The sequence below is a fragment of the Xiphophorus hellerii genome, chromosome 7 (genome assembly GCF_003331165.1).
Source record: "Xiphophorus hellerii strain 12219 chromosome 7, Xiphophorus_hellerii-4.1, whole genome shotgun sequence".
Taxonomy (NCBI): domain Eukaryota; kingdom Metazoa; phylum Chordata; class Actinopteri; order Cyprinodontiformes; family Poeciliidae; genus Xiphophorus; species Xiphophorus hellerii.
The window spans coordinates 9,176,710-9,300,471 of NC_045678.1; the positions used below are offsets into that span (position 1 = coordinate 9,176,710).

Below are 123,762 nucleotides of genomic sequence, written 5' to 3' on the forward strand. Positions count from 1 at the left end.
TTTGACCTAACTGTAATTAACCACGATTTTTGTTTTTTTGTTCACGATCCACAACCAGGTCTTAAAACGGTTTTATGTGTAGAATCAAGAAGTCACCTAAACAGGCCCTGACAAGATGAAGTATAGGCTAAAAAATCTCAGAAAGCGACACATCATGCCCCAATCTAACAAAGTCATTGACCTCTTATCAGTCTGCAAAAGCTTCAAATCCATTTTTAAGGTTTTGGGACTCCAGGGAACCATAGAGGGAGCCATTATCCTCTAATGGAGAAAACAGGGGGCAGAGGTGAACATTCCTGGGCAGGCGGCCTAACAACATTACAAGAGTTATTTCAGCAGTCAAACATGGTAGCTTTACTATGATGGTGTGGGTCTGATTTGCGGATTCAGGACAAATTGCTGTAATTGATGGAAACCATTGATTTTACTCACTAGCAGTTCTTAAACTGCATGTTCTTCAAGGTGTCATCCATACTTACATGCAGAAATTAGGCAAAGAAGAGTGGGCCGAAGTTGTTGCTAAGCAGTGTGAAAGACACTTTGGCAGTTATTGCAAATACTTTAATGTTGCCAATTTATCTTTGACTGATAATGAAATCGATTATTTTTACAATTAATTGAGTAATTGGAAGATCTCTCTCTTGTATAAATACACCAGCAGCGCTCTTCTCACCATTCACCTTGAAACGTTCACTGCACAGTTCCAGGACAACAAAGACTGTCGTACTCCAAGCATCGTGCCACTCAATTAAGGAACATTTATTGCCCCCCCCACAAAAAACAACAAAAACCCAGAAAATTGTACATTGCGCTGCTAGCATTTAGCAACAACTGGTAGGGGGAAGTCAGCGCGCTGCCCAACACAAATACCAATCTGGCCGGAACACGGTGCGCTAAATAATAAAACAAAATTTAATGAAGCTTTCAAGCAGATACATTTTCCTCGAGGAATTTTAATAATCGAGGTACTCGAATCATTCGAGGAATCGTTACAGCCCTAAATGAAACAAAAATATATTCCTCCTGTGGAGGATATTGATGAAGTGTTATCAGATGTAGAACACCACACAGCTCTTGGGAGCAGAGTGGCACTTCTTACATTTCCTAACACCAAACGAAGATCTTCCCAAAAGAATCTGTGCAACTCCTTGGCAGATAACGTCTGTCCACCAGCCTGCGCTCCGTCTCCACAGTAACCCAACACTACATGGGTAGTGCAGTGACTAGCGAGTGGTGGCAGTCTCCGCTACTTCTGTTACTGCTTTGTGTTTTAAACCAGATACTATGAACTTTCTGTTACTAATATTACTGATTTTTGTTCGCATTGATGCCAAATATATTCACAGTATTCTGCTAGACGATGCAGTGAAACATGCAGTTTTAGTCTAAATCAATATTTGCAACATTCAAAGCGGTTTCTGTCCTTCAAATCCCTAAATGACTACAGCTGTTTCTTCATTTTCAGTACTTTTTTTGTGATCATTGTATTTTGTCATAGTTTCATTTATCCCTGTGTTTCCCTGCAATACTGCCTCATGTTAGCCCTTTATCTTCCTGCCCCCCCTCACAGCTGTCACATATCAGTGTAATTAGACTCACCTGTTCCTTGTTTGAGTAATCATCATCCTCTGGACTTACGCTCTTGGTTCACTAACAGAGAGACACTAATAACACTAGACTGATAAAACACAAACACACATGAAAACAGCTTTGGATCGTGACACGGCACCTATTGCTGCAGTCACCCTTTAAATCTGTGGAGAAATCAAATCCAATTAAACAGAGATTGTTTTACATCACTAACAATGGAAATGGACATCGCCAACAGGAAGTTGGGGATTTTCAAAAAAAAAAAAAAAAAAAAAAATCTTTGTAACCAGCTGACAGTTTCAGGGATTATTTTGGGGCCACCAATAAACAACGAAAAAATCTGCCATGTCCTTTAATTCACTCTGGTGTGACCTTATTCATATTTGGATTAAGACTTTCCTTAATTTGTTGTGCGGTTGGCTGGCCCCGTTCCCTAACATTGTGGTTTCTCATTTCTCACATCTGTACATAATGCCACGTCTGACTAGGTCACACTGCAACTCTCTGATTGGTCAGCCCCCCGAATAGCCTGACGATAAAGCTGGGAGCGAAGATCAAGTCAGTCGTGCGTGACTTCTGCAGGAAAAGATTAATAAATTAACTTGTGTTGCAAATTTTCATTCAGCGTGGCGAACTGCTGCCAATTATGTTTGTTTTTAACGTATGATTTTGCCACGTTTTGACAAAATGCGATTAATAGAAGTTGAATATGGAAATTGTTTTCGTACCAAAAACTAAAAAGTACTGCAGCAAATGATTGCTTAAACAATATAGGATTAATTGCAAATAAAGTCACAGTACAATATACACATATTGTGTTTTACGCCAACTTTATGTAACAGACCAATACAATAGGAGCACATAATATTGAAATGAAAGCAAAATCATACATTACAAGAGTTTACAAGATTGTCACAAAAGAGCTTGAGCTGTTTTGTAAATAGGAAAAAATATCAGTCTATAAAAGTGTAAAGCTGGTAAAAACATTGAAAATGTGGCCAAAAGACAGCTGTACTTCCAGAAAAAGGTGATCTTTAATCCATTAATTGTCACAAATGTGTGAAATATTACAAAAACTTTTTATGTCACAATAATCTTTAAAAAATATATTTATCCATTTATTTGTATTTCCAAATTGTGCGCCACTTCGTGTTGGTCTGTCACTTAAAACAGACTTAAAAGAATAATTTTAGAGGTTGAACAAGTTAAAAAATGACTAAATATGTCAAATGGAGTGTTATACCTTGGTAGGTATAACACAAGGTTTCTGAGCGAGTTCTGTCAGTTTTTATGATATGAAGCTAAACGACATTGTCAAGAGACATGAGGTGGGCCAACAAACTAAAAATATTTTATGTAGCCCTCTATCTTCAGATGATTGCCATGTTCCAGAGAAAAGCTGGTTGTATGTATCCCAATCAGTCAAGAGCTGCACTTTTTTAGTTTGCATCAACAGCATCTAACGTGCTAACCGACTTTTCTCAAATGCAAACAGAAACTAGTTTTGCTCGCGGTACATATATATATATATATATATATATCAATGCTGCATGGCTTGTTTTGAATACCGATGAATCTACAGCACTTCTCCCCGCTGAGTTTCACCTTGTCCGGCGCTCTTCTGAGAGCTTTTGGTCTCATTAATCTAATTTTCTCCCTTCTGCCTGCTTTCCTCTCCATTTTTTCCTCCCTCATCCCTCGTTTCTCCTCCCTCCTTTACAGACAGTGATCCAATTAGCTGCTAGCTGCCATGGCACCAGTTGCCTGCAGATGTCTGAGTGTGTACACAGAGGGTGTGGGTGTGTGTGTGTGTGTGTGTGTGCGGGCGTGCCCATGTGTTTGCGATATTACCGCACCGATACTGACTGCGTCTCAGTAACCTTGTGGTGTATTCTGACTCCCTACCTTACACTGACGGCGAGTTCTGCTGTTTAAAGGGTAAATGGAGCCGTGTAACTCCCTGATCACTTTGATACGTTGTAGAGGAAAGTGGGGCGGCAGGGGTGTTGGATTGACATTCGAGAATGCTTATGCCTTCCCCGCCGCTGTTTGGTTTGTTTTTTGTCATCACTAATTGGTTGGGTTCAGGCGTCACAATCGCCTTCGTACACCGTGGCGCCGAAGCTGCTTGGTTAAGTTTAAAACTCCGAGGGCGACGGAACAATGTCCTCCCGGTAACTGACTTGACAGATAAAGTCCAGGAGCGCAACTTTCTCCAAAGCATGGAAAGTGTGGAGCAAGGTAAACAAAGAAGAGTAAATATTTTACAGCAAATTACAGCACGAACCGACCCTGACATGATTTCTTTGTAATATTTTGGAAATATTTCACATGTATCAACTAAAATAACTTGTTCTAAAATGAACCCAATTTGGTAACACTTTATTCGAGGGTGTTCATAAGACTGACATGACACTGTCATAAACATCACATGACACCTGCTATGAACATGAAGGAGTCTTCATGAATGTTTATGACTGTTGTGATGAGGCATCATTTGGTAAATAATGACACTTTTAATGCAAAGTTGCTTTAAAAGTTGTATTAAAAGTGTCATTACTTACCAAATGACACCACATGACAACAGTCATAAACATTCATTAAGACTCCTTCATGTTCATAACAGGTGTCATGTGATGTTTATGACAGTGTCATGTCAGTCTTATGAACACCTTCGAATAAAGTGTTATCCATAATTATTTGGGGGCCATTATTTACCTCTCTCCATTTCCACTTTATCTTGCAGGGTTAAAGTAATTATTAAGGTAGAAATCTAAGCCAGAAGGTGGCCCCAGTGCAGTGGGGCTGTCTTAAGATATGTGTTTTTTATTTATTTAACCAGGTAGATTGGTTGAGAACTTAAATCATTGCTGGAGAGCACATAATTGTTGCTTTTTTTTCTGCTATGATTTTGGACTTTGAACACTCTGGACCAACACCATCATATTTAATGGCTCCTAAACGTCACGCTGGATCTCAAGTAACATCCATCCTGTGTTTCTCCTCTTTATCGCTTGAAATTTGATTCGAAAAAGACGTGCAAAATTTACTTCCAACTGAATAGAGGACATTGGACCACTGTTGAAGGGAAATCCAGTCCTTCCTTTTACAGACAGGATTGGCTTAACACATGGGTGCCCAAATCCATAACCATTTTTTAAACTATTTTTCAATCAAAATTATGTTAATTTGTTGGTGTTATTTAATGTTGATTGTAATTTTCCAGGAAATCCATCAATTTGGGGTTTAGTCACCTCTCAGTCATAATAAAGAAAAGAGTTTCTGAATTGAACCTCTGAGATTAAAATGTACTTTTGTAGGAAGAACCTGTAGATACATTTTGCTTCTTATGCAGACAGAAATCCTGATAGTTTATTTAGTTTATTATTATTCAACAGCAATTGCTTTTAAAAGAACGCAACTCCCCCCCGCTTTTTCTGTTGTGCTCTTGCCTTCCCACTCTCACAGCTTTGCCTTCGACAATGAATTCTTTTCTATGATTTCCAAAGAGGGATTCTAAAACGTGTTGCCCAGGCTACGTTGAAAGGCAAGGCCAGCATCCTCCAGGTAATCAACGTGACGAACACTTTTTTTTGAAAAGATGAGCGTGAAATCTTTCGGCTGAAGGTTCAAACAAGAGAGTTAAGAATGCTTTTAAAAGGATCCGTGTTGTTGCGCGCGCAAGGTCACGGTTTTATGTTTTATGCGTGGTTGAAGGTAAACTGCTGACGTATTATCGCCGTCTTTTCTCCTCTCTTTTTCTTGCTGTTTGTTCGGGAAGCTGGAAATTCAATTGGTGTGGGTGATGACGAATGAAAAGCCCCACGTTTTTATAAAAGATTTTGCAGTTCGTACGTAACGGTTTCCATTCCAGTACACCAAGCTGTACAACATTTCAGAAGAATTTTAGCTGAAAGACTTTTAAAAGTACTTCATCCCCACATTCAGATGCCAAGTTTGCATCATTCAGTCATTTCCACATTTATTTGTTCCTTTGTATATTTCATTATGCGTTTTCCTTTTTCACCCCACAGTTACAGGGCAGCATAAGTACGCCTTCCCCACTGCAGGGAACTTCACTCATTTTCCCACCTCAAAATAGATTGAAAAACCTTTAAGGCACATGTGTCAAACTCAAGGCCCGGGGGCCAAATCTGGCCCGCTGTAGCTTTTTATATGGCCCTCTAGACTCCAAATTACATCAATAAGTCCCTCCAGTTTTTCACAGAGCTGCAAAATTCACACAAAATCAACAGATTCTTACATTTGTTTTCAGTTTTTACTGCAAATTTTTCTCAAAATTAGCCAAAAACATTGAGTTAACTGACTGCTGCCTCAGCCTTACTTGATGTCAAGTTATAGTTTGTGATCGATACGGCGATTAATGAAAAGTCACATTTAACATCATACATTAGTGCAAGTATCGTAAAAAGTCCTAACAATATTTCTAAATTAGCAGCACAAAATCTGTGATTTTGATTGCAAAAAGAAAAAAACAAACAAAAAAAACACAAAATCTTGGATGGACTGATCAGTTTGAAAGTATGTTCAATATTATTTAAGAAACACGTATTGAATGCTGAAACAGCTATTTATTGCCATTTTAACAATTTAATGGATTTTATCAATATATTCTGGAACGACCGGCCCTTTGAGAACATTCAGATTTGTGATATGGCCCAAAATGAAAATGAGTTTGACAGCCCTGCTGTAAGTTGATCTTCTAAAACGGTGAGGCATTGTTGGATTTGACACAAAATCGTCATTTTTATTGTGTTTATGCCTACACATCCAGATTTATGCGTCATGTCAGCCAAATGGTGGACATATTAAAAAGTTGCAACGCTCCCTGGTAGCCTGCTGCTTGGTGTAATGTTGCTATGATTGTGAGGAAGAAAAGGGAACAAACGCAACAAAACAAAACTGTGTTTGTCAGAAATAAAGCTGATGATTCCTCCACAGCACCTTCTCTCTGATTTATGTGAAGTCTCTCAGAGTGCTGTGTGAAGCAGCAGCTGTTTTGTTGAGCCCCTGTCTATTTTGCTGTTCAGTGTTCAGATTCACTTTTTTGTGGATTTTCCTGTGGAAAGTAATTCCAGATTATTCTCAGAAAAATCTGTGATTTTTTTGTTGTTGTTGTAGAGAACATGTAAAATGTTTGAAAGAACATGTAGCTATGGAAGCTGAAATAGCTAGGCGCAATGCCACTGCTAGCGCTAGCAACGCAGCAAATTAAGCACATTCCCCACGAGTGGAAAAAAGGAAGACAATGCGTTATGATGGGTTGCACTGTACATGTTAATACATATTAAGATATAGTTGGTGTTTGAGCTATTAAAGAATACGGTTATGAGCATTTTTAGAGAAGCTCTCCGTTATTCAACGAGTTAAGCTGATACCACTCCTCTGCATTTCACCTTCTTCCTTTGCAACATTTGCTGCAGAGAAGAGATGAGTCTGAGATGCGAAGCTGAGAAAATTCAACCAATTCAAGACGTTTGACATCCTCTCTGCACAAAGCTCCACCTCAAAGGTTCAGGATAATATAAAATGTACTTCCTCCCTAATTTGTCACCCTGGGAGCTGCAGAAGATCCCTGAAGTGGAAATGTGCCTGGGGTCTCTATTATCAGGCCTGAGTTTGACTTCTCGTATTTATTATTTTTTTCTATCTCTTCATTGTCAATTTACCACTCAAATATCAATAAAAGAGCACAGGGAGATTGCAGAAGAGCTCAGTGAGAGAGTGTGTCTTGAATGTACCAGCAGAGAGATGTTAGCATTGGACTATGATGCTACATACGACATTTGGACTGGTAGAAAGTGTACAGCTATTGGTTTAGTATCACGTAACAGAAACTTCATTGGGACACAAAAATATTAGATCTAGGATGTTAACATGGAATAACTCGAATTAATACCGCAATTTAAATAAGCATTTTCTCGTAAGTCATGTTTATTTTTTCCTCCTCCTGTATGCAAATGACTGCATCTGCATGCACAGGTGCATTTTCTCATGTCCACTAGCACTATGTTTGTGGGGGTGTGTGTGTGTGGGCGTGTGTGTGGATGAGTGGTAGTGGGCGGATGGTTACCCGGTGTGGATCATGAAAGATAAGGAAAAAAAACAGATGGCTAAAATCTCCAGAGTCTTTCACATGCACATGCATAAACAGTCACACGCAAAAGAAACACTGCAGTGGAAAATACTAGAAATCAAGGAATACTTTAACTTCTCCAGTGATTGTTTGTTTGTTTGTTGTTAAAGATAATGTAACATATTTTATTCTGAATCCCTAGGAGATAGCAAAGGTCAAAAACCATTTATTACATCTGAACGCCCTAGAAAGTAATTTGTTACAGTTAGAGTAAGGGTTAAAACAGAAGGTAAGTCTATGGCTGAAGGTTTGCTCCAACGCACTTGAATGAACTGGTAACATGTTGAGGATGTAATTAAACATTGTGAATCTGGTGTGTTGGAACTAAAATGCATCTAAAGGTTACAGGACCGTAGCTTTAATGAACTAGAGTTAGAGCTAAGAGAGCGAAACAAATGTGGGTAAATTTCTAGTTTATTTTTCTAAAAATGTATGAAAAACTCCATTGCTTCTTTTACTGCCACTTGGCAAATCACTGCTATACTTTGCTGACTTGTAAAGGTACATCTATAGTTTACTTTTGACATGTTTTGTATTAAAAAAAATTCTTGAGATCATCTCAAAGATAAAGATTTTGAGACTACAATCACGTTAAAAATCCTTCAAATTATTTTTTTGTTTAATTTTTTGTCCCCTACTAGTTGTCAGTATTTGTAGACAGAAAGACCAAGAAATGAAAAAATACTAGGTATGAAAAGCGATGTTTAATGTTTTGTGATACTTAATTGGCTTCTTTACCAGCTTGTGTTAGGCGACAAGTTTTGTAGCAAGATTTTGCTATAGACCTTGTATTTCTTCTGAGGTAAACCTTCTTTAACTCACTCATGAAACACCAAGATTCTTCCTTCAAACAAAATGATGTAAAATATATTTATAAATTCAAACTTATACTGTTAAAATAGGGAGAATGGAGGAAGTATCTAAAAGAGACGTGATATGCCCTGTCCTGAAAGCTGTATATTTTCCCCTCTGAATGTGTTGGTATGTTCTCCAGTACTCCTTTATTGTACACATTAAGATAATTAGAAACTGTAAATTGTCCTTATGTGTGAGTGTTTGCACGTGTGGTTGTCTAGCTTATGTGTTGTCATGTTGCCCTGTGATAGACTGACAAGCGGTCCGGGGTGTATCCCGCCTAATTCCCAAAATACCACCGGAGAAAACGACGCAAAGCCCCATGCATGGATAAGATGTCCTTTCACTGCTTTGATCATTGAGATTCCTTCCAGTTCAATCTGACAATCAGCCCTTAGGAGGCCCTGCGCTATGTCTTTCCTTTTTCCTTAGTTTTTGGTACACTGTCGAAAAATCACTTCAACATGAGGAATCTAGATTGGGTCGATCTATCAGCCAGATGGACTTTCAAAGTAACAACAATGCAGCCGATAAATATTAACATGATATTCTGTTAATTTCATGTATACTATTGTTACAGAAAGATTGCAAATATGTAGCCAAATACAACAAACGGAGCAATGCCGCAGACAATCTTGTGCGTAGAGTGTCGCAGTATTGTTCTCTTACAAACAGCGAAGTGAACGAAGAAGACGACAACAACATGATTGAAGTTTTACACCCATGTATTGTGATGCATTTGGCTCTTGCGGTGTGTCTTATTATCTCATGTTCTATGAACGTACATCTTGGAAATTTCCTGCGTTCTCTTCATGTTTATATTTCTCTAAATTTGGAAGGTAACTCAGATCTGCCCTCTAGTGGCCACATTTTCCTGATAAGTTTGCCCTCTTAAAAATGAAAGTGTGAGGATAGTGACAATTAGCATGGGTGTCCTTATTCAAGTGCATAGAAAAGCATAAAATGAAGAACAGCAACATAGTTTTTATAACTTAACACCTGGATAACCAAAATAGCAGAGACCAAACAAAATAAACCCAAAAGGAAAATAATTGTTGATTTGTTTTGTTGTTCAAAGCCAGCAACCTTTGTTGGAAGAAGTGAATTGCTGCGTTTCCATTTCAAATGTGCTGAGAACTTTCGAAAAAACACAATTTTGTTTCCATTGAATAAGAAACGCAATTAAAATTAGACGTGAATAGGTTTTATTCACGCAATAAGTCATTAAAAAATATACTGCGTTATAGTCCTCCGACTACTTCATATTGTCTTCTTTATGTTTGCACAAGTGGCAACATCTAAAAATTGTTGCCACTGCAATTTTTTTAAATGAAAAAATTTCGATATGGCCGAACAACCACCTCTTCCTAGTCCCAAAACTTTTAATCGTGATTCCAGAGTTTTTCTTTTTTTAAAATTGGCATGTTTCCAAAAAGCTCATTTATTTTCCGAAAAGTCAAATTGCTCAATTATACGGTCAATGGAAACGCAGCTGCAGAACTCCAGAAATCCGATCAATTTATTAAGGACATTCAAAGGGCACCAACTCTACACAGTAAAAAAAAACAAACAAACAAAAAAAAAAAGTTATTTTTGTTTCATTTTTTTAATTGACATATTACTGCCAAATTTTTCTCTCGACAGTCAGATCCAGTTGTGCAGCTGTAGTCCACGCTGACATTTGGCTGCAGTGTTTTCCTGCAGATTTCTTCGTATTTCTCCAGACACGGCAGATGTGAGGCTCCGCAGCAGCGAGGCCGGTTGTCACCGCTCATTCTTAACGTTGCCTCGGCGTACGAGGGGCACAAAGTCTTTAATTAACATATCTGCGTGACAGTGCGTGTGTGTGTGTGTGTGTTAGGTGCACGTGCTGGCAGACGACTGTGAAATTGGCTAATTAACATGACCTCCCTTTGATCCGGGGAGAACACACATGCTACATCTGATTTCATGGGGGGCGGGGAGTAAGCCGGAGGAATGGGATGATTCCTGGAAAATTATAGTCTCCGAATGCGTGTAGGGGTGTGTCTGTGTATTTTGAAGCCTAAAAATGATCCGATGCCAAAGCAGAACGACGTGGAAATCAGGCCAGATGTTCCCAGATGTATCGGGACGTCAAGTCACCGAGATGATAAATCCAAACTCTCAAGCTAAGCGTAAAGAAACGTAGTGAAAATGATTGCATATTTCAGATCTGTGTAAATGTCAAGGAGCTGGGCTACATTAAGAAAAGTGGAATGGTGAATTAGCTGTTCTGTAAGCACAAAGCTACAACAGATGGAGTTAAACAGAAGACAGATGGACAATGAACTGCTTCATCGCGCTAATATGTAAGAACCATATTTACTGCTGCAATGTTTTCCTTCCTGCAAAGATGTTGGGAGTACTGAGTGTGACAGCACTAATTTCCAGTAAAACACTTCAAACTAATTATTAGTCATATTATTGCTGTTGGAGCTGGATGCCGTCCTCTTACAGAGGAGAGATCCAAAGGTAGTCTCATGGTGTTTGTATTTATATTTTTAGTTATATTATTTAAACTAATAACTGCTGCAAAAAAAAAAAACATTTAATGCTGGGCTGAAGTTTCACCTTTCCAATAGAACAACAATCATCCAATCCTCGAAGACTTGAGCTATGAAGATTGTGCATGAAGATGTGTAAAGCTAGTAGACTTGTACGATTTCTCGTGTCTAAACGTTGGACTTTGTTAGGTTTCAGTTTTTAAGTTTAGAGAAATTTGTTGCCACATGCGGTGTGCGTCTTCGCCTTGCCTTGACCACTCGTCTCTGTCTTGATCTCTGTCTCTGATTGAACGTCTGCAGCTTGTCTCCACGTCACAGCTACGTCATGAGAGCTTTGCAGTCTCTTAGCACCTCATTTTTAATGTTTCTTTTCTATTTTTCTGTTTTTAACCCTTCCCGCTCCTTCCTCGCTCTTCATCTGTCTTCATCATCTTTCTCTCGGATTTGTTCCCCCCCCCCCCTTCATCACCTCCTGGGTAATGACGGGGGGACAGGTGGAGACCAGACCACCGGTACCACCAGTCTCTGTGTGTTTGCCTGAGTCACAAACACACACACGCACACGCACCCCCGCACACACAGATGGTGGACAGGGGTCCCTGCCGGCCAGCCTGTCTGTCTGGTGAAGGGGTGTTGTTGTTTTTGAGTGCATTCAGCCACACATGATTAGCTAGACAAACACACACTCACACACGCATATGCGGACCCTTCTACGTGGCACATATGGGGCTCAGCACCAAAACAAGTCACCTGCTATTTCTGTTACACACACACGCACACACACAGATGCACAGATGCACATACCCAGGCCAGAACTGCGATCAGAGGGGTTGTGAGACTGTCACTACTGATTATATGTCATTTTTTTAAAGGCTTTGGCTTGTGGAACTCTTACCAGTGAAAGTAAATGTTGTTGCACATGGTTGTGGTTTTCTTCTATGGGAAACTTTGAAACAAAAATGAAAAGGTATATCGCTGCTGATTTGTATTTTAAAAACAAAACATTTCATTTAGTCTCTCTCGTCACATCCCAATACACTAGTGTCTGAAAACAACTAATAAAGCTCAGTTTCACAGTCTGTATTCGCATGCATTAAGTGAGCCAGGTCAAAGTCAGTCTTGTGCCGTTAATGTCAACGAAATAAAATAAAAATAAAAAAAAAAACACACAGAACTTCAGTATTGGATGATCGACTCCACTGCGTCTTCCTAGACCGGTATCACCGTCACAGACGAGCAGCTGCAAAACAGCTGTTAGACGCTCAACTGTACGTGTCACCTTGACATCAAACTGTTGTCATTATTCACATTATACACAGCTCCCAGTGGAGCCCTAAAGGTTGGAGAGCTGAAGGTGCCTTTAAGAAATAAAAAATAATTTAAAAAACCCCTCTTTTGTGACTTTTTTTTCCCCCCATCAAATTTTCATCCTTACTACAAACAAATGCTCCTCCCCCAAAAGAGGAAGTAGTCCCAGGGGCGTCTGAGAGTGTCTGCCTGTCCACATGAATCTGTTTACTCACTTTTACAGCTACATCGTTTTAAATGTAATCATTTTTTTTAAATCGTCATTTTTTATTTTTTTTATTATTGATTTTTTTTTGAGTACTTATTAGTCACTTGAGTCTTGTTTCTTTGTTTGCTTGCTTGGAAATGTTTGAGTGAACATTAAAGAACAGTTTGAACCAATAAGCATCCGTCACGTCTCCTGACGCAGGAACAGGCCTTCTCCTCTGCCGCCAGAGTCTGTTCACAAATCCATTTCGGCCACAAACAATCTGTCCTGTTATCCTCTGACCGAACATTAAGTAGGAATGGACAAAGGGGCAGCAGCAGGAAAAACCTGTGCTCTGAGTTGACTTTCCCTGGCAAACAACTCTGTTGTCCAGTCGCTTTGTTTCCGGTCACTTCATTTAGTCCTGGTATGATAAACGATTACAGACAGCAATCATTCGTGGCTCGTTTGTAGCCCAGCGGACAGAGTTCAGGAGCGTGCTGTAAACGTATCCAAGAGGCTCCATGCTGTTTGTTTACTTTTGCAGGCGTCATTAAAAATGATCAATTAATATAAGGATGAAGTATCAAAGCATAAAATTAATGTATCTGCTTATCATGTCTCATATTAAGAGCAAAGGTCACAACTAATGACGTTGTTACAACAATGTCACAATAGCAAACTTTGCTGGAAGATAAATTGTCCCAGACGAGTATTGCGATAAACGATAACATTGTTGTTTTGAGACCATTTTCAAGTAATAAAATAGTAATAATGGCATAGAAGTGCAAGAACACGAACATTTAAACACTAGAACTGGAAGACATTTTAACTAGCATTACCAGGGTTTTCGACCTCCCCCCTGAAGTCCCGAAAGAGGGTCAAAAGACCTGAATATACTGAATAGAACTAACTAGACAGTTAGTTGGGAGTTAAGCTTTCCCCCTTCCTTTGGTGCGCCAGTAATGGCCTTATTACAGAACAAAAGTGCCTGTTCACACCTGCTTATAGGATGCTAGCTAAAATCCTTCAGGTCAGTCGACCCGTCTCTGGGCTCCAAAGGTAGAAATGTTAAATGACCTTTCTCTGGTAATGCTATATCCAAAATAGATCAAGAGAACAACAAATAAAATAAATCATGAAGCCTCTGTTAAAAGAAATTGTCTTTCAAAAAAAGGGGGATAGTTGAGACCAAAACACCAGGTTGAAGACTTTTATCATTCAGTTTTTGGTAAAAATAGAAAAAAGAGAGAAAAACGATAAATCAAGCAAATGAAAATTATTGAGTTTCTTTTACTTTATTATTCGATTGATTGATTTATTGTTTATTGTGACAAGCCTAAATCACACAACATGTTAAAGAGCAGCCCAGGTGTCGGCTGCTCGGTCAGCTTAATGTTCCTAGTTTGTGGTTCATACATTTACCATTACATGCCCTTGTCTGTCTGTATTCTCACTGTACGTCTTTTCCTATTTTATCATTTAAAGGTCTTCCAGCTGTATTGTCTTCAACTCGCTATGCTGCCTCTGTCTGCAACCTCAGGTTAGTCTTTGGTTATTTCTAGATCCAAGACCTATTTTTGTTCTGTTTTTTCACAACCGGTGCCCCCGAATCAACACTTTCTTTTTTGGCTGAAACACAAGAAACATTGCAAGCAGGCGCATGGTGACGAGATAAGGCCTTCAACTATACAGTACAACTCTCTCTCTCTTGTAAATCACATTGCTGTTATAAATAAACTAGATTGGACTGAATTTGGAGAAGTTGAATCTTACGCTGGTTACTTCACACTCTGAAGGCTGTTGCTAACAGAGGGTGCTAACAGAGTCACGTCATCTGCTAAAAGATGATGCGATGAAACCAAACTCTCCTCTTTTCCTGAATACGCTTTGAGATGATGTCCATGAACATCATCTCAAAAGTCAGAGACAAGGAGCTGAAGTGGAGCTAGCAATGAAAAAAGACCAGAAAGGCTTTCAAAGTGCTAAATCGGGTTTGTTCAAGTGGAAAAACACCTAAAAACACACTGACAGCCTCTACTGTAAACTTCCTTCGTCAATCTGTGCGTGAATATATAAAACTGGACTCTAACCGGCTGTTTTGTTTGTTGTTGTTTTTTTGTTTTTTTTACTGTTTTGTGGTGCAGAACCACTTGAGCGAGTAGTGAGTCTGGTCTGTTTCCATTTCACCGGCTTTATGTGATCAGATGGTCCACCTCCACCATTACCTCCTTGTCCTGACCTCCATTTGCTCCGCAGCTCATTAGCTTACCACTTCTCCAGAAGAATCCAGTTCAAGTGGCACCGCTGAATGACATTTCAGCGCAGTAGCCAAAATCTTCTCTTGGAAAGTTAAAGGGGGGGGGAAAGCAAAAAACAATGCAAAAGGGAAACACAGTACATTGTTGTACTTGAATAAGTACAGTTATACTGAGTGGGAGCTGGCCCTCATCGTTGTCAATGATTTATGGTCTTATCTCCTGTCCTGTGGGTCTGGACTGTTGCATGTGGAATAGGACGCCATCAGTGCACCTGGCAGAGGGTAAGTGGGTAATTAATCTCCAACTTAATGAGGCAGTTCCTTAATTTCTATAAGTGGTGATAGACCAGGAAAATATGCATATATATATTGTTTTTTTCCTTCTCATGCACTCTGTCAAATTTATCTTAACAGTCTTTCGGTTTTCTCTGCATCTTGCCTAGTTACAGTTTCTGGAGGTGATTTTTTTGAAAAATTATTTTTATTTGTTTACATGAAACTGTAGAATTGTGTCGCTACGTCCCACGACATCTTCACTCTCCTCTCGCCTGCATTCGCGCCGCCGGACATAAATCGGTAGAGCAGGAGAGACGAAGGGGTTGAGACTGACGAGGAGACAGAGGGGAGATAAACAGAGGTAGCATGTAATCTATCTGCGGCTGTTCGGCTGCTGGACGGGCTGCTGCTGCTTCGACAACCCTAATCTGACAGGCCCGGCCTGATGCTGATCTGACAGCTGCTGCTAATGTACTGCTGAGGGAACAGATAGGAGCTGCGCAAACTCGCGTGCGCCTTTGTTTCTTCCATTTTTGGTTCAATCTCAGGTACTGGATCGCTGGATCTTACTTTAGTGCGCTTCACTGATGAACTAATTGTCGCTGTGCAAATACAGCAACGTGTGAATTATTTTTCAACAACTAATAATAATGATAATGGGTACAATTACAATGTCAGAATATCAGACATCATTACTCAGAACATCAAAGTTCATCCTAAAGCAAAGTAATCTTAAAAGCCAAAGATACATTTGGTGCCTCTGGTAAAGAAGCGTAAAAATCTCAACATAAATTGTTTATTGCAGTAGAAGTATACCTTTAAACTTTATTCAGCAGGAAACCAATGTTACATTAAGATGTCTTTTATTTTCTTAAAGTAAATAAATGTCACAAATTGCTGCTTGTCCCATTGACACAATTTAAGGGTGTGTTTATAATGACAACTTTGACATCCAGCTATGCTTAAGCTACACGTTTAATTCCACATTGTAGCTTGTTGAACATTTAACAACGGGCGAATGTGTCATCTGCATGGCGTCTGTGCTGACATGCCAGGTAACCAAGGCAACCTTCGCAGAATATGACGTTTGCCAGAGGGGAAACGCGCACCGAAAACAATCCAACAAAAATCTTAAAACAGTAATCTAGATGCATTCACACTGGTTTAAATCCTGGAAACGATCGCCGTGGCGTTCCTTCAACGTTACGTCGGCGTCCCGACATTGGCATCCATCATGACCTGTGGATTGTCTGAGTCATGCTGTGACTCAGACGTATGAGGCTGAGCTGCATGCAGCTGGGACGCTCCGTCTGCACAGCGTTCCTCGGGTTAAACATCTGTCTTTCTGGACGGAGACGGCTTTCGTTGCATGTTGGAATCTACTCAAAGTCGCTGCTCCGACGTGGCATTTACAAAAACAAACAACTCGAAACCCACATTTTTTTGTGCGTCAGCTTTCATTGACTTTTATTTCCATTGATCCGGATGCAGAAACACTCTCTGTTGTTTATTTAGCTTTTGTTCTCTTTCCACTTTTTTTTGTGAATATGTACATTTATAAATTAGAGGTAGACGATACGGACTTCCAAGTCTTTTCACATTTTGTGGTGATATTGTGATAACCATAAAAGTGGTGATAAAAATGATTCACTTCATGTTTTTGTAACTTTTTGGAAAAGAAGAAGTTTGATTTGTATCACTAAGTAACTGCATTTAGTCACATATTCAAAAATGTTTAACGCTTATTGGTAATGTCATTGAAGAAATAGTGGAGAAAATAGCAAAAACTAACAATCCCAACAATATGGAGAGTTTTTAAATATCATTAATGGGGAATTTATTGTGACAACGATAAATCCAAATTCTTATGACAAAACATTTATCACAATAAATGATAAACAATATGATAAATTCCCTGTAAAAGGATTTTCATTAAAGTAAAGTTCCTGTTTCTGATTAGTACAATGGGCTCCTTCATATAAAGTACAAACATGCATGTACAGGCAGAGAAGCGTGTCCCAGTAGCCGTCCATCCTCCTCCGCCAGGTCCATGAATAATGCAGAACTCCCATTTTCATGCCACTTCGCATCCCTTTCCTCCTCCTCCTCCTCCTCCTCCTGTGCTGTCGTAAAAATAGAACCGTAGACCTGCAAGCTTTCACTCTGGTGTTTACACCATCATGACCCTCCCCACTGCTTTTTCTCCTGACAGTGGGATTATTAGTCTCATTCATCTCAGCCTGCTCCCCTTCTCTATCCTCCACAGGAACCAGCGAGCAGAGACGAGGCAGACGGGTTTTGCCGGGCCAGGCCGGGAGAGGAGGGGAGGTCCTCAGGTAGCATATAGATGCTTCATCTCCATATCTTTATAGCCGCGTCTCACAAAAATAGCCCTGCGAAGGCCTCTTGTTCTCGCTTCCGCGAGCCTCCCACTCCTCCTCTGCATGCACTCAGGCTCAGCTCGGGGAGGAGGGGAGGAACGAGGAGCTCTCCTTTTAAGACGCTAACCGTACAAACGAGGACACAGGCAGTGAAATGAGATGCCTGCACCTTCCCTGCAGATGCGAAGCAGCAGCGACGTCCCAAATCGTAACGTGAACGCGAGAATGACGGCGGACGGGAGATGGGATTTCAGTTGCTCGAGTTGCATGAAGTTTTAGTTAGTGAACAGAAGTTATTTTTTTTAAACTGATTAATTTAGTATGTAAATATGCAGCCTGTATTTTTGAGCAAAAACATTCAAAACCTAGACTATAAAGGCAACAGTAAAAGACCTGGGCCAGACTTTAGAATGGTCTTAAAGGGGCAGTAGCCCAGGGCCCCAAATTTTGGGGGTGACTCAAAAAAATTGTTTTTGCATGTAGTGTTTATGTTCTACAAACATTGCGCCTCATATTAAGGTCATTGGCTCATTTTGCATGTCGAATTTTGTGTAAATATTGTTAGATTCTTATTAAAAATAGTGCAGACAGGGCCATAGCAACAAGCCTTGTGCACGTTCCCAGAAACAAACCTATGTTGTTGTTGTTTTTTTAAATAATCTTATAGTGATCATTAACAAGGCTCAGCAGTTTCAAAAGCAGAACAACCAGATTCCACAACAGCTGCATCCCTCATGGATGCTAAACTCCCATTAGTTTAATCTTTTCTTATTTATATTTACATTACTTTTATTATTACGTATTTATTTATTTATTATTATTGGAGCCTTGCAACGACATTTCTTTCAATTCGTACCTTTTTTAAATGTACAATTGAATGACAATAAACTCCGTCTATGTTTATCTCTCTGCAGCCCGTTGCTTAGTGACTCCTGTACCATTTCCGGCCCACGCTCCAGTGGTTGGGGACCCGAGATGTAAAGCCCAGGTTCCTCAGTGCTGATGTGTTCAGGTCACACATATTGTGTTGATCATCATTATGCATCGTTTATCTGCAAATCAGTGTGCAGACATCTTTCGTTTTCTTCTTTTTTTTTTCACCTACCGGTTTATTCAGGAAGGAGTCAGAACTGAAATGAAATGTGCATGCTTTAGTCTCTAGTCTCTTTTCTTTCTCAAAACAGACAGCACAAAGCAGGGAGAGCATGAGGAATGGACATATGGTGCTATTTGAAAGGATGACAGAACAAAATCAAACTGTGTGAGACGAAATTAGCTGAAACGTGCCGATACAAGTGTTGCAGGGGAATCAAAGCGCTGCTTTTTGAATATGAAGCATATCGCAGACGCTCTGCGCGACTGCTTTTTTTTTTATGACTTTTTTTTTTCTTTAACTAACCCTCCCTCCCTCTCTCCACCTCGCCCCTCCATCCCCCCTGAGTTCCCTGCTGTCTCTAAAGCTTTTCAAAAAGCTTTTAGTTTGGCATTTGATTCTCTGCTCTCCTTTTTTCTTTTTTCCCCCCCCGAATGTGTCGGGCTGTTTTTTTTTTTCCCCTTCTTTTCTTCTCTTTCATGCAGAGCACCTTGGCCACTGAAAGGGACTGTTGGAGGGGTCCGCGGTTATTGAATGTGAAGCCGGATGACATGGAGAAGAGAGGACATGCAATGAAAATGAAACAAGCAGACATGAGGAGACAGGGAAAGCAAAGGTAAGAGGCAGAAGATGGAAAGGGACAAAAAGAGAAGATGAAAGAAGCAGGGGAGAGAGGAAAACGGTGGAGATGAGAGGAGAAAGAAGAAGGTGAGAGAAAAAGGAAAGAGACAACAGGGAGAAAGAGAGAGGAAAAGAAGAAGAAACATGATGAAATAAAAACACACAGACAAAAAAAATAAAACAACAGGACTAGAGGACAAAAGGACATTAAATAGACAAGAAGTAAGAGAACCTGCAGCGTGGAAAAACGAACTGAGAGATCCGAGGAAACAAGGTGATGGGATAACAGGGAGACGAAGAAGATGAGTTCAGGGAGGAGAACATAAAAGGGAAGGAGGGAAAAAAAAACAGAAACATGCCTGTGAAAAGTGAGAAGAGTGTATACCAGACCAGAATGGGGTGGCGGGTGGAGGGGGAGGAGGAGAAGAAGTAGAAGAAGAAAAGAGAGAGGACAGGAGGAGGATGAGAAACCAGTCGTTCTTTACCCAGGGGGAGGCACAGCGGGGGATGGAGGGGGCGTACGGGGGGGAGATGGGCTCCTCATCCCTCTCTCCCCCAACTGAGCCTCCTTCTTCAAGGTCAGACACACACACACACATGCACAGAGGCAAGCAGTTCTGGCAGACATGGTACACACCAGTACACGCACACACACACACCCACCCACACACCCAGTGGAGCTCAAGTAGAAAAGACGCCTTCTGCCTGCCTTTTTCTCTCTGACTCTGTGTACCAAGCAGCCAAGTCTCAGTCAACCATCTGGAGATAAAAAAAAAACATTCCTCCCGTACACACACACACACACCCACCCACCCACACATATGAAGTGTGTGTTTATGATAATAGCCCAAATGCCTCTATTGATTCTTTCTCTTCCTGCGTCTCTCTGCATCTGCGTGTGTGTGTGCGCGCGTGTGTGCATGTGAAATCAGTTCTTATCACTTCTACATGAAGAACACTTTTCCTTTCTTACCTTAAAATATACATTTGCCACTAAGCTCCAAGTTAGAGCTATGAACAATTTGGCATCCCAAATATGCTGTGCAAATTTAGCGCGGCTATCAATATTATCACAATCTTAATGGTATTAATTGAAAATATGCCAAATGTTATCCATATCGTCACTGCAGTTGCTGCTAGCCTAAGGGGTAGTAGTTGCAAGAGTAGTAATGATATTTTTGTATCTATATGTTCTATGGATTAATACATTTGACATCTGTGCATATTTCAGTTTTGTTATGTTTCTCCAACTATTGTTATGTTCTAGAAACACATTGACAAATAAAAAAAGTCTTGTGTCTTTTATCTTAGTCATTTAAATTTATATTCTGAACAACAACATTCAGGTTAATCAGCACAAGGTGACATCACTTCCTGTGTCATTTCTCATTTCTATCTGAAATGGTATAAAGTCCAGAACACCGCTATGTTTAAGTATTGTTGTATTTGGTGGTAAAAGATCTTCATTTAGAGCTTTACTGAATTTAATATCTGTTCAATGGACATTTAGTTTCTATTACTGTGTCTTATACTAGTAAGATATGTCACTTTAAATCAGCAATGTCACATAAGCATTCCTCCATCTTTTCATCTAGCTTTTTTTTCTTTCTTTTTTTTTTGCAAAATTAGTTACTGACTGAAACACTTTTATTCTGAACAGAAAATGATTCAAACACATAGAAAATCTGGCTAGACAGGTAAAGCCGTTGCTTGTCCCTGTTTCCTGTGAACGTGTCACCACACCTCCTGTGTTGCTGAAACCGAGCAGCAGCTGGGGCTTTAAAAGGAGCGAATATTGAGACATGGCACAAAACAAACAAAAACAGAGACTGCTCCCAGAAAATGTCAAACGCGGACATGATGTAAGTACCAGGCTGGATGTTTTATCCCTCAAAAAAAAACCTCACTCATTTCTCACTCACTTCAGTTTTTATCTCAATCTGACCTGAATGCCTTCTTGCACATGTTCCCTACAAGGTTTGTGCCAAACTTCTAAAGGAAGTTTTTTTTTTTGTGGCTTTCTTTCATTTCGTGATCTTTCCCTTCCCTTTCCTCTTTTCCAGAAAGATCTGGGGGGTTTTTTGGACATCAAGATGAAGACCCCGTCAACACGGGAATGTTTTTTTTTTTCTGGAAAGGCTCGTCGTTTTTAAAAACACCTCCACGCTTGACTGTCTTCAGAAGCGTTTCCGGCCACATGGAAACACTGAGACACGAGGCCCAAAATGCTATTTTTTGCACCTCCAGGCCTGTTGGCGGCGCTAAACACGGCGCACGCGGCATGTGAGTAAAGCCTCCACGTGAGTTTAGCGGTGAACACAACACAAGAAAACAAGAAAAGTCAGAGTAGAGTCTTTTGTAGGACTTTTTGCAGAACTGTTAATGAGATTCTCCAACAGCTGCAGCACCACTAAGAAAATACAATCTACCATTATTGTTGTTTTATATGACGCATATGACCCATTTGGGGTTACAGGTCACGTTAGGGGTTGGGAAAATATGTCGCCGTTTTCACAAAAGAGATGTTTTTCACTGTCCACACGAATACATTCACTCTGGAATGTTTTGGCTCCCCAAAAACGGCGTCTCCATGTGGGTGTGGGGCAAAAACAGCTAAATGTTTTTGCTTTGTACTTATACAGAGCGTTATCTAATCCAGAGGACTCCAAAGCACTTTACACGACAACAGTCGTTCATCCGACAACTGAGACAGAGTGAGTTGGGGTTCCCGTATGGACGGGGGGCTAACAGTTGTCTTGGTATTTTCCCACATGAGCTGTGGCTCTCTGCAGCTCCTCCAAAGTTGCCAATGGCCTCTCAGCTACTTTTCAGAGTAAGGCTCTCCTTGTCCGGCCTGGCAAAAATGTGAAATACTGTGACTAACTTTCCTTTCACTTCCAATGACGTTTGCATGTTTTGACAAAACATGAAAAAAAATGAAAAGTGTGTCCAGTTTCGTCTTGCATGTCCTGCAGAAAGGCGTGGTTCTGTAGCTGAAGCCTCCCGGGTCGTAGTTCCTCTGGAGGCTAAAAGAGGGGAAGGCCAGTCAGACGCTAACACACTTAAAATAGAGTGGCGTTTTTGGTTGTTATTTTACCATCGGATCATGGTATCGTAATATATACTATAAAATGCTGCAAAACTTTTCTTCCCTTTACTGTCTCTCATGAAATCGCATTAAACTTTTTCTAAGTTAGTACTGCCAAAACAAATATCTAATAACTTTATGGCTTTACAGGTCTGAAAGGTTAATTCACAATTCTTGAGTTAAGTGGAGACAGACCTGTGGATGTATTTTGTAAGTCAACACTTCAAGCATACCGCTACTCTGAATTACATCATGGAGAAATCAGCCTAGATATCAGGAGGAGATGTATGGACCTTCGCATGTTTGGTTGATCCCTGGGAGCAATTTCCACATACCTGAAGGTGCCGCATTCACCTGTACAAACTGTAAAGTACACCAGCTGTGTAGGAGGAATAGGCCAAAATCCCAGCAAACTGTGTGGATTTTCATCCAAGACATACAGCTTAAAAGGCAATCCTACCAAATATTACAGAAGTCTGACTTTGCAGGGACATGAAGCAATTTATCTTTGAAAATCCTTTCTTATGAAATCTGGCATTTAGCAACTAGAAATACCTCTTGTTATCTTACATGGTCTTAAAACAGGAGAAGTTTAATCTGATCATGTGAGACAGTGAGAATTTCTTCTCTTTTTTTTTGCATGCCTTAATATCTGATTTCAACTTTATTTCAAGACATGAGACATCATGTTTTAGCATTAGGACATAGCTTTTACAAATACAGCTATTAAATTAAGATATTGTTGAGCAGGAGAAAAGATCCGAAGTGTTAAAAAGCTTTAATCAGAGAGCTTCCTCTAACACATCCAGCCTCTCCTTTTCAGACTAAAATTGTCTCCTGCACCCCCTCCACCCTCCTCTTACTCTCATGTTTTTTTTTTTTTTTCCTTACTCCCCCCTCCTTCTTCTTCTTTTATAACTGACTACAAATTTACTGCTGGTCATTACCAGAGGCAGGGTCAATTCCCCAAACAATGTGTTTGGTGCCACCATAAAAAGGGTGTTTTTTACGGCATGTAGCGGTAAAATGCTATTAAACAGATAAAACACCTGCAACGAGCATCAGGAGGATTATAAAAAGAATTGCCTTGATAAACTCCACGTATCTGCGAGATGGCACACCGGCAGTTCTTGCCTTCGCGGCCGGGGGATGGAGGAGTGGGGGGGGGGAGGATTGCATGTGCTGCTGAACACATGGAGGAGACGGGCCTGCGTGACTCTGCAGCGCCACCATGTGAACAGACGTGGAGGACCGGGCAGCCACTCTGAGAAGGAATATTTCTAAACAAGCAGCGAGATGTGTCAAAAAGGGGACATTATTAAAGCTAAATCCAGTGGTGTGTTCTTTAACACTAGATGTACACTAACAGTCAAAATATGGTGGAGTACCTAAAGTGCACAGTAAAAAATATTGGCTAATACTTTGTGTATGTTAAGGTTAGTGACGTCACAAGAGCCAAACACCCACGCTATGGAAATCACTATGTTCTCTGTGATAGACATGTCTATGTTAGATGTTACATACATGTCACATGTGAACACAGGAAAGGATGGACCTAATGTATGTTAGACATATATACCCCATACTGTAAGTTACATGAAATCTATAAATCATACAATAATGCAGGAAAACACAATAAAACTAAAAAGATTTGAATGTGTGATATTGTGTGCATCAATCTGATGTCACTTCTGCTTGCGCTGTGGATAAAAATTGCAAACATGAACACAGAACATATTCGCTCCGGTGGAAGCAACTCGCGTAAAGCCCGTTCGCTGGATGCTATCTGACTCAAAGCTGAGATCTTTCTTTTCTTTTCTTTTTTTTAATTTTGTCACTGAATAACCTAAGACTGTCCAAACTCAGAACCTTGCCGTTCCACTTTTGTGTGTCTTCGTGTTTACAAAAATGTCTCAAAATGCATGGATAATTCTAATATTCTGCTCAAATTTATGCAGCCGTACAACTCAACACCTTTGAGGAAGGACCTGGATTCAAACTTTTTAAATAAAGAGGAAAATATATGTAAGATATATACAAACTTAAGTACTCAACAGGACTGTGATCCGTTGCCAAATGAATGCCTTTTATGATGTCACCATAGGCATGAGTGAGAGGAAGCTTTCCGGGAGTTTTGCTCTTGCTTAAATAGCAACTTGAAACAAAACTGGAAAAAAAAACTGAACCTGGCATGTAGCCAAAATTATATAAGATGAGTTCTGTTGATTTCCTGAAGAGGTTGGTGTGTAGCTTTACTGGCCGATTCCCTGCTGTCCATTAAAGGCAAAATAAAACGAACCATAAACGTAGCTTCAGGCTAACCCGATCAGAGACGATGACCACTGTCAGCTCAGTATTTCACAGAAATATCAGCTTGCTGAAAAGAATCTCCATATCTTCTGCAGCACATTCATTCATTACTCAGTAGGCGCTCATTTTGCATGAATGATCGTTGGAGAGCTGCATGGAGGCCTGCGGCCCTGCTGAGTTGTTAAGGAAGCTTCGCTTGCCTTTAAGGGAGCCTTCAGCTTGTCTGCATCGGTGTCTCTATAGGGATTACATCATGGGAGACTCCTAACCAATCAAATACATTGATGTGAGAGTCATTGAATCAGGTGCTGGTACTTTTAGCTCTGCAGAGGTGCCAAGATATCCTTGAAAATGAAATCAACTCCAGAAACCTTGTGAGCTGAGGGGAGTGCTCTAAGATGTGCTATCTCAGCCTGCTTAGCGTCTGCGTGTCTTCACTCTTCTCTCCCAAACTGCTTCGCTTCACATACCTCTCAATTCTGTGGTGAACCCTTTTGCTGGTGTACCTTTTTTTTTTTTTTTTTTGCCAATTAACTTTCCTAGAATAAACTCTACTACAGCACTCGTTAGAAAACATTCTCCTTTCATGGCGTAGCATAGCATTTATGCATGTTTTTTTGTTCTTCAGTTTCTGAAAAAAGCTGAATTTCGGATTTTCATTAGCCAAATAGATTTCATTGAGAAATAAACAATTAAAAGACACTGCAACATGCGTATTTGGTCTATATTACATATGACTCACTTTTTGAATTCATCTACGGAGACATATTAACTTTTTGTTGACATTCTAATTTAAAAAAGGTGAAGCAGGAATTATATTATATATATATATATATATATATATATATATATATATATATATATATATACAGGTTATTGAATGAATTTTGGCTGAAATTTTCAAAGCTGATCCACAAATTAAGCTTATCTACTAAGAAAGTTTTTGTTTTCTATTTTAAATACAAACCTACATATTGTTGAAGTATGTTGGTCTTATGCTGCCACCTAGTGGAAGCAATTATGGTTGCATAAAGTATTCAATTTCACAGAAAATGAGGTTGATATCGTCACCTACCTAAAATAAAAGCCTATGTCATTTTGTGGCAAAAGTGACTTTTGCAAAAAATAAATAAAAAGAAATCACATTTTCAAAAGATGATTCAGGCAAATACAAAAAAAAAAAAAAATTAAATAAAAAACATGAGCAGAATGTTGTTTTGTCTCAGAGCCGCATATATTTGCTAGTGTTTTTATCCTGTTCTGCTGTTATAAATATAATCTCTTGTGCGAATAAGAAAACGTCTACTACTAACCAGCACATTTTTCTACTAATCAGGGAGAACGTAAAAGATCTTTGAATATTTTAAGTGAATAGCTTCAAAAAGTAGATTGCTTAGGATCACAACCATTAATTAGCATGTGTGTTTAAGAAACACAAATAAACCCAAAATTTCAAAACTTTTGATTGGTTGAAATAATGATTATTTTGAATGTAATATCCATGATATTACATTCATGGACTTGGTATTATCAAAATGTTACTTTATGGCGTTTTATTTAGATTACATTTATTTTTTGTTGACATACAACTCTTGAAATGTTGCTAGGATACCTAAAGATCACTGTCAGCAATAATCTTATATCTTAATAAATAATCTTATAATAATAATAATAAGTAATATTATTATAAAATTAAGTTATTACAATATAATAATAATAATAATAATAATAATAATAATAATAATAATAATAATAATAATAATAATAGCATAATTTAACTTAGATGTATATGTGTATGATTTTGTGTTTTTTTCCCCCCGTCATGTTAAACTAAAATCAAAAATATTCCTGAAGCGCCATCCAGGCGGCGAGTGTCGTCATGATTCGGATGTCCTCGGGATTTCCCGGGCATCTTCGCCGATGCTTCGTTGGTTTCCGGTCAGCGTCGCCATCTGCTTTCTCGTCCTTCTCCAATCTCCGTGTTGTTGTTCCCGGTGACGCGGCGGAGGTGTAGCCTGACGCGGGCTCTTACGTGTCGGCCAGAATAAAAGTGGAGCTCCGGAGACCCGGGAGTGACGAAAGGGTGTCTGTATCGGTAAGGAGGAAGGGACGTCCGGGGTTCAGAGGGACGGGAGGTGGCCGCTGAAAGTGTCGGTTTAGTCGGGTTCGGTCCGAAGGAAACAAAGAGATCATGGCGCCGCGGTGTGTTTGTAGCAGGATGGAGGGAGGGGAGGCTGCGGCTGTTTGGGAGAACCCGAGGACCCGCGCCGCTTTGACAGTGAAGCGAGGCGGCCGCTTTGTTTGTTAACACATTATAAACTGTTAAAGCGTCATTATCGCGCTCAACTGCCAAAGGCTGCTACAGTGCAAAAGCCGCTAAATGCGCCAATTTTTGCGCCGTTTTCTAAAAAGGTGCACTGAAAATCACTCGGTATGCTCAGTTTGTTTCCTCCAACTTTTAACCGTTTATTTTATTGCCCTCTAAAACGTGTCTTAAAACAGCTCTGTTATTATTATTATTATTCTTTTTTTCCATCCATGAAGTTTTCTCCGTTAGAGCCCTCCTGTTTGGCCGACTCTGAAAACATGAAGATTTTTTTTTTCTTTTTAACGCTTAATCGTTTTCTCGGCCGCATAGTGTTTTTATTGTTTGTTTTTTTTTTGCTGTTGTTGTTTTTGTAAAAAAACATCTCCTGGGAGTAAACCGTTCGCCTTGGGTGGGGGGGCGTTGCCCGGCCATGTGGCCGGGCTGTCACTCGCAGAGCGTCCAAGTGATTTTTGAAAAGCAGAGGGAGAAATGTGTAAAGCCAATCATGCGGCGGAGAGACGCTACGCACAGTGTGAGATCACCGACAACAGGGAACAACACGTTCCGGATCAGCAGCGGCCTCAGCACACCTACAGATCACCGGAGCCAGACTTACTGCGAAAGGCTGCTTCTGATTGGTATTATTTCGAAACAAAGACCTCGGATCTGGCTCAGCTTGTCAGAGGGTTCTTATGTTTTATATTTCTGTACCTAGTAAAAAATAAATAAAATAGAGTCCATATGCGGATAATTTAATTTCTTCTAACAGATTCTAATCCTAACACTGATATGTGACATTTTGACATTTCTATGTCCTTCTATGCTAATAAAAATACCTACTATGCAATCATGATCAATTTAAAAAATCTAAATTGCCTTTTTTTTTTTTACCATAATCCTGGATGACAGGGGTGTCACTAAGCCTATTTTAGGGGGGCTGAAACCCTCCAAAATAATGTGGTGTTTTTTTTTTTTCCTTCTAGTGCCCGCCCCCCGCATTATTTTACAAAGCTGTCAATAAACTGTGTGAGAACACAGTGCTCTGGTTATATGCAATGGTTGCTTAAAACACAGTAAAGTATCTCTGTTAAATATTTCCTCAAAAGCAACTTCTCAGCTTTTGTTAGCTGAGGGTTAAGCCCCCCTTGTCCTTAAAAGGGCAGTATTATGTGTTTTCCAGGCACACAGTGCCATTTCATAGCACAATCAAGTAACTATATTATCTTCAGTTGTTATAAAATGCTATAAATATATATATACAGTACAGACCAAAAGTTTGGACACACCTTTTAATTCAATGAGTTTCCTTTATTTTCATGACTATTGACATTGTAGATTCACACTGAAGGCATCAAAACTATGAATAACACATGTGGAAATATGCACTAAACAAAAAAGTGTAAAACAACTGAAAATACCCCTTATATTCTAGTTTCTTCAAAGTAGCAACCTTTTGCTGTGATTACTGCTTTGCACACACTCTGCATTTTCTTGATGAGCTTCAAGAGGTAGTCACCTGAAATGGTTTTCACTTCATAGGTGAGCCCTGTCAGGTTAATAAGTGGGATTTATTGCCTTATAAATAGTCATGAAAATAAAGAAAACCCATTGAATTAGAAGGTGTGTCCAAACTTTTGGTCTGTACTATATATATATAACAAAACACATATGATATAAAAGAGATTTTTACTTCCTGATTTAATTCCTTGAAATTGCACATCTGTCTTTAAAACCTCTTGCTCTTTCTGTAAAGCTCAACAAAGTTGATTTTACTTGATACTGCCTCTTTAAAGCCTAGTGACGCCCCTGATGAATGCGCTTTTCTATTAAAACCATCCATAGATGGTGAAGAAATGTAATACTCATTAAAATAAATTAGTCTTTTGGCTCATTATGTGTCTGAGAAACCCAGCGATGGGCCAATCTATGATTATCCATGTAGTTAAAAAGGTTGCATCACACACCCCACACCGTACTACACAAACTGGTGTAGTATTTAAAGGTCTCTTGACACTTTGACCGTATTAAAGTGGATTTGCTTCATAAAAACCTATTTGAAAGAATAGTGAAATTTTGGGGAAGGAAAAAAAAAAGAAGTATTATTTCTTATTTTGAACATTTTTCTCCCAAAGATGCCAATAAATGTAGGTAGTCCAAGAGATCCCCCTCAAAAGCTCAGTTTTCACCCACTTTGGCTCTGATTTCCCATCCTCAGCTTCGCCAATGAAGATGGAACCAGCAGCCGAGGCTCAGCAGGCGGCAGACACTGCTGTGACTGAGAGCCAGCAGATCACCCAGGCACAGCTCGCCACTTTAGCGCAGGTAACACGAGACAGTCGGACGCTTTCTTCTGTTTGGAGTGCAGAGTCTGTATTCCTTAAGGTTGGATTATGTATCGAGTGATGGGAGGTGTTGACGGACACTGATTTGGAGTTTTGCAAATTTCACACCGGCTCCCATCGAACAGAATGTTGTCTCACCTCTGCGTTTAAGGTATCCATGGCAGCAGGACACGCCTCAGCAACGGGTCCCACCGTAACGCTGGTGCAGCTTCCCAACGGACAGACGGTCCAGGTCCACGGAGTCATTCAGGCCGCACAGCCGTCTGTTATCCAGTCCCCGCAGGTCCAGGCCGTGCAGGTAAAACACGCTTGAGTTGAAGTGGGTAATAATATACTTTAAGTTTAATCCATGCACCACGCTTTGTTTATTTGTTGGATTTAGATCTCCACCATAGCTGAAAGTGAAGACTCTCAGGAGTCAGTCGACAGCGTGACGGACTCCCAGAAGCGCAGAGAGATTCTATCGCGGCGTCCATCATACAGGTAACCCGGTCTGGCCAGGATGACTAAGAATAATGCCAGAATTTATGCAAATGTTTTGCATAAATTCATGTTTTCCTGGATCGGCTCAGGTTTAGCTTTTTATGTCTTTTACTATTTAGCTTCTCGTAGTGGTCAATGAACTTGCTGCAATAACTCTAACTTACCTCTTATTGTTTTAATCTCCACCAAGAAACCTGCAGTTGTGAACTCTCACAACTGTTTCCTGTCTCAAAAGGAAAATCCTGAACGACCTTTCGTCCGACGCGCCAGCAGTCCCTCGGATCGAGGAGGAAAAGGCTGAAGAGGACTCGTCTGCTTCCGCAGCTACGCCCGCCATCACCACCGTTACCGTGCCGACACCCATCTACCAGACCAGCAGCGGACAGTACAGTAAGTGTCAGCTGGCTTCATGTGTGTACAGTTTGTCTCTAAATAGGAAACGAGAAAGCAAATCGTCTTTTTTGCCAAAATAGACTCGCACGTAGGCGTGCACGATATATTGGCACTAATGTCGGTATCGGCCGATATTGGTAATTTTTTTAACTTATTGGTTTTGGCCTGATATTGACAACCAATATTAATTTTTATCTTGTTTCCATTTTGTCTGTATGTGGAGTCTGCAAATATGGGTTATTGGCCATAACAGTGATATTATCAGATATTAAAATCAGTCCACATTTTTTATATCGCTGCATCCCAAATCACATGTCAAATGTTACTGCTGCATACTTTCTTTGTCTTTTAAAGCCGTCATCTTGAACTTGGGTACAATTTCCATTACCTGATGTACTTTAGGCTTCATTTCTGTTAGAACAAAAAGGATCATCTGCCTGCATAAACAATACGCCATTAAGCACACACAAGTGACTTAAGAGAAATAACTACTTCCAGTCAAGACCAAATAAGGTGATTGAGGTAAAAAAAAAAGGAAAAAATGTTGTGAATGAAATTAAAGATGCACAGCCTGAGTGTTATGACTGATGTCCACTTTTACGTGCCAATATTATTTATATAAAATAAAAATTAAAAATAAAGTAAAACTAGAGATAAAACAGAAATAATAATAAAAATCTAATGAGAATTAGAATTACCAGACCACTTATCTCAGAGATAGAAATACCTTTCTTATTTCTCATTTGCTCTTTATGTTTTTTTTCTGCCATTTGTCCCTCCAACCGTACAGTTGCGATCACGCAGGGCGGAGCCATTCAGCTGGCCAATAACGGCACAGATGGAGTTCAGGGCCTTCAGACTCTGACCATGACCAACGCTGCAGCAGCCGCCCAGCCGGGAACCACCATCCTGCAGTACGCACAGACCAGCGACGGCCAGCAGATACTGGTTCCCAGTAACCAGGTGGTGGTCCAAGGTGAGTGCTGGATCCTTTCTTATCTTTATTTTTTATTTTTTTTAATTGCTGAGGAACCTTTGATATTTTCTGTTGTTAGATTCAAGTAATCCCTAAGGTGATTTACTACAAAACAGGGTGTAAAACGCTTTTTCTTTTTTTTTAACTCAACACATATAGCCACCTCAGGCGATGTTCAGGCCTATCAAATCCGAGCAGCTCCAGCCAACACCATCACCTCTGGTGTTGTCATGGCGTCCTCTCCCGCCCTCCCGACACAAGGAGCCACAGAAGAAGTCACCAGAAAACGGGAAGTGCGACTCATGAAGAACAGGTATGAGCAGGGGACGGACGGCCATCTTTGCGTTGGAGTATTGCCTTAAAGCGGCAGTATTATGTAAAATCGACTCATTCGCTCATCAAATTCATACCCGGAGGGTGTCCTTGATTCTTTGATGCATATTTGAGAAATCCTTTAATCTCCCATGTCAATCGTTCAGCTGTAAAAAACGCCTGGTTGGACGTAGCACCGTTTATGAGACCCAGCTCCAAACTTCCACCTCACAGAGCCTTTCCTCCCCTCCACTCAGCTCCTTCAGACTAGCCAGCAGAAATTAGCAAACACCTGGTGGAGCTGCTGAGCTCAATATACGAGCCACGTCTCAGTGCAGCGCTGGTAAAAACATTGCTAAAGGGTTAATAGAGGACGATGTTATGGTGACTTCTTGAACGCGAAGTTTTAGAAAGCCCCAGAATTCTTAAAGTGACAGAGGCCCAATTTCAAGATGTTAAATTACAAAGTCAAATTTCTTCTAAGTGATATTTGATACATACAGCATTTTTTTAAACAACTAAAGTTAACATAGTTACTTGATAGTGCCTTTTGTGCCTGGATAACACAAAATACTGCCCCTTTAAGAAAAAACCCAGAGTTGTTTTAACGGGAAAATGAGCCACAATAGTAGACTGGAAGGTACTAAATTTATAACAGGCTCTTGATTAAGATTCACTGCAGATTTAAAAATAGGTCCCATCTTTATTGTTGCTGTCATCCCATCAAAACCTTTTCATACCAAACGCACGAAAGAAACAACACTGTGTCTCGTCCTTCCTACAGAGAGGCAGCCCGGGAATGTCGCAGGAAGAAGAAGGAGTATGTTAAATGTCTGGAGAACAGAGTCGCCGTCCTGGAAAACCAAAACAAGACGCTAATCGAAGAACTGAAAGCACTTAAGGATCTTTACTGTCATAAATCCGAGTAGCTCGTGTCCTGAGCACAGAGCCGGGCCAAGTAGTTTTCTGGTTTCCGTCAAATGCTTTGACTGTTTGATTCTGGCCTTCCAATCTGCTCATGGCTGGCCTGTTATTTTTATTTATTTTTCTTTGCTATTTTTTTTACCCAATAAGGTCCGCCCCTATGACTTTTTCTTCAACAGTACAATAAATTTTGATAACATAAAGTAGTGTGCTGTCATCGGGATCAGTAGGGAAAGCATGAGAAAAGTGCCATCTAAAACGAGGCACTCTAAACTGATAGCCAGAATCCTGTCGAACATTATTTAATTTGGTGCTTGATGCTGCTGAGATCAGCATGCCGTCATAGTTTCAAGCCACCGCCCCGCATTCGTTTGTGCGTCATTGTATTTGCGCGCTTCGTTGTGATTCTTCTCTGTCGTGCTGAAAAAGGTGCCTGAGTCAAACGATGCCATGGAAATGCAAGCTGTAGATTTGTTTTCGACACTGGCGTTTGATTCCTATGTTTTGCCGTTGTTCGGGGGGTTAGATTCAGATCATGTCTTCTAAATGTTTCTGAGCTGCTCATCATCACTTGGCTTCACCGGACTCGAGGAAAGTTTGTGTTTACTGTGCAAGCAATAATGTCCTTTGAAGTTAATCGCCGTTTATCCCTATGTTCAGTTTCCAACATTGTTAGAAACTCCTCCAAGACGCCGCCTTTTTATTCAGCTGGAAAATATATTTATGATTTATATAATTTTTTTTCTTTGTTTACCAACATTTTACGATCTATGAAACAGTTCCAATATAAAATGTTTTACTAGTTAGGGTGTATCTAAGCTGGGACTCTCGGTGAATCTAACCTTGATGAGAATTATGCCTTACAGATCACTCTCCAACTAACTGGGGAAAACTAATTGAGATTTGCTACCAACACCCAATACTGTAGGACAGGTGTGGTGTAACAAAACAAGTGTCTGTTCTGTTGTGTATTGTATATATTTATTAACCTCGCTACTTGTAATTACTAGGAATATACCAGTCAAGGTTTTTTGCCTGCAAAACTGATCTGAGTCATTTAAATACAGGCAAATTGCTAATATTTACACAGCGTTTGATACTTAATAAAAATCGGTGCCATGTGCGGTAAAATAAATCACTACATTTCATAAGAATTACATCATCCACATCATTGACTGAGGAGCATTTAACTCACAATTGATGTTCATTTTTCTTTCTTTTTTTTTTTTGCCAACTGGAGAAACTAACCAGCCTCAATATGGTCCTCCAACCAGTTAGCTAGGTTTGGAAAGCTAATACAATGTTTTAAAACTGCACCAACTTTATCATTTGTTTATAAACGTATGTCTTCATAAACAGCCTCATAAGCCCACACATTTCTTCTGCTGACAGTGTTTTCGTGCGGTGCAGTTTGCTAATGCTAGCATTTTCTATTTACATGTGACTTGCTGAATCTGGCGGTAAAGGATATCAGTCTAGTTCCAAATAATCGGGTGCGGACAAAATGTTGTGCTGCTCTTTGAGCGTCACAACATTTAATGAGCAATGTTTCAGCTGCTCTCTGCGCGTCTCTCCCAGGACGGCTTTACTCCCTTTTCAGCTTTCACGTCGTACGCTGTGGTGGCAGTGCTGGTTAGAAAATTTAAAAACGGTACAGAAAACACAGGCATCCTGAGTTTAGTCGTGAGATAGAAGGTGTTAGATTAACAATCATTTGGGAAATCATATAAAAAGAACAATATTTTTGTTCAATTTTCTATTTTTCGCATGAAAAATAGAACACTGAACAATAGTCCATTTGGACTGCTAATTGGTAATTGGCACCCAAACAAGTTTTCTGGGGAAAATTTAGTGATCTTATGGTTGAAGTGGCTGTTTCTTCATGTTAACCTCTTATGTTACTTGTTACGTCTCCAGGTGAAACGATGCCTTTTAATGCAGAACAGCACAACCTAGAACGGTTTCAAAAAAATAAGTTTGCAAATTTGAAATCTATAACCTGTTGTCATTTCAGATAACTGTACAAAATTATTTTATGAATTCCTTTTTATTTCTCCATTTCGTACTATTTTGACTTTTTTTAAATTTTAGTCTAATAGTCATGTAAATGTAGTAAATTGCTGTGTTATTTTATTTTGTAGCAAATTGAATCTAGAAATGCAATCTGTTACAATTTCTTGAAAATAACACAAGTTGTATATTGCATCCTGTTGGAATGAGAACCCTTGTGTGGGTGTGTGTGTGTGTGTGTGTGTGTGTGTGTGTGTGTGTGCGCGCGTTGAGAAGAAACTCTTATGTGATTGTCTATATTTTATATTACTGTACATAAACTCTACAGCATGTGTAGACCTCATATATTTCAGTTTATTTGACAAATGTTTTTATGACTTGTATGGAGAGACAAAAAAAGAAAACTTTGCATATTTGTAATATACATTAGTATATAATTCAAAGCAATGTATTATTGTATGTGTGCATTGACGTGTCCCTCCTGGCCAACCAGCGATATGGCAGCTAGTGAATAAGGAACGGCCTGTGTTGGAGGTGTTTGATTTTTGGAGTGTTTTAATCTGTTTCGGATCAGCGGTGTTTGTAGAAAAAAAAGAGTAAATGTGTTTGAAAGACGTCTGGCCACAACACAGAAGTCAATCGGATCTTTTCTTGTCAATCTGTGAATGTTTCTGTTTCAATATTTATATATAAATATACTATCTTTTAAATGTAAACTCCTCCAACACCAAATCTTTTTATATATAGATTACAAACTTATCAAATGAAAGCACAATGCTCCCCCCCCCAACCCCACCCCTTTAAGTCTTCATGTTTTCTTAATTTGATTTTATCTGCTTTTATTTCGGTTCAATGTTTCTGATTAATTTTGTCATTGATTTTGTTTGCACTTGAATGGAAAATGACTAGGAATCAGCTTTCAGGAATAGATGAATATCACTCCATCCAGAAACTAACTCTGAACTAAATGAAAATAACAACAAAAAAAAAAGAAGTGATTTTTAGTTTGGTCTAAAAACATCACAACATTATAATGTTAAGTCTCAACCTTCTGTGTTGACCTAAAAAAAAGGTTTGGCCATTTAAATTGATTCGTTTATAAAAAAAATAATCTCAGTTTTGATAAACAGACATTGTGGTTTGATTTGAAATTATCTGACAATGGTACATAAGTCCTGTGATAACGTAGATATAAAACAACAATTCAGCCAAGTGACTTTTTTTTTTATCTATAACTTATCAAAGTCAAATCATCTTTGTTTACTGTAAATTTTTCTCAAATTAGTTTCAAGGCATTTAAAAGGGTTTTGGACATGTGAAAGCACTAGCAGTAACTTTAATCATCAGATTAGCATGTAACATAGCTTTTACATTTTGTTCCCGTTTTGCTTTACAGTGTGGTGAAATGGATCAATGTAAAGACAAGACATATTCATTATGTTTACTGTCCTTTTTGGATCTATGGGAATGAGGTGAACTTTATATATACATGAGTTTTGATAATTCATACAGTGTCAAAATCAGTATCATATGTACGTTGTGTTCAGGACTTATTTTCACTGAACGATATTTGAGTTACTTTAAAAAGTGTACTCTTGAAGGGAAAATAAAAATAATTGCCACCCCCCCCTTTGTGATTCACACATCCAGTGCTGGTGCTAAATAAGACCTTGTGGCATGATTATGTGTTATTTTTACTTACAGACTGACATTGTGTGGAACTCAGTGCCAGAATTGTTTATACCTATTTGCCATATAAATATAAAATGCATCATTTCCATTGTGATCAATGTAATGATTGTTACTTTCGCAACGTCTGAACATAAATCTCATTTGTTGTACAGTGTCCGCTAAAGACAAGGTTACAAAATGCCACTTTTCATGTAGTTTGTTTTAACACAGACACATTATAACATCGTACCTGCCCAAAATTTCAAAGTGCTGTTACTCTGATATACATCACTCTTTTGTAAACAACTACATCTTAATAAACTGCTTAAAAAGTAGTCCATTGTATTTTTCTTTATGTATTTATTCCATGGCAGTGAACAACTACACATTACCACAGATATAATTATGTTTGATTAACTGGATTATGTTGCAATATTAGTCTACACTGAAAACAAAAAAAACATCTCCAACTCACTGTTAAAAGGACTTTACAACCTGATAAAGAATGCTGGTTATGTTCTAGGGACGACTGGGGGGATCTGCAGTCAACAGTTGACCACAGCCGCAAGGCACACTCAACAATGTGAACCTTGAAGTTCTGTGTTCTGATGAACCGAAATAGACCCAAATATTTAATTTTGTCTAACAGAAATGAAGTAATTTGACTCCACTGCGCCCCCTACGTTATTCCATCAGCTATATCTCCTCACTGCATCAGTCGATCTCCGTCAGATTTGGGGTGCGTCGTCAGATAGCGCTGCCGAACGAATCGGTGCGTATCGCCTGGTGGACGGGAGCGGGAACTGCGCGGAAGCGTCTGTAGTGGCCGCCATGAGCTGCCAGGGCTGTTCGAGGCTGCTTGCAGCTTTAATTTTAAATACTTTCATATAAGCAGCATGAGTAAGAGGGATTTACTTTTCAAAGGTGTTGATAATTAGTTTTAGTTATTATTATTTTGTCGGCTCAGAAAGACGTGAGTTAAAAATATAAAATGCATTAATTACAAGAAATGTATCTATGTGAAGACTTCGATTGATTTACAGAGGCGATTTCAGTTTCACTGTCGATAAAGGGTGCGGATCAGTGGCGCTACAAAAATAGTAGCATCGTATATGCAGTTCGGTGATTTAAACCACCTTTCAGTGACAGGTCGTTTGACCAATGGGTAGTTCCCAAAAGTCATTGTTTTGATTCCTCACAGCCAATAGGAGTGAAGAGAATTCCAAGGTAGGTGGGACTACTATATCCCGGTGCCAAGTAGTATCATTGTGAGCTTCAGCAACAGATGGCGACGGCAGGAGCGTTTAGCCGCGATTCAAATCTGTCAGGGTAGAGGTTCTGATGGCAGAGTCCCGACCTACTTCTTGACTTTTGGTTTCTAATGTTGGATTTGGAAAATAACCAAGACATCCGATTTTTACATGTTATTTCCTCTTTAGAGTTGTTTTTTAAAATTTGGTTTTAGTTCAGATTTCTGCTGGAGGCCTCAAAAGCCTCGGAGTAGATTTGGCGATCCAAGGAGTCCGGCATAAGGAGACGTCTGGAGTATTGCTCGTAAAGTTTCCTAAAAAATGTGTTTGACCATTTGTGTTGTTTTTAGGTGTTGCGGTTTCGCTTTATAAAGTTGGTTGTGTTCGCGTCACGGCAAAAGGTGGAATTAATGCGGAGTAAATTTTTAAGTTAAGGAGACAAGCTAACTGTTTAGCTACATAGCAACGAACTGGATGAATGAATGAAGCAGCTCGCAACTGCCTGGATTTAAAAGGAGAAACCGAGTTCATTATCACTACAAGTTTATGTCACGTTTTCCTACAAGGCGGCACTGATTTTCTTTACTCGGGAGAACATTTATGGGCAAGTGTTCCTCGACTGTTTCACCGGTTTTCCCACAAATGAACAGGAATGCTTGGCTTGGGAGTGGATGGGCAGCGGCAGTGTAGCACGCGAAGATAGCGCTGTGTCGGTGCTACGTCTCCTGATGTTTATTAGGAAGGGCGAGGTCAGCTTTAGCTAGCTACGAATATATATATATATATGCACTACTCGGACTTGTCAGCGATAAGTGTGAAAGCTTACGCCCAGAGTTGGGAATGGGGAACACGGTGTCATGCTGCGTCTCTCCGGAGTCGAGTCCCAAACTCCCTTCGAGGCAACCCGCGGAGCGGCTGGAGGAGTTCACCAGCACCGAAGTGAGCGACGACAACACCGGGCCCTATCTGCAGCACATCAGCGACAGGGAGGTCCCTGATGGTAGGTGCTTATCCGATTATTACTCACAAACTTGTGACATCTTGTGATCATTTGTAGTTCCCAGCGGGGGTTTTTTTTTTTTCTTTTCTTACCCAACTAAGAAGTGACTTAAATGGAAGAAAAATATTCACCCCCCATGTACGAACACCAAGATGTTTCACCATAATAGTGAAAGTATTCAGATAGAGATTACTGGCCAAGTTGCTCTAAGTGTTTTTTTTTCTTTTCTTTGCCAACCCACTGGCAGGATGAAAGCATTCTTGGCAGCGTTTAGATACCCACTGCATCATATTGATCCCACTGGCGTCAAATGATAGAGTTGCACATTAACATTAAAAACTAATTCTTAGATTTTCTTAAAGAAAATACAGTGCTTTGTAAAAAAGAAAAGTATTTATATTCCTTACAGTTTTCCACATCTTGTCACATTACAACTACAACCATCACCTTTTATATGAAGGAGTTTTATATGATACACCAACAAAAAGCAGTGCATGATTGTGAATTGAAAGAAATTTGATATAGCATCATAAAAAAACAACAACAACCAAGGAACAAATCGGACAGGTCAGCAATATGATTGTGGAGAAGTTATAAAACCAAGCATTGAACATCACACAGAGCAATGTACAGTTCATCACTTAAAAAATGAAAAAAGTGTGGCACAATTACAAAACTTCCAGGACAGTTTGACACAAACCAAGAGGCGTGGCGAGGAAGACGGTAATGAGAGAAGCGGTCGAACTTCCTGTGGTAGCTTTGGAGGAGCTGCAGAGATCTGAAGCTTAGGATAGCGCGATGGCACTGGACTTCATCAATCTGGCCTGAATGAAAGATTGTCGACAAGTCTGGACAGGAAGCCATGAGAAATCCTGTTTGCTACAGGCCATGTGGAAGAATGTGCTCTGGTCAAAGGAGATTCAAATTCCCACATTTGCCCACACCGAAAGACTGTTGTGTCGACATTAATCTTTTGGGGGTTTAACTATTTTCTGCAGTGAATGGAGAGTTTGTGAGAGTTGATAGGAGGATATGTAGGATAGGACCTACATACAGGAGAATCCTAGAAGGAAACAAAAGACTTGAGACTGTTGCAGATGTCCACCATCCAGCAGGACAGCTGTCCTAAGTATACAAGCAGAGCTGCGGTGGAATAGTTTAGATCAAAGCTGATTTGTGTTTTTAGGATGGCCTAGTCAAAGTTCAAGCCTAAATTCCACTGAGAATCCTTGGCAAAACTTGAAAGTTTGTCTCAGCAGATTCTCTCTATCCAATCAGACTGAGCTTTAGCTACTTTTGCAGAGATCTGGCAAAAACTGTAGTAGATAAATAAAACAAAAATTGTCACAAGGTGATCCTACAATGTATTCTACAATGTAACTCACACTTTTTTTATTATTTTTTTGTCTCTGCAGTGTAGCATTACTTTACTGGTCCAACGTGTAGAAAACACAATAAAATACATCGATGTGTGCAGTTTAATGTGACAAAATAGGCAGTTTAAGGTCTTGTAAAACAACAATATGTAACCTCCATCTTCGACACATTAGCAATTTATACTCCTATTTTCGTAAACTATTGCAAATAGGTCTTTCAACATCTATATAAAAGAAAACATCTTAAGTCTTGTATGTCTGTTGCTCTATATCCGCTGTTAGGAGTGTCGAAATTGCAAAACTCGATGTTCAAAAGTTCCAGCCAAGGTTTCACCCCCCCCCCCCCCCCCCCCCCCCCCCCCCCCATTGTCCTGCAGACCCCCGATCAGTTAAGGCATCTCAAATATTTGTCTCTAGTTGCCGCCCGAGCTCACTTTTGCAGCATCAGGACTCGTCTCCCTTCTTCGCCCTGATTTCCAGACATGCAAAGTATTCGTGGCATTCGTGTTAACTGTGCAGTCGGTCCGGAGACACCAGCTGTCGGTCAGACGAGGGTCAAAATCCGTCCAGCGGTCCTTCATGCATTCCTCCCAGTCCTCGCTTCACAAACACCCCCCATATCCTAATCCCCTCTCTTTTATGTAACGTGCCTTCTGCGAGGATTTGGAGAAAGAAGACTGTCATGGCATGCTCATAGAGGGATTATTTTATTTATTTTTTTTATGTTGTTATTTTGGGATTTAGCCACAATTCATAGAAGCAGATAGCTGAGTCAAGAGGATATAGTTTTGCAGAGTGTCTGTTTATTCATGGCCTTAGTTGTGCGCGCCGGGCTCATCTCTGCCCACAAACGAGAAGCAAACAGACACTCCCAGTCCCGCTTTTAAGCACTGATATGCTTGATGTTTTCGCAGAGCTGGCCTTGGAATTTAATCCATCGGACCACGCCCGAGCGAGCACCATCTTCCTCAGCAAGTCCCAGACAGACGGTCAGTGAACCTGGTATATCACACTGATGCATATATATATACACACACACAGAAAAGCTGCATTAAATCTCATTTTATGTGAACAGTCAGCATATACTGTATGTCTGAAACAGTCATCACTGGGATCTTATTTCTGATCCTTTTATTTATTTTTTTTTAAATGTGTACTTGGAAGTTTCCCCGCTCTTCCACATCAAATTTAAGTTCTTTGAAATGAAGCGTGCATACATGTTTAATTGTTTGGTTGTGGGTTCTGTTTCCTGTTTCACTTCTTCTTTTTTTTTTTTTAATCTTCGCAGTGCGCGACAAGAGAAAAAGCAACCACATAAACCATATCAATCGTGTAAGTTTTTTATTTTCTGCCCCGTTTCTTAGAAGAGGTGCTGAAATTTCCAAGTCTGCCTCATCTACACGTAGTTTGGATCAAGTAGGATTCTGACTCTTAAGTAACGATTTATAATTGAGTAATCATTTGATCAGACAACCTTTTCATAATTTATAATAAGCCTAATAAATGACACTGTAGACTGTGGGTGGAATTAAAAATATTTTAAAAGATGAAGTCTATGAGGTCTATTCAGTCTGCACTGTGGGCCATCTACTTGTTTTGTAAAGAGAAATGGTTCTGGATGTCAAATAAGATTGACTGTAAACCAGACGACATCATTTTAAGCTATAATGAATAAATGAATGTTATTTTATTCAGTTGAAGGCGTTTTATTTTGTGTTTGCGTGAACTTGGATTTCTGTCTCCAGGTTTCTCCCGGTCCGCTGTTGAAGAAGTACAGCTCCTGTTCTACCATCTTCATAGACGATAGCACCGTGAGCCAGCCAAACCTCAAAAGCACAATTAAATGGTGAGACTTCTCACACAGAAACACACACACACTCGTACTCATTGACGCGCCGATGAGAAAACCCTTATTTCTCATGAGAACATCGTGTTACATCACACTGTGGTAATCCTGACAGATGTTTGACTCAAACAGATGTCATCTTGCCTCATTTCACCTAACGGTGATGTTGTGACGTTGTTTTAGTGATGACAAGTTTAATCCTGTTGACTTAAACGTTTTGTCACTTTAAGCTCAATAAATAGCACAATTAACAAAAATTGTATCTTTATTGTCTTGTCCGCAGCGTCACTTTAGCAATATACTACCACATCAAAAACAGGTCAGTTTGAAGCTTGTATTATTATTTTACAGGTGAGTTGGTTGTGTCGTAGTGACGGATGTTCTGCTTGATTTTTAGGGACTCTGACAGGTCACTGGACATCTTTGATGAGAAGTTGCACCCTTTATCAGTAAGTGTCTGGATGTTCCTAAGCAACCATTAACGTTCAGGCCTTTGACTCTTCATTTGTCTATCGTAGCCGAAAGGATGCGGCCTGTAGACGGGATTCGAATGCCAGTTCTCTCGTTTGTTTTGCTTTTGTCGCCTTTAAACTTTTGGGGATTAGAAACGCCCGATGAAATGCTTTGGTTTTGCAATCCGAAACTCAGCTTTGTGTTGCAGCGGTCCCACCCAGTCGCCTGGCTTTTTAGTTCAAATGGATGTGAAACGCAGTGAAAGGAACGTCCTTCTCTTATGCAAATACCATATTACTCAAACACTGTAAAGCTATTCTGCATAGTACTGCTTCCTAACTAAATGATGGATGCATCTGGCTTGCAGAAGACCAATGTAGAGAGTTTGAAACTGGTTTTCATTGAAACTTGTAGGAAGCCCTGATTAGACAAAAATATTTTTCTTGGTATTTTTATCTTTTGGTGGTGGAACTAGCTAACTCTGCTCTTTTAAAGTTGAAAATCAGACTTGTTTCCATGGTGCACGACCAACAAACAAACAAATCAGTGTTTCCAGGTTGAAAGCACAGAGAGTTTCATGGACAAGCAGCATGGAGGAAGACGTGTACTTCCTCAGTGTTTCCCGACCTGAGAGAGGCGTCGCCTTAAATCAAGACGGGAGGGGAGAGTTTCTGTATAATAGATCCACTGCAAGCTAATATCACAAGAACCTGCTCCACTCTGTCCTTCTGGTTGGCACAAAAGGAGAGTGTGAATCTCAGAAAATCTACAAAGTGAACTTAAGTACTTGAAACGCTGAGAAGTTGTCTTTTTTCAGTCTACAAATCTTCAATAAAATAGATTGCTAGCAGCGGATACAACCCTAAATTTTGAGGTCTTTATGCATTTGTGGGGTTTTCTTTACACAAATTAACTTTATAACATGTAAGACCGTCTTACATTTTGTTTGACTGTTTTTAAGAAAGGGGACTTTATTGTTTTGGGAAAGTGTCGTTTTTACTTGATTTGCTTGAGGGGGAAAAAAACAATCGAAGATGTATTGAAAGTTGACCTTTTGTTTTCTGTCTGGTTGAGTTGGGCAGATGGAAAAACTCTCACCACTATTATAAAGTTCGGCCTAAAACAGTTTAATGGCTACTTATTTTGAAGGTTCTGCTTAAAGTTAATATAATGGCAAATAAGAAAGCACAACCTTAAATCTGTATTTGTTAAAAATTTAACAAATACAAATTTTTCATTTAACTGATACTCACCATGAAAGTCGTAACATGTACCTCACCGAAAAAGGAACTGGGATTTTCTTGGTTATTTCTAACCAGCGGCGTATTTGTGGTTTTAAACAGTGCTTCAAGCTTCAAACAGAAATACGTAGACTGCCAACCTCCAGCTGTTTTCACTACCAACCACTCTCCAGACCAGAACCATGTTCATATCCTACTTCCTCCCTTCAGTCATGTTTGAACCTTTCCGTCCCACACAGAAGGAGCCGGTCCCAGACGACTACGCGTACGTCGACCCAGAGCACAAACTCATCTATCGCTTCGTCAGGACGCTCTTCAGCGCTGCACAGCTCACCGCTGAATGTGCCATCGTCACACTCGTAAGTCGCTAGCATGCACAGTAGCAAATTTGTATTTCTTTATTTTTGGGCACATTAGTTTTCGGCTGTAGCTCCTTATTTAGTCACCAGAGGGCAGTAAAGTCCAGTGACAAGACATACGGCTCTTCACATTGTAAAGTGCAGGATGGACCCATGAGACATTGTGATTGGAATGGCAGGAACAATATTTTGGGGTTTTTTTTTTAAGTAATGATTTTTGCTAAATAAAGTATTGATTGTGTTCAGTGTATAATAAAAGACATTAGGGGATACTGAACTATTGTCAATTTTTCTAAATAATACTTATTGATGTTGTTTTTTCGTTCAGGTCTACTTAGAACGTTTGCTGACGTACGCAGAGCTGGACATTTGTCCGGCCAACTGGAAGCGGATTGTCCTGGGAGCCATCCTGTTGGCCTCCAAAGTCTGGGACGACCAGGCGGTGTGGAACGTCGACTACTGCCAGATCCTTAAAGACATCACTGTGGAGGACATGTAAGTCGCCTGCTGGAATGGATGCAATTTTATCCCACATTTAGCCTGAACGGATGGGGACTTTAAGGAAAGGAAGCAACTCTTCCTGTTGGAAGAGGAGTTCCTAAATAACCCAAAATCAAACTGAATCTAATGTGTGTTCTTGTTGCTAGAGTATTAGAGGAAAATGAAACATGTATATATTTGTTTTCTTGAGGTGGAACAGCAAACTGAGACAAGATAGTTTGCTTTTTTTCAAGTGCGATAAATTCTATAAAGTTTTATAGCAAATTGTCTTTGTAACTCTTAGCTCTACTAAAGACCGTTGGATCAGTTTCATATCAGGAGGCTTTTTGTTCTCATTGTGGCCGCCAAGGACTTGACTCCCAACATCAGGACCTTTTACTGCAGTTTAACCAGTTTCTTGCCAATTTGTGATCCATTTATTTATTTATTTTAAACAGCGAAATCATGACAAACGTACAGTCTTCAGCACGGTGTTACTGACTCAAATGTGGATAAATGATTCTGGTGGAAATGTTTCTCTGGAAATTTTCCTTTGGTTTTGTTGTTAGTCTGTCTCTCCATATAAAACTGGAAATATCATAGAACTCATTCTTTCCTTCTTCCTTTGTTTCTTTCTTTTTTTCACTTTCCTCACTGCCTTCACACTGCAAACATTTCGGCAATAGATTCATAGCAAACATTAGTATCTTTAACTGAAAGTGTAAGACATCAAGTTCATATCACTGAACTTTTTTGTGAGACACGTAGACAAAGTGAGTCTTCTTCAAGGAAAAAGTAGAAGAATGAGTCATCTCATAAACGTTCTTAAAAAATCCAAAAAAAACTCCGGCAACTGAAAATAGGACAACCATCTGACAAATACACAAACTGATTCAGTTTTTGACCCAAAACATTCAGTTAAATCGGGATCAGGTTTCCGTTCAGTTTATTCCTCAGCGCCGCAATTCCTCTTGTTTTGTTTATTTTTGCTTTCTCGGTGCCACATAAGTTGTACACAGAAAGCCACAAACATGCTTGCCCCTCTAATAAAAGCAATCTAATAAGATGCACTTAAAGCTGGCAGGAAAAAAAAAAAAAAAAAGAGTGCTGGAATAAATGGAAGCTGCAGCATCTCTGCCGTCAGGCTGCGAGCCGCTGAAGAGGCCAGGGGGGGCTGCACTCGGAGAGCCACGGCTTTATTTCCTGCAATTGCTTTTCCCGTGTCTGTGTGTGAAAGAGGTTGAGAGTGCTGGCTTGTTTTTTATGATTTGGTCAGAAGCGCTCTCTCCGCCCGCATGTGTGTGTTTGCTGCCCGTGTCCCCTCTCTTACCCCTCGCCATCCTCTCCTGCCTCCTCTCTCCGTTCCCTCCTGTGTCCGTCTGACCCGCACACTCTCTGCTCTGTTTTCATTGCTGCCACTGAAGTGTCTTTGTGAGCTGGTCGGAGTCTGGGCCGAGGGATGGGAAGAATAGGAGAGAGGGAAACAGAGAAAAATGGAAGGGAGGGTCTCAAGTGCTCTCACTGCTTCTACATAATGGCCCCGGCTCTCGTCCGCTCCATTAGTTGCCCTGGGAAACCAGACATCACACACACACACTCGCTCGTATGTACTCTCGCCACCTTTTGCTGACCAACAAAGCCTCCTGGATGTTGTCTCCGTGGCGACCACCTCCCTTAGGTTTACTCGTGACTGCGATGATGAGGAACCATGAAGGCGGTTGCCTGTCTGGAAGTGAATGAAAACAAATATTAAATCTCTTAACTTAACTCACTCCACCAAACTAGTCCTTGTGTTTTCCTGCAAATAATTAAACCATTCACCCTCTGGTTGACCCTCGGGCGTCTCCTTCCCCTCCAGGAATGAAATGGAGCGCCAGTTCCTGGAACTTCTCCAGTTTAATATCAACGTGCCAGCCAGTGTTTACGCCAAGTATTACTTTGACCTGCGGCAGCTGGCCGACGACAACAACCTCAACTTCCCGCTGGAGCCCCTCAACAACCAGCGCGCTCAGAAACTAGAGGTGGGTCGACCTCTAAACACCTATTAAAAAGCGCATTTGTGGTGTTTGTTGTCATTAGTAACTTATTAATGATGTAGTTGAGCTGTATCTGTAGAGACGAGATGCTTTAATATAAAAGAAAATCTTGCTCTTCACCAAGGCCTTCACACTTCCTGTTGAAAAATCTATTGAGAAAACATTTACATCTGCAACAATTTTAGTAATTTGAAGATTTAAGTAGATTTTTAACATTTTAAAAATGTATCATATTACTTTATTTTTGTATAGAGTTGCTGATTTTCTAAAGGGGGTCTTTCTGCTTGAGATTTGTGACAGTAGCTGCATTTCTAGTAACCATAGAATTGCACAAAATGATATTACGTAAATAAATTTAGCCAATTAAAAAAAAAAAAGAAAAACTCACGTTTTTTGATTTAAAAAGTTTGTGGGCTGGGATGAGGTGGTTTCTCAGCCACATAATAATAGATGTATTTCGCAGAACTACGTGAACTACAAACACTTTTTTTGTATCACACGGGTCACGTGATCTACACCCGGATGTTGCTACTGGCAAAAACCACAAAGAAGACGACAGCATCGCACAGTTCATAAAAAGTTGTGTGTTATTCGAGCATGTTGACTCCACAGCTCTTTGTGCACATCTGTAACAAGAACCTACAGTTGACCTTCTTTAACTCTTTTTTTTGTGCGATTGTTTGCTCAGGCCATTTCAAGACTGTGTGAAGACAAGTACAAGGATCTGAGTAAAGCAGCGCTGAGACGCTCCATCAGCGTAGACAACCTGATAGGTGTGCGGCACTCAAACGCCGTACTCTCGTAGCCCCGCCCCCCGGCCCATCCACCTGCAGCACAGCCGACACCGGACAAACCCACAGAGTCCTCGCAGCCGCATCAGACGGGGTTCTGCCTGCAAACGCCTTAGCATGGTGTCTGGTTCGCTGCCGCTTCACAGCTGCGTCGCCGATGAAGCTGAAATTATGGCTCCAGAGTAACCCAGAGTAAAGCCGTCCTTTTCACAGATCTATTATTTATTTCTCAACAAAACTCTCTTTTCCCCAGAAACAGTGTTTAAAAGACAAAAAAAACAAACAAACAGAAGGAGCGCTAGATTTTTAATTTGTCACAAAAACAGCATCAGTAGAAAAAGAAAAGTTCAGTCTGTTCTGTCTCGACAGACGAGGTTTTGGTTGATTTTTAATATTTTGGTTTCTGTGAACAAACCTCTAGAAGGTATTTGTACTTGCTTAGGTCAACCGGTGAGGTGATTCAGCCTTCAGAAAACTTATATCTGCAACAGCAAAGTCTGTACAACAAACCCCGTAATATCTCAACAGGAGACACAATATTCCCTTGGTGAGTAAGAAAACCCCATCTCTCTATCTTTTATTTTATTTTACGGCCAACTTTTTTCAGAATCATATCAAATTAGTGTTGGAAATATTTTCTTTTTGGTTTGTTACTACGTTTTTACAAACAGATTTTACCTGTTTGGCACCACTTGGAAGGTAAAATTCATATCTTAATTGTATCCAAATATATTCACAGACTATTTATTGTACCATTGAGCCTCAGGTTATGGGTATTGAGAATAGCTGCACAGCACTGAGAAATATCAGATGTGAATGTTTTTTGGAATAATTTGATGTTAGTTTTAACTTTTTCTGAAAATGCTCATCTTATCATTTTAATTGGGATAGCTAAAGATGTATTTTGTATTATATAGTACTTGTAAAAAAACAAAGTGTTGAATTATCCGTAATTAATATTTTATGCATTTATGTCTTTTGGTGGTCGTGATCAAAAGTTCTCCTGGCTTTCTAAAGGCCTTGACATTTTCAGTCCTCTTGTTAGAAGAGTAGCAGGATTTCATTTCTTAAGCCACGTAACACTGAGAACGTCAAGATCAAAAGAGCTTAAGCGAATTTGATAAGTTCTCCGAATAGTTTACTGGTCAGCTGGATGAGTTACTAGTATCAAGCTGTGTCTAGGCTTTCAGAAGTTAATACTTCCAAACTACTGAAACTGACTGGTCATTCCTAGATGCATCTCTTGCTCACAAGTCAGATATCAGTTTTTCACTTTTGAACTTTGAACTTCTGTTTAGAAGAGTAATCATTGACCTTTCAAAACATCCTTTAAATTTATTTGACCACTTTCAGGGAACTGAAGAGGTTAGAAATCCATCAGCTAGCTAGAATGTTAGCTGGATAGCTGAAGGCCTTAACTAGCTAACTTAAAGTACTAAATAGCTAGCTAAGTAGCTAACTCAAGATAAACTAGCCACCTAGCTAGAAAGATAACATGATAGCTAGCTTACTAGTTATCATGTTGGAAAGATAACATGATAGCTAGCTTACTAGTTATCTGTCTAGCTATCATGTTATCTAGCTTACTTGCTAGGTGGCTAGTTAGCTAGTTATGTATTTCTTGTCTATGTATGAAAATAATACAGCATTGACATCACAATATCAGTGTTTTCACAAACAACTGGTTGGATGCATATTTGATAGGCTTTTATATTCCAAGACTTTCATCCTCTGATTATTGATTACATATAATACATAAGTTGCAGCTCTTCAGCAGCTGCGATCCTAAAGCTCCCAGAGACTGGCGGAGGCTGTATGGGGGATCAAGTAGGAGTCTGGGGAAAATGTGAGTTAATCATTGTTGGAAATTGCTGTCACAATATTCAGATGCTGTATCGCATTTTAATTTGCTCCAGATATTATGCAGCTTGATTATTTTATCAGTATGGAAATAACTGTTGCGTTTCTATTTGGAATAATTACGTCATGTTGAAAGTTTATCATCCTAGGGTAGGAGAGTGTGATTCCAGCCCATGCCCTATTCAGCTTTATGTGGCTTAAAAAATAATTGACGTTGCTGGGAAAATAGTCTGGACTAAAGCAAGACCTCCAAAATACTGTAGGGCTTTCAGAAAGACCCATGAACTGTGATCAAGACCACTTTAAAATCATTCTCAAAGATAACATACAGAGCTATTAGGGATAACTCAAGACTACAGTACATTTGAGCTGAAATTTTAAACGTTTTAGGTAATCTGAACTGAACATGTCTAATGACAGGATCTTACTGGTAACACTCCACTCCAGATGGTTGGAGTGATCAAAGCTTCAGTCAGCTGTTGTGCGTCAGAAATCAGAACTGCCAATTGTGGAATTTGTTGTAATGCCATCTATACATCTGTACCTTTTTGGATGATCAAATGCTGCTGATTATAGATCAGTACTGCTACTGACTGGAGGGGGGGGGATCTCCCCTTCCTCACCTCCAATCCAGCTTTTGTTTCAAAGCCCCTCAGATCTCACCATCGACAGAAACCTCCCAACCCTTTGTTCAAAAACACGACATAGATACAGAGGGAACAAAAGACTGATGGACAACCCTCTCCTTTTTGCTTACTATGTAGGCTACTAGCTGTGAAATTATTCTTTTTAATGGAAAGAAGAATTTGCAAATGGAGTATTTTAAATAAACACTAATCATGTGACAAATACATGCTGTGCTGGTTATTTTTACTCTAAGATGTCAAAAAAAAAAAGACTGTAAAGTTATGCGGGATAAAACATCTGGTCCCAGTCACAACAGCAGCAGAGCTGGTATGTGTTCTTTGCTCTTGTGAATGTAATAATCTCAGAAAAAAAAAAATCACACGATGTGGCAAAACTCAAAGCCAACTGTTTTTAATTCCACAACAAGAATTTCAGATCTACAGTTACGTTTATAATTTCCCTTGAAAATATCTGACGTTGAAAGCGGAGGTACGGTAAGCTAACTGAACCCAAACACCTGCTGCCCTCTATTCACATTGGATTCTTTCACACACCAGACAGAGCAGCGGCCTCACACTGCAGGCTGTGAAACATAAACCAGTCATAAAGACTTCAGCCCACATAAAGACATTAATCAATTTTATCCACACTAAGTGTTATTTTTTTCCTTTTAAAATACTTTTTAGTTCTTCATAGACTGGGAGCACTCGAAAAAGATTTTGTGGTTCTTGAGCGGCAGTGAGTGATGTGAGGAACATTTTCAAACTCTTGCAATTTATCAGCTGAGTAATATTACAGCATCAGCTCCGTTAATGGTGTCCAAAGTAATTCAGAAATTTTTAAACTGGCTTCTCTGAAATGGACATCGATTCAAAGATTTTGCCAATGTTAGGGGATTGCAGTTGTCATTTTTCTATGCTCGTTATCATATTAAAAATAAATCAGTGTTAAGGAGGTTGTTGATTTGGCAGAAAAAAATATATATATTAAAATTTAAATATTCAGCTAAGCCCAAAAATATTCACACCCCTCATGGATTTTACCAACTTGTTTGTTAACAATTATAGGAACGTTTTTTATGCAGACTTTTCCATTGTTTAAAAGTGTGAAACTAATTTTTAAAAAATGAAATAAACCATTTCTTTTTTCAAACCTGATCTTTTTTTTCTGTTTACATTGTTTCATTATCAGAAACAAAATACTTGGCTGAATTAAAAGTACAATGTAAAACCCACACGTCTTGTTGAATCACTGCAAGCTTGTCCGGGTGACAGTGAACGCGGCAGGCTGCGGAGGTTTGAGAAAACACGAAGCGAGCAGCTCCGTAGTGAACCAGTAGGGGGCGCTAAAGACCGAGTTCCTTCTATTTAAATCTCGTTGCCTTTGATCATTATTGTGCGTTTCTTCACACAGCACAGACAGAACTGGCTCTCCTTTCACAAAGACACTTTAATGAGTTCACAGAACTAAAGAGGTCGTGTTAGAGCGCACTATACAGACGAAACAAAGGAAGTTCCTAGTCACAGTAATAAATTTCCAAGAGCATATTCAGTTTGGATTCACACGGAGCACCACCACTCTAACATCGAGCTACAACATCACATTTATGGACAATTATTTGTTTCTGTGGCCTCTTATACATAGCTTGGCAGTATGTTAGGGTTTTTTTTTTTTTACAGAAACATTACGTTGTTTTTTTTTTCTTTTCTTTACAACAAATATTTGCAGTATGTACAACAATAAATATATATTTTTTATTTTTCCAGTGCTCAGGAATATCCGATTACCTCAGGGGAGGATTGCTTGTTTTAAGTGAGAGTCAGATTTGGTCAAGTGTCTCAGCTGCAGTGCAAAAAAAAAAAAAAAAAAAAAAAGAAATCACTTAAGAGATTTTGTCGAGATTCAGAGTCTCAAACGTATGTTTTGCTTTTGTTTTAACTTATTTCCCATAATGTATGCTTATATATACTTTTTACATTATTTACGCTCTGAATCTTTTCGTTCAGTATTTACTGTTTATAGTTTATATTTAGGGTAAAATGACACAAACTTATAGTTCTGGTTTCTTGTCCACAATCACAGGTTCTCTAAAATGTTTCGTGTTGCCACACAGTTCATATATGGGACGGAGGGGCTTTCTGATAGATCCCCGACGACAACCCAGTTCGAGTGTGTCCCGTTAAGGCTGTGCTAGCTTCGCTGTACATGGAAGGCGGTGCAGTGACCTTCTGTGGCCAGCAGGGGCAGCATCGGGCCACGAATCTCCTCCACGACTCCAGAGTTTTTCCCGACCAAATCCAAACTCCGGATGTGATGCCCACCACCAAGCACATGAAGTACTTGAGCATGAAGATGGCGTAGTCCGGGCCCGAGCCCGAGCGCTGGCGCTCCGACAGGCAGGAGCAGGCCAGGGCTCGCTCCCAGCCGGGTCGGTAGTGCTGCTCGTAGACCAGGCATGCCACCACGATGGTGGCGGGGACTGTGTACAGCACTGTGAAAAGCCCAATTCGGATCATCAGCCGCTCCAGTTTGTCCGTCTTGGTGCCACCTTGTTTGATGATGCTCCTGATGCGGAACAAAGAGACAAACCCAGCCAGTAAGAACAGCGAGCCTGTGAAGAGGTAGACCACAAGAGGGGCCAGCACAAACCCCCTCAGATTCTCCAGACTCTGGTTCCCGATGTAGCAGATTCCAGCCACGGGATCCCCGTCCACGGAACTGAGAGCGAGGACCACGATGGACTTGACACTCGGGATGAGCCATGCAGCCAGGTGGAAGTACTGCGAGTATCCAGCAATGGCCTCGCTACCCCACTTCATTCCCGCCGCGAGAAACCACGTGAAGGACAACACCACCCACCAGATGGAGCTGGCCATCCCGAAGAAGTACACCAGCAGGAAGACTAGGGTGCAGAGAGCGGGGCCGGAAGCGTCATACAGGATGTGCAGCTGGCTTCCGCCGAGGCCGCTGTAGCCACAAGCCACTCGCTCATGACCCGCAACCAGACGTATGATGAAGCCCAAGGAGACGAAGAGGTAGCAGGCAGCCAGGAAGATGATGGGCCTCTCGGGGTACTTGAACCGCTCCATGTCAATGAGGAAAGTGGCCACGGTGGTCAGCGTGGAGATGAAGCACAGCACGGACCAGAGCCCGACCCAGAAGCTGGTGAAGGCGCGTTCGTCCGCCGAGAAGTAGGGCAGGTGGCAGGGCTGGGCGCAGTTGGGCAAAGGGCCGGTCTGGACTCTGCCGTAGAGAGCGTGGGACTCCCGCTTGATGGGGACCAGGGGGTCTCTGCAACGGCACTCCCTGTCACACTGCGGTGGGCTGGGAGGTCTGGTTCTGACTTTGGGGGTGGACTTCGGGAACGAAGGGGCCAGAGTGGTGGTCTCACTGCTGTTCTGGTCCATGCACAGGGTCTCGTCGCCGAGCTGGGGCAGCTGCTCGCAGCTCATCCTCTCAGGCCACTCGAAGCCATATTGGCTCATGAGGGGGGAGCAGCCTCGCTTGGCCCGCTCGCACACGGAGCGGCAGGGGGGCAGCGGCTTCCTGTAGTCCGGCAAGCAGATTGGAGTGTACATGCTGCAGAGGAAGAACAGCAGGTCTGGGGAGCAGCGGATGCGGACCAGGGGCCAGAACTGGTGCACCTCCAGCCCCACTTCCTCCTGGGTGTCGTGATTGAATTGATTGGGCATGTATGTCAAGTTGTAACCAATGCCTTTACACATGGGCACTGTAATGGGCTCACAAACCAAGACCTTGGAGGCTCCTGATGTGAAACCGAGAGACCAGAAAACGAAAAGCAGGTACAGCATCAGGCTGTACGGCATGAGTCTCACTGCTGATGCCATGGATGAAGTAAGTCTGTTATCCGGTTATGGCAGAGTCTTTACACCAACTGAAATAAAGAAGGGCGCATTTTACCCAAGTTTATGGCGGAAACTTTATGTTTTAGACGAGTCAACAGAAGAAAGTTCTGTTCTGAGAGAAAAGACACAAATCAGCCTGTTGAAGGGTAAAATGGATATCTGATGGGGAAACCAGTTGTGCCAGCACGCTGTCAATCATTCACCAGCGCTCCTGCAATCATTACGGAGAAAGTTCATATCCGGCAGTCACGTTCCAATAAATTTAACGACCCTGTAGCATTTCAACCCTCTGCACGTCCTCCAAACATGCACTGTATGCCGGAAAGAGTCGCATCATCAGTGCTGTAGAGTTAAAAAAAAAAAAAAAAACTAAATAAGAAATAAAGAAAAGGATGGTAAGACAGATTGAACAGCTGGTAAATGTGAGCAATATAAATATCCAGAAGTCTCCTCTTTCTGTGCCACGAGGAACCAGGTGAGTAAAATCCACTTGATGCGTTTCCCTCGATGGATTTAATCCGCCCCGCGACTTGAACAACTTCTGAAAAGTGAACTTTCTGATTCTCCTGAGTGAAAACAGCCAGAGCAGAAGTGAGCAGCAGCAGCAGCAGAAGAAGAAGAAGAGTCCCTCGGGGCAAAAACTTAATCCCGCGCCGTCGGGTTTGCGGCCACGCGCGGATCGCTGCGCTCCCTGCGCCCGAGGACGAAGTGAAGTCCGTCTGAAGCTGCGGCACCTTCTCATCAAACACAGGCTCTGCTGCGTTCACGGCTGTCGGAAATGTCAAAACTCAGCTGGGAGCGCGCTCCCGCTTCTGAATGTCACTTGACGTTTTAGTCTAGTTGGACTTAGCTTTAGTTTTTATGTGCTGTCAGTACCGATCGCTGTCTGCATGCCTGGTCCCTTTTTAACTTTTGCACTGCACTTTGTGTTACATTCAAATGTATGATCGACGTTCTGTAAATTTGACTGATTGGCATAAAATAACTTGTTGACACTATGTCAGATAAGTAAACGCTATTCAGTCAACCTAATTGCTTCAAATTGAAATTAATCAGCAATTTTTACATATTAATATTCGAAGCAGAGCAGATATATATTTTTTAAAGGTTGATGTGTAGCTATTTTGATGAGTTCTGTAAGAATAAGGGGTGGCAGGTCTAATTTATTTGCAAAAAAAAAATCAAGTAAGTTAATTTTTCAGACATTAAAAAAAAACATTAACTTATAGACCTTGCTAATGACAGAATCAGCAGTACAACAAAAATATATCTGCTAATATTTTTAGCGGAGTTTATATGTTGTGCTTTCAGCTTTTCGTCCCACAAAAATCCTGAATGTTCCTCTTTTTGTATCGTTAGAAAAGAATGATCTCCGCAACCACTTGCTCTGAGGCTTAAATCAAATTTCAAATACCTAGCGGTCCGTGAACACATCAGAGAGCAATTTTATATTATAGGACTTCCTGCTTTAGGAGGTGGGAGTTCCCAGAGGAGCCTAAAGGCACCTGACGAGAGTGTCTGACACCTTCACAAACATAAGACGGAAAATGACGCTATTATTTGTTGTTTGGTCCTGCATATATATTTTTTTCCTGACAGAAGAATGTGGCATTATTTTTTAAAATGTATTCTAATGCAGACTTTGCCAAAGTATTTGTTCTGAAACACGAGTTTCCTGAACCAGGAAAGTGTTCTTAGTTGTAGCACATAGATGGTAGTCACACTTTGAAGATATACTGTATGTTGCTAGCCAGTTCACCCCTGTCAATCATTGCTGTGCTAGCTGCGTTAGCATGGTGCTTTGAAGTCAGTAAATAGATGCTACATGCTATATTTGAGAAAGTCTTACTACCTAATGTTCAGTTAGGCCCCAAAGTTACTCATAGAGCAGGACAATAACATTTAAATTCAAATGGGAAACATGTTTTGGTGTGATTCCACTGGTATTTTGTTCAGTTTATCTGTGGAGGTAAATGTTTAAAGCTGGAAGGTCTCCTTACCATCACCCTAATCTTGAGAGCCCTCAGGTTCAAATCGGGACTCCAAAATGTCAGCATTGCTTCCAATCAGAACAAAAAACAAAACATGTTGGTAAAATCAAAAGAATAATTTGAATAAACCATTATTCCTATATGTGAAGAACTGTGCACATCTAGAGACTATAATTCAAAATCGTTTTATTTTATTTTTTTGCAAAGTGGGATTTTTATAAATTGACCATACGGAGATGTGTTTAGGGTTGTTATGTCTATGATATATATTTAATACACAGTCCTTATTGTCTTATAACCACATCATTCTTCTTTAAGCTGCTCAAAGGTCTTTTAATGTGTTTTTTTTTGGTAATTTCCCATCAGAAAAGCAAAACCAACTGCAACACACAGACTTTGTGTTGCAATCGTAATTAATGCATTGTTAGAGTACCGTAAACTCAGCGTCATTTTTCACCTTTTAAAAGAGCAAAAGATACTTTTGAAACTCTACAAAACTCATATCTACAGCTCTTCACTCAGGTGAAACCACTTATTTATTTATTTTTTAAATAGATGAAGCAGTTGTTTGTGACTTTACTGGTCCTTTGGTATTTTTATTAGATGTTACAAAGTTGCACTGATTTAAGATAAGACATGAAAGCCAGATTATTTCCCAGTCGATCATGTTTTATATGGAAAAGAAAGGGGGAAAAAAATGAAGCATTTGCTGATCAGGGATCCAGCTTCATTATAGAGATAATGTACAATCACAGAAAACATGTACAAAAATCAGGGGGAAGACAAAAATCTTCCACTTTTTTTAAAGAAAGACATTTGAAATATTGTCCTATTTCGTCTCCGTTTGGTCTATAAACCGACAGGAAACAAATGGGTTTATTCTCATACAATCCTCTGTATTCTAACACAGATTACAGAGGATTTATCTGTGACTCTCAACCAGGCAAACTGAAAGAAAACTAAATCTGTGGCGCTCAGTAACCGAACCTCTGCTCTCTGCGTCTCTCGCCGCCGCATGAGACAAAGGTCGCAACGCTCTCTTGGGGACAAAGGTCTCCGAAGGTGTGTTGGCGTGTGTTTGAGCAGTCAGGGTGTGTGTGCTCAGCGTATCAACTAGGAGGAGGCTAGACCTGATCTACCTTCGCTCAGGTCAGTCTGACAGATAAACGTAAACAGTGGAGAGTTCTGTGTTTAAACCCTGAAAGGAATCACAAACACACGCACGCACACACACACACCCGTACAGACAAGGATGTGTGTGAACATACGTGTGATTATGATGTAGGGATTCTCTCAAGTGCCAGGTTTGTATGACTAAAACGGGAGAGGGAACAGCAGTTATCGATTAATCTATCAATTATTCAGACGGTTAATCGATTCATCGGATTTTTAAAAATTGGCAGATTTTTTATGTAAGATCTCATTAGATTTGAACATTTTATTGCCTAAAACACAACAGCGTAGCATTCCTGCAGGGAACAGTCGATCTTTTGTAGCAAAGGACGTAGCTGCAGCTAAAACAGGACTAATAACATCAACATGTGAAAAGCTCAGACATTTCTGCCTGACTTAGCATCAGTACAGCGTACGACTGATCCGATGATACCTTTTTTTGGATTAACTGATTTGTAATTTGATGGCAAAATGTGCTTGATATGAGATTTTCTTACAGAATTTAACAAGATGGAGATAAAACTACGGTACATGCCACTTGAGTTCTGAATAGAACAGATTTACAGAAAAAGATTATTTATTTTTTTATTTTAAGTGCATACTTTCTTGGACAGTTTTGGCTTAATTACTGCTCTGACTGTGTTGTTCTTTCAGGAAATGGGCTTTTTTTTTTAAGAGTCTGCTCACCCCAGTTAACGATTAATCGATCACGAAATTAGCTAATGATAATTTCATGACGATTAATTGTTTCAGTCCTGTCGTACACGCACGTCTCCACTTGCTACATCTGAGCTAAACCCTATTTTAATCCTTCACATTTAATTTGAAACATTTAAGCCAAGACAATCGATCGTTTTGCTTTTTTCAGTCTTGAACATTTATAACACATCCACATATTCTGTGAAAACAATAGTCACTAAGAAGGCTTTAAAATATTTGTTTAAGAAATAAAAATATGAAAAGTAAATTCCACTTGTGTGCAATTTAATCCCAGGATGAGTCTGGGGGTTTTTTTGTTGGTTTTTTTTCTGTAAGTGCCTTCGAGGATTATTAGAGAAGAAACAACATCATGAAGACCACTGAGAAAACTGGTCCTAATGGAAAAGTGTCACGAATTAATGGTTTGCTGAAATAAACCCATGGAAAGTCCCATTCAAGGCGACAACAACCCTAAACACACAGCCAGAGCTACATGGGAGATTAAAACATGTTGGAGTCAGACCTAGATCTGACTATTTTATCAAAGAATACTGCAAAACCACAAAATCTTACCGAGTAAATTGGGTCCAGTTTCTAGTGCAGATATCTTAGCACACTTGACATAAAGTAAACTACCTTAAAAGTAGCTTTTCAGCAGGAAATAGGTGCTTGTTTTAAATAAATAGTTCCTTAATATTGATGAAAAAGGACTTCCCCATGTTAACTTCTAACATGGAAATATGTCTTGGTACAAGTGAAATAATCTGCCAATGGAACAAATATTTTTTTCATCAATATTAATTAATTATTTACTTAAAACAAGCGCCTATATCTTGCTAAAAAGTTACTTTTAAGTTAGATTTGTCTTATTTCAAATGTGCTAAGGTATTGGTACTAGATACTAGACCAGAAATACTTGATAAGATTTTATGTTTTTTGCAGTGAACAGTGAGTCAGAAGAAGAAGAAAACAATCTGTATTACGTATGGTAAGGTGGTGGCGGCGAACTCCACAGCATGCAGCAGCTGTAGTCAACAAAGTCACGGGCTTTATTTCAGACAAAGACTCAGCTGAACACAAATATAAGGCCCCACGTTGTGGATTTCGGTTCACACCCTGTGTGACCTGAACGCACCTTCGGCAGTCTGAACATGAGAGCTGAGCTCCAGTGTGCCGAGTGGGTTTTGTCTCCCCCTCCCACACTCGCGTCGGCGACATGCAGAGACCTGGAACTTGTTTGAGTGAAGCAAACAAAACAAACGCCGAGTCTTTGGTGACGGCCTGAGATACCCCTCCATGGCAAAGATTTGGTTTTTCAAAGTAAAAGCAGACAAAATAGTGGATTTGTACTTAAGAATAAATACATTGCAGCAATGGTTGAAACCAGTCTGCTCTGTGGCAACCTGCTGAAAGCTTCGATTCGGCCGATGAAGCTCCTGAATAACCAGGTCACTGGGGCCCTGCCAGCTTTTGTGCAGAAGCTCACTAAAATGTAGCGACATTGTGTGTGTGTGTGTGTGTGTGTATGTGTGTTGGTCCCGTTCTTCCCTCCTCTGTAACCGCTGTCCACATCCATCCACCCCCGCCCCCCAAAGCCTTCGTTTTCCTCCCTTCATCCCCCTTTTTCCTCCTTAAACTGTCTTTTGTTTTCATTTAGGGTGGCATTTCTGCTCCGCCGTCGACCGGGCCCCTCAAATGAGTCTTGACTGGCTCGCAGGCCACTGGAGAAGCACAAAGGACTTCGCTCTGCTCGCTACAGTTGATCCATTGTGGCCGTCCCACAATGCACTAATTGGCGATGACAATTAAGCGCGGTCGACACTCAGCTTCAATTTGCGGCTGCTGCCCGACGTACATAAAAGGCGAACAGTTCGGCCTCCCGAGCCCGCCGCTCTCTCAGAAAATGTCCAGACTCCCTTGGGAAAACGCGCGCACACACACATACACACACACATATATACATAGATGTATGTTTCCGCCCTCAGCTGAGCCAGATGAGCTCATAAGACGGCAGGCAAACGCGCGCTAACGTGAGCAAACAGTGACCTTGGAGTCTGGGCTTCACAGACGAGGGCATTTAAATCGCATCCTGTCTTTTAATATACACATGTTGGACTTTTTCCGTTTAAAGAACTAATGGCGTTCACATTTCCACACCTACAAAAGTGCATAGCATCATGCTCACGTGTCTAATAGTGTGTTGGCGCCTCTTTTGCTGCCAAAACAGTCTTGACCCATCAAGGCATGGACTCCTTCCGGGTCTGTTAGTCGGGGTGTAGTGGCTAGCGCCAACACGCTGGCAGCAGATCCTTAAAGTCCTGGAAGTACCGATGCAGGGTCTCAATGGTTTGGACATGTTTATCCAACACATTCCTCAGACGGTTGATTGGATTAAGATCGGGGAAATTTGGAGGGAAAGTCACCAACTTAAACTTATGCTCCACATCCTTGCTGCTCTGGTGGCGGGGCGTCTTATTCTGCTGTAGGAAGCCACCATCATCAGGGAAGGCCTTTTCCCCCCCATCACAGCATACCTGTAATCTGACAAAACGCTTCAGTCGCACAAACAGTCACACTGTTTCCACCTGGTTTGCCCTTTCCCCACAGCGGCACCTCGTGTTCCTCAGGTAAATGACACACAAACACAACTAACCGTAATCGTTTGTTGGCGTTTTTGGCAGTGGACAGACTCACCATGGACATCCTTAATGTTTCTCAGCTCCAAATGCAACCAATAGTGAAGTGTATTCTTTCTATCCGAACTGGGAATGAGCCTTGGCCACCAATGAACATTTCCTCCCTTGGACCAGATACTGACCACTAGGAACGCACCTAAAAACCTTCAGCTTTGGTTTAACCTCTGACCCAACTATCCAGCATCACCGTCCGGCTCCAGTCCTTATAAATGCCCATTTTCTTCCTGCTTCTGACATATCGTTTTTGAGGTAAAATGGTCTCTCACTGTCTAATACACACCCAATACTATCCAAATCAACAATAAAGACCAGTCAGAGTGATTTCAGAGTGTGTGTTATGACTTGAATCCTCGTTCAGTCACCGTTTGAATTCAGCAACAAGGCCGTTTAAAGGGCTTCCCATTATACAGTCACCAATTGTGAAACAAGCAGTAAACACTACATTTTGTCAAGAAGTGCCATAATCAAAAATCATCAATACGCACCAAATTTGTCGATCGGTGATCCATTTTACTGCTAATCCAGGGCAACTCCGTCTCTAAATGCCGCTTTGAACAGCTGCTGGGGTTAATGGATTCCTGTCTATCATATTTATTCCAGAGGGGAAAAAAACACATTCTGGGTTAACAATGAATAGTTTCTACACACTTTGATTATTAAAAAAAAAAGAAATAAAACAAAAAAACAAAGTTTGAATTAAACAAGAAGGCTGAGTTGCGTTTTTCCTGTTGGAATAGAGGCACAGCTGAGTTTTTTTTAAACTATTATTTCTTAATGTTGATTTTTTTTTTCATTGTGAGTTTAATCAACAGCTACAATAGAGGAATTTTAACTATCTCATTGAAACTCGGTTCTTAATTGTTGCACTCTATGTGTCCCAATTTCGTTGTAATGAATGGTAGAAGAAAGAACTGACTGTTTAATGTTTCGAGTCACTGCCCCTAGTGGCCGTAAGTGGTATTACCAGTACGTGTTTTCTGACTACAACTGTGTGCGTCGACTCGACTGTCCGTAAAACACAGAGAAGCCACTAAAATCAATATACATTACACATTTGTTCGTTATGTTATTCATGCAGAAATGATCTTAAGGTAAATCTTGGCCTGAAAATTGTTCACTTCCATGGGAAAACATTGTGATTTTAGTTGCATCGTCATAGAAAGATTGCACCAATGTTTGACACAAATAAGCAAATAAAGAAAATAAAGGTGTAAAACTTACCTTTCTCAGTTGTTGCCATCAGAGACAGACATTTTTATTCTAAAATAGGACATTTCACTTGTTTCTAAACTTGACCTTTGTATTCAGCTGCAACACTGAAAATTTGACCTCGTTATTCGCAAATCTAAAATCTTTGAGGCAACTTGCTTAAATACAGTCAGATGATCTAAATAGCATTGCTGTTAACTCACTTATTATTATGATTAAAAAATAAACCAACAACGTATTGGGATCTCAGAAGCTAAAGCGACAAATCAGAATTAAAAACACAGAAAACCCAGTTGCTATTAATAAGTTAGTTTTTATTGGCATCAGTGGGTCAATTCACACAGAACCAGACATGAGGGCGAGCTGCTTCGATCAAAAAACAACTCCTTGTGCTTGCATAAGAGTTTGGCCGCAAAAACAAAACAAAACAAAAACAATAACCACCTAAAAAAAAGTTCAGAGGTTCAGTCCGTCTACTTTCCTTAAATACTGTATCATAGCTTTTGTAAAGATGCGCCTGAAACATCTTCAGCTGCAAACTGAAAACAATCTAGTTTTTATCCGTAGAAATTGGAATCAAATACAATTTCCAGTTGGACAGACTATCAAGCAAACGCACGTTAAAGAAATGGCAAGAAAAACACAAAACATGTGCCAACAAGTACAAATGAAATAACTTATAAAGTGATCTGATGCACAACTTTAGTGCGGGGGAACTGCAGGTCCTTCAGCTTTACCGTCCTGGGAAATACACAGGATTAGTTTGTAACATTGTGTTTTTTTTACAATAACTCCGTCCATGTGAGGTTCCACTGAGATCTAAAAACCCGGAAAACAAAAAAAACACACCCTGGTCATTTAAAGAAAGCCTGTTTGTTCTGGATAAAACTGAAACGTGGCGATTTAATTGCACCACAAACACGTATTTCGCTGGAACACTGATGATTTCCATAATGCTGTGAATAATGAGCTCCGGCCAGAAGTAAAACTAGAGTTTGGTGCTGACGGCTTAAGTTTTGATGCTGCATTCAATTGGTGTAAATAAATACACAGACACACAATGAGCTTCCCTGAAACCTGTCAGGCTGCCGAGCACTAAATTAACACAACTTAAAGGAACAATGTAGTCAAAAAAATCAAAACAAGGTTTTTAAGTTTGTAGCATGAACATTCAGCGAGGAACAATCAAACACTTTATTTTCAAAACAACAAATAAACTACAAAAAAAAAGGAAAAAAAAGCATAAACCTTAAGGAAAAATAAGCATGTCGGCCATTTTGTAGTTATTCTTTGTCATTTTGTTCCTAGTTTCTTCCATTTTGCACCTGGCAACCCACAATTTCAAGTCTACATCCCAAACCAGCAGTTTATTAATCATTGCAGGGATTTCCTGTCATGGATTACAGTGATCATTTATCAATAAATTCATAAATCGGATGTATAACTTAACTCTTTCTAGAGTTTATAAAATCTTGTACTACCCACTATTCCCTCTTCCGATCCCCATTTGGGCCAAATGACCAATAAAATAAGGCCGATTATGAATTCCTGATCAAACTAAATTAACAAAGTGACTTCTGTCAGGTAATTATTTTTCACTGGAATCATGAAAACGACCCTAATATTGGTTGCCGGAGTCGAAATAAAGCAAGTTGGGTTGGAAGTGTCATAAACTTCAAAGATACAAAACGGCAAAACGCGCAGCGTCCTCTCGCCAGCCACAAAAAATAGGATTTTCCCATCAGCCAGCTTCGAGCTGACAAGTTGCTATGGCTCAAATGAAACAAGACGAAACAACGGCAGAGAGATCGGCACTAAAGACTCAGTGGAGCAGTGGTACCAGCAGTTAAGTTTTTATTTGTATCAGCCTGAGAGCAGCAGAAGTCCAGCCATCTCTTCCTACAAGTTGTGGATTCACAGGAATTGCTACTGCAATAAAAAAAATCCAACGTTGTTCCTGCCTCTCTGACCGGAGCTGGGTCGTTAAAATAATGTTCTTCCGTTGTCAAGGAATTAATCAACCGAAAGAAATGCGGTGTTAAAAATAAATCTGGACGTAAACTGCTCAAGCTTTCACCAAATCTGGGTCAAAACCGCATGAGTCACAGCTGCTGGGTTATGTGAAAAAAAGGAAAAGGTGGGCAATGAAAGGCCATCCAGGTTGCATAGAGATGCTAAAAACTAAAGCCGCCGTCAGGTCTGAGAGGCTACGCATGAGCAAAGCACAACAGGAAGTAGAATCACAGAGGAGGAAGCGGGAAGGCGGAGGCAGCCGTGAGAGGAGCTCCAGTAAATTATTGACCTTTTGTCTTCCAGTCGGGACAAAACGCGCAGTCAGTGAATTTTATAATCAAGTCGTTGTGCTTTTACATTTACAGGAGGAGAGGGAGTGAAAAAAAAAATATTTTGTTAAAAATCTAAGCAATGAATCAGGAAGATTCAAGAAAGGCTGGTTGAAACAAAAGGAGAGAAAATCCAAAGAAGTCCAAATCTGGTTACTGTCACCTGCATGTGTGACAATTATTAATCATTTAATACATTTATATAAACATTATGGTTGTTTTCTCCCAGCTTCTCCTTAAGAAATCCCAAAAGAAGTTCCTTAATTTGTTTTTTATTTAAATATGCAGACCTCTTCCTGACTAAAGAATTGATCAATTTCCGTTTTAATGATTTAAGGTCGCAGATTCATCAAATTTTGTTGTCAAAAGCTTTTCAAATCAGATTTAGTCAAACGATTTTATCCTCAAAGGTCTTTAAAAAGACATTTTAGAAATTCATTTAAGTTGCTTTGCAGGTTTAAGACATCTAACAGACACATTTTAGAAGTTTGATGTTAATTGTTTGAATTAGAAAATAATTCAATTCCGCTCTCCGGTCGCTTTTAACGAAGTTTCAGTTCAACCAGAAATCATCGGGACATTTTCTGAACATTGTTGTTAAATACAATGTTTTGTTTTTAAACTTTGACTTATTAATAAATAAGTGTAGATTGTGGACCGACAACTCAGCCGGAGATCGGACTCAAACAATTTTCAGATCAATCACGCTTCAATGCTGACTTAAAAAATATGAAAAATGTATTTATTTTTTCCCCCAATCAGTGAGTCCAGGTTGCTAACTTGGCTATTGAAAAGCAAACTGCCCTTTTCAAAAACAAGTCGACACACATCTGCTTTCAATTCAGGCTGCGGGAGAGAGCGATACTTTCAGCAGATAACAGGAAGGATGAATATGTTACCGCAAAATTCCTCTATTTGTCATGGAGTCAGAAATGTTGATAGCATTTTGGCTCAGAGTGAAGGTAAGGATCATCATTTACATACAGAAACTCGTGCTTTATGGTGAAGCTAGCTCAGCTAACCACGCTAATCAAGGGTTGGAAGAAACATTTTGAGTGAAAACTAAAGTTAAGGAATCAGCCACAACATTCTAGTCAATGAATGTCTAAGTTGAAATGTAATATTAGAAACAAACCGTCTTTTCTCCCAAAAGTGTAAATGTTTTTTTTGTGAAAACAAGATTTCTAGATAAATTCTGTTCTTGGCCAAACATCTCCTTATTTTTCCTGCAGCTTTTATGACAATCTGGACATTTGCGCACAAAACACAGTGTGCTATAGGTAACTTCGCTCCGTTTTTTGGCAACTTGACCAACTTAGACTTGTTAAAGTTGAACGTCTTTATTTGTAGAAATTGAAAAAACAAAGAGGTTTTAATGATTGTTGTGGTTTCTAAGCCGTACCCAGTTAAAGGTCCCATAGGACCAGTTTTGAACCTTGATGGAGCCGTCTGGTGGCCGTAAGAACAAATTCTGCATTTCGGAATGAGTTGCGTTTCTCTGTGGGATCCTGTCGGTAATTCACAAAGGAAAATGGGATATTTAAAATAAAATGAATTCAAAATTTGACAAAAACACAAGTTCCGATGTGGCAAATCGAAAGATAAACTCTATTGCTAAGTAGAATTCAATGTAAAAAAAAAAAAGATCTTTTCTACACCATATTTCATACTTTTTCAGCAGGACGGCTTATGACCCGTTTAAAGCCGGGAATGAGGAGGAGGAATATTACTGCCAGGCAACCTTCATGATACCTAAAAGCACCAGAAACAGACAAAACTCCCCCACTATGTGATTTCTAATGGCTAATTCTCTGCGTAATTTAGAGGCTACAGAGTGCAACAATATTCTCGGAAGGCTTATAGCCCTTAAGAGCAGATATATTTTGTTTCTCTTTTTAATCCATGATAGATTAATCCATTTTCCTCTGTTATTTTTTAATCTAGGATGAAAAATAAATTAATTAAAAAGCGTCAGCAGGCTCCTCATGTCGGGGAAAAGAAAAGCAGCGGATTTTGTGCTTTGCTTTGTCTGTGTGCTGACTAACAGTTTCGTCTCTAAGAGGTTACGACAAGCAGCCAGGTTTCTGCGCTTCCACTTCCCGGTGTCATCGGCTGCGATTTATTGTTTAACCTGGAGCAGGAGGTAAGTGAAGATGGGGAGTAGAGGATGTGACTACAGAGTGACGAGAACTCGGGCCTGTAGAGCCTTACGCAGCATTCGGTTCTTTTCTCCCTCCGTACAGAACGACGCAAGAAGCTCCACGGCTGCATCCATCCTGTGGTCAAAAAGCTGCAGTGAGCTCCAAGCTGCAGATGCAGGAATAGAAATAAACAAACAAACAAAAGAAAAAAAAAAAACACACAGGCCCTTTGTCCTGTGTGGCGGCTGCATGCCGGCACGTTTGCTCCTGGCCTCTGCGCTCGCGGCGGCGGACCTCAGGTGTCTTGGTACGGCAGGTGAAAGCAGCCGGGGCTGTCGTCGTCGGGCGACCAGAAGGACGACGGCCGCTTGTGGTGGAGCTCTCTGCGGACGCAGCGGGGACACGGCTGGGCTTTCTGTCGACACTCCGCGTGGAAAACAGCGCCACAGCCGTCACACCTGTCAGCCGGGAAACACTGAGGTCAATCAGGGCCGAAACAAATAATCCGATTAATCCGATTAATCATGATAAATCCGATTAATCATGATTATATTTGTATATATATTTTTTTATCGTTTCAGGCTAATTACTGCTCTGATTGTGCTGTTGTGGCAAATTGCATGTCTTAGTCAGGATGCTGTACTTAATAAGTACTAATACCGTAGTAATTATTTGATTACTAATTTAGTAATCAAATAATCAGAATAATTAGAAATCAATTATTTCAACAATCGATTCATCACGACTGATCCAATTAATCACAATTGATCCGATTGATCACGGTTGCTCACAATTAACCAAATGAATTGTGATTAATAACAATTACTCGGATTAATCAGATGAATCAGATTAATAGCAATTAATCATGATGAATTCAACCATTGATTCATCACAATTAATCATATTTTAAATTCTTTAAAAAGAATCTCAACAATTGGTTGAAAGCCAACCAGTTGTGTACCCATTTACAATGAATGCAAAAGACAAAGATTATTTTTGTACAATAATCGTAACATGTTTGAAAAGGAGTAGGAAGATGCAAGAAACTTATGAACTCCTGCCCCATAAATTCATACCATATTTTCAGTTGGACCCTCATTATTAAATCAAAAAATAAATAAACATAGGTTAATTAATTTTCCATTTACATATGTCTAAATATATACATCCATACATCCATGCCACACACTCCATTTTGTGCTTCCCAGTCTTAGGACAAAGACTGAAATCTTAATATTGTGCTAATTCCTGCATACTTGCACTGCTATGAATTGTAGTAATGTTGATCAGTTCCACTGTCTAATCAAATCAATTTAAGTTAAAAACTTTTATGCCATTTCTGCCAATTTTTTTTTACAAAATGAATATCAGTATGAATGACTCAAAGGTTTCTATTTAAGTTTCGTGGCAATCTTTTTTGGACGTGATCTTACGGCACTGTCAAAACTACAAATATGGCTTCCTATTTAAACACAACTAAAGTAAATAGATGAAGTTAGACCACCTGGGTCTAGTTGTTGCCCCGTTCTCCGCTGTCCGAGTCTTACTGGCCAGCAGACCCAGCTGTTATCAGTTCACACTTTAACACTCAGCTCAACAGCTGGGTGTGAAGGGGTGTGTGTGCGCGTGTGTGTGTGTGCCATGCCATGGCTCAGCGTCTTTCAGGAATTGCTCCTGTTCAGGTCTTATCTCTCTGCTGTCTGTCTCTCTCTTGACTCTCGGTGATGAAGACGAGGCTCTGGACTGTGTCGAGGAAAATCCCTTCTCCCTCTGACTCAGCCGGTGTTATGAACAAAACGCAGAGCGAAAGCTTAGGAGCGACACGTCCACGCTGATTATCACATCTTAACGGCCAGAGGAAAACGTCCTGTTTGTTTTTTTCAGTATAAAACAGTGAAATCGGAAGTTTATGATGATAAATAATCAGTGAAATCAAGTCAGTTCTTATTTTAGCTCGCAGTAACGATGAAACTGTTTATGTGGGATCTATCAACACCTCTTATATCAAGTCTAAACCGTGATTGAACACGACCTCTCCGGGTTAGTCGAGGGCTCTGGAGCCGGCGTGAGGATGCGGTACCTTCGCGTGACGTTCTCCTGAAAGGGGTAGATGACCTGTCCGTTCTGGCACAGCTCGCAGATGAAGCCCTTCTCTCGACACAGGCTGCAGCCGAACACGTGGGAGCTGGCAAATTTGATCACCTTGGACAGGAAAGGGGCCAGTTTCCCGTCGATCACCTGGAGGAAGAGGGGGAATGGAGGAGAGGGGTGAGCGATATGTAACGCCGATAAATGTTAAAAGCCTTCTAATCGTCTATCGGCTCACTATATCATTATGACAACAGCTCTGGGCTTGAAGTCAACAAGCCCAGTTGGGGAATATGCTTTGAAGAACAACAGCAGGGAGAACAATGCTGTGATCTTCTGCTTTCTTTAGAAAAAATCTTTTGATTGCTGTTGTGCAATGAGGCAGACTAAACATCGAGATAAGAAGCAAACCGTATCACTCATCAGACCAAAAAAAGATCTGCGGTGTCCATAAATCATCCTTTGTGTGCCCAGCCAGAGAGCAAAGTTTCCTGCTGAAAACCTGACTGATGACCTACATGTCATCAAAAGTCACCAACTAACACTATGTCTCCACCACAACTCACAAACTAATCAGGGAAAATACCTTAAACAGTCCCTGCAGGAAATTGTGATCACACCTGTTAATGCAAACTCATTCCCAATTTGCAAATTTTGGGTCGTCATCGCAGCTTTTCCGCAAATCTGACCAATCACCTGAACGTTTTCTGGATTTCCTTCTTCTCTGACATTCAGAAAAGCAGGTGAAGTTTGACCAATCCCGTTAGCTGCCTTCTAATTTAACTTCCTGTTTTATGACGTCTTACAACATTCAAGATTACATGAGCTTTTTACAACTAACGCTAGCTAAATAGCCAATATTAGCCAAGTGTCGGCTAAATGTCAACTAAATAGCTACACAGTGTTTTTACTGCACCAGAGAGACTCAATCTCTTCACTGTTCAAATTATTCAACAGATTAATAACGTGGGATTTTTAAACCGCTAAACTCGAGTTTTAGCTTTAACTTAAAGCTTTTAAGCAGAAATGTTTTGCTTTTGAAGACGACTGTTTTTTACTTTGTTCTCCGGCTTCTGCTTGTTACATTTCAGCATTTGTTCTGTTAACTACAAATAGCTCTGCGGTTTTCAGTAATAACCCTCAGCCTACAGCATTCACACTTCATTTTTTCATGGAAATGCTAATTTTCTAGTTTTATTTGTATAAAGGGTGCTATATCAAGAGGGCACTTTAAATATTAACTATACTAAAGTCCTGTCTTTTTTTTTTTTTTTGCCATGACGATATTATGGCAAATATGGCAAACTTTGCAACTTTAAAGAAAAAAAAATATATAAAAATCTGTAATTTGAGGTTGCAACAGTCACAAAAATAATATTCTGGTGGGACTGTTTAAATGAAATTAAACACAAAGGTGACAGAAAAATAGTGCTAAAGAGGCGTACGACACACACAATGAAGCAGATTAAACTTAAATTACAACAACTGGTAAATGACACCAAGACTGTAGTTGGTTTTGATGGAGAAGAAAAAAGAAGAGGAGGGGAAGCAGAAGGAAGAGAGGACAACAGGTAACAGGGCGGCCATCTTGTCTTTTGAGATCGTCTTTTAACGCTTAGCGAGTTCCTAAAAGGAGCGGCGATAAGGCGGGACGGTGGTGGGCTGAAGGGGGAAGGAGGAGCTGTATTGTTGTGTTTCTTCTGTGTACGAGTGAGCAGAGAGCATAAAAACTCAACATGTTTCCAAAAGCTTCATCATGCCGGCCGGGCTAGCGAAGCAGACCGGTTCATGAGGATATCGAGACCTGCGCATGTATGACAGAGAAAAAAGTAGCAGAAAAAACAAAGGAGGAAGTAGGAGAGAGTGGCAGAGGTATAATAAACATGAGATCTTGAGAGAGAAGAGAGAGCCTGCATTCAGATACGAGTGGTTCCACCTGGCAGAGCTCTGGACCTCCCAATTATAAGCTCCTTCACGCTGTTTTTCAGACGACGAGAGGACAAGAGGAGGACTTGAGGCAGCGAGTGGAGGAAGAAACCACACACGCACACAGATGAAACATGAAACACTAAGATGTACTCATCCTGTTTCCCTTGGATCAGATAGAGCCAAGTACAGAGCTGCAACACTTCAAATTGAAATGAAATGGTCTTCGGCAGCAACCTAAACGGAGCCTATGCAGCTCATAGCAAGACACTGATAAATATGGCCTTAATAACAGGTAGAAAAAGATTAAAATGTATCGTTTTGATTGGTCCTACCCAATCATTTCTGTAAAATAAATGCAAATAAAGCACTTTTTCAGTATTTATGCTTTTGTTTCTCAAGTTGTCAAAGTGTATAGGAACTTTAAATGAATAAATAATGTGCCTGGGGTATATTTATGATGCGACACAAAGGTAATGTTTTTCTTTAATGCTCTAAAAAAAAGAGGTAAACTTCTGTGTACTCAGGAAATAGCTAACCCATCTACAGTGCGAGCAACGTGTAAAGACAGAAATAAACAAAATACTTGCTTAAGTTCACTGTTCATCTTGCGTTCCCCAAGTCTCCATGACGACCGTTAGATGGTATCTACTCGACGACAGTTTGTTTTCTGATTGATGCCCGGAGAAAAACGTACTTTCTGGCCTTGCATTACAACAACAAACTAGTGGAGTCTAATGGGACTTTAACTGTAACTGTGTGATTCAGTTACACACAGTTACAGTTACAGTGTGTGAGTTCAGCCACACCATACGATAAATGCTCACCTCTACACCCTATTCAATATTCGGTCCATATTAAAATGCATGCATTTGTATCTGAATGTTTCTGTATGACTGGATTAATTTGATTACATATTTCTGTACTTGTATTGAATGGTTTGACTTGGAAAGCACCATGAGAAGAGCTGAATTGACTTTGTTTCCACGGGTAGGAAATGCTTTTACACCCAAACAGAAATGCTGTAAACCTACTCACAAGTGTTACGTATTTAAAAGGTAGGAACGTGCTCAGTTGAGTCCAGATAATGAAGTTCTAACGGCAGCCAGACGGATCGGGCCGATCCCGAGGGAGGCAAAGAGACGTGCGTGTCCCCCTCCACCCACACCGAGCCAAACCAAATCCAAAGTAAAGCAGGCCTGCTCAGTCCGGTCCTGCCCAGTCCACATGACGAATGGGTCTGCTGATGGAGGCTGACAGGCTCGGTAATTAAGGCCCCCTATTATTGGGCTGGGCAGAGTCAAGCGAAAGGCAGCAGAGCTCTGGTGACTGACTGGCTCTCCAAGGGGAACGGCGGGGAAAAGAACAGGAAGGTGGCTGGTCTGACGGAGAGGCATGGGAGTAACTCTGTGAAAGAGCGAAAACTTGACAAACAGAAAACTAGTAAATCAAATCCAGCTTCCTCCGTGTGGATAAAGCCTGGGTGCTTTTCATTAAAACATCCAATTCCAGAAGCTGGCACCAGCTTGTTTTTATCAAAACTAGTTGGCTAAGGTCAAAATTGGCTTTCATTTTCCTTAAATGCCCATACGTCAGCGGTTACTGCCGCAGTAAATAATCACTGACCGTTTTATTAGCTACATCAAAGTGCCACTGGCTGTTGGTATCACACCGGGACAATAATTCAGACTGTGAAATTTAATAAGAACATATAAACATATAAAAAAGTTGCAGTTGTCCTTGGAGACAACAATAAATCAGCTGCAGTTCAGAGTCGAGGAGTTCAGACCTCTGCAGGTTTCAGAGCTGGACATGCATTGTGATTTAAGATCATTTACAGATGCTGCGATCAGAATTTGGTGGCCAATATCTGATCTCCAAATCTTGCAAATCTTTCATTTGCATATGCAGATTCTAGCTGAATCTCTGTCTTCAAGAACAATGATATAAAAAGATAAAAGAAGAGCATTTTAGGGATGAAACGATGAATCGGGTTAATTGTGATAAATACATTATTGAAAAAAATCGTCAACTAATTTAGTAATTGACTCATCGATAACTGGATTAAAAAAAAGGCAATTGTTTTGAAAAAAGCAACACACTCAGAGCAGAAATCAAGTGAAAACTGTACAAAAATACCATATATACATTTTATTTGGATCTTTTAATGCATATCTAATATAAAAAAGGCATAAATGGCTAAATGATATACCTGCAAAATGTGCCATTACTTTTATCTGATTAACAGCCACACTGCCTGACGTTTGCTGTAGGCAGATCCTGAAAGAGCTAAATGAACCCGTCTCACTGACCAAACAGATAATTAAGACCAAATATTCAGCTAACAGATAATCGCACAGCGTAAACCCAATTTTTCTTGTCTAAGGAACAAATCCAGAAAAGTCAGATAAGTCACTGATTGTGATTAGCCTTCAGTTTAGGGAACGTATATTAACTAGAGTTTTCCAAGCTATAATGAGATCTGCACTGCATGGCTCGACTCATTGACTCATCCTCTTTGGACTGCACAAGGTAGAAAGTGAATGTCTTCGGCAGATATTCCAACCATTTTAAGCTCAAATCCAGTCTAACCACTTCCTGTGACTGGGTTTTTTTTTTTTTTTACAGTTGAGACACACTCCTCCATGGGCTGCCACCTTATCGTGGTGGAGGGGTTTGAGTGTCCCAATGATCCTAGGAGCTATGCTGTCTGGGGCTTCATGCCCCTGGTAGGGTCACCCAAGGCAGACAGGTCCTAGGTGAGGGACCAGACAAAGAGCAGCCCAAAGACCCCAATGATGAAGGAAAACTTTGGACTTGGTGTTCCCTCGCCCGGACGCGGGTCACCGGGGCCCCACTCTGGAGCCAGGCCTGGAGGGGGGGCACGATGGCGAGCGTCTGGTGGCCGGGCTTTTACCCATGGAGCCCGGCCGGGCTCAGCCCGAAGAGGAAACATGGGCCCCCCCTCCCATGGGCCCACCACCCGTGGGAGGGGCCAAAGGGGTCGGGTGCAGTGTGGGATGGGTGGCAGCAGAGGGAGGGGACCCTGGCGGTCCGATCCTCGGTTGCAGAAACTGGCTCTTGGGACGTGGAATGTCACCTCTCTGGTGGGGAAGGAGCCGGAGCTAGTGCGTGAGGTCGAGAGGTTCCGGCTAGAAATAGTCGGTCTCGCCTCGACGCACGGCTCTGGTTCTGGAACCAGTCTCCTTGAGAGGGGCTGGACATACTTCCACTCTGGAGTTGCCCAAGGTGAGAGGCGTCGGGCAGGAGTGGGCATACTTGTTGCTCCCCATCTCGGCGCCTGTACGTTGGGGTTTACCCCGGTGAACGAGAGGGTAGCATCCCTCCGCCTACGGGTGGGGGGACGGGTTCTGACTGTCGTTTGTGCTTACGGGCCGAACGACAGTTCAGATTACCCACCCTTTTTGGAGTCCTTAGAGGGGGTACTGGAGAGTGCTCCTCCTGGGGACTCCCTTGTTCTGCTGGGGGACTTCAACGCTCACGTGGGCAATGACAGTGAGACCTGGAGGGGCGTGGTTGGGAGGAACGGCCCGCCCGACCTGAACTCGAGCGGTGTTCTGTTGCTGGACTTCTGTGCTCGCCATGGATTGTCCATAACGAACACCATGTTCAAGCATAAGGGTGTCCATATGTGCACTTGGCACCAGGACACCCTAGGCCGCAGTTCGATGATCGACTTTGTCATCGTTTCATCGGATCTGCGGCCGTATGTCTTGGACACTCGGGTGAAGAGAGGTGCGGAGCTGTCCACTGACCACTACCTGGTGGTGAGTTGGCTCCGGTGGTGGGGGCGAAAGCCGGTCAGACCTGGCAGGCCCAAACGTGTTGTGAGGGTCTGCTGGGAACGTCTGGCGGAATCCCCTGTGAGACGGAGCTTTAACTCCCATCTCCGGCAAAACTTCGAACACGTCCCGGGGGAGGTGGGGGACATGGAGTCTGAGTGGACCGTGTTCCGTGCCTCCATTGTCGAGGCGGCCGATCGGAGCTGTGGCCGCAAGGTTGTCGGTGCCTGTCGCGGCGGCAACCCTCGAACCCGCTGGTGGACACCTTCGGTGAGGGATGCCGTCAGGCTGAAGAAGGAGTCCTATCGGGCCTTTTTGGCCTGTGGGACTCCGGAAGCAGCTGATGGGTACCGGCGGGCGAAGCGGCATGCGGCTCGGGCGGTTGCTGAGGCAAAAACCCGGGCGTGGGAGGAGTTTGGAGAGGCCATGGAGAAAGACTTCCGTACGGCTTCGAGGCGATTCTGGTCCACCATCCGGCGTCTCAGGGGGGGGAAGCGGTGCAGCACCAACACTGTTTATAGTGGGGATGGTGTGCTGCTGACCTCTACTCGGGACGTTGTGGGCCGGTGGGCAGAGTACTTCGAAGACCTCCTCAATCCCACCAACATGCCTTCCACTGAGGAAGCGGAGCCTGGGGACTCTGGGTTAGGCTCTCCAATCTCTGGGGACGAGGTCGCCGAGGTGGTTAAAAAGCTCCTCGGTGGCAGGGCCCCGGGGGTGGATGAGATCCGCCCGGAGTTTCTTAAGGCTCTGGATGTTGTAGGGTTGTGTTGGTTGACGCGACTCTGCAATGTCGCATGGACATCGGGGGCAGTTCCCCTGGATTGGCAGACTGGGGTGGTGGTCCCCCTGTTCAAAAAGGGGGACCGGAGGGTGTGCTCCAATTATAGAGGGGTCACACTCTTAAGCCTCCCTGGCAAGGTCTATTCAGGGGTCCTGGAGAGGAGGGTCCGTCGGATAGTCGAACCTCGGATTCAGGAAGAGCAGTGTGGTTTTCGTCCTGGTCGTGGAACGCTGGACCAGCTCTACACCCTCGGCAGGGTCCTGGAGGGTGCATGGGAGTTCGCCCAACCAGTCTACATGTGTTTTGTGGACCTGGAGAAGGCGTTCGACCGTGTCCCTCGGGGAGCCCTGTGGGGGGTTCTCCGGGAGTATGGGGTACCGGGCCCTTTGATACGGGCTGTCAGGTCCCTGTATGACCGGTGTCAGAGTCTGGTCCGCATTGCCGGCAGTAAGTCGGGCTCGTTTCCGGTGAGAGTTGGACTCCGCCAGGGCTGCCCTTTGTCACCGATTCTGTTCATCACTTTCATGGACAGAATTTCTAGGCGCAGCCAAGGTGTTGAGGGGATCCGATTTGGTGGCCTTAGGATCTCATCTCTGCTTTTTGCAGACGATGTGGTCCTTTTGGCTTCATCAGATCGTGATCTGCAGCTCTCGCTGGAGCGGTTCGCAGCCGAGTGTGACGCGGCCGGGATGAGGATCAGTGCCTCCAAATCCGAGGCCATGGTCTTGAGCCGGAAAAGGGTAGAGTGCCTTCTCCGGGTCAGGGGGGGTGTCCTGCCCCAAGTGGAGGAGTTTAAGTATCTCGGGATCTTGTTCACGAATGGGGGAAGAAGGGAGCGGGAGATCGACAGGCGGATTGGCGCAGCGTCTGCTGTCAAGCGGGCGCTGTACCGGTCCGTCGTGGTGAAGAGAGAGCTGAGCCAAAAAGCGAAGCTCTCGATTTACCGGTCGATCTACGTTCCCACCCTCATCTATGGTCATGAGCTTTGGGTCATGACCGAAAGAACGAGATCGCGGATACAAGCGGCCGAAATGGGTTTTCTCCGTAGGGTGGCTGGGCTCTCCCTTAGAGATAGGGTGAGAAGCTCAGTCATCCGGGAGGGACTCAGAGTAGAGCCGCTGCTCCTTCACATCGAGAGGAGCCAGTTGAGGTGGCTCGGGCATCTGGTCAGGATGCCTCCTAGACGCCTCCCTGGTGAGGTGTTCCGGGCACGTCCCACCGGGAGGAGGCCCCGGGGAAGACCCAGGACACGCTGGAGGGACTATGTCTCTCGGCTGGCCTGGGAACGCCTCGGGATTCCCCCGGAGGAGCTAGAAGAAGTGGCTGGGGAGAGGGAAGTCTGGGCCTCCCTTCTGAAGCTGCTACCCCCGCGACCCGACCTCGGATAAGCGGAAGAAGATGGATGGATGGATGGATGGATGGAGTTGAGACACAAAGCTAAAAAGCGTTGCCCTTGTGAAATGTCAGGAGTGAAGAAGAGCAGCATCAAGTAGAGTCCTGCTGAGTGTAAATAGCATGTAACGCTAAGCGCTAAGCTAAACATTCTGTAGCTAGCCTGTTTCTATAGTTACTGCTGATCTACAGGGCATGTCATGGCCTCAGACGGCTAAAGATAAATAGCTGATCATTTTGGTCTCTTTGCATACCTTCGTAGCTTCGGTTGTTTCGTCCCCTAACATTTTGTTTTGGTAGAAATTAAAGTTATGCTACCACATTAGAGATTTTTTTTAAAGTATGAGGTCACAGAATTTAAGAATGATCAGAGGTCAACTGCTGTATATGTGGAAAAGAATAAAAATACGCGGAAGTATCATGTAGTCTAAAGCCTCTAGAGAATAATGCACAATTAAGTTAAATTATTTTGTACAATTTATGTTGAAATTTAATGGGCATCCCAGTAGCTAACATATGGGCAGACGTGACTGAGACTTGTGCAAAGGCCTTTCTGATGACATAAGACTAAACTGTAATATGGTTAAATCCTGAAGAGGATGAACCTGAGATTATTTTTATCACACACACCCACACACAGGTGTTTGAACTCAAGTGTTTACAGATACACTCCATATTGGGCTGCGGTTGCTACCAAGTATATCTTGTAGTAATTATTACCATGTGCAAATGTTTATCGTTGTGGTTTCTCAGTGCTGTTTTTTCTCTCTTTCTGCAGACTTCTAAGGTGTTGTTTTTTATTCTCTTTCTTACATTTTTTCTCTCCTCTATTCTTATTTCCTTTAAATTTGAACTTTTTGCCCCACCTCTCTTCATTTCTTGCTTTTTTTTCTTGCTCCTTTTCTCAATTTTGAGTCCTATACGACTGGAAAGGACAAGCTAAATGCAACGTATAAGACCCTGATTAGCTATGAACTTATTTATATGCATGTAAATAATACTTAGTGAAATAGTTCTGAATTAAGCACGTTTTTGAAAAGAGTTTGCTCCAAAACCTTGAATTATACTTTTGCTTTCAGTCAGGGGAAAATCTGAATTGTTTAGAAACTGTTTTTGAAAGAGTGGTCGTGTATTTTTTCCTAAAATATGCATGCTTTCTTTAGTTGCTTCTGTGTGAGTTATGCTAAATAAGAAGAGAGCCAGAAAGTGATGGGCTTACACAGACTAAGAGAAAGACACAGAAGAGAGCCTGATGTTGGCTCAATAATTGGTTTTGCTCACTAATACTTGAAGTTTCAGCTGTCATTACGACAGAACTCAAAATTATGGGAAACATTTGCTTTTATATTTCAGAAAAACGTTGGACGAAGTCAGACCTAACGTCAGATGACAATACTCTGACATGTAATCAATAAAATCATTCAATTTTAGATGATTTGCTGACAATCATCATTTAGATGATGATTGTCAGCAAAACAATTTCATAATAAATAAAACTAATTTGACATTTGTAATTCAATGGCTTACTGACTAAGCAAAATAATGTTGAATCAGATAAATTATTCATTGAGGCCGATTTAAAAAAAATTATATGTCTTAATAATGAGTGAAAAGATTTCTAAAACTTAAATACAATTAAGTGGTTTTAATATTTTACGTAGATAATATGAGCAATATTTATGAAAATCCTTAATTACAAATAAAAATAAACGAATGCTTTACGTACACGGCTACAACATGCTTTGCTAAGGGATACAGAACGGGATTAAATGGCAGCATGAGGCGTAATTCATGTGCTTTGAAGTAATTTATTGAAAAGGTACGCGCAAATTTTCGGTAATTGCCAGAGTACGGCAAAAGTCCATACCATCTAATATTACTGATTAGACCAGGGGTGTCAAACTCAATTTCACCGAGGGCCACTTCAGCATATTGGCCACCCTCAACGGGCCACATTGACGGTATAAATCAGGAATGCCCAAGTGCAGCCCTCCAGACGGCAACTTTTAGATGTGTCCCTGCTAAAACATACCCCAGACAAAAAGTTGACTTCCCTCATTAGCAGCAACTCAGTTCTGTAGAGGCCTATGAATGAGTCAATGATCCAGGTGTGTTAGAGAAAGAACGCATCTAAATTTGCAGAGTGATAGGTCTGGAAAACTAGACTTGGGCAACCCTAGCATAAATATATGAAAATACAATGTTAAAAATAAATTAAACAACACCTCATATTGTTAAATAACTGATTTTATGTATTCGAGTTTTAAATATTACATTTGAGTTTGCATGGATGTAAAATTACTGCTCAGTTTAAAAATTACAGTATTTTTAAACTGAGCAGTTTAAAAATATGCTCAGTATTTTTAAACTGCTCAGCTAAACTTCGCTCTTTAGCTTGTTAGCTTGTCGATGTTTCAGTTTTATTCGCTGGGAAAATTAATCTTTGTCTGCTTTGAAGATAAGCAGACAAATAATAAAAAACAAGTTTTGATATTAACTCTCAACTTCATTCACAAAACGTTTTTGTTATTTATTACACAACGAACATGTATTTCACATAAGAACAAAACAATGAGGTGACGTTGCCTGTCCTTGAACACAACGCTGATCCTCTTCACCCCCCCACCAACTCACACACATCCTCATTGTGTTGTGTTCTGTAAATAAACAAAACACAAGCAAAATCAATAAACTATATGCATATTCCAGTATACTGAGTTTTGGTTTTACATTCATTCTATTTAAATTTAGTTTGTTTGTGCTTACCAATGTTTTCTGGCCGGATGTCTGGCACCGTTTTCCCCTGGTCAGTTCGTCCATGTCTGGTTTTAGTTCTATTCTGTGGCAATCCGCAAAACGGCGTGTAGGTTTTCGTCAGTAATGCGCGATCTGTGCTTGGTCTTGTTTAAAGTCATTATTGAAAACATCTGTTCGCACAGATAGGTGCTTCCAAACGTGGACAAAACACGAGCTGCATGGAGTCGAAGCTGTGGCATCAAATCAGGGGGCAGTAGACGGTAAAAGTCCTCGATTGAAACATCACGGGACTTCGCTCTTTAGCTTGTTAGCTTGTCGATGTTTCAGTTTTATTCGCTGGGAAAATTAATAATCAGCTTGAGGTGACTCTGCTGCACTCTAGTGGCGAGAAGCCGTAATGTTGGTTGGTAAGAATCGGAAGGCATTATGGGATATGTAGTTTGTAGTCAATTCGTGCTCAAAACCTATTTTAAGTCAATCAATGGGGCTGTAAAACGGTGGTAGGGGGGAGAGGGCCACATAAAATGACGTAGCGGGCCACATGTGGCCCGCGGGCCTTGAGTTTGACACATGTGGATTAGACAGAACCTAAACTACCAACCGAATTATTGACTTTATCTGGAAAAATCTCTGCACCTGGATTATCTTTGACCTTTTCCCCTTCTAAAAAAAGCTCCCACAAAAAACCCCAATAACAAACACCCACTTTTCAGCTTCTCTCTCTCCGCCCCTCCTCCTCCAGTTCAAACTCTTTCTCTGCTGCACGCAGAGTCTTTGTGCTCCAAAACCTCCTAATCCCCTAAAACTGCTGTTTAACAGCCGTTAGCGTGCCCTCCTCGTTCCCTCACACACACACACACACACCCACGCGCCCACACACACACACCCCTGCACACGCACTGAAGCTCCATTGAGAAACTGGACAGCCAGCTGGGATAACGAGGCTGGGAGGAACCGGGGTGAACTCTGTTTGGATAACGCGCTCTCCTCCATTAAAGGGAAAATACACAAAACTTGATGGATGATGTTGTGCATAAAGTGGAAACTGTCCCTCTGTTGATTGCAGGAGTTGCTAAAATTGGTCTTCAGTAAAACTACAATGTCTTCACAGCCTCACACCATTGTTTTATTAACATTTTTGCTCTTATTTAAAACAGAAACCTGATATAATATTGCCATCCATGACATTTGATTCGAATGAACTTAACCAATAAGATAGAATAAATAAGCAGATCCACAGTTTTTAAAGCGCTTATTAAGCTGAATATTTTCTATTCTGCTCTTTCTGGAGTAATTGAAATATAACAATGTGATATTGGCAAAGTGCAAAAACTGAGGGAAAGTGTTGTGAAAGTGCCAACATTTACAGCAATAGATGCAAAAGACAATCTTGTCCCATAGTGGTGGCTGTATTATGAGGCTTGCTTTTTTATTTTTGCCAGGGTGAAACTAAATTATCACCAGTTCAAGATGCCAGCCAGTTTTACCTTGTGTTTTTATTTGTTTACTAAAAAGCAGAAGATGACCAGAGGTTTAAGTTTTCAGCGTCACAATGGGCCCAAGCATTCATCATGCAACACTACAGGGTTCACCTGAACAAACTGAAAGCTTTGGAATGTCCTAGTCAAAGTCTAAAACGTGATGCAACACTTAAAATGGACAGATGTGGAGAAGTCTCCAAGTGAGAGTGGGTTAATATTGATAGACTATTACTTAGGAAGACTAAATATTGTTTTTGAATCAGGAGTTGCTTTAAGGATTTCTAAGTTTAAAGGTGGACAGCCTATGAAGTCAAGCTACTGTTACCTTTTTGTCATATTTTCACCAACTCTCAGTGGTTTTTTTGAGTTGAAAAGTACATCATATACTGTATGTCACAGTAAAGATGGGAAACAAATCGCTTCTCTCCAAGACAGAATTGGACTTTGTCGTGAAGAGGTGATGCTTGAAGACCGATAAAAACTGCTAAGCTGTCTTTATGCCATCTATGTTTAGGTTCTTGGAACATTATTGAGCCACTGACCTGATTGGTGATTTATGCACGACCCCTGCTGCACCACTGCAACATTTAGCTAATTATCTTAATCATTTTTCACAGTAACATAAAAAAAAACTACTTCGTTTTGCTGCATGCTGTTACTTAGACAATAAAATGACAACTTTGAAATCTCAAATGACCGTAAAGTTTAGGTCACCTGATACTTTTCCCATCTATGTTTGCTCCGCCTGCGGCTGATCCCATGAGGAGAAGGTGGAAATCTTTCTGAGAACACCTAGCGTTTACTTAAGAGGCCTCTGTGTGTCTGGTCAAGTGTGAGTGGAGAGGCATGCCAGGCATACAGGGAATGCCAGGGTGTCACTGTGGGAAGCAGGCTGCATGCGTACACACAAACATTTTCTTCCTGCTACTTTAGTCTTCGCACAAAACCACAGAAACCGCCCCTAAAGCCGGCCGAGGAACTGCGATGAGTGTCCCTAGACAAACACATATGGCTTCTAGAAAACCAACTGGGTCCTTATTGAGGAGGGTGGGGTGGGGGTTTAGGGTGGAGGCTGTTTGTCAGGAGGTGAAAAGACTAATGTGGTCCAAGCTTTAGCCGGAGAAGCTCAGCCTTCGCTGACCTCTGAGCTGGAACAAAAAAAGCCACGTTGATCAAGTGCGTCATTTTATTCAGGAGGAGAATCAAAAGAAACAGGCTTGTTAATATGGAAAACCAATTAAGAGGCAGAGTGCTCGAGAATCTCCGACAGAGAAAGAGAGAGAAGTGGTGGGGGGGAGGCAAAGAGGAGAGGGCAGACTCTATCAAAGACTCTTGTTGGAATTAGTAGCAAATGTCTGCTTTGGGGGGTTTTCTGAGCGACTCGTCAAGCTTTAGCAGGGGAGCGCACATGTGCGGCGAGCGTGTGTGTGAGGCTGAGGGGATGTTGGGAAGAATGGAGGGATGTCACGCTTTGTTTTCCTGCCTGTTGATTCTGAATGTGACCAATTAGTGAAGCAGAGAGAGACACAGAGTGTGGGAGTGGAGGAGGAGGGGGTCCAATCTCTTTCCCTGTGAGAGTCTGAGGCCGATCTCTGAGTCAGGGCGGGATGAAAGCAGAGGGGAAGAGAAGAAAAAAAGAAAAGAAAAAAACGGGGGCAAGCTACTACATAATGAACATAATGACAAACAAAAGGACTTTTCAGTCATTTCTGCTCGCTTTTCCTCAGACCCCCAACTCAGTTTGACGGCTCGGTGCTGAACTGCGGGGAGGCCGGGGCGAGTTTTCTTTTAGTTCGTTTTCTTTTTTGCTACAAAAATGTGAGTCTTCCATATGAAGCCGAAAACAATGACATCGTTTAAAACAAACCGGAGACAAAGGCAAGGAGATACAAAATCAGAGGACGGTCAGCCGGGAAAACAATCATTAGGCAAATAATCCTTTGAGGTGTTTTGACTGTTTCAGAGCTGAAAGACAAGTTTTCAGAAACTTGGATGTGAACTAATTCAACAAGCGAATTATCAATGAGGACTACATTTTTTTTGTTGTTGCTATTTTTGACGTGCTTTTTCCACATCAAAAATAGCAACAAAAGGTTAATTAGCTGTTAATAAAAGATTAACAGTTACTTGAATATCCCATTTTTCTAAGCTCTTTATCAGAGCTGCATGATATTGAGAACATATTGCACTGCTATTGTAGAAAATTGGGGCAATGATGTTAGTTATATACAGGAGTGCACTGACTGTAGCTTTTTGGCTGATCACCAATCTTTAAAAGGCCTGATCTGCCAATTTCAATTATAAATATGCATATTTTTTTCTGAAAAGTTGCTAAATATAGTGACAAAGTTGCTAGATTTGCAACATTGGGGTGACTATTAGTAAAGATATTGACTAATCGCAAATCTCCCAAAATTAAGAAAATCGAGGTCGATTTATTGTCGTTGCGATTTATCGGTGAACCCTGATGTATATCATAAATATCTTTTTAGATTCATTTCTGAATCATTAAACAATGTCCCCAAAACTCTTCACATACGCTAGTATCTCAGCTATTAGAAACATAAACCCGGTGTGGGCATAAAGAAGCTAGAGTCCATTCAACTGGCCATATGTTACCAAAATAAATTAAGCGAATTGAAACTTAGCATCATATTAAATATTGTGCCAAGGCAGTATTTTGCAAGGCATTACTTTGTTTGTATCAGAGAAACCCATCTGTTAAATGTGGAGATCCTTCTTAAAACTGAATCTTAGTCATAGTTTAAACTTTGGTTAGACCAAAAAAAAAAGATGGAATAGTGAAATTATCCAAACGATGGTTATCAATGAACATACCAAACAGATAATTTGAGTTAAATTTGTCTCCAATTATCTCAAACGTTGTGAAATCAGAAGGCTACAAATGCCACAAGCTTATTATTTTAGCTTTCTCAAACTGTTTATAGGCATGTTGATCTCAATCGATGTAAATTTCTGATTTTGGAGAATGAAATTGCATCTAGAATATTCTCTCTTTTAATATTATGAAACTATCTAAGTGATATAACTTTGATAAAGCTAACAGACATTTAGTAGGAAGGCTTACCTTGATAAACAGAGTAAGAAAAACAGCGTATGTGTCTTTAATCAGTGACTAAATACATTATTTCTGTTGTACACGACTACAACTCCCATGTGTGTTTGAGTGTGTAAATGTGTACCTGCTGCAGGTCAGCCAGAGAGTACAGGTGAATGTGCTGTAGAAGGTATTCCCTGGGAAAAATCCTGTTAGAGACACAAAAACATTTACTGCATCATTTTCCACAAATCAGATCAACTGGTTAATATGCAGTAATTTTATGCTGATGAAAACATCTAAATCTTTCCTTTCCCATCAGATAAAAAGGAGATTGACCCCAGTATAGTTTATTATGTGCCACAAAGAGGCACATAATTGTTAGGTGGAAGGAAAATGATAAATTTAAATTATCTTAGCATGCAAATATCTGAGACCCTGCTACCTCTAAATAAAACCTCAGGATTCCTTTCAGAAGTAACCTAATTGGTAACTTGGCCATCTCCTTGCAACGCCATTACGCTCAATTCTCATCTCCCTTCAGTGCTCCGTCTGGGCTTTCTCCCACTGAAGTGGATTCCTACAGTAGAATTTCAACCGGGCCAATCAGCAAAGAGGAGAAGTTGTGAATGATGACGACAATTTTCTGCGCTGTTTTAGATTTGCAGTCCGCCTGCAGTTTCAGCAACGGCGGAGGAAGAAGTGAAGGAAGTCGTTCAGTCTGTGTTGGCCACGTTTCCAAAAACTGAATTAACATTAACAGCCAGCACTGCTATCTTCTCAGCAGAGGATGATTATCCTCAGTGCAAACAATATCTAGTTAGCTTCATGGGGTCAAACAGCTCAACCGTTAGCGATTGGATAAAATGTAAAACTTTGAGGATGCAGACCTTCTGTACAAAGAAAAGATTAGAACAAGGGGCTCGGTTTTATCAGGCTATCTAATTAGTAAAATATCTATTTGTGTGTATAAAGCCGTCAAACAGCATAAATTGACGGCCCTGAGGAAACCTGAGAGGTTTAAGCGAACATCAAGAAGACCAAGAAACACAGCCAACAAGCTGAGGATTAAGGGTCAGGGTTTAAACCATCATCCCAACCTTTGAACATCCCATGGCGCAATGTTCAATGTTCAATGTTCTGGAAATGGGAAGAGAATGGGGTAACTTCAAATCCACAGAGTCATGACTATCCCCCTAAACTGACAAACAAGCAAGAAGAGCAGTAACCAGAGAAACAACCTATGAAAGCCTGGGTGGGAGAATCTGCTGATGGGAGCAGAGTGGCAAGAGGAAAAGCCACTGTTGAAAGAATTCATCAGGAGTCTTGTTTAAAATTTATCACAAGTTGCTTGGTGTTGGTCTATCACACAAAATCCTAGTAAAACACACCGAAGTTTGTTGTTGCAACATAAAATGTGAAAAATGTGAAAGGAATACAAATAATTTTGCATGTTCCTGCAGCAGTAATACTTCAAGGTCAGAATAAGGTTCGAGATGGTAAATAATAAAGAATAAAAAACTGTCTTCGGTGTGTGTAGACTGGGGCCTCCTCTCAGACAACCAAGATAGACGGCACCGCATCAAATCCCATCTAAAGCTGTGATGAGTGTGGCTATTGTACATGGACGTGTGTGATCCAAACACACCATGGCGATAGACACCACCGATAATCTGATGTTTGGCAGGTTACTAACGGTTACCTCATCAGCATTCACGACAACAAACACACACAGACACAAAAACTGAGATTGTGCCGCGTGTGTTGATCTTGATTAGAAACACTTGAGAGCCAACACATCAGAAGATTAGATTAGAAAGGCCTCACACAGAATTGTGAACGTACACAAATAGCAACTACTTAAATATTAATGTTTGCAAGACCTAATAACCCTCAAGTCTACATTTTACAGCAGTATCCTGAAGGATTTTTCCATTGCACGAGACACGCCTTTTATTAAAACTGTTATCACTCTGGGATTATGATGGTTTACCAAAGGAAGGTCTGACTTCGCTAAGTGTGTGCAGTACGAAGTAAGTGGTAAGTGTCAAGGTGTGTGTACGAAGGTGGCAAATCAAGGCTTTCTATCACCAAGTTATCTCACCCTACTTGAATTTTCAACAATCATTGAGAAGTGTCAGGAAAGCTGTCAGGATGCAAGTTTGTTGTGTAATTCAAACTTTTATTTGACCAATTCCCCTACTACACAAATAATAAAGCTGGACCTGAAAGTGGAAACTTTTAAGCATTTTATTATGATTTTAGTCAAACAAAATGTAGTGCTTAATTGTCAAAGGTAAGGAAAATGATTTTGGCTACATTCGCACAAGCAGGTCTCCATGCTCAGTTCAGATTTTTTACTGAAATGTGATTTTTCTTGGGTGGTCGTTCATACTACCAATTAAGCTGCCGTCTATGTACCTGTTTCCAGTTGTTGAGCAATGGCAGCCAAGAGTATTGTTGACAAAGAAAGCAATAAAACAGAAAGCACAACTAAAAGCAACAGAGCATCGACTGCAACTTCTGTAGAGAAGTCAGTGTGGGTGTGCAGTGAGAGCTGCTGGGATTGAGATGTGATGCGCTCCAGTGACACAGAGTCCTTTCATAATTTTCAGAATTGTACTTTTCAGCCATTGTCAAAACTATGACACGTTTCCTGTCAATGACGTAAAAGTCAGATAGAATACAACATGATTGTTCAGAACGCCGACGTTTTGAAAACTATCAGATACATATCTGATTTAATGTCACAAATGGTAGTGGAAAAAATGTGAGTTTTTAGGGTTGTGGGTTAAAAATGTCAGAATTTGGGCCATTCAGATTGCCATGAAAATGTTGGATACAAGTCGTATATGGGCAAAAAAAATAAAAACAATTTAGATTTGGGTTGCATTTGCCTGCTGTATGAATAAACCTTCATCTAAACAAAAATCATACTTGTTTTATGCCGTTAAAGCTGACAGGTTTTACTCCAATAAACCTATATAAAATTCTCTGTAGCTCACAGAGTTCAGGAAACATCCTTATTAGTAAACGGAGAAAACGCACCAGGCAATAGGAGATGAAAATGATTGTTTAAAACAGAGTTTTAAACAGAAAACTCTGTATAAACATGTTTAAACATGTTGGGTTTAGTCAACATGTTGGGTTGACTAAACCCAACATGTTTAGTCAATGTTGGGTTACTAAACACCAACCCAACATTTCACTACACACTCCTTCCACTTCAAGGTTATGCAGTACTGTGACTTACTCTGTCCCATAAAATCACACTAAAACAGTTATCTAAGGTTGTAATGTGATAAAATGTGACAAAGTTCAGCTACAGGAATGTACATTCAGGTTTTAGACACAAGTAGGAATCCTCAGGTTTGATTAAGGTCGTAAAACTATATCACTTCATAATCAAATGGACAACAGCAGAACTTACTGTGTACCATTATTTACTTTCAAAAAAGACTGCACCAACCCCACCCCCTCAAAACAGATCGGCTTGTCTACTTTCTGCATTTTTTGTGAACTGACTGTAGGACATGAAGTCAACTTGACCACACAACATTATTTATCCCAGAATCCCTGGAAACAGAGGCCCTATCATTCCAACCGTGGTTTACTAACAGCTTTAAACAACCAGCTGTGCTTGTGAAAGTTTACAGTTTTAATCCGCTGATCTTTTATTTTTTTTAATCCACACCGGCTGGAAAACAGGAGTAAACAGCTTTTAGAAGAAGATTTATTAAGCTCCAGCCACTCACGACGTTTTGATTGGCTGCTGTTCCCCAGGAGCCCGCCCCTGGCACCTGACGAAAGCGCTTCATTCCTCTGGTCCAGCAGGAAGCTGGTGCTGGCTTAGCTGGTGTGTTTTGTGGAAACACAACGAACTGGAACGCAGTTAGCACTAGCACCGCCTCAACAGTTTGTTGTAAAAGTTAAACTGTGTGTGTGCGCGTGTGTGTGTGCCCACAGGTTTCTCTTTTCAGACCCCCGTCCCCATGTAGACAGATGACATCAGGAAGGTTTTAGCGCCACAGACCTCATCAATCCTGGAGTGTTTAGAAGTGGTGGGCCGCTGGCCGGCATCGGCTAATGGGACAGAAGTAAACACAGAAAGCCACAACGCTTCTCTGAGCAGCAACTCGCTTTATTTAGCTGATCTTGGTCGAGCAAAGTAACATGAAAATATTTGAAACTTACTGATGAAAATGTAAAAGTAATGTTTCAGGATTTTCACTGCAGCTGTCATTCAAAAGGAGACGAAACGTCACATACAGAGGGGGTAGGTTTACACTACTGCATACTCAAATTATGGCCAACCTAGTGATAAGTTGTTAAAAAAAAAGTAAACGTATGCGTCCGTATGTGTCTCGGTTCATTCAGTGAATCATTAATGTCGAAGTTTTACGTAAAGCAAAAATGTGAGGTTCAGCCTAATGCCAAAATGCCTTCAATATACCAATCAAAAAAATTGTAAAAATAAGGTTTTTGGTATTCTGTGCAAATACACCGTTGGAGTAAGACTGTAAAATATTGTGATGACAGTTATGATTAACCCACATGTTGACTCTTTCCTCTATTTTTCCTCCATAATCAAAATGCCCCCACCTCTTCCTGTGAGCGTAAAGATTGCAGATGCCATTAAGGCATCAAAGGAAATCCAGCCGAATACATGACATGCACAGAAGTCATGAAAACTTGGCCTATTCAATTTTGCATCCAAGCAGTCCTTTGCAATCTTATTATTGCAAATATTAATGTTTTATGTGTATCTACTAGTGCTATCACTTGATTAAAAAAATGTTAGCAGATTAATCACATTCAGATCATCTGAGGAGATGATAGAGGTTTGCATCCTTACAAATATTTAAATATATGAAACACAGCTTGTGAAAATGTCACCATATACTATTAGCGGAGGCAATGGAGCTGTTATTTTAACTTTTCTTTGTATTAGTAAAAAAAAACAAAAAAAAAAACGGGAGGTCAGTTCAACTGACCTATAAAGGCAACATGTTTTCACTGATTTCTTTATATGTTCTCCTTCCTTCTTGATCAGTTTCAACTGTGCCTCCAAATGGCCTTAAGAAATAAAGTAATCGGACTTGCTATTTTTGTTTTAAATGCTTTATTTAAAATATATTTTTAAGGCTTTTATTGCTAATTTAAATCATGAAATAAATCTATGTAAACTGCTGTGAGTACATACTGTACATTCTTGTTTAAAAGTTTTTTTTTTTAGATTATTGTATAGGAACTGAAGTTTTTTTTTGTTGTTGTTGTTTTTGTGTTTTTCAAATTAGACAGTGAATGTGTAACCAAAACAACCAAATAACTTGTGAGCCACATTTAACAATATTTAGCTGTTTAATTGTCTAATAAGCAAAAGGATGTCTGCCTCACACACAAATCACACAAACGTCCAAAGTTGCCAAATATGGACATTGTAGCTTAAGCTTCTGCAATGCAGTCGTACTGTTCAAGGTGCCTTGTTGTCAAAAGCTGTACAAGAAGGTACAGCTGCAGTAATTGGTGGAATTTCATCTTCAGGGTTTCTTTTCATTAAAATAATAGTTTTATTTTAGTTTCCAACCTGCCGTAACATGGCAGACGGGTTGAAATTGTTTCTAGAGGTAACAAAGCCAGTTTGCCGTCTCTGATAGGCTCCACCAGGTTTGCAGTCCAACCTTTCACCTTAAAACAGAAGTTTTTTTTAAGGGGTTTTTATAAGGCAGCTGTCTAGTTCAAACACATTGAGTATCCCTCCGCAGCGCTCACATGAAAAAGCTCAACAAATTGCGACCGAATTTCATATGAGATAAGAACTAGATTAAGTAAACTCAACCATCTTCTCTTATTATTCCCCCTTCATGAAGGATCTAATTTCTGTTGCTTAGTTAGTTCTGGACAAAGTTGTATCGTTTCCAGAGCCTCAGAATGTTTACTTCAGGTTGTTTAAGAAAAGAGCAGCTGCTCACTGCATCATTCAGGATTAACTAACCTTTTACCGGCTGACACATATTCACCGGTACTTTTCCAAATGGAGCCTCTCACCTGGTTGTTTAGTTAAATCCAGGTGCCGACTCTGTGTTTTAGGGCACAGAAGAGTTTGCTTTCACTCTCAATTGCTTTTGAAATAAGAGAGTGGCGTGATCGATGAGGGCTCAAAAAGCAGAAGTGAGATTTCAGGCGACCTACCGTCGCCTCAGGTCTTCGGCGACGGTCGCCCTGCAGCTGAACAGGTAGGCCCTGAGCGACTGGAGCTGCTGACGGAGGCGCAGCACTGAGCTCAACGCTTCGCAGTGTTCGTACAGGCAGGGGTTGAGCTGCTGGATGTCCAGCAACGGCTCCTCGTACACAAACTCCAGGAACTCCTTGGCCTGTTTGGACACCTGGAGGAGCACGTTATAAGAGCTTATTTTTGGTTGTGTGCACCGAGCACTGCCAATACATTACACATAATCCCAAGCACGCTGTACTTTTCATGCATGTTTTGGATGAAGTGGGCTTAAAGAAAAGCCCGACATAAAGGCTGCGGTTTGCGCAGATTAAAAAGGCGGGATGCAACACGCTCGTTTGCGAGCTTCAGACATGCCTTGTGATTTTCTTTGCCTGTCAGACAAGGCCAGGCTGGCCGTGTGTGTTTTCCCCACCTTGTGTTTACTGGTGTCCCAGTTGTGCAGCAGCCGCGCAGGGATGAGGAAGGAGTTATCCTGATGGCAGCTCTGGCAGTAGTACCAGCCGCTGTAGTAGCAAACTTTTGCCTTTCCTTTGGACAGACCGACCGGACGCTGACAGCCTGAGGAGAGAGAGAGAGTATCAGTATGCATGGGGGCAGCCACTGCTTATGGTTTGGGTAGTCAGACTTTATTTATGGAAAGCGCAAAAACTAAAAACTGTAAAGAAAGCGGGGCAAGACTATGACGCTAAGGGAGAACGTTATGATGCTTAAAAAGAAAGAAGTAGGGATGCAACTCATGATTATTTTAGTAATCGATTAAACTAACAATCATTTGATTAATCAGATAGAAAAAATTGGCACATTCTGAAGATCTTTTTATTTAACCACTTAAAACATTTTTTATTAAATATTAGGAACAGATGCTAATACCAAGCTATTAGCTTCTTTTAAATGAGAAAATAAACACTTTATTGCCCAAAATATCATAAAAAAATGTTTTAGTGAATGCTTGGTCATGTGTAGCAAAGGATGCATGTGCAGCTAAAAAAACAGTCCTGACACCAACATGTGAAAAGCTCAGCTCTTTCTGCTTGACTGAACATCATTACAGTGTAGGTCTGATCTGTTGATTACTTTGGGAATTGATTGATTGATAATTGGCAAAATTAAGCAAAACGTGCTTAAGAGGAGCATTTTGAACGGGGTCAAGCTAAAACGGCCACTTGAGGAGTTCAAGGTAGAACACATTAACAGGTAAAGGTTTTGAAAAATGTACATGATTATAGTACAGTTTTGGCTTACGTATCGCTCTGAGTATGTTGTTCTTTCAACAAATGGCCCTTTTTGATTCTGCATAATCGATTACTAGACTAGTTGATAATTATTTGAATAATCGATTCATCATGATGAATCCGATTAATTTCTCAGCCCATAAAAAAAAATACGAAGAAAATATTGGTTAAACACAACCAACATTTTTGCCTAATTGTTTAATAAATATCTCAATGGCATTATTTTCACCTAACCCACACTGAGTATTTCCACGTAAAACCCCTTTAAAGAACATCCGAGCTCCTTCAAAGCAAAACAAAGAAATGAAGAATAATTAAGAATAATGATTCGTTTGAAGCTATGAAATTGTTTAGCTTTTGCTTTCAGTGATAAAATTATTAAAGCTAAACGAAAAAACATACCCAAGCTAAAAGTAGACTACGTAAAAGTTCATGCTTAGAGCTTCAAAATGTGCAAAAACATTCTCCCTGTCCAGGAATCCTTAGACAACAGAGTCTGTGCTTCTTTCTTTTTGTAGCCGCAACACAAGAACCCTAACTAAGCAAGATCTCTGTACACCAGCAACTCCTACAGATCTTTTTTTTTTGTTTTGTTTTACTATTCAGCCTGATAGCTTCCCTGGCCTGCTTTGTCTTCTCAACCCTTTAAAGTTTGTGCTTCACCCAAACACCCGGGTCCGCTCTGTGATCAGGAACACCCAAACATCGGAGTGCTGAAGGGCTACAACAGGTGTCCCTTATCCACACCATCTTAGTGGATATAAAGCCGGGAGGAAAACAGCAAAGGAGGGAAATAGAAAGATCCGGAAGAAAAGAAATGGGAGATTCTTATCGGTTATTTTTAAACAAAAGTAGAACCTTACCTAAAAAAAACAACAACAACAAAAAAAAAAGAAAGACGGAAGTAGCTGAACATGTGTCGGCATGTCCAAGGTGCTCCAACAAAAGATGGAATAAAAAGAAGGAATGGACTATTGAGAGATGAGCGGAAAGAACGAAGGAGAGACAACAACACGAACAGATTAAGACAGATGAAGGGAGCCAACACGGCTCAGGTAGCTCAGCTAGCTTTCTGTTATCTCTGATCAGCACAAACAATGCTGTAATCAACATTTAAAGCTATATTCATCCTTTATCTGATAAAAGAAAAAACGATACCCATGTTGGAACTCAGAGATGCTCTGAAGCTGTAAAATGTTATCCTCACAGTTCTTTATTGGTGAGGTTACTTTCTTTGCAGTGTTTTCTTCTAAATCAGGTGTGTCACTGGATCCCGTATAAACACACCAACAAGCCAAACCGTTAAAATCATAATATAACGTAATATGCATGCTAAACGTCAGAACAAATATTACGACTTCTGGGCGTCTTCTGGGTGTTTGACAACCAGCATGTCAGCTGTTGTTTCATGTTTAACGCTTTAGCCTAAAACAGAGCAGATTACTCCTGTGCATCTAACCAAACTACTCCTATTTTTGAGAGAGGTCCCATAAAATCATTATCAGTTTTAGTTTCTGACGTTTAATAACAGACAGTCATATTGCTGTGAGTTTACAGAAAAGTTGTAAGTCGTCAGAGACGTTAAAGGCTAACAGCTAGCCTCTTGTTTTAGCTGATTTTAGCTGTTTAACGCAACTCTAATTCAAGCTGTTGATATCAGGGGGATACAATGCTACGCTAATGTTAAAGATCTAAACTTCACCAAAAGAGCTTCATTATGTTCATCAGTGTTTTCAACATCAATTCAGTTCAAAAATAATTCATTTTCCCCAAAGGGAATAAGTTATCATATGGTGATGTTGTGGCCAGAAAGGATCTCCTGTAGCAGTCAGTCTTGCAACAGACCTAAAGACGCCTCTGATTGAAGATACTGTAGCTGTATGACAGCATCATCATGATCTCACCCAAACTTCTATGTTACAACACGTAAGTTGTGTTTTCAAAAGCTGCACCTGGAATTTATTTGGCCAAGAAAACAGTGACAAACATAACACATAGGGCTCTGCATTTTAAGGAAATACCTTTTTTGTGTTGGTTCTTTAAAATTGCTAAAATGGAAGATCATCTTAACCATGGGCATCGCAATAATTTGGTGTTACGGGGTCGCGTTCTCCCTCTTGGTCAACTATAGGTAAGAGAAAAGTTACGCATGATAACTTTACAGAAGTTCATTTTTAAGAGAAAACGTCCATCTCCATTTAGCTTAGAGTGGAAGTAATCCACTCCATATTTATCACATAAGCTTAATATAAAATTATGTTTACTGTGCTTTGAAGATGAAAAGTTAAAAGCTTCTTCTATTGGCCTTTCATGTTTTCTAACTAATACGTAATGAAATTTACTCAATTTAAACAAGAAATAAACTAACAAAACTTGAATTACATGTATTTCTAACAGATATCAAAACAAAATTAAAGAAATATATATTTTCTGTGGTAATGGAAACACCAAAAATCAACAGTTATGACTTAAAACTACGTCTAAAAATTGACACAAGCCTAATAAAATTAAAGATGAACCAACCATATACTGACATTCATGATTTATAGACTGGAAATGGTGAAGCACTGTTGGATTTATCATTGTATTTTTACAAAATCGTGTTTTAATAGCCAGGGTGAGTAAAGCAAAAGTGTGTAACAAAAATTACTTTAAGATGATTCCTCATAAATGGTTAATTTCTTACAATACTAGTAAGAAATAGGAAGGAAATCGAGCATATGTGTATAAAATTGTATTTTTCAAAGAGTTTGCTGAGTGCTAGCGTTAAAAAGATACTGCATGGATTTTATGTTAAAAAAAATGCCCCAAAACACACATCGATAATCTGGTCAAAGAAACTGGGTGCAAAGACACACTTTTGTACTGCGTTTTTCTTGTACTTTGACAAAAGTGTAACTGAAAACGGTCGAATTTGAAGTAAGCTACGTAATAAATTCAAATTTGCTTCAATGCCAAATAAGTTTCTTATATAACAGCTGCCTGTCTCAATGGATCACTACAAAGTTTATTCGCCGTAAGAGAAACCTATTTTGCAGCCGTAAAATCCGTTTCGCGTCGACACGAGAGCAAAGGTCTTTGCACTGCCAGCTACGATCCCAACACAGAGACCCGGCCGTTTGGCCTCGTAAAGCTTTGGTACGAATGATTCACATCCGTGAGTGTAAGTGTAACTCGGCAACATATCAGTCACACCATGTTGGCTGGCTTGCCGTTGATCCTTTCAGTCTCTACGAAACCTGTACTGGTTTAATAAAGAAAGAAACCTGTTAATATGAGAACTAGTAAGTTTTAAACGTGGTTTTTCTTGTTTGTCTGATGTAGTATTGAAATTAACTGAGGAACTGTAATTTGTAAATCAAAATTGACAGAAATGAAAGCTAGAAAACCACCAACCAGTGTGTAATGAATTCATGAGTTTCACTATTTGACTTGAATTAGTGAGACAAAATTACTCTTCAATGACATTCTAATGTACCGAGACTCACCTACATATGATTTCTTGCAGATACTATAAAGAAAAACAAAACAACATCCACAGTGCATATTTTTAGCTTCGATAAAGTTGGGCTAATTATAGAGGTGAGCTCATGCTGGTGTTTGGGGTGGATGCTCTAGCAGTAAACCGCAGTCCACCGGTTGCGAGCCAGCACGCTGGGGCCATGGTTAGCAGTCAGGGAAACACTGTGTCACTTCGAGGAAGTAGCAAACCACCAGAGCAGTTCGCTGGCCATATGTGGCCTCAGATTTAGTCTGGCTCTGCCGGGACCGCGGGAACAAAGAGGCACACGTAAAAAGGCCCAAAAACCAGAAAGCCTTTACCTCAAATTCTATATCATGAGCACAAGAGGTTGAACACACCCACACAAACAAACGCACAGAGCCAAACGTTTGTCCAACTGCGCTCTACAACGTCTCTGCAGAAGAGGACAAGTTTGACAGAAAACATAAACTGCATTGTGGAACACTGACAATAAGCAAATAGCTGTAACATCTCAGATCACTGAGCTGTTATTATGAAATAAGGAGTGTTTATATTATATGCATATAAAATCTAACTTGAGGACTTTGTGAGTCAGACTGAAATTGTTTGGTCTCTGCTTACCAATAGTGAATTAACCAGAGAAAATTAAGGGACTACGTAAACTAAACAATTATTTTTTTTTTTTGAACTGATGCAGCCTCTTTTTGCCTTAAAAAAAATAATTCAATAAATTTGATCACACAGCTATAATTTGCCCATTTAAAATGGCCTCAGTACTATAAACAGCAGCTTGATGAGCTGACAAAGATGACATACTTGCATTTACCAAAATAAAACACAGCACAGTCCCTGGTTTAATGAGTTTTCATCTGTCCACTCCTGCTTAATTCAGAAGTGGAGAGATCCAAGCACGATGTTTTTTTCCAGTCTGGCATTAAAATCCTCCCTGAACGATCTCAATCTTGGTATCCTGCCATATATAAACACAAATAAAATACTTTGCTCACATTTGCTTCAGTTTCTTTAAGAGTTTTGTAGCCTAATTACTCCATAAAAACCAGAGGAGTTTATAAGCTCTAGATGAGTCTAACAGAAAGTGATTTAAAAAAAAAAAAAGAGTATAAATGCTCTGGATTTGAAAGATGTATGATTTTAATCCTCAAAACTTAACCACAGATGTTGTCCAATGCAATCTCATAATTCACCTCGATGACCTTTCCTTACCTTGTCACATCTGGTGCTTGAGGGGAATCTGTGATCCCTCAGTGGATCCCAGGACAGATTGTATTCAAACTGCTAAACTAACACAGATAAATTATCTCTGTCAATTTATCTGCATCAATTGTTCCCTTAAAATAGCTTGAACACCTTAAAAAATGTTAGAAAATAATTACTCAGTACTGGGGATTTATGAACTCCATGATTTCTGGGTGTTATGTAGGGTCTCTTCTGATTCTAGGGTACTTAATTGACAAAGAAGCATACATTACTATTGTCAATGGCATTACAAAATTGTCCTTTTTTGGCAATGCCGGTGGTAAAATGGTTTGTTGATCAGATGGAGACAGTCATCAAGAGGAACCGTCATGGCCTTCAAGTTTTCGAAACACAAAAACTTCAACTTCAGTTCGGATTTTTAAGATCGTACAAAGTCACATTTCTACCTTAAACAAGCAAAAATGAATCTACCTTTTTTTTTTCTTCTTGAATGTTCGAGTAACAAATAACAGTTCAACCAGCAGAGCAACAACTGAATTTTCTGCTCGTCTCTGATCTTTTATGCGTCTTTCTGGGATGAAGAGGAAGAGGGACAGAGGGAAAGATGAATGGGAATTCAAACGTGGCTCAAAGGTCCACCGATTGTACTGCGGCTCTCTGTAGTGAGAGAGGGTCACTTTGACCTGTTCACACCAGGAGAGAGAGAGAGAGAGAGAAAGAGAGAGAGAAAGAGAGAGAAAGATGACATCAGGGCAAGAAGAGGACTCCTGCTTTCATCTGCCCGCCGCTGGTTCAAACCACCACACCTCTGACAGGACACTGCTGTGTGTGTACGTGTGTTTGGTCTGTACATGTGTGAATTAAAACTGAAAAGACGAGAAGCGTGAGCTTTGATGTTCCTCATTCATAGCGACCAAACACTCAAATGAAAATGTGAACAAATGGAGAGTCTAAGATTGTGTGTGTGTGTGTGCGCGCGCGTCTGAGACTGTCAATCTTTTGAAGTGAACCTCCAACTTCCGCAGTTCCCTTGAATTTACCGATTCCCACTTCACTCGAAACACCCCGCCACACCCCCCTTTCGAATCTAATGGACTGACATAGTAAATCAGGGGCCTGAGAACATGCTCCAGTGCAACAACGGGGGCCACCAAATCAGGAGGCGATGTGTGTGTGTGTGTTAATCGCACATGTGGGGAGAGGTTAAGGGGTTGCCGGGGAGTCAGTCTTCAAACGTAAAGCATTTCCTATAAATGTAAAAAGTAGCTAGCTTTATCTACAGTAGCTAGCTGAGTACATTTTGATGCTAAGCAACTAGTCACTTGTTACGTATGTGGCTGGAAGCAGCATATGCAAATGCAAAAGGTGGATTAGACTGGAAAATCAGATTAAGAAAGATTAAGAAAATAAGAGTGGAAACTGAAGATGGGTGTAGCAGCTAATGACTTGTTTGTTTTAGCAGCTTGCTACTCGTCGCCTTAACCACCGTCAAGTCAGTGAAGATGTCTGCACACAACGCAAACTTTTGCCTGACAGAAAAGTCCTGAAAGGAAAAAAACGTCACAGATTCATATGAGATTAAATATCTAAGATCTGTGACACATTTAAGGCCAACTTACATTTCATTTAAAGAATTTAAGACATTTTAGATCATTATTATAAATCTCATCTAAAATTTTATTATAGTACCTCAGCTGTCTCAGCTAATCTGAGATAAATATCCCTCTTTTCTACAGGAATATTTCTATAAATGCTTTACTGTAGATAGGTTTTAAAGTAGGTGAACCTGCATCTAGGATACACTTTTCCATTCAAGGAGCCACTTTTGCCCTCAGTACTACAAAATAAAACTCATATATTGAGCCACAAAAAGTGATTTTATAAATATGTCCAAAATAAAATGTTTCACTATGAAAGCAAATGAAATGAAACTAAAATGTATTTGTTTTATAGAAAGTGGAAAATGAAGAAAGATAGGTAGCACAATCTGAAGTTGGTTACTTTTAAAAGCTTGTTGTAGATGTTGCATGCATTAGAACTAATAGGAAAAAATATATATATTTTTTCTTTTTTTAAGACCCACAGTGGCGGACCCAAAGAGCCAAATGGGACTCTGGAGCCGCAGGTTTAAGACCCCGACTGAAGAAGCTTCATGTCCCTTTTATGCTCCAATACTAAAGTAGCACATGCTGGATCAGTGAAAAAGGATGAAAAGCAGTAAAAGAAAAAATAAACTGCCTGTAAAAATCTAAAATTGATTTTTTTTTTACTAAAAATTTTTAAAACAGAGTTTCAGGTTTCTGCTAATTAACACAGCAGGAGAGTAAGAAGGGATACTGTCCCTTTTGAACGGGTGGACAGCGGGAGGGATGGAGACAAAAACAGGACATGGCTATGAACATGAATGAACTGGTGAAAGCAAACAGAATGAAAAGGTAGAAGAGGAGAGTAATAAACGGGCTGAAGGAGCCAAGGTGCGCGCTCTATAGAAAACAGACGTATCCAGCTGTCCCGTCCATCCAGCTCTGACCTGAAACCCCTCCAACAAACCCCTCCGCTCACAGCTGTCCACTGTAGCGTCCCTGGGCAGCTTTCATTTGCTCTCATTCACTCACAGGTTCATTCATTCATCCATTTTTCCTCCCCACCAACGCTTTAAGCCCGCCAATTATCATCAGTTGGCCCCGGACGGCCCCCCATCCTTGTTCCCGTTTCAGCTGTCCTTTCAAACAGCCCTGCATTAATAAAGCCAGTGGTTACAAATAAAAAGGGAGGTGAGCGGCGATTATTCAAAGCCCTCCAAAAGAGAGAGCGAGAGGAAGCCCACGTTTCACACCCAGGGGGAGGAAAAGCACCGCCTGCCATTTGCGGGGTTGTCCAAGGGTCTGGTATGAGGACTAACTGGAATATTAATAGAGAAGGCGGGTACTTTAATAGTCCTAATCTGAAGAAGGGATTTAAGAGTACATTAAGTAGAAAAATAAATCTAATAAAACTGATGTTAACCGAGGTCATGGAGTGGTTTGGGATTCTTGATGAAAGACTGGGGGGGACGTCCATGTTTTACTCCAAGTCCACATTATTAATGTACAAGTTAAAAGTAAATATGGGACTGAGAGGAGATGAATAACAATGCTATAAAAAGGTAGCTTTAATGTGACGTTGAGTTAAGACGTTTAAACAAAAAAGTAAAAGCAACAAGGCATGACATAATCTAATTGCTTTTATTCCTGCCACTACTGGAACGTGACACACTGATAATTACTGTGCGGCTGAAACAATTAATCGGATTAATAGTGATTAATCGATTGTTCAAATAATCGTCACCTAATTTGGTAATCGATTAATGGTAAACTGGAGCGTAAAAACTGAAAGAAGGCCATTTGCTGAAGGAACAACACCCTCAGAGCAGTAGTTAAGACAAAACTGTAAAATATATGTTTTGCATTTAGGGTGAAAAGAAACACCTTTGTCTGTAAATATGGTTGGCATATAATCATCCTACACTGTATTGATTTTAAGTCAATGTTATTCATTTAGCTACGTCCTTTGTTACAAATGCTCAAGTAAAGAAAGGCTGCATTACTCATTTTAAGCAATAAAATGCTTATTTTCCTACTTACAAAAGGAACTGAATTGTTTGTTTATTGACATTTTTAATGCATTTCTAAGATTATATAAGAAAAACTTAAATTAAAAATCTACAGAATGTGCCAGGTTTGGTTTACCCGATAAACTGATTGTTTGAATAATTGATTGATAACTAAACAATTGTTAGTTGCAGCTCTGAATCACCGTTAAATAATGTGAAGTATACCTTCTGTACAAGGTGAATTTATCATGAACTAATCATTTGCTACATTTAAAAGTAGTTCTTAAGCTATATTTCTTACTCCACACAATATCACTGCACAAGTTGGTGGGTAGTTAGACGAGCTATCTGCTCCGGTAGCCAAACCTGCAGCAGACTTTTTGACAAACATGCTGCTTTTTTCATTCTAACAGCAGCTTCAAAACGGCATTAACATGAATATCAGTGACGGATGGAGCTGCTTTAGTTTTCACACAGTAGCAGTCTTTCAAGATGAGCTACTTTCAGCTGAATATGTCTTTCACATAGGCAGAGGAAAAGCATTGGGGACATAATTTTCCAACTAGGTGATCAGCAGAGCACAGCAGCAGGTGGGTTAGGGAGAGCACCGCTGCCTGCAGCTCATCTCGTTAAAGGACTTTAGACCGAGGGAACATCATGAAGGAATCTCCTACCAGTTTTGATCTAACTGCTAAGTAGAGATAAAAGGCTACACACCTCCTTGTTAGGCCTTATAAATATGATATTTAATTTGTGTCTAGAGTAGCTTCTCTCTTAGAACTGGAAGAGGAAGTCTCATGTTGACGATAAGAGGCTAGACAAGCAGATGATTAGCCAGGGGAATGCTAAAAATGTTTCACGTAAACAGGTTCAAAATATCGCATGTACAATGAAACCATTTCTAACTGCAAGTTCAGGTCGACCAGTCCTCGTTTTTAGGGCTGTAAATGTGACTCTTTTAACCCGTGGGCCCTGTGGACATTTAAACTAACCAAAGATATTTAAAGCCAGGCTTGGTTAGCCCATTTCAATGTCAGTAAACATCTTTACGAGGACGGCTTCACACTTTTGGGCCACAGTTTGTTGCAGCTGAGGAAATGCTGTAGTTATGATTGTGCTTGACACAATGCAGATCTGAAGTATTGGTAATGCATATGGAGATATGATGCTCGTCTATCGTTTTAAGAAACAGAAAGGTAGGCAAACCTTTATGCTGTTATACTTTCTGCTGTGAAATGATCTCACTAGGAATCTGGTAGTGTCTGTAAATGTCACTTACCTGCACACCTAAAGCTCTGAGCGGTGAGCCCCTTCTCCACAGCCAGACAGGTGAGAATACTGAGGAAACTGGTGGTGACAGACTGCCGCTTTGTTCTCTGGGCCTCCCTCTGCTTCCTGTCCCTTGGTGGTTTGGACCTCAACAACACTTCTTGGAGACCAGGAGGTCCGTCTGATTCTCTCTTGTCTTCTTGCGTGGGCTTCTGCGAGTCCACTGCCTGCCGCAGCGCCTCCACCCATTCCTGGGCTTTCAGGTGATCATCCGCCTTGAGCTTGAGGAGCTCTTTGGGGAAAGTGGCTTGGAAACACCGCCCTTTATCTGCCCATGACTCTCCGGTCTCTGGTACAAGATCCTGTTGTACTGACGAGCAGGACGCTAGGGAGAAGTGGAGGACCGGTTGGGACACAGACCCCCTGCCTTCAGTCGGAAAAGCTTGGAGAGCAGATCTCGTCAAGACGAAAGTGAAGGCCCGCCAGTTGTTCTGATCCATCAGCAGGTGGAGAAGTCCAGCTTTCAGCACATCCTGGAAGCGCTGGTTAAACAGAGGGAGGGTGGTTGGCCGACTCAACACTCCAGAGTTCACAGAAAGCGACGCCTCAGATGAAGTTGGGGTGTCGCTATCCCCGTCGGGTCGGGTGTCGAGCCCAGAGGGAGAGGGCGAAGAGGAAGGTGACATGGGTACAGGAAACTTCTGCTTAATTTCCACGCTGTTCTTATGCTTGCGGTTGTCCTGCCTCGCGGGCCTCGCTGCCTGAACCTTCTCCCACATCAGCCGCCGCCACTCCATCGCTTCCCACTGGTTGGCCGCCCTCAGTTGGAGACGTGTGCTGTTGAAGAACAAGGCCTGGAGTGTGCGCTTCTCGCCAGGCTGGCTCATCTGACTGGTCTGGCTGCAGGGTGCCGGGGCGATGACGCTCTGGCAGTGTGACAGAGAGTAGGCAGTGCCCAGTTGGCGATTGGCACTGCTATCCAAAGTATAGAGCCGCAGCTCACAGGGAGTCAGCTCAACGTAGCAGGATGTCCAACGGCCCCGTGGGCCCTCGCGCTGCTCCATCTCACCCTGCTTCACAACGCTGCTGCTGCTGCTGCTCTTGTCAACTGGAAACAGAAAAGGAGAAATGAGATAAATGACTTATATTTGCATGTTTGGAATCAGTTCATTCAACATATAGAAAAAAAACCCACTGATCATCCAGCTGGTGCTTCTGCGCACCCAAACAAGGGGTTACAAGAGCTGTTTTTCAGAATTTCCAAAAGTGATTAAAAAAAAAAGTTTCTTTCACTTATTTTTTCTTTGTTTTGTTCTGATAATGATCATTTTTCTCATCATCAGTTCTAGATGGACTTCGTCTGCCTACAGGACTATCCATCAAGTTTTCCTAAAATTTGACTTGGAATCATTTTCACAATGCTGTCAGACAAAAGACAACGTCTGTCAGTCACCATCTGTTCACACTACTGCTGTTGGAGAGATGGTAAAAGAGTATAAAAGCAAAGACAACAAGACTGAAAAACAAGTTTTTTTTCTTTCCCAGATCATACTTGTGTCAAGTCTTATGTGCCTTGTCTGTTTGACTATTTATCTGTGTTCTGTGCAATGACAGTAAATCTACTTAATCAATCAATATAATGCTGTCGTATGCCCTATGAAATACTGAAAAATGTTTTAATGCAATACAAATACCGAAACCAATAAAAAGAGGAACAAAATGAGCCACCTGCAGAACAATGTGTTTCAGCTTTCACACAAATAGCAAAAGTATTGAGTGGAACTAAAGAAAAATGGAACAATGTACACCACTTAAAAACGGGAAGAAAGCAAAGCAGGCTTCATAATGTCTAAAATAGAAACATGATGCATCCTGGCCACTGAAGTCCTGATCCCTGTTTCTAAGAAAACACAGTGAGCAGGAGCAGGACAAGAGCTCACTGAAGACTGTAAGGACTGTACGCATCAAGCCAAAAACAAATGTATAAGCAATGCATGTTTGAGGTGATGTGCTATCAGAAAACTATAGTTACTTTCTTATTCTTTCTTATTCTTATATTCCAAGTGTAATGAACTTGCATTTTTATGCAAACGTAATATTTTGTCAATTTCACTGATGCTCCCACCTGATACTGAAGACATTACTCAAAGTTAGAGGTGCACCAATTTGAAATTTTCTGGCTGATCTGATGTTTAAAAAAATCTGAGCTGCCGATTTGGATTTTTTTCTTCTAGTGGGGTGACCACTGTTGACCACAGATGTGAAGACGTGACATTTTGGGTGGGTCCGTCAATCAGCCCAATCTCACAGCAGAGAGAAAGGGGACAGTGGCTGACTTTCAGACTTTTGTGGCGATAGATATGATTGATTTCTCATGTAGGTATCGATCGTAGATCTCCCAAAATTATTTAATTAAAATGAAGCCCTGGATTATAACTGCAACAAATGACAAAAAGAGGAAAGAATTAGACATATATGGCAAGTGATATTGTCATCACAATATATACTACCTTTATCCCCGCTGCAAGATTTCTATATATTGTGTAGCCCTAATCCTTTAACTTTTATCAAAAAAACAAAATATACATTTTCAGCTTTAAAACATGATTGTTTAAGCTTTGAAACTGGTTTAATCTGAAAAGTTGTTCTTACTGGGATAATTAAAATAGCAGCAATCACAATAAGTTTCAAAACCAGCTTCACAATTTCATTTAGCTGTAAAGCACAATATGTAGTCTAAACAGGCAAAAATGCATTTTGTTTCTTTAATGCACCGGATCACTCATCTAGAAAGCCGTAAAGGGGAAATAATTCACAGCTCTGGTTAGCCTCAGGGTGGCGAGTGCAGGCTGTCATCAATCTTATCAAACCGGTGGCAGACATGGAGTCACTCAGGATCACGGACCTTGCATGTTAACAAAGATTTTGCTAAAGGGATAAAATAAATATGCAAATAGGATTAACTGGAATCGGGTCTAACTGATTGGCAGACTTTACGCTTGGGAGAGTCGAGATGAGAATTAGGAACTGTGGAGAGGAAAACTGCTTTATTTAATTAGCCTTCATGGCTACCTGCTGGGTTTTTACACCACACTCTAATAACAGTCCAACATACATGCGCACAGGCTTTCAATCATAGCTGATACTTCACACTCAACACCAAATAACTCTCCAGTGTTTCACCCAATCATGCTGCAGACCTCTGATATATAAAACACACTAATTTCCAGTGACAGTTTTACTTGCTGGTACAAATTAATACACACAACTATTCTCTAAATCAAAGTCCTTTCTTGTCACGCAAGTCATCGCACATTTTCAGGTGCAAATACCTGTGTGCAATGGTAATAAAAAAAGATTTAAAAATATATGAAAACCCAGATTTTTATTGTGAGAAGACATTAAGCAGACACTTGTGTAAAGCTACAGTCACACTGATAAACACATGTTGTGGGTCTAAATATGGGGAGGCAAAAAGTGATTTTGAAGTCCTGTTGTGTCTCCGCATCAAGTACAGTGAGTTGCTGTAGAAGCTAATCTGGTCTGAATGATTTGTGGATATTAGGATTAAGGGTGTGAACGCACAGTGTTCTTCTCTGAGTCGTCACTAATTGTTTACCATTTTTCTTTTCCGATGGTAAAAGAGTAGAAATTTCATTCCCATGTTGCACGATATACTGAATCAGAATTGTCATTGCAAAATCAGTGTGAGCATTGCCGCCACTGCTTGGACGCAATATTTGGTATGATGCTGTATTTTTCAAGAGTCCTACATTGATGTCTGGAGTATTGAGAATAAGAATATTTATTGAAAGCAGCATGGATTCTAACAAGACCTTAATGTCTGCACCCAAGTTATATTTTTGGTGGTGAAAGCTCACCAAGTGTAGTTGGGAGACTGCTTAAGGGTAAAAAAGGAAAAGAGTTTTAAAAAGATAGTAATTTTATTATTGCTATTGATAATGTCACCGAAATTTTCAGCAGTAATATTTCAATAACATGCCTTATTTTGACATATTATCAAATAAAAAGCAAAATGCTGATGAATATTGATATTCTTGAATGGTCTAAATGAACGGTACACTGGCGGACCAGAGCTACTCGCAGTTTTTCTAAGACGAGTAAGGCTTCTGTGTATGATCTGTCTCAATGACGTAACGTGCCACAGATTATCTTACGTCACAAACTAAGTATCAACAGTTTAGTTTTTAAAATATATCCAGGAAAACAAATGCCACAATTTTGAGAAGCAAGAAGTATCTTCTCTAATCAAGACCAAAAGGAATCCTAAAGAAATTTCACATTGACTTTGTTTGTCTAAATCCATATACAGTATGCATATTGTTTACATAAAACTGTGCTACTCATTTCTTTTTACCATCTAAACATCCCCAGCTGTCACTAATGGAAAGGCAAACAGGCCCCCTTTTTGTTATTTATGTGAATAAAGAGGCACAGCGAGGCCCAGTAAATCACTTTGGCTTCTGCTTATTACCGTCTTTTTCCTACTTCTCTTCTTTCAATGCACATCTTGCCAGTCTAAACAGCCTGATACCTTTTCACACATATGCTAATACTAAATAATCCTGCCAGTATCAGCGGCTGGGTAATTGGGTTGCCTCTTCTCTCGCCTCATTTGAGTCCATTTGCTGACAGGATTACGGGCTATTATCCCTCAGGATCCCTTCGGATCTCCTCAGGTCTTCGGATAGCCAAAACACACAAACAAATGAGCTCTCCGCGAGTGTGTGTGTGTGTGCGTGTGTGTGTGTGTGTGTAGCGCTCTCAGTCTGAATATGGACGGTCAAGCCACAGCTGTGTCATTTTAAGTTATCATCATCTTCTATCATTATTGCTTTCTCTGGGGATGCTTCAACCTAAGTGCAGCACACGCCCCGATCTGCAGTGCAAATAGTCGGGGACTTCTGTCCTCCATAAGCCTCTCAAAACCTGAGAAAGCTTTTCATTGAATGGACTGCCGATCAGATTGGGGAAGGGGAAGGAAGGCTCTCTCAGGTAAGGGCCAGCCTTCTGGTGAGAATCAAGAATACTTCAGGTTCAATGATTTGGTCAACAGAGGGCATGACATCATCTTCAAAGAGCAAAAGCAACAATTTGCACCATGAATGTCCAATTAGGCAAATGCTATGTCATTAAAGGGTCAGTTCACCTAAATAAGAGAAATTACACCAGGGGTCAAAACTGTAAAAGCACACACACACACACACACACACACAGAAGAAGTAACAATGGCCGCCTCATAAACGTTGCCAGGTTATTAGTGCATGTGCTGGATGAAGAATATATTAGTTGCAATAGCTTTACTACAGCCTACTTGGGAAAGCAAGAAATAAAGCAAAAAGATAGACAAAAATAAAGGCTTCTGCGGGGTCGCTTCTCAATCACCAATATTCAACAATGAGAGCACGTTGCTAAATTGAAGATTTTTCTTGAAGTTATTGTGAAACCAAGAGTAGGGAACAACAGAATTTCCAATTATGCAATAAAGGAACCACAATATGCTTATTATGGGCTGAAATTTTTACAGCTTGCTTTTTCAGAACATGGCTCTCATCACCACCTGAGACGCATTCAGCTTTTAGGAGACATCTCTTTAAAACGTTTTCCTCCACTTGTGAATACATTTCTTATCACACAGACCTATGAATGATGATTTAAACAGAAATCAATAATACTGGACACAAACGCTTCAGCATGAAAATGAAGGACAGTGTTCCTTTGATAATGCATTTCTTAACAACTACTCTGGTTTAAGAACTACTGCTAAGTGTACATGTGCGGTGAAAGTGTGCATTATAATTCTGGTGGATTCCAAGCAGCCTGGTCAAAATATCAACAAGTAGACATGGGGCCACAGACCAGGGGTCAGAGACAAAAGTGGGTAAAAAACTACAAACTGGAAACTAAAATCTTAGTATACTGTAATTGAAGATAAATTTTCATGATACAAACTGGATAACATCTAAAATAGGAATTACCTTCAATCCGTTTTGTCATCATTTCTTTTTAAGGTTCATCATCAAATGAAGGACGATCTTGTCCATGCACTCACCGTCCTGCTGCTGGTTGAAGATCACGTTCTTCAGCGTGTCGCAGTCCACCGCGGGCAGCCCATTGTCCGTGTACGCAGACGGACGGTAGTTGACGTCTGACCTGGACCGATTGTGTCCTTTCTTAAACACCGACTTCGACGAGGCGCTTCCGGCGTTGTTGGCGCACTCCTGCATGTGGGCCACCAGGTCGTTGGTGGAGCGCGCCCGGCTCCTCTTCCCGTGCCTCAGACCCATGCCCAGGCCCAGAACGCTGAAGTTGTCGGCCCAGGCCAAGCCGAGGGGCCCCACCTCCGGCTGCTCTCCGGCCAGCAGGTTCCACACGCCGCTGGAGCTCAGCTTGCCCAGAGCGGAGCTGGACACATCCTGCAGCTGCTTGTGCGCCCTCGCAGGCTGGCGGTTGCTCGATTGAGCGGGACTTGGGCCTTGACTCTGGATCCCAGCCATGGAGTGGATGAAGTCCTCGGTTGCTTCCAGAGCTGGGCTGATGTCACCCACCACATCAAGCTGCTCAAGGCCCTCCATGGCTGTGAAAGGACAGGACTTCCCCTGAGTAACTAATCTTGTAGCAAGACAGTTTTCCAGAACAGGAACAAAAGCCCTGCAATCATGACCACTAAGCAAAACTAACATTTACAAGGACATAATGGAGTCTTCTGGGCATGAGAGTCAGGTATGAATAGGAGAACCATCTTCAGGATGTCTGAGAATTTCTCAAATAGTTGCTTGAAGTCTGACTGAAGACGTCTTCCACTTTTCCTTTTCCAGTTCCAAAAGTTTGCTTTTTTCTTCCGTGAACACGCAAAGATGCCTGATTAGAAATTCACTAACCTGACACTGAAATCAGTGCTCTGCTTTTGGTTGTTAGGTGGCTGTGAGGTCAGCTGGCGGAGAGTGTCTGGGTCGTTCTCTGTAACAAAAGAGAAGCGAGAAAGAGGAAGTGAAGACAAGATGTGCAAAACCAATACCAAGAAAAAGATGCGCAACTGACAGAAAGAAAGCTTTGTCTTGGTTTTGGTTTTTGCTTTTTTTTTTCAAAGAAGCAACACAACTACTTCATGTTACAGTTGATTTTGTTCATTTAAACCAAGCGTTTGTTGAAGCAAACAGATAGGTAATAAAGATTCGACTTCAAACATACCAGCGGTATCTCGATTAGCTGAATAGAGTTGGTCATCCTGCCTTTTATGTCCCAGTAAAATAATGATGGACTTCCTCCTCTGCTGCTTATCGGCAGACTGAGCAGCAAGGAATCAGGCCAGGGTGGGGTTATCATCCATCTGCCTGACATGCTCATCCGTCCTCATCCTCCTCCCTCTATATACTGTTTGTATACGCTGGGTCATTTGTGCTCCTATTGATTTTTTTCCCTCCCCCTTCATATATTAATTGTTAAATGGACATTACATCACTAGAATGCAATGTCTGGTGGGTTAAAATATGTACAAACCATTCAAGACTACAAAAGGGGGGAAAAAAAATCCCTTTTGTAGGATTTAGATAATCATTGATATGATTGTCTAAATTCAAAAGATTTGTAGCTTCATCACTTTGGAGCAAATTATTAGTATTGTAAAGTTTGTATTAATTAACATTTTACCACGCACACCCACCATATTTAGAGTGACATCATGTGCCTGCAGACTCAGCTTTGAGTTCATCGTCATCAGTTACTCATCAAACTTCCTCCTGACCTCCAGATGAATCACAAAAAAACAGACCAGCTGCCAAATCCATCTTCTACCAACCAACTAACAGGGATGCTGGAAAATATCACTTCTATAAATATTGCACATGAATCACAATCTAAATGCTCCAATTGTTTCCAGGTTCTACTTTGCTGTTTTTACCACTCGGGTAACTTTTTGCTTTTTTCCATGCTATAGTTCTGAAGGAGTACTTTTGATGACAAGCTGCGTAATCACCACCTTCAACTGACCAGATATGATTAACATATGCAAACAAGTGGGATAATATCTGTCACCAATGGTTTGAGTAATACGGGGGAAATGCTACAATGGGTTACTCACCTGAAATACTGAATGCGTCCTTTGTTCTTGTGTCAAAGCTTAGGCTTGTTTGTCCAAATGACTTTATTCCACAAGTTCAGATATTTGTCTATATTCTCTCTGACAAACTGTGTGGAATCCATGTTTTTTTTTCTTTAAGAGATCAAATGTTTTCTCCCTGCACAACTCCCATGAAAGTTAAATATCTTCCATCAACTTCTGATTGTAGAGGTATATACTTTCATATCATCTGTTACTCTAAAACTATAAACTGCTATAGAGACTTTTTTTTTTGCTTCTTTTAGCATCATGCGGTTTTAGGGTGAACCATCTTGTATGGCCATGTTGGCATGTTTTGTTTTGAATGTCCTTCTCAGTGGAAAGAAGCACCTCTTTAAATCACCCAATACTTTCACGCTACTCCAGTTCACTTTCTCTAGGTCCCAGAGAGCCTGATTCGATACGCCTGTGTATGATTTTAGCCAGTTTAAATGAAAAAGACGACATTCTTTTAATGTTTTAATTACATAAACTTGAAAAGTATGTACTTGTTGAAATTATCTGGTGTTTCAGTATTGTCCCAAAATGTTAAACAACATAATCTGTGAAGGGTTCTATAATTCTTTCACCTTACACTAAAATGTAATGTAATGTCTTTTATATCAAGATCATACAGCGCACCAAAAACACTGGGCTTAATAGAACTAAAACTATGCAATAGTAGACATTAAAGAGATCGCAATATTATTTCATTTATGTTGTGGTGATATCTTATGAATCAAGATGCTTCTAGAATGGTCTCTGATCATTTACTGCAGCCGGACTCCATCCAACAGACCAAATGCATTATTGATATGCAGAGCTTAAATTCACGACACAGCAAATATTGCATTCTTGCAATATTAATTTGAAGATTATTACATGTCTTCCATATAAGATTACACATAAGTTTACCCGTTTTATTTTCCTACAGCTAATGTTTGTCCAGGACAATTTCATTCATATTTCTGTAAAAACTCAGAAATGTTTATGTGTAAAACAAAAAGGCAAATATACACTCCGTAATGATGTTGCTTATCAAATTCTTGACAAATTGTGTACTTATTTTAAGCAAAAATAAAATACATGTGAGGAGTGGTTTCTTTAAAATGTCTGATCAGGTGGATGTTGCGTTTTAATACTAAATTTTAATAGAAAAATTTTCTCTCAGGCTGGAAGTTACATGTTTAATTTCAACAGAGGTGACATGTACACCATGTACTCTGAGAAAACCAAAGCTTTCTCAGAGTACAAAGTTTTCTTTTCATAATTTTTTTTTCTCCAGTAAAAATCGTCTTTGTTCATATTTAACTCAATAAGTTCATGTTAAAGCTGAACCTACAAAAAATTAAAATAATCTAAGAGAGACATCAAATTGATATCCACCACATTATCCGCTAATTAACGAGTTTCGTTGAAAAAAAAAAATCTCTACAGGAAGATTTCACCTCAGTGTAAAGACGCTAGTCGCTGTCAGAAATCAATAAGCAACAGCGTTCACCATCCAGTCCCACTCAAGTGTTTGCCTGCGAGTCCATTAAGACTCAGCATCTTTGTAGAGACCGAATTGAAGCCACTTTCTACGTAGTTTTAGCAACTGACAATGTACCGCACACTCTTCTCTTTACAATTACCACTTGCAAACGACATAACTAATTTCATTAATCTCATATTTGACCGGCAAATCTGCTTGAGTTAGGCCTATTTATCCTTTGCTAATGTGAGCTAACAGCTAACGGTAGCCGCTCTCCATCATGGATGAATGTGACTTTAACATCACCGATAAGGTCTCACTGACTCTGAATACATCCACCATGTTTTACTGGAACCATGCTGGATTATCTGGCGGTAAAACTGCCGTCACGCTCCAACCGGTAAAGGTAAATAAGACTCACCTTACTCTGTTTACCATTATGTCATTCCAGTCCGTCAGAGCGGAAGTCCTCGGCGTGAAACTCAGACTGGAGAAATAGGTTCCACAAAACGTTCCCATGGAAATAAAAAAAAAGGCAGATACCCAGAAAAACATTGACCAAAATCCGATGCATTGGATAAAAAATAAATAAATAAACAGACATGTAGTACTTTTTTAAAACAAAAAATTAGCAAGTGACTTGTTTACAGCTCTGTCTTTACCCAAGAATATAATGTAATAGTAAATTAATTCGTATTAACTCTATTTTCTAATTATGTGACCTATGAGGACAATTGTTTGCAGTGTATTGCATTTAGGGGCATCAGAGTAAAGATGTGAAAATGTTTTGAAATGTATACTTTTCCGTCTTCTTTAAAATTAGCTGTACTGTGGGTTCATCTGTCAGTTAAAATCATAATAAATGCTCTGAACATTTTGGTTGAAATGTGACAAAATGTAAAAATATTTTTCTAGTGTAAATAGTTTTGCAAGACAATCTGTATGCATTCAAAGTAAATATAGTCAGTTTTTCTTTCTCAAGAAATGAGAAGTTAGTAAGGCACAATTTACATGGCTGAATTTTTCAACATTGTTTTATTCAGATAGACATTATCTGAATAAAACAAACTGCTGGCATGTTCAGCAGTTTCCCAATATGTTTAGTCATTTTATTAACAAAGATTAAACATTTTTGTGAAAAACATAAACATTTATTAATTTATTTATTATCCACACAACTTAATAGGTTTCCATAAGTTCATAAAGTAAGCTGTGAGATATAATAATCCAACTAAATACATTAGAAAACACAAAAAACTATCTGTCCGACTGAGGAACAGAAAACCTTATTTGACTTACTGTACAATAACAAAAAACTAGTTACAATTAAATAAATAAAGCAGACATCATCATCATTGTTGCTGTTATTTTGTTAAATTGTTCACAGTATTGTTTTACACCTATATTTATTGTAATTGATTTTGCTTTAACTCTTTGCTGGCATTTTTCATGTCGAAATAGGACACGTTGGAAAAACATCACACCATAGCACTTTTTTTTTTCTGTTTCCATTCTTCATTTTAGAAATGAGGATCAAAGTTATTTTCCGAAATCTTATAAAACCCTTCAGATTTTTCAAGAACCGTGCTCTGATGTGTTTTGCATCAAACCAATTCTGAAACACATAGTGCATTTCCATTATTGTCATTACCATGAAATGGGATGAAAATCTCTAAAAAGCATGATCAATACCAAGGACGGCAGGCAGGATGTAGTACATTTACTTAGTCTCAGAAAGAAAGGTCATGACATACGTCTGCACTGACAAATTCAGACCAAAATGAAAAAGGGCCAGAAGAAAGGAGGACACAGCAAAGGTGGAGAACGGGCGTCTGCTAATGGGCTCCTTGAAGCTGACCTGCCACCCAAAGTATCCGTCTAACGTGGTAAAACACATAATTCTCCTCCAAACAGAGTTCTCACGAGGGCTGAAACGATGTGCGGCGCCCATGGAGTACTTCTCATTGTTAAAAATATTTGGAGAACCAGTCTCCTTTAGCCCCACAAGCACTGCTCTGGTTTCCTTTGTGATGGTTATTGTCGTTATTTTAGTGCATTATGTACCCATTCTTATGTTTTACTGATGTGGAAAGATGAATGCAAATAGCCATATCTTATACAAAAAATAAGAGTCCAGAAAATATTGACAGACTTATGTGTATTTTTATTTTAATCTGTATCAAGATGCACTATAATCCTTTGCTTCCAGTGTCTATTGAATTCCATACCTGCACACACCAGTTCATTTCATGAGGAACAGATCAGGTGATCACCTGATCCCGGCAGCATTGTGAAAACAGATGTCAAGACATGTGAAAGCTGTGATTAAAAGAAGATAAATCAGTATTATTTAAACATAGATTTATGTTAGGATATTAAAAGCTAAAGTTTAGTGTAAGTAAGGTAAAGAATAAGTGTCGTGTCATTTAAAACCTGATTTCTTTGCGCTATCTGAGATCAGAAAGCCATGCATGTAATACTGGTTATTTTGGCCTTTTCTCGTTTTATGTTCGCAGAAAAAGAGAATAAATTCTCCGGTTTAACATTTTTATTTGAAATTTGTTCTGAGGTAAAAGATCTGAATAACCGCTGCATCGTTTTCCGATCTAAAAACAAGTTAAGAGTAAATGAAAAACACAGAAAGTGGCTGCTATCAGACACTTCTAATGCTTTGGGACTCCAGTGAACCACAAATGGAGGAGACATGGACCAGTGTACCCAGTACAGGAGTACCCAGTTTACTCCTGGGTAAGCTTTCCCATGAATGGAGAGCCAATCAGTGCGATCCAGGATCAAATTAACAACTCATCTAGGAGGAAGAAAAGAACCCAGATCACCTAATGATCTAAGTTGCCTCAATTAAAGTAGCAAGTTTATGTAAAATCAACTTTTTTGAGCTTCACATCATGTTATAATAGTATTCCCTCATCAAAAACATACCTGGTGTGTTGCTTTGATTCTTTAATGCATGTTGGAGAAATCCTGGATTCTCCCATGGCAACCATTCAGCTGTCCAAAGCACCTGGGTAGACCTAGCTCCGCCTTCTAGGATGAAGCTCCTCCTATGAGCTTCCAGTTTCAAGTTTTCAAGCTTCTGCCTCACAGAGCAGCGATCCCACGACTTCCCCACTCAGCTCCTTCAGACTAGCCAACAGCAATTAGCAAACACCTGGTGGAGCTGAGCATCTGCTTAGCTCATTAAATACAAGTGACTTCTCACTGCAACGCTGGTGGATGAGAGCTGTTTGATGACTTCCTGAAGGCGGAAAGTTGGAAAGAACAGGACTTTCTTAAAGACTTTCTTAAAGGTCTAATTTTAAGGTATTAATTTATGAAGTAAAATTCTTTGGAAGTCATATTTGATGGGACAGGTCCATCCACCCGTCCATCCAGGCAATTGTTTTATTATTGGGGTTCCTTTACAAATTGCAAATTCCCCTTTTACTCTGTGTAAAGCATCTGATTTGATTGAAAGCCATATTAAAACCTTGTTTGTAACATGTCTTTGACAATCTCATCATTATTTGCTTTCAGAGAAACAGCTTTATAAATCGTTGGAAACTTTATCACCATTCCATCCTTCTCGGTTTGCGGTTTCTGTCCGGGTTTTGTCATGTCATCTGTCATAATTTGACATTGTCAGATTGACGGTCCAGACATCTGTGGAGCATTGCTCCGTCTGAGCTTTAGAAATCCTTTTAGGGTAAGTGCCCGTGCCTGGAAATCAAGACTGATGCAAGAAATAAGCATCAGCTTTAGGAATCAGGCTGTCTCTGATCTATCATTTCCCATTTCAGAGCGATCTCACGTCCTCCCCCTACCCACCAACCCCTCGTCCCTTGACTAGTGCACTTGGGTCCCTCTCTGTCCTCGGTCTTGCCTCTTTCCCTCTTTATTTTAATCAAACCATCTTCTGCTGCTGAGGACTAAATTATGATTAGATTTAAGGATATGCAGTGCTTTCATCTGTCTACTGTGTTGTTCAATGCCGCTCCCCTCTAACCCTCCTCAAGCCAGCTCCCTGACCCCCCAAACACACACAGCACAATAGATGCCTACATCAACTCACTCACCGGCAATTGAACAGCAGAGTGGCCGCTTGGTCCCCATGGAAACGTGTATATGTGTGTGTGGGAGTGTGTGTTTAGTGAATGTTTCCCCTTCGCTGACACAAAACAGAACAAGTCTGCGTGAGACACATAGACCGATGCTTTACATGTACATGATCTGCTTACCTATGACGCAACCAGTCTGCAGCTACATTATCAAAGTAGGGCGTAATTGTGAATTGAAAGAAAAGTCACTTATTCTTTTCATTGTTTTGAAAAAAGTCTGAAAAGTGTGACTTTGCATTCATCAGTCTTTACTTTCATACCCCTAGATAAGATTCTGTGTGAACGATCCACCCCAGAAGTCTTCTAATTGCGTCGAAAGATCTTTAACATGCCAGCCCTAAACTTACATCAACGGCTACATTGGACTGGTTTAGAGATCAGGGCTGCCAAAGTCCAGTCCTCAAGAGCTACAATCCTGGAACTTTTTGATGCATCCATTCCCAAACACACCTGAGTGAGATTCAGGTGTGTTTGGGAATGGATGCATTCGCTCAGAGAAAGAAATGTAATCAACATATCAAAATGAAATATCTGTAATCAAACATTTCTGCATTGTTCATTTTTATGATCATTTGATTATAGTTTATTTGAGGTAATAATAAATTTCCTACACTCAGTGGCCTCCAAGACATGACCAGAGAGTTGGCCACTCCCTTTAAATCACTTCAGTTCAAACAAACCATTAGTCACATTCCTCAGTTAAGACATAAATATAAAACCCAATAAAAATACATATGTAATGAATTTAAAAAAGCAATGTACAGCAACAGGCTGACTTCTACTTGAGTAACCAAAACGGTGAACCAGCTTGGTGAGCCACATAAACACTGACCCCTTCTGGCCAAACCTAGGAACATATTCTAAATATATCTTAATTTGCTTTCCTGAACTTTTAATTGCTGTCTCCACAGTTTAAAGTAGTTTGTTTTTCTTCCTGCAGATACAGTAAAGAGTGAAAAGCAGATAACACAAAAGAAAGAGAGGGAGAGAGGGAGAAAGAGAGAGAGAGACACAGAGAGAGAGAGAGAGAGACAGTGAGAAAACACATTTTGTAAAAAGTTTACCGGCAATCCCAGAAATCGTTTATTTTTTATTGTTTTGCAGTTACAGAGACCTTGAAATGTAATCCCATTTTAAAAATATATAATTTTTAATACGTTCTATTAATAGATTGTCTGAAAGATGATATTTACATATTCAATTGAAAATGCTCTTTTGTATGCCATCTTCTCCCTTGTGAGAATTCATTCTTCACTCTTGAGGGCCCCCTGCTGGCCGACAGACCTAAGAGCTCGCTCTGTTCAAACACCGTTCATTTTTATACATAAATATTATAATTTCCCTTCTGTTATTTTAATCACGTTTGTAAGGTTAAATTTATCTGCTTGCTCAATTGACACTTTTGCTTGTGAAGATGTTGGTCATTAAATGTTTTATTTCTGCTCAACTGCTTGCACTACACAGAGTATACAGCACATAATTCATGAAGCTCATTGAAAAGAAATGCAGTAAAAATGCAACCTCAGTATGACTGTGTATGCTGAAATATGAAAGGTATAATGCAAAACAAACACTAAGTTAACGAGTCTTTGTTTGCGGAAATAATAATTTACTTCTGAATCGTAAGTTCAGAAGTGCGTTATTAAAGTTGCCCCTCATAAACAATAGGTCAGGAAGTATCAAAATATAAAGAAAGCACTCTTCATTTAGATAGTTTCTACAAAGCAAAATTAGGAAGAGGAAAAGAAAAGAGGAAGATGGTAAAGAAAAGCCACAATTTTATTCATTTCAATAGCAGAAGGAAATGAAATTAGTAATATATATATATTTTTTCAGTTTTTAAAAAATGCAAAAGCATTTGTTTTCTTTCATAAGTACTCTGTATATTAGGGTTTTTAGTTTACTTTTTAATATCACAATAATACATAACGCTCTAAGGAGAGGGTCAAATTTGCTCCAGAGTGATATAAACAATCATTTCCAGCGAAGACTTTTCACTTTACTGCAATTTTCTAACAGGGTTGCTGATTTCTGTAACTATACGACTACAACTGTTGCACTTTCTACTATTGTTATGAATCAAGCGGCCAAAGCTTTCAGCATTTCACCACTTTAAATGATTCATGAAATTAACTAGACTAACCTTTTTTCTCAAAAACCCTAAATCTATCTGGAACTTTCTTTTAATTTATGTATTTGCCCTTTTTGGCGGCTTAAATTTTTGTTAAAAAATTGTAATTATAATGTCAATAAAATCCTTTTAAAACCTTCATCCTTCCATGAGAACATCCTTTTTGCATGGCTACTGGTTTATAAGCATAACTTCTCACCACGTTAACATAATTTAGAACATATATACAGTGGCGCAAAAGGTGGCTATGCAGTGTATGCAACGCATAGGGGCGCTGCAGTAGAGGGGGCGCAAAAACGATGTGGGGAATTTTTTTTATATAGTCAGCATTTTATGTACTTAACAGCTGTTTGTGTATGAAATGATCAATAACAGAGGAACAGCACTGATTAGGCGCCCCCCTCCCATACAGGCAGCTTGGGCAGCGGCTGAGGCGCGTTTTGTTTTCTTTTAAATTTGTAGGAATGCCTCAACAACAGGGAGCTAAAGATGGGGCGCAGAAAAAACTCCGGGGCCCAAAACAGAAAACGGAAGAGGGGGAAGGATAAAGATGTTGGAGAGACGAAGAAAAGCTTTTCAAGGTGGTTGAAAGACAGAAGGTAAGAAATGTCCGTGTATCAACAAGAGAGTTGTAAATATTCAGGTTAGCTTAAGCTAGCCTACAATGATGATGTTCGCATCCACCTCAAAAATATGTAGTTGCGGCCCTGGCTGCAGCAAACACAGTTTGACTCTGATAATGTGTCGGATGAATGAGCACGTGACGTCAGCGCAGCAGGTGCAAAGAGCCCATTGGTACATTGATCTTGTAGCCAGAGAAACTGTAATCTGTTTTGGATTCTTTAAAGTGGACTGCAAACATTTGTTTTTGTTTTATATTGGCAATAAAAATAAAGGTTTTAGGAGCAGAGCTAATGGTGCATTTGAAATCTATGAAGGCTATGTGTTCCTCTGTTTGATCAATTAATATTTAATAAGAGAGTTAGTTTTAGTTTCACTGAATCAATTGAAAGTAAGTCCTGTAGATTTAATATTTCTCTATCTTAATAAAGTTTTGTTCATTATTAAGAGAATGTTAAGATGTCCAGAATCAGCTGCAGCTTGTTTTTTTTAAATCTGCGCAAAGAATAATTAACATTCTTATCTAATATTTTAATTCTTATAATTCTACATAATTATTACTCAGATTTTTATAAACATCCTTTGGACCATGCAAAGCATTTTAGCTGTTTCTCTATAAGATCTATTTTCTATTTCCAGTTATTAAGTTCTTCCAAACTGCTATGAGAGCAACTTTGAACACAACAATCATTTTAATTTGATATTTGTTCAAATCATCTTTCCATTCTCTTACTTTGACTCACTTGCTCCTTGCCTTTCTCCTTATTTCTAAATCACCACATATGCCTACTTACCAAACCTACTACTGAGTTTATTAATTCCTGCAAACCATGAGCTAGTAGTTTTCATCATTATTTTTCTTTCTATGAAACTTTAACTGTTTAAAGTTTCCTCATCCTTTTCCTTCTTAAAAAAACTTTCATATTCCCCTTTCTTGTGTTTCACATTCCTGTCTGTTACTTGTTTTCCTTTATGACTTTTGTTCCAGTTTTCAGATATTTTTTTATTTATTATATTCATCTACTTATTCCTGTATTTATTTATTTAGTTAGTGTTTCATTTAGTCATCTATTTATTTGCCAACACACTGTTATCACAATCTTCTGTTTCCTTAATTTCTTGGCTCTTTCTTTAGTTTTTAATTTTATTCTATAGTTCTAGTTCTATTTTAGTATTTAATTAACCTTTTAACCTGTACTTTACGATCCATTTATTCAGATATTTTCTATTTTATCAGGGTCCTGCCCTTCAACACACTCCCAATATTTTCACTGCTGTTAATCTTTTGATTTACATTTACTGTTGAAATATAAAGCAGTAATTCGTTCAATGGTTGCTATGCCGCCATCTGCTGTGTATTCTCCAGTACTGCAGTTATTTTTCTACCATTCCGGACAATTTAAATGAATTCATTTATAAAAGTAATTAAACGAACACATATTGAAACACTTCTCTCCACTTCCTGCTATTTTTACCCATTTTAAACAATTTAGACCAGTTTGTCAACACCTAGGCTGTTCTAAAAACTGGTTTCTTTTTTATAGTGGGTAACAATTAAAAATACCGATTGTGGTAATCCTTTCTTGGACTCTTACGAGTGGAGGATTCTTGCCTCTGCATCCTCAATTGGTTTGCTCCTTCCAAACCCGCTACTTTAAATGAGATAAAATACCTAAAGGTGTTTATACCTCCAATCACACTTCAGTTCCGGAGCTGAAGCGTCTTCACGCAGGACTCCGCCGCCCTGTTTTTTTACGGAATGAAACTTTTAAGACGGATTTAAGCGGCTGCTCGCTGGACTCCGCCATCCAATTATCACCACAACAGCATAAAGTTAAAGCCGTTTAGTTTCAGCTGTTAGAGCCCAGGATTCACCGCGTTTCTTACACAGGATTTCTTTTAACGCGAACGCCATCAACTCATTCACGCTTTTCTTTTAAAAGAGAATTTACTCTCAGTTGTCTCTCCCCTTCCACGGAGTCCCGTCAAGCGTCAGATTCCAGCTGGTAAACCAAATACCAGTCCCGGAAAAGGATCTAAACTCATTCTGAAGAGTTTAGCCGTGCGCACGGTCCTTCTGGATTCGGTCTCACCCGCTGGATTCCTTCAGTATCTTGGGATCCGGTTTGGAAGGACCAAATTAATGTCAGGTTCATCTACCTAAGCATTCTCAAACTGAAAAAGAAGAGAGAGACAAGTGAGTTTTAGATTTACTTGCAAGGAGAACGGACAGCAGCGTGCTTTAGTTACAATCTACCCGCTCTAAAACAGCTCCTCCCAGAGACTTTCTTTTTATTTCCTTAGGGCGGTCCTAGTTACAGAGCCTATTCAGGGGTCTCAAACTCCAGTTCTCGAGGGCCGCAGTCTTTTAGATGTGCCTCTGCTGCACCACACCTGAACAGAATAATTAGGTCATTAAGGCTCTGGAAAACTGATCTACACAAGGAGGAGGTCATTAAGTCATTTCAATCCAGTGTTTTGTACCTGTGGCACATCTAAAAACTGCAGGACTGCGGCCCTCGAGGCCTGGAGTTTGAGACCCCTGGATTTGGTTATCTTGAGTTAATCACATAGCAGCTGCTTCTTCTGTTCTCTTGAGTCACAGGTGTGTTGCACCTGCAAGCTGCTGTAACGTAGAATGCAAAATTCAGAGTTCTTGTTTATTTCCTTCTGTAGAAACGATGCAGGAACTGATGAACCCACAGAACAAGGAGTTGTCTTGTGCATCCCTGTCTCATGTACAGTTCCTCTGTTTCTGGTTCATAAACTTCGACCCTTAATCATCCGTCAGTCATCACTCTTGCTGCAGACCATCTGGTGTCAGCTTCCAGTTTGACCCGTTTAGATGTCTTCCTGCAAGCATCTCTCACTAGGCACAAATTCCAAAAGCAAACAAGAGTATTTATATTTGTAATTAATTTAAACGCATCACTATCCCACAAACATCCTGTTTCCAGCAACCCAAAATATCCTTTACTGTTAAAAAAACCCCCAAGATGGCACCCAATACGCCAACGTTCTTGAATCGTACATATGCATCAAAATTCTCCCTACTCTCTGACATACTGATAGTTCCTCTTCCTGTATATTTACCCTAACTGGTTCTTCCCTTTGCTGGACATCTTTGCTTTTTTCCACCAGCCTGGATTTGATCATGTCATTTTTGATCTTCAGAGATACAATCTCTTTATTTAACTCCTCATTTTCTCTCTCTAGCTGCTCGAGTTTTTCTGTTTTTGCTCTTAATTTATCCTCTGCAGTGTTTCTCTGTTTTTTCCGGTCCTCTTCCAGTTTAAGTGTTATTCTTAATTTGGCTTCATTATCACATCTTAGTTGGCATATAGTTGCATTTTCTTCCTCCAGGTCCAGATGAATTTTTCTGATTTGTTTTTTGTAAAATGCATTTGATTTTAAAAGTAAGCTATTTTCCTCATGCCAGTCGTGTGTCTTGTCCGTTCTGTTTAGTCTCTCTATTTTAATCTTCAGACTTTCCACAGTTTTCTGAAGCTCTTGGTTCTCCTCCTGCAGCTTGCTGCGGTTCTTCTGTAAATTGTTTATTTTAGTCAACAAAAAATTATCCTCTTCCATGTTTGCTCTCTGGTTCAGACTGCAAATGAATTTCTCTGTGGAATCTGGCAATACAAAGGCAGCCGCCAGTGATGTCATAGACAGGATGAGTGACATCACTGTGACATCAAAGCCACAAGAAGTCTGTTGGGTGTGGGGGAGGGGGGATGTTTTTTTAAAAAACTTTATTCACAGACACACTGTACAACGACAGAGTGAAACATTTGTTCTGCCTCCAGAAAAAAAACAAATACAGATAAATATATTCAAGATGAAGAAAAAGCTACGGGGCTTCGGTTCCCAACTGTTCATTCAAAGCAGTACAGAGTTCAATTGTTTTAATAGCTATTTTCTGTCTTTGATAGTCTGGATATAAAACTTAAGTTCATTGTAAAATGCAGCAAAGCATGGCTTCCCCTACCTGGAACAATGAATATGATATTTAAATAGTGACAATAGAGGATTTATGAGAAACTCTGAACTGTTGGGCTCTTTGCACCTCAGCTTCCGCGTTCGGGGCAAAGCGGCTCAATCTTTTCCGATCTATTGAAAAAGGCTCTTTACACTGGGCGTCTGCAGGGCTTGTCCAAGGTAACAATTAATGATGTACATCGATCCGAAGCCCCGACAATAAGCTGGAGAAAGGTTTCAAGATGTTCGCCTCGTTATACACAGATACGAAGGTGAGTTTTACTTTCTTTAAACTTTGTGGCTAACATTAGCTTTAGCTTATGCTAGACATTTGTCTTGTAAAAATGTGCTATTTAAGTATCTAAACATTTTTCATCCATTCTAACGGACAATGTTTTTACCTTGTTTTCAAGTATATTACCTGCATTTATTGTCGTTAGTGTCAGAGACCAAGTAACGGTCTAGGGTACTATAATGTCCCCTCCAGTTCTCCCTGGTTCCTACGCCTACGGCTCTGACTGTAATCCTGGACCTGTGCTTCTGTCTGCTCTGTCCTCTCAACCCTCAGCCGATCACAGTACAGTCACAACGCTCATACTGCTGTTCCTTCCTGTTGAAAGGGAGTTGTTCTCCACCACAGTCGCCCCGTGCTTTAGATGTAGAAATTGTTGGTAAATCAACAATCAGATGGGCTTCATTTATATCCACAAATCAGTTTATAACAGTGATGAACTAAAATTGTGACTGGATCTTAATCTAAGTATTTTTTGTTCAAATGAATTGAATTGATTTAAACTGAATTTAGACCAAACCAGACAAAAACTGGTTTGGATGAATTTGACCTGGTTGAATTATAAAGTGGACTAAGCTGACAGCAGTGCAGTAAATTCCCTGGTAGATGGCTTTGCTGACTTTATATTTGATAAAAACAAAGTGGACATGAACAGCGGATGGCGTTGCTGTCCAAATCCTCTCTGACTGTGGAATAAACTTCACACTGGACTTCAAGCACGGTCGATTCTGTGCCTCCACACTTTTCCTTTAGGTTCTGGGACCTTAATTCCCAAATTAAAGTCAAAATGTATTTTCATCTATAAAGACAACTGGGCAACTTTATATCCCAAGTATGACGCTCATGATGTTGTCAGATTACTTTACGACTAAGAGTCTACATTCAGAGGCTTCATCAAGTTTGCTGTAATGCAGACTGCTACAAGAGATCCTTCCTAACAACCACTTGAAGAACCTTGAATAACATGATATTTAACCATATTTTACTTAATTTTAGGATCAATAATGTATTCTTGAATTCAAATTGAATTTAACTTTGTATGTCTCTTGAGACTCCAGTGGTTGTCTACACCTTCTGAATCTCTCCCAAATTCTTTACTGGGCTTCGTTTCACAATCCTGACAAAATTGTCCTAGACAGTTGTGCACATTGTCCTACCACACTTTCTTTCTTCCACTCAACTTTCCATTAACACGCTTGCATATAGAGCTTTGTGGCGAACCCTTCAACATTTTGTCAAGATAATAAAAATAACGTATTACATAAATCAAATATATAAATGAGTTTACTTTTTCTTACTCAAGTATTCAAATAAAACTTTTAGACAATCTTCTAATTTATTTAAACCCCTCCACATGCTGGCTTGCACGCCGAACCTCCCGGCAACTTGCAGGTGAACGGAAGAGGGGGAAGGATAAAGATGTTGGAGAGACGAAGAAAAGCTTTTCAAAGTGGTTGAAAGACAGAAGGTAAGAAATGTCAGTGTATCAACAAGAGAGTTGTAAATATTCAGGTTAGCTTAAGCTAGCCTACAATGATGATGTTCGCATCCACCTCAAAAATATGTAGTTGCGCCCCTGCATATATATATATATATATATACAGTACAGACCAAACGTTTGGACACACCTTCTAATTCAATGGGTTTTCTTTATTTTCATGACTATTTATAAGGCAAGAAATCCCACTTATTAACCTGACAGGGCACACCTATGAAGTGAAAACCATTTCAGGTGACTACCTCTTGAAGCTCAACAAGAAAATGCAGAGTGTGTGCAAAGCAATAATCACAGCAAAAGGTTGCTACTTTGAAGAAACTAGAATATAAGGGCTACTTTCAGTTGTTTTACACTTTTTTGTTTAGTGCATATTTCCACATGTGTTATTAATAGTTTTGATGCCTGCAGTGTGAATCTACAATGTCAATAGTCATGAAAATAAAGGAAACTCATTGAATTAAAAGGTGTGTCCGAATGTTTGGTCTATAAATGTAATCTAAAAAATATAGCACTTTTTGTGACAAATGTTTTAGTGATTATTAGTGGGTCGGTTGGTGAACAGAGAGGGACAAAAGCTGTTCCATTCCTTCAGGCACTTTAATTTTAAAAACAACGGTCGTTTCACATCTGCCTCCATCGCTCTCCCTGATCCAGCTCACCCAGCAGTGGAGAAAATTAGATTACTTCTAGAAGATCCAGGCTCCTCTGAGTTCATTTACAATTGTATTCAGCTACACTTTGTGAGAATTATCTGATTATTTTTTCATAATATGCTGAAACCCAAGACAAGTTTCTCTCTTTTTTTTTAAACCACAAACACACGGTAAGTCTGTGATACGTTTTACTGTCATCACCCTGTTATCACACAGCGGTCTAAGTAATCTCTGCGCCATCAACATACACGCATCCGTTGTCGTGGCAACTGCGCAACAACAGCTCCACAAGCTGGCAGGGCAGAGAAACGTTCAAGAGTATCAGGAGCATCTACCTAAAAACATTCAGCAGGATACAGTGTTATGTTTTCTGGCTTGATGGTTGTTTTTTTTTTTTTTTTAATTGATAAGTGAGCTATTATATAAAGGGTATGAATCCTTTAGAAAAAGCTTTTCAGTTGATTTTGGGAAAGGTTATATTGTTATTTGTGAAACAAAAACAAATAAAAACAATTGTTTGTCTGTAAAGTTTCTATTTTGACAATCTTTATTGAAAATACACACTTAGATGACACATATTTCAACATATTAATATTTTAAAAGTTGTAGTGACCATGACTGAGACAATATGAGCATATATGAGTGAGGATTGCTATGAGGATGTTTTCTTGCGGTATTCTTGGAAAACCGCAAGAAAAGAAGCAGCAGTGGCCAAATATACCTGCAACAAAAAGAGTCTGGTAAAGGCAACCACAGTGTCACATTGGAATAGAAAATAATTAAACTAAATAATGAAGCTGACACAAATTATCCATTAAATTAAATCCAATGGAACTATATAGAATGTGTAAGAAAGAAAAAAAAGTATTTTGAAACTTTAACTGCATGAAAAGAAGCAAAGCATGAAAGCCAAAAGTAGTTGTAACATTTGAAAATATGCTTATGACTTTCCCACGATCTGCGGCTGCGGGGCCCAAAATAAATCAGAAGAGGAAGCACATGTTCATCTTCTTAAAAAAATGAAAAACAAAAAAATCATCAAATTCTGAAGGGAAC

General features: G+C 40.2%; 4 protein-coding genes and 1 long non-coding RNA gene across 11 annotated transcripts; 3 read left to right on the forward strand and 2 right to left on the reverse strand.

Moving 5' to 3' along the window:
- The first annotated feature begins 16,335 nt into the window (after positions 1-16,335).
- Positions 16,336-24,522, forward strand: LOC116722576 (uncharacterized). The gene is made up of 2 exons (XR_004339787.1): positions 16,336-17,494; positions 18,454-24,522. It is a non-coding gene; the product is annotated as an uncharacterized LOC116722576 (long non-coding RNA).
- Positions 24,523-26,593: 2,071 nt separating this feature from the next.
- Positions 26,594-36,405, forward strand: creb1b (cAMP responsive element binding protein 1b). The gene is made up of 8 exons (XM_032567996.1): positions 26,594-26,746; positions 29,175-29,281; positions 29,453-29,599; positions 29,684-29,784; positions 30,020-30,174; positions 30,968-31,153; positions 31,313-31,466; positions 32,250-36,405. The coding sequence occupies exons 2-8, from the start codon at positions 29,183-29,185 to the stop codon at positions 32,392-32,394; spliced, it is 987 nt and encodes a 328-aa protein (XP_032423887.1). The 5' UTR covers positions 26,594-26,746; positions 29,175-29,182; the 3' UTR covers positions 32,395-36,405.
- Positions 36,406-37,329: 924 nt separating this feature from the next.
- ccnyl1 (cyclin Y-like 1) lies at positions 37,330-49,613 on the forward strand. The gene is made up of 10 exons (XM_032567893.1): positions 37,330-38,320; positions 40,611-40,685; positions 40,985-41,028; positions 41,442-41,542; positions 41,826-41,861; positions 41,940-41,991; positions 43,476-43,595; positions 43,924-44,090; positions 45,934-46,096; positions 46,800-49,613. The coding sequence occupies exons 1-10, from the start codon at positions 38,161-38,163 to the stop codon at positions 46,914-46,916; spliced, it is 1,035 nt and encodes a 344-aa protein (XP_032423784.1). The 5' UTR covers positions 37,330-38,160; the 3' UTR covers positions 46,917-49,613.
- A 171-nt stretch (positions 49,614-49,784) lies between these two features.
- On the reverse strand, positions 49,785-54,387 carry fzd5 (frizzled class receptor 5). The gene has a single exon (XM_032567892.1). The coding sequence runs from the start codon at positions 53,235-53,237 to the stop codon at positions 51,504-51,506; it is 1,734 nt and encodes a 577-aa protein (XP_032423783.1). The 5' UTR covers positions 53,238-54,387; the 3' UTR covers positions 49,785-51,503.
- A 6,929-nt stretch (positions 54,388-61,316) lies between these two features.
- plekhm3 (pleckstrin homology domain containing, family M, member 3) lies at positions 61,317-109,904 on the reverse strand. Of its 7 annotated transcripts, none has more exons than XR_004339916.1 (9): positions 109,840-109,904; positions 105,899-106,806; positions 99,836-100,933; positions 89,443-89,588; positions 88,988-89,181; positions 82,941-83,004; positions 67,587-67,744; positions 65,729-65,964; positions 61,317-65,641 (listed from the first exon to the last, which is right to left on the reverse strand). XR_004339916.1 is itself a non-coding variant. In XM_032567752.1 (9 exons), exons 3-9 carry the CDS (start codon positions 106,419-106,421, stop codon positions 65,802-65,804), a joined length of 2,346 nt encoding a protein of 781 aa, XP_032423643.1. In that variant the 5' UTR covers positions 106,422-106,423; positions 106,728-106,806; positions 109,840-109,904; the 3' UTR covers positions 61,317-65,801. The 7 variants fall into 7 exon arrangements, 6 of the variants coding, with proteins under 6 accessions (XP_032423643.1, XP_032423644.1, XP_032423645.1 ...); XM_032567752.1 differs by having other exon boundaries at positions 61,317-65,964; positions 105,899-106,423; positions 106,728-106,806; XM_032567753.1 differs by lacking the exon at positions 109,840-109,904 and adding an exon at positions 107,927-109,823 and having other exon boundaries at positions 61,317-65,964; positions 105,899-106,423; positions 106,728-106,806.
- Positions 109,905-123,762: the final 13,858 nt, after the last annotated feature.

Coding starts and splice junctions, on each gene's coding strand:
- creb1b (XM_032567996.1), top strand. CDS start 29,183: ATGAAGATGGAACCAGCAGCCGAGGCTCAGCAGGCGGCAGACACTGCT. Junction 29,282..29,452: donor AGCTCGCCACTTTAGCGCAG/GTAACACGAGAC, acceptor TCTGCGTTTAAG/GTATCCATGGCAGCAGGACA. Junction 30,175..30,967: donor GACCAGCAGCGGACAGTACA/GTAAGTGTCAGC, acceptor CCAACCGTACAG/TTGCGATCACGCAGGGCGGA.
- ccnyl1 (XM_032567893.1), top strand. CDS start 38,161: ATGGGGAACACGGTGTCATGCTGCGTCTCTCCGGAGTCGAGTCCCAAA. Junction 38,321..40,610: donor CGACAGGGAGGTCCCTGATG/GTAGGTGCTTAT, acceptor ATGTTTTCGCAG/AGCTGGCCTTGGAATTTAAT. Junction 41,543..41,825: donor CTCAAAAGCACAATTAAATG/GTGAGACTTCTC, acceptor TCTTGTCCGCAG/CGTCACTTTAGCAATATACT.
- fzd5 (XM_032567892.1), bottom strand. CDS start 53,237: ATGGCATCAGCAGTGAGACTCATGCCGTACAGCCTGATGCTGTACCTG.
- plekhm3 (XM_032567748.1), bottom strand. CDS start 106,529: ATGTTAGTTTTGCTTAGTGGTCATGATTGCAGGGCTTTTGTTCCTGTT. Junction 89,589..99,835: donor TCAGAGCTTTAGGTGTGCAG/GTAAGTGACATT, acceptor CTCTCTCCTCAG/GCTGTCAGCGTCCGGTCGGT. Junction 67,745..82,940: donor CTCTGGCTGACCTGCAGCAG/GTACACATTTAC, acceptor CTCTTCCTCCAG/GTGATCGACGGGAAACTGGC.